The 114,614-nt window shown below is 35.5% G+C and overlaps 1 protein-coding gene and 1 long non-coding RNA gene across 5 annotated transcripts; one reads left to right on the top strand and one right to left on the bottom strand.

The window, feature by feature from the left end:
• Positions 1 to 3,109: 3,109 nt before the first annotated feature.
• Positions 3,110 to 97,761, bottom strand: ZNF652 (zinc finger protein 652). Of its 4 annotated transcripts, none has more exons than XM_031966080.1 (7): positions 71,000 to 73,216; positions 55,000 to 56,083; positions 26,852 to 28,011; positions 24,083 to 24,230; positions 22,554 to 22,669; positions 21,847 to 21,991; positions 3,110 to 12,605 (listed from the first exon to the last, which is right to left on the bottom strand). In XM_031966080.1, exons 3-7 carry the CDS (start codon positions 27,749 to 27,751, stop codon positions 12,100 to 12,102), a joined length of 1,815 nt encoding a protein of 604 aa, XP_031821940.1. In that variant the 5' UTR covers positions 27,752 to 28,011; positions 55,000 to 56,083; positions 71,000 to 73,216; the 3' UTR covers positions 3,110 to 12,099. The 4 variants fall into 4 exon arrangements, with proteins under 4 accessions (XP_031821940.1, XP_031821942.1, XP_031821944.1 ...); XM_031966082.1 differs by lacking the exon at positions 71,000 to 73,216 and having other exon boundaries at positions 55,000 to 55,157; positions 55,940 to 56,139; XM_031966084.1 differs by lacking the exons at positions 55,000 to 56,083; positions 71,000 to 73,216 and adding an exon at positions 97,640 to 97,761.
• A 286-nt stretch (positions 97,762 to 98,047) lies between these two features.
• LOC116423295 lies at positions 98,048 to 104,572 on the top strand. The gene is made up of 3 exons (XR_004233848.1): positions 98,048 to 98,246; positions 101,587 to 101,649; positions 102,480 to 104,572. It is a non-coding gene; the product is annotated as an uncharacterized LOC116423295 (long non-coding RNA).
• The last annotated feature ends 10,042 nt before the right edge of the window (positions 104,573 to 114,614 follow it).

Below are 114,614 nucleotides of genomic sequence, written 5' to 3'. Positions count from 1 at the left end.
TAAATAGTCTTAATTTGTAACTAGCTCCTGATTCAACTTTTAATTTTGTAACTTTCCAGGGTGTGTACTACTCTGTGGTCTAGGATTGTTTAGGACATTATTTGCCATCCAGTCCCAAAGGCCACGTGGATACAAACATTGTGCTATTTTTTTTTTTTTTTTAATAAACTATTGCTCTATGCCAACATTCTTTTAAATCTGAGACCTCTGGATTTTAACCTGCAATCACGTTGCTACACAATCATAGGTTTCCTCTTGCCTTGCTCGGAACCTCTCACTGTGCCCTGCCCCCTTCCTTTCCCAGCTGTGAAATCATGATCTCTGTTTAGGGTAGTTTATCCAGTCCCTTAATTGACTTTCATAAAGCCGCAACTGAAAATAAGCAAAGTAATTTTGTCTAGATGAATCCCATCTATTTTTATTTTATTTTTTAGTTCAATATTTCTGACACTAGGGGGCTTTTTTATTTTGATCAGTTGATAAATCAAAACAATTTTTTTTTTTTTTTTTTTTTTTTTTGCTGAGGCAATTGGGGTTAAGTGACTTGCTCAGGGTCACAAAGCTAGAAGTATAAAGTGTCTAAGGTCAAATTTGAATTTGGGTCATCCTGACTTCAGGGCTGGTGCTATATCCACTGCACCACCTAACTGCCCCTCAAACCACTAGTTTTGACCCCTCTGAAGGCTTGTCTATGTCACTTCATAAATAAGGGGCTGCAAAGGTATGTGTGTGTGCATTTATTTTAAAGGGACCCCTTCACCATCAAAAAAAAAAAAAAAAAAAAAAAAAAAAAACCTGTTTGCTGGCTTGACTTCTTAGTCAAGGAGTATTTTATCAGAATTTCTTCATATTGTAACCACTTATCTAAAGTCTGGCCATACACCTGGCAATAGTTAGTATTCCTGTCATCTATAAAATTAGAAAATGCTAATTACTACTTTTTGCATTTACATTTCACTTCTGAACTCTGATGTAGTTTCCTCCTTTGTAGTTTTACATAGAGCAAAGGGGCTTTAAGACTGTGGACAAAAATGTAGAATGCTGCACTACAAATACCAACTTCCTGCCGTGGAACAGCATAACTTGAGTGGAATAAATGGTGAGATCAATCTAGGTACAGTAGACAAATGGAAGTGCAAAAATGATGCAGAGGTTGAGACGAGTAGAGGGCCGAGGTTTAGAATGGGTATTTCCTGTTGCAAAAAATGAAGGATACTTCAGAACACAGATGAGTAGATCAATCTTCTGGTTGGTGAAGAGATCAGGAATGGCTGAATTGTTGAGAATGGAGTTCACACAACAACCTCTTTAATAGTCGTACTTGCTGAGCAAGAGTAGTCCAGAAGGCATGGCGACAATATAGACAAATAAGCTGAAATCACTGATAATTTTTTACTGAAGTATAAAGATGGTTAGTGAATTATGTTAAAATAGCACATAAAAATTTGTGTTTCAAGGATGAATGGTCTGAATCCGAGATTTTCAAAAACAGGGTGAATAATTAAGCTGTGATAAAGCATGCCCCAAATGACTTGGTGATAGAGGACTACATATGTTGTAAAGGAAACTACTGTACAAAATGTCTTTAGGGGACCAGGGATGATCCAGTTTTACACTGAAGGATTTAAAGAGAAACAAAGAAGATACCTTCAAATTGGAACTCCAAAGTCCTGGGGATCATCAGCAATTGGAGCAAAAAAGCAAAGATAACTTTAGAGAAGGCCGAGTCTGTATGCAGTGTTGATATGTATTTTTTTCCCCTAAGTATGAGTTATGTTATGTAAGGCCATAACATATTTGATATTTATAAATAAATATTGAAGTGAATAAGATAAATTAATTGTATGCCATTGTTTATAGCAAATCATTAGAATCTAAATTCTTTTGAAGTGTTATTTTCATTTCTTTTTAGCTCCAGTGCTTTGTGCGTAGTTGTTGGGTCACTTCAGTCATGTCCAACACTGTGACCCCATTTTGGGGTTTTCTTGGCAAAGACAGTGGTCTATTGTTTCCTTTTCCAGTTCATTTTACAGATGAGAAAACTGAGAGCAAACAGGGTCAAGCGACTTGCTCATAGTCACACACTAGTAAATGTTTGAGGTCAAATTTTCAGACTCCCCACTGACTCCAGAGACGGTACCCTGTCCACTGCGCCACCTAGCTGCCCCTTGTATATAATAAACACTCAATAAATGCTTGTTAAATCAGATGTAGAATGGTTCTAGAACAGAGGTGTCAAACATTCCAACTGGCCAGAACCAGATATAACTAATGAATATTTAACAAAATGAACAAAAATATAATGAAACACAAGTAACTAATTTAATATGCAGTTCTTGTGTGTTGATTAATAGCCCCCATTTCTATTTGACTTTGACACTGTGGTGTAGAAGAAACATGTAATTTCTGTGGTTTGAGTTATAGGAGAACACTCATTCATTTGCTGGGGCTTGAGTTAAACAAAGGGAAATCTTCACTCGGTCCTACCCAACAGCAATGGTAAATGGGAGAGAATTCCTTGGTCCTTGGGGAGGAAATTCCTTAGAAGCAGTTTAACTTGAAGCAGTAAATTAGAGGAGAAGCCCTGAGGACAAGAAAGTCCACCTCTAGAGGACAAGTTCTGTTTTGTTTTTGCAGAGTGAGGGATGTCCACCTAAATGCTAAAAATCCTGCACCTCTGATTTTTCACTGAATGCAGTTTGCAGTTTTTCAAGTCCAAATTTTTCCTTAAATTAAATTCAGAAGCCAAATGTCAATTTCTAGGAGGACTTGGTCAGTTTCCTACCTCATCTGAGGCTTGGTTAGCAACTAAGCCGGTGAGACTAGGTATTAATTAATAAAGGTTTTGTATCAGCTTGCTATACAGAAAACCCAAACCCTTTGTCCACTATAACCTTGGGTACTGGCCCCAAAATATGTCATTGGGCCAGCTTCTGTGGATGACTCAGTGTAATTTATTACCATTACTAAAAAACACTTTCATAGTGATTGTTAAAACCTAAAATAATCAGACTTCCATATGGTTCCTAGTATATAACCATTTTCAAGTGTTTTGAAATGTATTCTTCCCTTAGGAACAGTCAGGAAAGAAAGACACAGGTGCAACAGATATGGCTACTTCTTTTACTTTGAACATTAGCATTAGGTGGGTTACCGTACACATCCAAAGGCCCAGCATCTCGGAAATATTGTGAAGCGGCACACCTTGTACCAGAGTCTCACAAGAATAAAATATACAATGCTACATTGAGTGGTTAAAAATACACAAAAAGTAGTTTTTAACAATCTATAATTTTTATGTTTAAAATCATGATTGAGTTGAAATAAAAGTGCATTCTCAATTGCTAAAAAAAAAAATAATAATAATTATGGTATGGTCAACACAAAGGGAAAAGAATCAATACAATGAGGGGTCTGACAGGATACTGGAAAAAAGTGCCCCAGGGAAACTAGATGGCATATGCTAGTTTGGAAATGCTAAAGGAGAGCTCAGTTCTACTTCACTGCAATTCCTGAGGGCAAAAGTGCCTCTCCCGGGGATCTTTCCAGACCAGAAATCCTGTCCTATTTGTCTGTCACCTCCCCAACTCAAAGACTCCTTTGAACTTGCTGCAGCATGAGGGGTACCTGCCCTACATCAAGTCTGATTTGACCTTCAATTGCATCTCCACAGAGAGGTAGGAGAGGGATGCTGCCCTGTTCTGGACTTGTCATAAGCATCCAAGCTACATAGCCTTAATAATCCTTATGACCCAGAAGGCAAGAACAGGGACCAAGCAGCTTCTATTTTGCCAAACTCCTTTGGACAAGTTTTTAACATTCAACAACAAGCTTTGTAAACCTAACGCTCAACGTTTCCTGGCAAGCAAACTGGATTTTTTTTTTTCCTTAAGAAATAAAGAAAAGTGCAAGTGATTTATGTACTGTCAAGGGGAAAAAAAGACAAACAAGTTATACCTAAGCATCTGCTACTAAGCTGATCACAACTTCAGTGCTCTTCTGTCAAGCGCTGGGTTACAAGTGGATAGAATCAATGTTCTGTGCTGGATGGGCTTTCTTAGGGGTCTGATTAGGCTGGGTAAAAAAGAACTAGAGTAAGATTTAGTCTTCCAGGTACCAATGCCACTTGTTCCATTGGCTGATACTTAAGTATCTCTCTTTAGGTGCTTACTTGCCTGTTTATGTTCAGGAAGATCTGTTGCTCCTGGTCATGGCAAAGATAAATATTTGGATTGTCTGCCTCTAACCTAACAGAGCACAGAGGACCTGTTGAACTACAAACTGAAGGAGTGCCTGCTAAAGATACCATCCCAGGGCTCAGGGCCTTGAGTCTGACCCAGGAGATAATGACTGGCGTAACAGTTATCCATTTGGAGATGAGATGGGCAGGTATGACAACCTATCCCATACTATGGGACTAAACTTGATTTCAAGTCTCCTTTTTATAAAATTTAAAATGACAAGAATGTTCTCCCCTCTTCCTCACTCCTGAGAGTTAGTGATTTATTCTTCCCAATTATTGCAAGTAAGGGATAATGTAGAGAGGAGAGGTTAAAGAAAGGGGCAGGAAAGAGAAAACAAGATTGCCTTCCTGCTTTGGCATTCGGTATATGAGAACTCTTAAGAAAAAAGCTTCTATGCCAGATGTAAAAGGACTGGCTCTCATCATTGGGCATTATTATTTAAACAGGCTAGTCAGGCTAACCTACTCAATTATGCTCCCCAAATATCTCTGACTCCTGGCATCAAAGCATTCCCTACCAGTCTGCCTATATCAAGGGAACTAGGACAGTGATTTATTGTACTTATAAGAGAAAATAAAGTTTCAGAACCCAAAGTTAAAAGTAAACACTGAAGTAAGCAGGGAGGAGTAGAAACAAAGTTACATAATACAAGAGCTGTTTTTTTTTCTTTTTATCCCAATTGAGACTTTTTAAAGATCCTGCTGCTTTGCTTCCCTGGGGCCAAATACAGTAATGCTGAATAATGACAGATTTATTAGTAATTATATAGCTCCTGCAAAAAGATGGATAAAATGTACATGCATACTAAATGTGGAAGATTGAAAGGCATTTGATCAGATTTTCAGAGGCTGCTTATAATTCAAGGATATAACCTTAACAGCAAACACTGAAATCTTATTCCATTATTTAAATTCTTGACCTAAATCAAGAATGATTCAAATGATCAAGCAGAAAAGAAGTCAGGTTCTGGATGTAAATTATTTCCTACTGATTTTCAAATGTAAACAGATTGGTTTCTAAAGTCCTATGTAAAATGTGATTTGAGACATCAATCCTGTTAGTTAAGCTATTCCCTCTCATAATACCCTTCCCCTCCCCCCCACTAAAGATATATAAACCAGGGAGAGATGTACATTCAAGAATACTTCTCTTCTTCAACACATTCAGTCCGTCTTTAGCTAATTAGAAAGATAAGAAGCATTGAGTAGCAGATGCCTTTCAAAGTTAAACAAAATTTAACTATTTCTTTGCCACGTCCTTTCCTGTTCCACCCACCATATCTTTTCTCCCACTAGAGATGATCTTCATAAGTAAGGAGTAAACCTGGATCAGGTGCTGTGAGGCAGCTTCTTGAGAGAACAAGGGCCCCCTCTGCTGACTGTTTCAAAACTCTGTTACTCAGCAAAAGAACAGATCATCAAAGTTTTCTTGACAGACAATTTAATTTTTTCAAATGTTCATCACTATTTTCTGCTTAGCACAGTTATAGAGAATAGTTAAAAAATGCTGTCAGCCAACAAATACTTGGGAAAGCCAAACCTCTGGATGCCATTATTAAGAAAATAGATGAGTCAAGTGAAAAGTAATCATATAGGAAATTTTTTTGATGTAACAAAGTGTTGTTAATTTAGAAGAAAAAGAATCACATAGTTTCCAAACTAGTTTCCCAAAAATTATAGCTAAACTTTTAACTATCCATGAATCTTTTCCTTGTTTAACCAGTAACATGATGGGGTACAGAATGGAGATGGAGAGGCTTGCTCAGATAAGAAGAATTAATGTTTCACAAATAGCTATATTCTCTGGTCTTCTGCCTCACCATATTCCCCTTTTCTTCTCATGAGTTTATTCTTGAAAACTCCAAGGACTATTCAGCAAAAGAATGTGAATTTAGAGAGAGTAGCTTTAAAAAGATAATGCAAAGGTTTTGATGACAGCAAAAACATTCAGATTAATAGTTTGCATTCCATGAAAACAAACAAAAAACCCAACTAATACAGTTTCCTCTTTTCTTAAAGGATTTTGTTTTCAGTTTTGGATAAGAATTAAAAGGAAGAGAGTTCTGTGCACAGCACAAATCCCTTTAGTGGCAGTAAAGCACAATGCTGAAGTATTTTATCAATTCAGAACCCGCTGTCACATACAGATCATAAAGCAACTCTTTTTTTTGTTTGTTTGTTTAATGTCCTTCATATCGAGTAATAATTATACTATAAAAACTGATTCTAGGGAAAACTAGAAAGAAAGAGTTTTAAATGATGTTTTAGGAGGTTGGAAAAGAAGGGGAAGCCTGGAAAAAAAGAGGGCAAAGAAGTAGTGGAGAGATAAGGCAAGAATTTAAAAAGGAGGTGCAACTACTTTAAGACCAGTATCTCATAAAGAGAAAAACAAAGAAAAGTTATTGGCTTGGATGATCATGGACATGGTGAAAGAAAGGTTAGAGGACAGTCAAGACAAAAGGTCTGGGAAAAAACCAAACAATTTTGAATTAGATTTGAGTAAGAAAAAAAATTTTATGGACAAATTTGCAAACTAATTCTTAGAGAGAGAGAACAAATGAGAAAGGTATTGTATAATCACAGCAGCATTGATGCTCATCCCCCTAAAGTGAAAAAGGAAGAATTCAGGAAGACCAAACTGGGCAAAAACTGTACATAGAATATACAATGAAATTATTTTCCCGGGCTAAGGAAGCAAATGTTAGGAGTCAAGACACAGAACCAAGCCTTTAGTTACTCAAGAGATAGGAGGTTAATGTCTAGAGGTATAACTAATATGAAATTTTTTGCTACCATAAAACCTGGAAAGTCAGGGAAGAGAAGAACTCGCTCAGAGATATGTTCCAAATTTCTGTCTGAGGCTTTTATTAGTTTTGGAAGAACTAAACCAAATAGATTAAAGACAAAATCCAACATTCATGGAAAATGAAGTAGAGGTAGGATCTAAACCAGGGAGAAAAATTTCCAGGAATGCTGGTTTCTTCAAGGCACTCAAGAAAGAGAGAGGGCTTAAGCTGCAATGGTGGAAGAAAGATAAGAAAATGTAGGTTTGCATTTACTGTGTAATTTTAAGGAAATGAAACAATTCCAAGAGATGATTTGATGACAGACCAATTATTAATTAATCAACAGAGCAACAAAGTAGAATTTCATTCCACAAATAACTTCTGCAACAATGCAGAAAACAAAGAATAGGAAAGGGCAAGATGCTAGTCTTCTATGAGTAAAAAATATGCCTGGGTAAAACAGTTTGACTTAAATGGGGAATTTGATTCACCTGATGAATTCACCTAGTCCTCCAAATTTAAACCAAAGGAGCTAAAATTCCATGCTGGTCCAAACTTGTAGAGCCCTTTCTCTAAGACAAAAAGATTTGATTGCTATAAAAAAGTCAGGATTATAGAGTATAAAAGTAAGGAACTAAGAAAATGGACATATTGGTGGCAACTTTTATGGCTTCCATAATAAGGGGAGAGAGGACGTCTGGTTTGCTTTATCGAGGTAGTAATCCAGAATTGGAAGGTCATTATTAATTATTATAAATGCTACAGATGTCAAAAGCAGTCTAGCTTAGAAGCTATAATTAGTATAATATAATTATTGCATAATTATGTTCCTATCGCTAATCTATGACCTTTCCATTACTGAAAAATGCTTTTATTTTTGAATAGGATTTCTAATCTTGGTTCAGCAAAGGAGTAAGTTTTTCAAAGGAAAATAAAGCCAATGTTGATTTGTCCAATTGTAAAATATACAGAATTCCAAGTGAGATGACCTTAAATACAATTGGCAGAATTCTTAAAAGCAATTTATCCCCCTTTGTCAAATATTCTCATGATTCTAAATCTAGAAGCACATCAAAAATGCTTATTTTGTGAATATACAAACCTAATTTGTTTTACATAATATAATATCCTTATTTATATAAGATCAAGCAGAAATATCTCTAAATGTAACATGGGTAGTTTGATGTGACAAAGTATACTTTTTTATATGTCAAATTGACAAGGGTTTTGCAAAATGGAATATATTTCTTAAATGACTTTTATCACAATTGTTTTTGTGTAAAAATCAGAAACTGTGAAATTAAATTAAATTAAACAAAAACATCCAAACCAACGAATATGAAAAAAAAAAAAATCAGGCATAAAAGGAAGAAAAAATTAGGAAATTCAGTATTTGCAAACATCTTTTCCACAGAAGACATCACCAGGCACACAGTTAAGTGAACAACCAAATTAAAGGGAATCTTGGAAAGGTATTTCCAAAGCATCAAGTACAACTATGGTACTTTCATGCTCAGCCATTCATTTAGAGTAGTTAATGCAAAATGGTAGGCTTCAAGCAAAATACATGCTACTAATTTTCTAACGTTTCTTTTGATACTATGGTAAAATTTACATGGAAGCCTCTCTTTCTCATTAAAATTATGTAAGAATGAAGTCACAAATATATAGGTGGCAGTGAAGCTATGTGCCATAAGACTTAGGTTATGTTTACTTTTTCTCCATTGTTCAAACCAAAAAAAAATCTCACTCAATATGAGCTAACCTGATTCAACTAGGTAAAGCAGCAATTTTACATTATGGGCTAAGATTTCTTATTTGAGTTTTTCAAAGGTAAAGGAAATGTACACTACTACTTTAACTCAAAAATGTCATTGTATCTTCAAATAGGTCATAGTTTAAGCAATGGGATAGGAACTATCAAAGACAATAAGATTGTAATAACAGCCTCATTTAACACCAATGTAATACTTAAATACACTGCATAAAGTAGCCTTTGAGGTCCTTTAGAGACTTATGTAAAGCCATAGATAGCAAAAACTAGAGACCAAACTCTTCCTCCATATCCTTTTTCTAAAAAGATGAACATCTAATTAATCATACTGAGCAGTTTGCAGGGTTATGGGATTATGTAATGCAAGAAGATAGAAGAGCAAGCCCACATACCTATTAGGGAAGCCAAGTAATGACTATTAACCAAATTTTCAACTCTGAGTTCCTGAGTTTTTAGGTTAACCTGACACAGGTCTTTGTTTAAGGCTTAATCCTGAAGTTCTCATGTTCAGAAGCACTCATAAATATTCTGTAATGTGTCTTGATTAATTTTTAATATGAAAATTATGAAGACACATTAGATTTTCTGAGAACTTTTCCTTAAAACCATGGATACCAGTCAAGTAAAGTCAAAACCCAGAAAATAAAAATAGACAAGTATTGGAGATTTTTAAAAGGCTGCTCCAAAATGCCTTTCACCAGTCATTATATTTTGTGATAATTTTAGCTGAATCTTTTGATAGCCCTTTTGAGCTTTTTGGGGATGGTAATGACTACTTAATACTGGATTTCCCATGGGTTGTGGGTTCTTTCTTACGGGATATAGATCTGCAACTCCCAAATCACAGGTAGAACCACCTGAAATTCCCAGTGTATTATTATAGTATTCCTAGGAAATGGACAACAAAATGGTCTTGAATTATAACTCAGAATGGCTGTCTAATACTGTAAAGCTGTTTAGAACAAAGTACAATATATTTAACTGAGATACCTTCTTAATAATAAAACAAAGCATTTTTAACAGGTCTTACCATAAAGTAGTGGCACATTTACATAAAAATGTAGAAGAAAAATGTGGCATGGAATGCAAGGAGTTTAAGGGAGAGCAGCCATTAAAGATAAAATATATAAATAAGGATCTAGCTTTCCTTACTGGCTTGTGTACCTGGGAGCTTTAAAAAATGTATCTAAATATCAAGAGAAATAACTCTTTAAAACTGTCCCAATTTTTAAAGACTTACACATAAAATAGGAAGCAAAGATAGTCAGAGATGCCTTTTCTCTCCCATTCCAAAAGCTTCCTATACTAATTCACAGCACACAGACAAAGGTAAGAAGATCAGAATAGGAAAGCTAATAGAAAAGAATGTGATATTTTAAAACAAGGACTTTAGCCCTCAGTTTTACTAATAACATATAGTCCATGATCCAGAAGAGAACCTCTAATACAATTGCACATTTGAAAAAAAAAAATGAACCTTCAAATGTTGGGATACTGGTAGAGGCAGTTATTTGAAAATATGGGGGGGAACATTGGGGAATTTTGAGGTAAAACAAAATTAAAAGACAATAACAGCCAAAACTCAATTCTCTGAAATGAGGGTAATACCAATTTTTAAGCTTATTGTGAGAGTTATCTCTATTCAAATTAAAATAGAAAGGAGAAAAATAGGACAGCCATTCAGCAGTTGAACATAACCAATGTGCAAGGCCTTCCCTTGCACCATTGCACCTTGAACCATTCCCTATAGTAACTACTATCTTTTGTTAGAATATCATCAATATCTGAAAAAGTTACCAGGCTGAAAGTATCAGAGGTGTGCTATCCCTACCACTTGTTCAAATTGGCCATTTTAGAAACATTTGCTTAGGACAGTGAAGTTTTTCTTTGCTATTATATTACATAAGAAAAGCTCCAAGTTGTAGATATATCCAGTGACAAAAGACATTTTCAATCATATGACCAGCTCATGTTCTCACTTAAATGCCTCCTTATCCTCTCTCAGCAATATCATGTTTGTGATTCGTGTTTTGTATTTTTCCTTCTCCTAACAACTCCAGAAAAAGAAAGCAATCTGAAAATAAGCAGCACATGATATGAGATTCAAATTAGTCATATCATGAAAGTTAAACATGAACACTATTCCTCATGAGAATGGGGAACAGCTATGACTGACATGAGACAACCTCCACTCCCTGTCCTTTTCTAGGTGGTGAGCAACTTTTCTCACGTTTTCAAAACGTGTGAGTGTGTGTGTGTACACATGTGTGTGTGTTCACACACACATGTATGCTTTTCGGTGTTTTCCCTGGAAAGTGACCCACTCCTTTTCAAAACATTTCATGTAACACTCTACCCTAAGGTAAAGAAGCATGTCTGGTGAGCCTAAGAGACACTTGGGTAGGAAGTAGAGATTAAAAACTACCAAATAACTTATAACAAGTTCTGAAAGCAAAACAATTTTTGCAGCAATCTGGCCTGGAGACCTTTTCAGATACATTTAGTCTCTGAAGCACCTTTGAGTAGTACGGATGTAAGGATAACTTTTAACTATAGAAGCTATATGCATCTTTAAGAATCACATTTTGATGATTATAAAAATTTTTCTATTTTACAACATAGGTCCAGCTACACTGAAAAAAATTACACCGCTTATTGAAATACATTTCATTTTAGAAACAGGTAACTACTAAAGAGGTCTATACAAAAACTCTAAAATAATTTCTGTAGTAAAATAAAGAGTGTGTTAGGAGAGAGCTACACAAACAAGAAATTTTTCTTTTTCTCTATAATGCTTAATATACTGTGATATGTAGCCAGTCCACCTCTGATGCTGGCATCAAAAGCTGAAAAAAATTTGTTACAATACACAGTGATACAATTAATGCTCTGGATTAATCTCACAGCCTTCCCGATTAGTAAAAGGAAACCAGGCCTATCTCCTCTTTGAGGAGAAGTCCAGGATATAAAAGCAAGCATACCTCATCAGCTGATATGAAATTATAAAATTCCACAAGTCTCAATATTTGAAATTTATAAAAGTCATGAATAAAAAGGAAGCATATTGGGCTTTAGTTCCATTGGCTCCCCTGGTTACGATGATCCTTCTCCTCTTTGAGCCAAAGAAAGTCTTCTCATTCACTTGAATCTGCTGGTACACCAAGCCAATGACAAAGCTCTTTTGCTGGAGGCTAAGAGGGAGTGGGATAGAGCTACAGACAACCTCATCAATTCCCACTCTGCAGACTCTCAAGTGGGCACATACCCAAGGGACAATAGATTGAAGAGGATATTTGTTAATGATGTTGTGCTGAACTGTTCTTCTCTGCCAGGTGTCGCAGAAAGTTGTCCTCACTCTGGCCTCTATGATTTAAAGGCTCACTCTTAAAGAGGGCTGGAGGTGGGGGTAAATGAGGGACTGGAGGGATGGGGAGGTGATGAGGATGATGTGGATGAATGTGAAGATGTGAAAAAGAATGGGGGATGGGCCTCGGGGGAAGAGTGCTTACTGGATTCATATTGATTGGTGGGGTAGGGGTTGTGGGTGTGTTCACAATGGAAGGAACCGGGGTGGCTGGGGAAGTTGTAAGTGGGATCTGGACAGCAGGCGGGATGTTCACAGGGCTGGTAACCCTAAAACACTTCTCCTTGTGAGCCTTGAGCATGTTGGAGAAGCGAAACCGCTGGCCACACACATCACATGGATAGGGCTTCTCGCCTGTGTGAGTTCTGCGGTGCCTCTTCATATTTGGGCGGCTGGTGAAGCTTTTGCCACAGATTTCACAGATAAAAGGTTTCTCTCCTGAGGTGACAAAGAGACAAAAACCAATGAATACACTAAACTGCATCTGTGAGTATTCTGTACAAGCAACATTTCTGCATTAAAAAAAAAGCTTTACCTTATCAAAATATGCTAAAGTATATTCTATTAATCATAAACTTCCAAATCTGGGATTAATGACAGTAGAACAATTAAAAGTAAAATAAAACCTAGGTCCAAGGCATCATATGTGCCTTAAGTAAAAGAAGTTACTAAAGTAGTAGTCTTTGACATGTTACTCTAATGGTTTCTAGCAAAGCTATGTTTTACTGAACTTTATTGAAGGGATCGACTCCTTATCCTAGTTCTTGTTAGTACACCTCTAGTAGTTTTTAGTTATTATCTAAAACAAATGTAACTGAGGTTTCACAAGTTTTAGCTGAGAATTTCCCATAGAAAAAGTCTGCCTCTTATTATATTTCCTCACATAATACTCAGCAAATGACTCTACTCCTGATTTTGGACTTTAAAAGCAATACAAACTTCACATAGGGCAACTGGACTTTCCAGTTTATCTGAAATCTATTCTTTTTCTTCTCCCTTCAGCTTCACTGAATCTGAAGTCAGAAGCCTGTGTTTAAATGAATTCAAATTCTGCCTTTGATTGGTTGTTGTTCTTTGTTCTTAAAGAGGACAAAAATGACACCATGATGTTAGAATCAAGTTGCAGTGTGTCCAATCAGATGAGCTTGGAATGGTGTGCCATAGGTCGGATACAAATAGTCACTATGAACATTTGGGGTACTCTCTAATGTTGTGTATCTCCCGTTTCTTCTGAGCTAATTCAATTCTGCTTAGCTCATAGGAACACAGCACCGTCTCTGATGAGTGCCCTGAGCCCTTCATAGGGCTGCTTTCTATCTTTCGAACTGATGCACTTAAGTCTCACCCATAGGGCCAAGAAGCTGTAGCATAAGCAGTGGTCACTTTTATTACTGGGGTGTGCCCCAGTAAACTGTTTTGACAGACAGGCTAAACCAGGCTGAGGATAACTAGGGGGCCTCAAGCTCTATAGTGAGTTTCTTAACTCACTATATTCCCAAAACTAGCCTTGGTGGAATGGGTACATGAGAAGACTTTGTTCTGCCTTTACTCCCTGCAAAACTGTAGGTGAGTCAATAAACCTCTATGGACTCTGATGATGATAATAATCAACAATAAAATATAATTGAAGGTTTGCAGAACATAATACATATTATCACATTTCATCATTACTACAATTCTATTATTAGTTCTATATCATAGATGAGAAAACTAAAACTGAGGTTAAGTGACTTGTCCAGGATCACACAGCCTACCTCCAGGCCCAGTACTCTAGCTACTGGGCCTATTTGGTTGCCCAATAATCTCATCTGTAAAATGAGGGACTTGGATTAGATGATCTGAAATCTCTTCAGTTCTGATGTGTTTCCCTTCTCTCATTTCATTCTTTTTCTCTGTATCTGCTAATCTAGATACCATCTTTCATTCCTTAATTGCCTTAACTGACAAGTCTATCCAACTCAATCATACAGTGTTTCATCTCTGCAATCAGTCCTCTTGATTACCACTCCCTTGTGCCTTGTAGAAATATTATTCTACTCTGACCAAACTTCCCTTTACCCAGACCTGTTTATCTTTTTTTTTCTTTTACCTCCTCACCCTCACCATAAAAGAAATAAAGGTGTGAATATGTAGAACTGTCTCCTCCTTAATTTAGTCTCTGTTTATATCTGAGACTTTGATCACTCAACTTCTTCCAAGTCCATTAGTTTTTTTTTTATATTAACCCAACTATACTAGATTTCTCACCCAACCTGGATTTCATGATCACAATGACTTTTCACAAAGGTATTCAATCAATGATTATTGTACCAATATAGTATTCCCCTCAGGTTCCCAAATCCATGGGATCTTTCACTGTACCAATGTTCAAAACACTAGATCAACTTTACTGTACCTTTCTCCATTCTGAATTTCCAAATTATAAAGTTAGAGAAAGATACATCATTGAATAACTGGTTCACCAAAAGTTTATGAATTAGATTTGAACTAATTCTTTGCCAATATTCAGCAATTGTTTAATTCATTGCTGGTTGATTCTTCAAGGAATTTCTCTCAATGACTATTTTATTGTCTCCACTTTTCCCAAATTCCTAAGCTGGTTTATAATAATCCTTTATTTCCCTCAATCTATATCCTCAGAAACTCCTGCTCATTTCACTGAGATTCACACCATTCAATGCTCAGGCCTGTGTAATGTGCTCAACTCACCACACTCTCTACACTCATCCTATCTATTTTTTTTTTTTCATTTCTAAAAAAGAAGATCCTTTCAAAAAGCTAATTACCTTGCTCCCATTCTATGCTGGAAGAGAATTTTGTTTTCACATTTATCTACTCCCTTCCCAATATCTTCAATCTTTCCTCTCCATGAGTTCTTTTCCCAACACTTCAAATATACAGAGATCTCCATTTTTTGGGGGAAAAAAATCTTCAAAAAAACCCCAGAAACAAACAAACCAAACCTCCCATTGTTTCTATATTATTCAATTTCTCTCCCCTTTTAGTGCTAAAAATCTTTAAATGAGTGGGTTATAGTTAGTATCTCTATTTCCATCACTAAGTAATCCGTCTTTTTTTTTTTTAGTTGTTTAGTTGTTTTCAGTTGTGTTTGATACTTTTCTGATACTGGAATAGTTTTCCCAGATAAGAAAACTAAGGCAAAGAAGGTTAAGTGACTTACCCAAAGCCACACAGCTGGTGTTTGAGGATGGATTTGAATTCAGGTGCTTCTGACTCCAGGTCCTGAACTCTATTCATTACATCATCTAGCTGCTTTAAAGAATCCCTCTTTAACCCTAGCAATTTGGCTTACAAAGTTCCTGAATATGTTCTCTTTAATATCATTAATGATTTCCTTTTTGACAATTATGTTGTTCTTCCTCTGTTCTCATTTTACTTTACCTCTCTATTATATTTAAAATAATCACCAATGTTCTCTTTCTACAAAACTATCTTTTTCCTTTAAAAATCCTGGCTTTTTCTCTCATTAACCTCTTGCTTTTACTGACTCTTTTTGTCTCCGAGTTCTTGGTCTTTCTCTAAGTCTCTCGCCTGATATCACTTAAACATTTTTATGACTTTGATTGACACTGCTAAGCTGATAATTTTCTCTCTTTTAAAATTAGGACAGAATAGAAAAAAAAGAAAAATGAAAAGGAGAATAAAATAGGTTTCAGCAGAACATTGGGAAAGACTGAAAATATGTAACAATAAATTACCAGTTCAAGAAAGGATATATAAGAGTAAAAGAAAGGATGTTCATGAGTGTCCAACTTTCTTTGTTTCCTTGTGAGTTGTTCTTTTGTTCTCTGCTGCACACTTTTTTTACTTTATTCTTTTTTTCCCCCTTTCATTCCTCCACCTCCCCCAAGGAGGCTATAAGGCTATAGTTAAGCACACACACACACATATATATATATATGTGTATATATATATACACACACACACAGATATATATACACACACACACATACACACATGTACCTGCCCCTATATATATATATGTGTGTGTGTGTGTATGTGTGTGTACACACACACATCCACAGATCCACTCACATACATACATAAAGCAAAATGCACAAATATCTACATATATTCAGACATACACACACATGTGCACCTAAAAACAGTATTAGTATGGCTGACATATAATGTAGATTTCTCTCTTGACTGAATCTTTGACTTTTGTCTAACATCAATGATTATTAGCTGTACTGATTCTTTTTGTTGTGTTTGCTATATTTCTCTTTCCTATCTCTGCTAACTCTTCTGTTTTAATTCTGCTCATTAATTTGCCTGGCTATTACTTAACTTCCCCTCACCCATGCATGTATCCCTATCTTGTCTTATTCTCCCATTCCTTGCTTTCCCCTTTGCTCATCCCTCTCCCCTTATTTCTTTATAAATTTTGAAACATGCTATATCCTTCATGGTATATGTGTAGCACTGCTTATTTAAACCATTCCTGATGTGAATAGGTTGTCAGAACTACAAGCCTTCCTCTTACCATTAATGCCTCTGTCTATTCTTCATTTGTATAATATAACTACTATTTCTACTTTTTTCTAGGTGGTTTTACTTTATAGTCAGATCATATGTTCAATCCTATCCTAATCTTTCTTTTGAGTTACCAAATTGCTGATGTTCAACATAGAACATATATTTCCATGTATTTTGTTCATGTTAAGTTCCTTGAAACTGATCTTTGATATTGACTCTTAAATGTTAAATTTTCTACTGAGTTCAATTTTGGTTGAGAGTCTTAAAAATGTGCAAGTTCATTGAATGTCCTTTTTTATTTTAATTCAATATTATGGATAATTTAGCTAGATGAGATATTTTTGGCCATAAGCCTAGTTCTTTTGATTGCTGGCATATATGATTCCAGAACCTGCAGTTTTTTATTGTAGCTATTGATAAGTCTTGAACAATTCCAATTGTAGTTCTAAGATATTTGAATTGTTTTTGTACAATTGAATTGTACAAAATTTTCTCTTTGATCTGGGGATTTTGAAATTGGGCAATAATATTCCTATCTATTTTCCATAAAAGATCTCCTTGAGATAGTGATTGATGGCTTTTTCCTATTTCTACTTTCTCCTCATGTTCCATCACTCCAGGACAATTTTCTTAGATTATTTTTTGTATTATTGTGTCAAGGTTCTTTTTTGGTCACAGCTTTCAGGTAGTTCAATCATTCTTATATTTGTTGTTCTTCATCTATTCTCCAGATCTGTTGTTTTTATTATATTTCACATTATGTTTTATTTTTTCATTTTTTATATTGTTTTGTTATTTCTTGGTCTTATAACTTCACTGACTTTCCCTTGCCCAAGTCTAATTTTTAAAGAATTATTTTAGTCTTTCAAGACTGTATCTTGCAACAACAAGATTATGTGATGATCAATTGTGACAGACTTAACTCTTTTCAACAATAAGGTGATTCAAGACAATTCCAACAGACTTGTGATGGAAAGTGCCATATGCATCCAGAGAGAGAACTATGGCAACTGATGTGGATTAAAGCAGAGTAGTTTCACCTTTGTTGTGTTTGTTGTTGTTTTTTTTTATCTTATTTTTCTTGCATTGTATGACAAACATGAAAATATGATTAGAAAAATTACACATAGTTTAACCTATATTGGATTGCTTGCTGTCTGGGGAAGGGGAAAGAAAAAGGGAGAAAAATTTGGAACACAAAATTTTGTAGGGATAAATGTTGAAAACTACCATTGCATGTATATTGAAAAATAAAAAAACTAGTATTATTATTTTTTAGAGATTATTTCCTTTTCTAGTTGGTTAACTTTTCCCCACAATCTTTTTGTTTTTCTTGGATTTTTTTTTTTTTTTAACTTCAGTATCTTCCTTTGAGGATGAACCCTGGTCTTCCCTATTTCCATAGTAACTTTCTATTGTTGGGTTCTTTTTTTTTTTTTTTTTCCTGGGGTGACAGAATTGTTCCTCTAGTTTCATTTCAGCTCCCCCCTCTGACCTGGAACCCTAAATTAAAAGTTCCACCTTCCTACAATGCCAGCCTCACCCTGCTTTTGCACACATTGGTGCACTGGCTCTTTCTTGCCCAGGTCTCTTGTCTCTGTAGCACAGCTGGGCCTGGAATTTTTAATCAGCTGAAGGTTCCTTCAGTATTCCCCAACTCAGACCCCAAACTCCACATGCACGCTGGGAGGTGAAAGATTCTGTGGTTCCTGCTGAGGCTCCAGTCAAACTCCTCTAGCCTTAGGATTCCCCATTTGGTGTTTCTGGGGAAGAAGTGTTTGAATTTCACAAGGGTTAATCCCTGGCCTGGGATCTTTCTTTGAATCTTCTTGGGTTGTCCCACGAGGATCCCTATTCTGCTCCAAGTCTTGATTTTTCACCAATCTATGCTCACCCTTAGGCACAAATCTGTTCTGTTTGTGGGGGGAAATCTGAAGAACTTAAAATTTACTCCACCATCTTCCCAGAAACCTCCCCCAATAACTTTCAAATATAAATTTCATTTCAGCTCCATTATCATATCTTTTACTTTTGGCTGGGTATTATCACTTTGATAGCCTCCCATTTCAAATTCACATATACAAAACTCAAGCTCATCATCTTCCTGTATAACCAATTCCCCCTTCAAATGTTTCCATTTGTCCATCATCATTCTTCCAATTGTTCAGGTTCACCTCCCCACTTTTTCAGGTTTCACGCTCCCCACTGAAGAAATACATTTTAGAAAGTGTGCCTTGATACAACTGTGCCTTGACAGAGGCAAAGAGAGACAAGAGACAGAGACAGAGACAGAGAAAGAGAGAGAGAGAGAGAGAGAAAAAGAGAGAGAGAGAGAGAGAAAGAGTGAGAGAGAGACACACAGAAACACACAGAGACAGAGAGACAGAGTCAGAGAGAGAGAGAGAGAGAGAGAGAGAGAGAACACTATATATATATCCAGTCAGTTAGAACATGAAATCTTAAGTCATTTTCCTTCAAAATATCTCTTATATCAATACTTTCTTATTTCTATTGATACCACCTGGACCCTTATTTCTTTAATTCCTGGATTATCAGAGTAGCTTCCTCCTCAATTAAAGAATTACCCTTCCAATTCCAATGATCTTTCTGAAAATTGTCATTTTCATTATGCTACTTTCAATTCTCATTTATCATAGGATCTCAAGATGTAAAATCTGGAAAGAGCCATAACTAGTTCAGTATCTAGTTCAGCAATTTCTATTTGTAGTCTAACTCTTTTCTTTATAAAAAATTCAATAAAATTCTTTGTTCTATCAATCCAACATTATTTCTCACTATTTGCCAGTAGCTCTCCATGCCAGACATTATTACTATCCTTATCTCTTTGTTCTCACTCATGTTCTTCCTTTTCTCTGGAATGCTCCAACTCTCAATTTGATAATCCTCACTCTACTCATTTTTTAAGTCCCAATTTTAATGCCACCTTCTATGTGAAGGCTTCTCCAATTATTCCTTTCCTATCTGATCTCCCCTTCTCTGTATTATCATGTATTATTTGAAATAATTTCATGTAAATTTGTCTTTCCAACAAGATTATATTAAGGTTGGAAGAGATAGGGTGACAGAGGAACTTTTCTATTTTTTATTTTCCCCACAATGTCCAAGCACCATCTAAGTATACTTTAAATACTCAGTAAATATTTGTTGATTGATTAAATTGTGAGAGATTTTGGTAAAGCATAGTGAAGAAATTGACAGATAAGGTGACAAAACATAAGGGGGCATGGACAAAAAAGAGATGTTTTTCCTACAACCAAGCTCTGACCAATGTCACTTCTCTACCTGACAAACTGTATTAGCTCCCTGTAATTTCTTCTCTGTTCTTCAAAGCCTTTTCCAAGCTGGTCCTTACTATTTTTCTAGCCTCATTAGATATTACTTCCTATTTTCTACGGTCTGGTCAAACTGGCCTACTTGCTCTTCTTCACAAAACACACCATTTCCAGTAAACATGCCTTTCAACTGACAGTCCAATATGCCTGAAATGTACTTCTTCCTCACTCCAATCTCTTGGAATTCATAGTTTTTTTTCTAAAACTTAGGTCACATAACACCATTTACATGAAATCTTTCATGATCCCTGCTATTAATGCCCTGTTTCTCAAAACTTGCATTTATTTTGTGTATATTTTGCAAATATTTATGTTTGTATATGTTGTCTTTCCTGATAGAACATAATCTACGAAAACAGGGACTGTTTTATTTTTGTCTTTGTATTCTTAGCATTTGGACCACAATATTTAATACTTGATAATACCTTATGTTACCATAATTATTTCTGGAGATCAAGGGAAAAGACAATGATTTATTGTAAATGGATTATACCAGCAGTGGAGAGGTAGAAGGAAGGAAAGGAGGGAGAGAGAGTCAAAGAAAGAAAAGGAAGGATGAAGAGGGGAAAGAAATCAACAGGTTTTAAAATGAGCATCAAGTTAACTGTTATATTTTGCTCTTTAGGTGAATTTATAGGCTTAAGAATGTCATCCATCCTCTAGCTAAGCACTGTTCATGGTTCTGCAAACACTTTTAATTACTAAACTTTGACAGGATCTTCTCATAATAATACAAGCTGTTCCAAAAGTTTTTAATAATTAAGCTTTAATAAGCTTAAATAAGCCAACTAAACCCAAACCTTAATAAATTTAAACTTACACTCAGACTTTAGCACACCATGTATAGCCACAATAGCATACAACAAAAGTAAATATTTCTCTGGCCAATTCTGTTTAGTTCAGAAATCAAGCCAAGTCATCCCAGACCTTCCTTCCCCTTCTTCTATCTCCTTTCCATATAGATATTCATTTGCCTAAAGATAAGAAATCCTTTAAAATAATTTAAGGTTCCGGAACTATCATTCTATGAATAAACTAAAGTGTGACAACTGAATTTAACTGAGAAAACTATTAATTTGCAAATAAATAGTAAACTATTGCTCAATATAGAATAAAAAGAGCCCATGCTTAAATGGAAAAATAAAGATTAAGACAAAATAATAATCTGAGGATTTTGGGGGGAGGGAGGAGAGGAATCATGTCTATGGATATTAATCTGCTCACAGAATACCCAGTTCAAGTAAATGCTATAAATGTTTTCAAATATTAAGCTATCCATATGTTTTTATAAACATACAAATTTACTTTTAAAACCACTGTAGTCATACCTCATTTTACTTAAAAGATGTGTTCCTGATAAGTTGTGTGAAAACAAAATTTTGATAAATCTTATCATTTTAGACTATAAGAATTCATTATTTAAAAGAATTGTAGCGAGAACTACTTCAGTAAATCAAATTCTTTCAAATGAATAATCATATCCTAATGTTCTAATTTACAAATTAGTCTTTTCTTTTCTTTTTTTGCTGAGGCAATTGGGGTTAAGTGACTTGTCCAGGGTTACACAGATAGGAAGTATTAAGTGTCTGAGGCCAGATTTGAATTCAGTCCTCCAGGGCTGGTGCTCTATCCATTATACCACCTAGCTGCCCCTAAATTAGTCTTTTTTTATATCAGTTTTGTTTGCCAAAAAGTTATATCTGGTATGATACATATTTCTGATTTAGAATTAAGCAGGTAGATATCCCCCATCCCTATACCATAAGATCATAAAAAACATAAAACATGGGTACAAAGTATTTGTATCTTTCTCAAGAAGTCCTTACCAGTGTGTGTTTTCATGTGCTCATCGAAGTACTGTTTCATGTTGAAATCCTTGCCACACCACTGACACATGAACTGTTTGTGTCCAATGTGGATGCTCATGTGGGAGCGAAGTTGATACTTGTACTGAAACCTTTCATCACAGTTCTGTATTACACAAAGCAGAGAGAATCTTAAATCATACCGGTTGATGGGCATAACAGCTATACTTAAGCAGTAGTATATAACAAAAACTTGTTCATCCCAGCATATCCTAACATTTCTCTGAAATTGAGCTATCAAAATGGGAATGCCTTAATATCTCTTACTTTGCTTTGTAAGTGAATTACTAATGAACAAAAGAGGAAAAAATCCTTATATGTTAGTCTGATGTATTGAACCAAACTCTGCTACTGAAGGAACAAACATAAAGTGATAAAAGTGGCAATGGCATCATCTCCTAAACATAGACCTAATCCAAGAAGCTTAATAACAGAGCATGTTCATAGTATGTTAAAAAACAAAATTTTAAGTAATATAGACAAATCCCTCCCCACAAAGACACAGAGTCCTATTTAAATAGTGGTTAAAAATATTGTCTAGGGTATATTTCTTAAGGTTTTGTAGAAACATTCAATTTCTGAACTGAGCTATATATCTCTTTGTCAAGAAATAGTGCCAAATATTCCAAAATTATTCCCTTTTTTCAATGTAATGGTGATTTCCTCACCTCGCATCTGAAGGGCTTCTCTCCAGAATGCTGCAGGGAATGCACCTTGAGTGACATACTGCGTTTGAATGACTTTCCACAGGTTTCACATGTAAATGGCATATCTTTTGTATGTGCTGCAACACAGAATGCATTTATACTCAGAATACTAAGTTCACCCAAAACGTCATATGGGGAAAAACATGTTCTATTATCATAACACTATATTTCCATTTCTTGAATTATTTTTTAAGCATTAATGACAATATCCTGAGTAGGAGAACAAAGGATACTTAAAAGGGGAGATAAGGAAGTAGTAAAGGGGAATAACCATATCATAAAAGAAGTGCTGCCAGGTGAACTAAATATTCAAGGTCACACCACAAAAAAATTAGAAGAGAAATAGATCCAGTATCTTCACAGCTATAGCTTGGTAACAAGTCTTATCAGACAAGGGAGAGATGCAATCAGATAAAAAGATAAAATAGATAATTTCAATGACATGATATTGAAAAGTTTTGCAGCAAAAATTAGTGCTACTAGGATTAGAAGTGAAGCTACAGACTGGGAAATAAATATTCATGTCAAACATCCCTGATAAGGAGTTTATGCTTAAGATATATAGGGACCTAATATGAATGTGTAAGATTAAGAGTTATTCCACAATAAAGTGATCAAAGGATACAAATAGTTCTTAAAAGAAGAATATTAACAATCATATGAAAGATTGCGCTCAATCACTAATAATAAAAGAAATGCAAATTAAAACAACTTTAAGGTTTCACCTCATAGTCAGCAAAAAAAAAAAAAAAAAAAAAAAGATGACAAAAGATATGAATAGTTAAATGTTAGAAGGGTTGAGGAAGTCAGGCACATGAACAAACTGGTCCAACCATTCTGGAAAGCATTTTGTAATTATGTTAAGAAAGTCACCAAAACATCCATACCTCTGACCCTAAGATCTCAGTGCAGTGATGAGGTCAAAGGTAGAAAGAAAAGCCCCATTTTCTACTAAAAATATTTATAGACTGGCAAGACTTATATGAATTGATACAAAGTGAAGTAAGTAGAGCAAGGAAAACAACATACACCAATGACTACAACAATGTGAGTGGAAAGAACAACAAAAAGAAACTGAACTGCAGTTATAGTGACCAAGCTTGGTTCCAAAGAAGAGATGAGAGGAAATGTACCTTTTCTCTAATGGGCAACTATTGATGTGAGACTGATGTAAGCAGTGCATACATTGTCAGACTAAGATGAAGTATTTGTTAATTTTGTTGTTTCTTTTCCTTCTCATTTTTTAATATATTTGGAAATGGTGATATAAAACAAAAGAAATCAAGATTTAAAAAAAAAAAAGAACTATTATTTGATGCTTATAGGACTCAAGACTTTTTTCATTTAGTTTCAATAAGTCAAGGATGATTGAAATAAGGCAGCTCTCCCAATCTTGGTCCATGATGGGCAGAAAGAAAAGTCTTGTAAACAAGGAAAATTACAAGCATAAGAGGATAAAGAGGACAGAAGTAGTGGCAGGAAGAACTCACCAACCATGTGCTTCCGCACATGAGCCATGGTGTAGAACTTCTTCTCACAAATCTCACAGGAAAATTTCTTTTCTGCATATCCATGGACAATCTTGATATGTTCATGAAGGGACCAGAGCTTCTTGAATGATTTGTTACAGGAAACGCACTATGTGAGTGGGATAAACAGAAAGAAAATTTTACAGCTCAAAAGAAGCTGCATTTGCCTGCTGGCAGAAGGAACATTTGAGTTTTTAATTCATGGCAGAAGCCACAAATTCAGAGAAACCCAATTCCTGATGGAGCTGAGGTTCTAACTGAATTTCTCCCAAAAACTAAATAACTTTATATTTTCTATTTACTAAGTATCATCATTCAGATACATTTTGGGAGATTTGTTAACAACTACTAAACTAAGGCAACTCTTTGTGAAACCCATTTGGGGGTTTACTGGCAAAGATACTGGAGTAGTTTGCCATTTCCTTCTCCAGAAGAATCAAAGAGGACCAAAACAACTCAACCACAACAACCACCACCACAACAACAAAAACTAAAGCAAGAAGAAATGAGGAGTTGTCCTTGCATTGAGATATCTATTGTCTGGCTAGTATCTTATTAGTGATATAGACAGCTAGCTCTTGCTGAAGGAACTCCAAATCCTTAATATGCAAACTGTTTACTATCCCAGAGCAACTAGACTTTTCTGGGCTCTCAACATGCTTTTGTGTCACTTTCTTTGCAACTCCAGTTGGACTATGCTAAAAGGACTCAAATTACTTTTATTAACAGCCTAAAGAGAGCATAATTAGGGTAATAAATATATTGTGTAAAAAAATAAAACTCCTCATAATATATACCAAGTAACAATGCCACTATTCCACTCCATCAAATTGGATTAATTTAAAACTCACCGTATATAGCCTTTTTCATCAGAACTAATTATAACTATTAAATGCTTCCCTTTGACACATCTTGGTTCAAACTCATCAATGTAAACTACAACAGTCATTTTCCAATATACATTTCAGATCTCTCTTGCTGCAGTATTATCCTTGCACTAGCTTGTCTTTTGGCATTTGAGTTAACACTGAATTCAATGGTGGGCTCTCTCTTCCCTACAGACATATTAAGTAGGAACAAAATGTTCCTGGTAAAAGTGATCAGGTCCAGAAAATTCTTAGGAATCATTAAGAACACACAGTAATCATGCTAGTACTTGAATTCAAGAATATCAGCTCTCATCAAAAACAAGTCTAGGCAGAGTTGATAAGAAACATCTATAGGTGCCAATATATTGCTCTAAGAAAAGCTACAACTTACCCAACAGACTTCTGTGGAAAAAATATACCACTCTACATACAAGTCATTATGATTTTTATCATCTCTCATATTACTAGAAACACTAAGTTTCTATAAGTGAGAACAAAGTGAGAGTGAAACACAAGATTGTTTTTCTAACAGATTTTGTTTATGAAGACCTACAAACATGTTTGTATGCACAATTAACATTTGGCAAAGTGACAATTACTTTTTTAAAAAGTATTTCCTAGATATCTGCTTCTAAACTATACTTTTCTGAAGTTTATAGTAAATTCAAAGAATGAAAGATAATTTTGAAGATCATGATAATTTTCAACACTAATCAGAAACCAGTGGTTACAGGACTTCAATTTTACCTCTAGGGTGCAGCATTGTGCAGCATTCCCTTCGGTTGGGATAATTCAAATTAAAACAAAGTCAGAACACTTCTCTCTCAAAAGAACAGCAGATTTTTCCTCCCTTTTCTATCCTTTGTTATAAGGGATGGATCACTGACTGGGGTAGGAATATATTCAGAAATGAAGGTGATGAAAAGACCAAAGATAACACAAACTTTAAAAATCACATAAAAATAAAGTAAAGCAAAGATTTCAACTGTTGGAGGTCAAGAAGTGGGGCTGAAGACAGAAAGCTATATCTATTAGCAATTGATATCAAAGGTTTTGCAGAAAAATAAATTCACCCTTTTAAAAGCTTTAAAATATTTCTTTTACATCCCCAAAAGGAATAATCTTTTTTAAAACAGGTTTAGTTTTTAGTAAATATTCATTAGAATATATTCATGTATATACATAAAGGAATCCAATGTTATTCATTAGAACACTTCTCAATCCTACTATAACAATTTATTAAGATTCACTAATCTGTGTCATTCACAGTTTCATTACTTACTGATTAATAACGTTGTACTGAAACTTTATTTAAGTAGATTATAACTTATTTTTCACCAACTCAGCCTTTAAAGTTTTAGCTATTTTTATGGGCTTAGTTTTTCAATTTTATACTTGTTAGTCATGCACAGGTGAAAGCAACCTCATTCCTGGAAATCTTTTTTACTTACACTTATCTGAAGTCATTAAGGATGTTACTTCCTTTGCTGCACCCAAATATGACATCTTTCTCCCTTTTTCTTTCCATCTACCTGATATTCCCTATGACCTCTAAACCTTTAAGATCTTCAACTATTTGTATTATTATAATAAAGTGCACCTGACTTAAAAGGTGACCAGCTAAGAAGTAAATTAGAGAATTTCTTACAAAATAGCTTTCTTCTTACTCCTCCAAATTTTGGAGTCAGTTTATATTTAAAGTTTTGACTCAAAATATGAGGCCCTAGTGATGAAAGATTAAAATATACAACTGCTGAAAACTTAACTCTAGTCTCTATTCTCTGTTCTCTTGAGTATATATCAGAGAAGTCTGTAGAACTAAGTATTGCTCTAGGGCTGTCTTCTTGTTGACCAAACCTACCTGGATGTTTTTTTCACAGTCTGTTTGCTGATGGAGAGATAGCTCACTTTCTAGGACAAACTTCTTGCCACATTTGTCACAGATCTGCATGCGCCTATGAGTGACATTCATGTGCTTCTCCAGGTACCAGCGTGTATTAAACACCCTGGGACACTTCTCACAAGTCAAAGTTTCTTTTTCTTCACACTTAGCTTTCTGCACTGGTGCCTTTGGCTCCTTTGCAGTTCTCTTCTTACGCTTGGGAGGTTCTACACTTTTCCTCCGGCCTCTGGTTGTTCTGGGTGTAGGGGAAGTGGTCGCTGCGGCAACTGAAGCAGCTCTCCTTGTTCTCCTTTGTGCAACACTGACTTTCTCCACTCTCTTCTCCTTTTTCTTTTGCCGTTCATTCTCTTCGTAGTCATTACTATCATCAGTGGCCTCTTCCTCACTTTCTTCGTCTTCCTCCTCACTGCTGGTTTTAAGAACTGGAGTCTCTTTGGACTGAGAGGAAACACCTTTCTCCCCTTTAGATACATTTAATGTTTGGTTGTTAAGGTTTACCTCTACTATAATCTGTTCCCTTTTATAAGTTACTTCTTCTTCTTCTTCTTCCATGTCATCAGAATTCTCTTGGTCTTCTTTAACTGCACGGACTTCAGCCACTGATCTGGTTTCCCTGAAAAAAGGTTGTTCTTCTGTTTCGTGAAGATGTGGTTTGCTTATTTTGGTGTCCACTAAAACAGAATAAGGGCTTCCTGATTCTCTTTTGTACACTTTGGTGGACAGGTCAAGTTCCTGGTTGGCACCATGATAAAATGTGGATGGCACTTGACCACGATGGCTATCTTCTTGTGCCATCCCTGCTACATGCACGGCACAGTTTTCAACCAGCTCTTGGCAAGAATTGGCTGTGTGGCTCATTGGCAAAAAGTCTGATTCATCAAGCAGTTTAAAAGGTGGTGAAGCAGCTTTAAAATAGTGGGTAATAAGAGAGAAAACCCGTTCTATTCACATAGAATGATAAAATTAAAAAGGGACAGATTCTCCTCTTAGAGCCTACATGCAATTCTTCCAGTGTTTCAGCACCAAAACAAAATCAAAAATGTTTGGTATTATGGCAAGAGTAGAGCATTAGAGCTTTTTCTTTTGAAGAGCACTGCAAATGACTCGGAGCATCTTATCTACAAAGAAGAGCAGAGAAAAGGAAAAATATCAAATGCCACTACTTCCTAATTATGACAAGCACTAAATTTATCTGACAAACATTATTTTAAGATTACTGGATCCCTCATACACCACGTAGTACATACACTATTTAAAGGGCCCAGAAGGAATAACTTGCAGGTAAGGAAAGTAACTTTACTACATACATTACACATATTCAACAGATTTTTACTGAGTGCTTGCTATTTGCAAGTACTTTCTTCTGACACTGTTATAACATATTCCCAAACTTGTGTAGTTGATATTCTAGTTATGTAATCTCCAATCTATATATAACATTCAAGGGATCCAAGACAAGTTTTTTTTTCAGTAATTTCCATTACTCATTATACCAAGTACTTACAGAAATGTAGTAATTATTATGTTAGGGACTTAGGGTTCTTTTTTTTTTCCCCAAACAAAAACTAAGCTACATGGTTAGTAAGTTTTGCTGTATTGCCACAAATGAGCTGGTTTTTGTATTAGTGCAGACAATATTATATTTGTGGTCTTTAAAACTAGAAACAAAGAAAATAGTCAAAACCTATTGCCCTAACTACATTAAAACTGCATACAACACATGCACACATATAAAGCTATTAGTATACGCATAATAGTTACTTTGTGCTTCTTTAGTTGGTAGTTTTCAATCTTTTGTAACATGCATTATTTTTTATTGTGATTATAAAAGCTTACATTTATATACTGCCTTAAAGCTTACAAAACATATATATATTTTCCCATTCAATCTTACCCCAACCCTGTGAAACAGATGTTATTATTTCTCTTCTCTGCCTGTGCTTCTGCCTCTTTGGGACTTTGCCACCATGACTCAGCCTATCTTCTCACCCTGGAACTTTCCTCAACAACTGAAGCCTCTGTAACAGCCCTCTGCCATCCCTCCTTCTTTGGGAAGGGGGAACCCAGGGATGGCGAGTATCTCCATTTTGGGGATAGGCTAAGACTGATCATGCTTTAATGCTAGCTATGCTTCAGACTCTCCACAAGTTATCACAGAGTCCCCATTTAGGTACCTTACCCACCTCACACAGCTTTTATGCCGTCTTTTCCCCATTACAATGTAACTCTTTGAAGGCAGGGATTGTATTTTCTTTTTTTCTGCATTCCAGGAATACAAATATCTGTCACTTAGTAAACCTAACAATGCTTATTGCCTGTTTTCCTTATTTTATAATTAAGGAAACTGAGGTTGAGTGGTTGAGTGACTTGTCCAGTAATATAAAACTTGTTAAGTGACAGAGGCAGGATACAAAATCAGGGTTACGGGACTCCAAGCCCAACACTCTGTTTACTACACCATACTACATCTATTACTGCCAACTCATTTTCCGAAATATTGGAATTTCTGGGGTATTTCAATTGTTTATAAAATAAACAATTTAAAACCAAAGCTGACCCAGGAAACTAATAAAGAACAGTCAACTCTAAAAGAAGGATTTAATTCATGGATTAATAATAGGACATACAAAACATACTGTTTTTGTCCTTACAGAATCTACCACCTGATTATACATATTAATAGTCTCAGTCACTGAAATAATTTCAAAGTTACAAGAAGCATTCTTTTAGGCTGGTGATTTAAGTCTGTATAGTTCACATAGCACAATTTTGTTGTTGTCCAGTCATGTCTAATTCTTCATGACCTACCTCATTTTGGGATATTACCAAAAATAATGGAATGGCTTAACATTTCCTTCTCCAGCTCATTTAACAGATGAGGAAACTGAGGCAAACAGTGACTTGCCCAGTCACACAGCTAATAAGTATCTGAATGAAGATCTGGACTTAGGACGATGAGTTTTCATGTTTCTAAGCTCAGTACCTTATCCACTATGCCACCTAACTTCCCCTTGCAAAGGATTTATTTAATAAATAATACATTCATTACTAGCTGATTTTTCAGATTATTAAGACACATGGAGATTTAAATTCCAGAAACAGGCAGTAATCAAGTAAATATGATCCCTAGAAAAACCAAACCTAAGAGATGAAAAAGAACCAAACTTGCTTTGATGATACCAACAAATCCCTCACTGGCATTCAGCCAACCATCTTCATCATTATAACTCATTTAAGCAGGTACTTCAACTACATGAAGTGGATTAAATTCATACATTAATAACTATGTACTCTTTAAATTACACTAAAGCAACTACTATAACTGGTGTTCTAAGTTACTTAAAATAATACAGTTATCAGCCATATATCATAAATTAAGTCAATATCATTTGAATTAATTTAGTTACTTCTTTCTCATGAGATAAGAGTGGAAGTGTACTGGCTGATATTGATCCCGCTATGAAGCTTCCTCACGATTCTACTAGTGCAGACTACAAAACAGGTAACCCTTCCAAAATAATATATGCTGAAATAACAAACTGAGTTCTTCAGAAGAAAGAGGATATAACAATTTAATAAATAAAATTCAAAATTAGAATATATTACACTTATATTAGGTATACCCAAAGATTTGTATCTATTTTAAGTTATTTTTTGAGCCACAGAAATTCAAATTACCTGTAGCCTTCAAAACTAATATGAACTAATTAAATTATAGGTGTTTTTGGTAGCATACAAAATTAGAGAACAGTATCTATTTATCAAAGCATTTACAATCTATTTGAACAGAAAAGACAAATAAACAAGAAAAAACTATAAGTCATTTTTATATATTACAGTGAATAAAGTACTAACTGTAATGTTTTTGCATTGCTTCCAGAATGTGATATATATATGTGTGTGTGTATATATACATACATATATATATAGACATATATATATAGAGAGAGACCTATACATTTATAAATGTTCAGTTTTTCAAGGATCAAAAAATATAGACAGTATTCAACAGTGTTTGATCAAGCTGTTTCTTTTTTTCTCCAAAATTATAAATTTTTTTTTAATTGACAAGAATGTAATTTCTTTTCCACACTAAATTCCTTCCCACCTCACTGAAGAAGAAAAATGAAAAACAAAACCCTTGTAACAAATATACATGACTGAGCAAAATAAATTCCCACAATGGTCATGTCAGAAAATATATGTATCATTCTAAATCTTGAATCTATCACACTTCTCTTTTAGGAAATGAGACTACATCATCACTTGTGAAATCATTGTTACTAAGTCTTTCAGAGTTGTTTGTTTTGCTATAAATGTTTTTGTGCATATGAATCCTTTTTCTGTTTCTTTGATGTCTTTGGGGAACATGAATGTCCCAATGGTTATGAATGAAATGATCAACTATGATTCCAAACGAAGAATGATGAATTATACCACTTCCTGATGGAAAGTGACAGACTAAAAACACAAAATAATACATACAAAATTTGGACACTGACAATATAGGAATATATTTTGGTTTAACTATGCATATTTGTTTAAAAGTTCTTCTTGCTCTTTTTCAATGGCAAAGTGGGGGGAAAGGAGAAGAGAAAATAAAGGCTAAATGAAAAAATTATCTACCTTATTCCCCAAATTCAAACTACATTACTGCTATAGGAAGCCAAGTTTGTTAGGTATCTTAAGTTTACAAAGTATCCAACTGGCTATAAGAAATAGGCAGAAAACATACAGGCAGAAAAAATAAGTAAAGATATTAGAATGAATGGTTGATATTAAGATCTGACTAATCTCAGGCTTTTTCTGAAACCAAATGCACATTTATCAAAAAACTGATTATCAAATTTACGTCTTACAAGTTTATATATATATATATATATATATATATAAAGAGAGAGAGAGAGAGAGAGAGAGAGAGAGAGAGAGAGAGAGAGAGAGAGGAGAGAAAGAAATATATGTAAAAGCCAACCATGCTGATGACCCCTGGAAAACTTAAGAGGAGAACAAAAGTAAAAGATAGACAAGATGGATAAACTATGATCTGCATCACTGGAAGGAATATCTACATATTAAGAGGTTACTGATATACTTGAGTATTTATAGAAATACTATGTAAAAGTTGGATAATACAGTGGAAGAGTGCCAAGCCTGGAGTTAGGAAGATTGCATCTTCCTGAGTTCAAATCTGGCCTCAGCCACTTAGTAACTGTGTGACCCTTGGCAAGTCTGAACTCTGCCTCATTTTCCTCATCTGTCAAAGAGCTGGAAAAGGAAATGGCAAACCACTCCAGTATCTTTATCAAGAAAAGTTCAGATAGGGTCAACAAAGAATTAGACAAGACAAGGAAAAAACACAAAAGACACAATATCAACATATCCAAGAACATATAAAACTAAAGAGGGGAACAAAGAATTATCTAAGGTAGTTTTTTTTCAATGACTTTCTTGGGATAAATTTAATATTTGTTTTCTAGCACCATTATTATTGTTTTTCTATTTTCTTTTCTTTAGGATTTTAAAGAAAGCTTGGTAGAGACATTAAGGAATTATGGAAAGAACCCTGAACTTTTAGAGTCAGAAGAGACTAAGTTCCCAGATGGGACACTCAATCAGCAAATTAACTGTATTTATTAAGCACCTACTGAGTACCAGGCACTATGCTAAGCGATACAAATACAATTAATAAACTATCATCTTCACAAGTAGTTTATATTCTGATTAGATATATAAAATGAGGCAAAAGAAGGAATCAAATAAATATTAAAAAAAAAAACCCAAATCAAATAAAGCCAAGTTTATGAACTTAGACTACTAGAAAACTGAAGGTACCTCTCATAAAAATAGGGAAGAGTGTAAGAAAGTTAAAAATGAAGGGTAATGATGAGTTACATTTTGTATATTCCAAGACATCCCAAATGTCTGAAAAGGAACTAGGGGTGAGGAGGAATTGAAATTCAGGGGGAAAGCCTGAGGGTCCCTATTATATAGATTTAAGTCATCAATCTAGAGTTGCTAAACCCAGAGAAGTTGATGAAGTTACCCAAAGAGTCACAGAGAAGAGTAGGAGACCCAGGAAAAAGTCTTGGGAAATAACCATAGTTGGAAAGAAATGGGACAGACAGATAAGTTAGCAAGGAACCATCAGAAAAATTGGATGAGACTCAGGAAAGTAGTGTCTTAAAAAAGTCAGAAAACAAAATATCTAGAAAGATGGGAGAAATTAGGCCTGAGAAAAGACCATCAGATTTGTAAAAGAACAGTAGTAACTCAGGAGAAAGTACTTTAAATTGAATGATTAGACTGGAAGCCAGAAAACAAAGAACTAAGAAGTGAGAGGAGAAGAAGTGGAGGCAGAGAATGTAGACAGTTTTTCTAAGAGTTTGACCAACAACAGAGCAAATAGTTCTTTATGGCAAGTATGGCAAGTTAAAAATGCTAGGTCTACTGAAATTTTCTTAAGAATGGGGAGAATTGAGCATATTTGAAATCAGCAGAGAAAAAAAGTTGAAAATTGGCATGGCAAACTATGCAATCACAGCAAGATTATACAATGATCAATTCTGATGGAATGTGGCTCTTTTCAACAATGAGATGATTCAGGCCAGTTCCAACGGTCTTGTTATGACAAGAGACATCTGGAACCAGAGAGAGGACTGTGGAGACTGAGTATGGATCACAAATAGTATTTTCATTCTTTTTGTTGCTGTTTGTTTGCATTTTGTTTTCTTCTCATTTTTTAATTTTTTGATCTGATTTTTCTTGGCAGCATGATAATTATGGAAATATATATATAAAAGAATAATATGGTTAGCATATATTGGATTGCTTGCCATCTAGGGAAGGGGGTGAGGGAAAAAATTTAGAACGTAAGGTTTTGCAGAGGTGAATGTTAAAAATTATCTATGCATGTTTTGAAAACTAAAAAAAAAGCTTTAATAAAAAAATAAAGCAGAAGAAAAAAAATTGCTGTGTTACAGGTAGAGAGATTAGTTTGGGTAAGGAAAATGTCTACCTAATTAGAATGGAGGAAAAGAGGAGGAAGAAGAGAATGATGTCAAGGGAATTTAGAAATGAAGAATAAAGAGATAGAATCAAGATGACCAAATTGAATTGAGTGGGAAAGCTGAGAAAAAGTTAGAATGAAATAGGCTGTTAAGATGAGCAAAGAAGAAAAGAACCTGACCAATAATAGATAGTTCATATGGTGACATAGAAGCTCAAAGCATAAACTCAGAAGACAGCAATGACTTAAAAACATCTACAAGCAAAGCCTCAGAGACAAATACAGATCAGACACAAGCCCAAGAAGAATTTCTTGGACTAAAAAAGACTTTTTAAAAAGAACAAGAAAAAGGGGCAGCTAGATGGCACAGTGGATAGAGCACCAGCCCTGAAATCAGGAGGACCGGAGTTCAAATCTGATCTCAGACACTTAATACTTCCTAGCTGTGTGATCCTAGACAAGTCACTTAACCCCAATTGCCACAGCAAAACAAATAAATACAAGAACAAGAAAAGATTTTAAAAATTAGAAGAGCAAGAGAAGAAAAACTAGAAAATGAAATTTCTAGAGGGAGTTCATGACAAATGTCCTCAATATTTTCAATAAAGAAGCAAAGTTCTCAGCTGAGAAAATGGAGGGGGGGGGAGGGGGGAAGGAGTGTGGAAGGTTTAAGAAATAACTTAGAATAAGAAGGTCTTTACCTTTGAAAGTAATTAAAGACTGGAAGGGCTGGTGGTCTCAGTGAGAGTAAAGATTAGATTTAGGAAAGGTGAGGCATAGAGATGAAATTATAGACGTTTACACTTAAAATGCCAGAATTTTTAATTAAGAAACTCTAATCAAGTAATTTCTTCTTCTCCAAGCTTCATTTACATAAACTGGAAAATGAGAATAATCCTTGCACTATCACTTCACAGGGTTGTTGTAGGAAAATAGTTATAAAGAACCATAAATTATAAGGCTGCTTATCAATCCAGTAAACATTAAGAATTTCAATTAACAAACACTTTATTAAGTCTCTATTATAAGCAAAGGCATTGTATCAGCACTGGGATATAAAGATGAAAGGCAAAAAGGCCAGGAGATGGTACAGAGAATGAAAATGGCATTAGGAAACATGTCGACCAGTTTGGCTAGATTAAGTATAAAAGGAAATAATGATGGCTAGCACTTATAAAGCATATATATATGCTTTAGTCATCTCATTTAATCTTTACAAACCTAGGAAGTAGATAATATTATTATGCCCATTTTACAAACGAGGCAACCATGGTAGAGAGAGGTTAAATGACTTAGCTTGGGTTATACTCATGGTATCTGAGGCTGGATTTGAACTTTGGCCTTCCCAATTCCAGGTTTAGTTCTCTAGTTATCACATAAATGCAAAACTGAAATGCTAGTATGTACTTATCTGCCAAGCACAGCTGAGAAAAAAGTTGTGAAAGCTAACAGAGCAGTGACCCTACAGTTAGGAAACCAATCTGACTTTGAATCTCAACTTATCCACTAATCAGATGGATGATCAAGGCAAATCATTTTCAGAAGCTGTTTTGTACTCAGAAACCGAAAAAAGATGACAATCTACACTACTCATTTCACAGGGTTATAGTGAAGAGACAATTCTGCAAAAGTAGTTAAAAATGTTGTTATGTGACCTACTCCTCACCTTGAGGGAACTTGTAATCTGGTTGAGAAAATTACACAAAGAGCACAGAAATTCCAAGTGCCATAATAATCTCATTTCTTTGTATTCCACAATGCATTATCATTAAAATGTAGTTTTTATATACAATAACTCTGTAAAGTGGGAAAGACTGGAAAGCTGAGACTCCCAGACATAGTAAAAAGTAGTGTTTAATATTATAGAGATATAAGTTTAATACTATCTGAAAGGAGTAAAAATGAATCTAAATCATAGAATCCCACATTTGGAAAAAACCTTAGAGGTCAATTAGTTTGTTTTTTTTTTTAATAGCCTTTTATTTACAGATTATATGTATGGGTAACTTTACAGCATTGACAATTGCCAAACCTCTTGTTCCAATTTTTCCCCTCCTTCCCTCCACCCCCTCCCCCAGATGGCAGGATGACCAGTAGATGTTAAATATATTAAAATATAAATTAGATACACAATAAGTGTACATGGAGGTCATTTAGTTTTATCCTATACTAGGATAGCTAGACGGCAGAATGGATAGAGTTCTGGGACTGGAGTCAGGAAGATCTGAGTTCAAATCTCTCCCCAATTCACTTAACTCTGCTTCCTTCAATTCCCTTATCTGTAAAATGAATTGGAAAAGAAAATGGCAAATCACATCAGTATCTTTGCCACAAAACCCCCAAAAGGGATTACAAAGAGTTGAACACAAGTGAAATGACTACAACAACAAAGTCATCATATAAACTGTTTTGCTGGTTTTGTGCACTTCATTCTATATCGGTTTATAAAAGTATTCCTAGGTTTCTCTGAACTTTTGGGTAATTTTTCATGGTATGATTCTTTTCTACAAGCAAAAAGTGCTGCTAAAATATTTTTGTTTATAAGGGTCCTTTCCCTGTCTTTTACTTCTTTGTGATACATGGCTAACAGTGATACTGATGGAGTAGAGAGAGGGTACAATTTAGTGATTTTTTTAGGACAGAGGTACAAATTGCTTTCCAGAAGAGTTGGACTGATTCACAATTCAAATAACAGAGCGTCGTGGCTAGAAACTGGAAACTGAGTGGATGTCCATCAATTGGAAAATGGCTGAATAAATTGTGGTATATGAATATTATGGAATATTATTGTTCTGTAAGAAATGACCAACAGAATGATTTCAGAAAGGCCTGGAGAGACTTTAACGAACTGATGCTGAGTGAAACAAGCAGGACCAGGAGATCATTATATACTTCAACAACAATACTATATGATGACCAATTCTGATGGACCTGACCATCCTCAGCATGAGATCAACCAAATCATTTCCAATGGAGCAGTAATGAACTGAACCAGCTATGCCCAGAAAAAGAACTCTGGGAGATGACAAAAAACCATTACATTGAATTCCCAATCCCTATATTTATGCACACCTGCATTTTTGATTTCCTTCACAAGCTAATTGTACAATATTTCAGAGTCTGATTCTTTTTGTACAGCAAAATAACGTTTTGGTCATGTATACTTATTGTGTATCTAATTTATATTTTAATATATTTAATATCTACTGATCATCCTGCCATCTAGGGGAGGGGGTGGGGGGGTAAGAGGTAAAAAATTGGAACAAGAGGTTTGGCAATTGTTAATGCTGTAAAGTTACCCATGCATATATCCTGTAAATAAAAGGCTATTAAATAAAAAAAATTTTTTTTTTGCTTGTACAAAAGTTTTTCAATTTTATGGAATCAAAATTGTCTCTTTTGCCTTTTATGATCATCTCTGTTCTTTGCTTGGTCAAGAATAATTGCAAAAGGCATATTCTCTTTTAATTTATATCTCCCTTTTATCTTTAGATCTTGAATTCATCTGGAACCTCTTCACTTTTTTCTTACATCCAGCTATCCTTCCTTTTCCCTTCCTTGTCAAACATTTGGAAAAGATTTTCTCCTGCTTTCTTATCACTGCTCATTCTTTGCAATCTGGTGAGCCTTTACTTCTCTACAGAATTTAACATAGGAGCTCACCACCCTAACTCCATTCCTCTCACTTTTGTATCTCTTGCTTTATAAGACACCTACTCTTGTAATTTTTCTCCTTTCCTACTTCTTTGACTACTTCTTTTTTAAGTCACTTAAGACAGGTGTTACTCAAAGTTCTGTTCTTAGTGCTCTTCTCTTTATATCTGACAATAAAATCTACTTCCACAGTTTTAGTGGTCACTTTTATACAGAGATATTCTATTAAATACTGGAATACAAAGCATTGGGGCAAAAGGCAGTTCCTGCCTTCAAGGAACATATATTCTAATAGAAGGGAAAATATATAACTAAATATACATAACATTTATACAGGGTAGATGAAGGTAATCTAAAAAGATATGGCAATATGGCTAGGGAGACTGAAAAGCTTCTTGTAGAAGGCAAGATCTGAGCTGAGAGTGAGAGGAAGCCAGAGAAACTAAAAGGCAGGAGTGAAGAGGCAGAGGGTTCTAGACAGAGGAGAAAGGCAGTGCAACAAAACAAACTGTGGCATTCAAGGTACTGTAAATAGTCCAGTGTAAATTATAGAAAAGATGGAGAATAACATTTCATAAGGCTGGAATTTGACTGATTTCCAATATGCAATGATAGGAGAGTCCCAGAATCATAGATCCAGAATTGGGAAAGACTTTAGAGATCATGAAGCCCAAGCTCCTTATTTACAGGTAGGAAAATTGAGGCCCAGAAAGGATAAGTGACTGGTCTAAGGTCAGAAAATAGTAAAAGACAAAAGAAGAAACAAAGCCAGGATTGACTTTAGTTTCTACAACTCAAAATTCATACTTCTTTCTAATACATTATACTGCTTTCCTTAAGAAAGTACCTAGCTGCTCTAAATAAATTGAAGTCACTTCATTCAGATGAATTATGTCCTCAAGTACAGAAAGAACTGGATGATGTGATTACTGAAGCACTATTGATGATATCTGAAAAACTGCTGAGGATGAAAAAATTAGCAAGACTGGAGATAGGCATATTATCCAGATTTTCATAAAGATTAGAGAATGGAATCTGCAAACTATTGATGAGTAAGCTTAATTTTGATTCCTGGTAAAATTTGAGAACAGAATAATGAACTTGCAAGACAATGATCCAAGACAACTGTGAAGGACTTATGATGAAGTGCTATCCACCAGAGAAAGAAGTGATAAAATATGAATGCAGATTGAAGCATACTTTTACATTTTTTGTTTTTTTGTCTGTTATCTTTTCAAACATGGCTAATATGAAAATATTTTGCATGACCACATATGTATAGCCTATATCAAATGCTTAATTTCTCAATAAGAGAGGAAGAGGGAGATGGGAAGAGGAAGGGAGAGCATTTGGAACTTAACATTTTTAAAAATTAAAATTAAAAATTGTTTTTACCTATAATTGAAAAAAATGAAAATTGTCATATTAAAACCCCCAAAAACCAAAGCAGCAAAATCAACATATCAAAAACTAAATTCATCATTCTCTACAAACATCTCCTCAAAACACTTTCTTACTTATGCAGAATCTCTAGTATACATCTTACCTCCTGTCACACAGCCACCATCCTGTACAAGTTCTCACCATCTCATACCTAGCTTATTTCAATAGTCCTCTAGTCCTTACTTCAAGACTCTCCTCACTCTAATTTATCATTTAGCTGCCAAAGTGATTTTCCCAAAGTGAACATATAACCATGTTTCCCCCCCCTTGATTGCCTCCTGTTATTTCTAGAATCAAATATGAAATTTTGTTTGGCACTTAAAGCCCATCCTTATCTTTTCAGTTTTCTTAAACTTTACATTGGTTCCTCAAATACAACATACCATCTCTTGAATCTCTGCTTTTTTCACTGGTTATCCTCTATGCTTGGAATGCTGAATAAAAATCTGAAATTTGAGTAGTCCACTTTGATAAGAATAGAAAGTATAATGAAAGGAATAGTATGAAATAAAACTGAAAAGGCAGGAATTCCAGACTGTGGATGTCCTTGAATGCCAGATAGAGTTTAACTTTAAATAAGCAGTACAACAACACAACAACAGGGCTCCATGAAAATGAGTGTTACAGGATCAAATCTATGCAAGAGGAAGACTTTGACAGCTGTGTCAAGAATGGACTGGGATGGGAATAGAGTGGGAAAAGCTGTGAGAAAACTATTTCAATAGACTAGATAGGTTAGTAAGGAGCATCAGTGCAAGTCAGGGGAATGAAAATTTTAAAAAAAATTGTATGCAAGAAATGTTACTGAGGAAGAATTAATAGGATTAGATCCTATCAGACTGGTTATATAAGGTAAGGCTGAGGGAAGAGTCAAAAATAATACAAAGTTTCAAAGGGGAAGGCTGAGTAAATGGTACTGCCACAAATGGGAAACAGTCAAGCAAAAATATATGGCTTTAAATATCTTTGATTTGAAATATAAACAGGACACTCAAACTGAAAGTTTTGAAAGGGGATGAAATTGTCAAGAGATAGTGTCAACAGAAATATTATGGAGGAAAGTCTCAATTTCAGTGAATATTCACACGAAGGGGTAAAAAAGAGGAGACAGTAAGAACAGTTAAAGAGGTTGAAAGAATCAGGAAAATGAAATTCCCTTGAAGTCAAAAGAAGAGCAAATTTATAGAAGAAGGAAGGTAAGAGGGTCAAATTCTACATGGTCATTAGATTTTGTAATTAAATAATTGGTACTTTTTTTTTTAAAAGCAGTGTCACCAGAATGATAGGAGCATACAGCATATGCACTAGAGAGATCCTTTCCCACGTATTTCAGCAGCAAAGAGGGAAGACAGAGAAGACAATAACTGGAAAGTATGAAAGAATCACAGGAAGAATTTTGGTTTATTTTTAAAAGAACAAAGAGTAAATTGTTTGTTACACAGATGGGAGAAAAATGTGGAGACAGAATAAGATGTATAAGACACGGAATAATTGTTGAAGCAAAATCAGCAAGATGATGAGAGATAACAGAATTGAGGTAAAACGGTTACTTTTAAAACTTTTTTTTCTTAAGGGAAGTAGAGATTTCTTTTTTTATTCTCTGCTATACAGAATGGATGTCTGGGTAAAGTAGGAATTATATATATATACATATATATATAAATGATAATATAAAAACAAAAAAATAACAAAATTTTTTTAAATAAAAAAAGAATTGTAGATGGGTAAATGTTTTCACAATTAGGAACTCTTAATTAATTAATAATAGAGAATACAATATTAAATAAAAGAAAAACAGGATGCTGAGCAGCAATTATAGCCAATCTGAGGTTATGTAACATAAATTTTTAGTGATTATGATTATTTTTTCATGACATATAAAAACTGCATTTATTATATTTGGAAATACCAAGTGAGTCTAACATTTTCCAATAGCAAGCTGCTACATTCCAACCTCCATTAGATTAAGTGCTAAGAGTTTTCTTCCAATGAGGACATATTTGCGTTGTTCTAATCATATTTTATTGTATTCTATTATTTGTGTTTGGTTACAAATGGCATATATGTTAAAGATGGCTCACTGGGATTATTAATGCAGTGTATGACCAAGAATTAAAATTAGTGATGATTTTATTAATGCTGGGTATATGAGCATAATTGTGCTTTCTTTGAACTATTCTAAATTTCTGAAATATGGACAGAAAATGATCCCTTCAAGTTGCTTGTTTATTTCCAAATCAACCCAGAGCCATGGAAAATATCAGTTCATTCAAATGTTATCAGTAATACAAGAAAAATTTCAATCAAAATAAAGAATATAATTATCTCAAGTGTCTCACATGTCAATGGAATTTCAAATATAAAAGGCGAACATGGACAATACAAGAGTATTGCACTGGCTTGTGAGAACAGTCTTAATAGTGCTGAAGCTCAGGATGAGCTAAGGCACCTGAGAAAAACTAAAAATAACAAGAAGTAATGTTTTTAAAGCTGTGTTGAGGAAAAGGAAAAGCTTAAAGATAAAAACAGGTGCTTCTACTCAGCAAGGAAAGGGCAATTGACAATACACAGAAGGCAGAGCTTCTTAACTAGTATTTGACTTCCTGTTTTATTGCCAAAGATGATCATCAGACTAGAAATAACAAACAGGCAACTGATATCCTAGATGAGTATGAAGGTAGGTAAAAGAATACCTCAATGCTTTGATGAGTTCACATGAGCTGCATTCAACAAGCATATGTAGTAATGAGAGATGCAAATTGAAACAACTGAGTTCACTCCACACTTGTCAGATTGGTTATTGTTATTGTTGGAGTTGTTTCAGTTGGACACAACACCATGTAGGGTCTTCTTGACAAAGACAACAGAGTGGTCTGGTTATTGTTATTGTTGGAGTTGTTTCAGTTGGACACAACACCATTTAGGGTCTTCTTGACAAAGACAACAGAGTGGTCTGACCATTTCCTTCTTCAGCTCATTTTACAATTGAGGAAAACAGGATTTAGTGATTTGCCCAGAGTCACACAGCTAGGAAGTATCTGAGACTACATTTGAACTTGACTACAGGCCTACCATTCTATTCACCATACTGCAGTGATGCACTGTCAAAATGGCAATTATAAAAGACAAAAATGGGTGAGGAAACAAGCATGTTAATATACTGTTGGCAGAGTTGTAAATTTTGGCTCAACCTATCTGGAAAAGAATTTGGAAACTTTGATCTAACATCACTTCTTTGTATACTGCTGAAGTGGCAGACAAAACTGCAAGTTAGACAAGTGACAAGCTACAGACAAGTTTTTTTTTTTTGTTTGTTTTTTTAAGTAAAGGGAATGAATAAACTTTTTTTTTTTTAAAGGAAGTGGAAGTTTCTTTTTTATTTTTTGCTACAGGGAATGAGTCCCTGGACAAAGTAGGGAGAATTGGAAATGAAGACAATATAAAAATAAAAGATACCAATAAAATTTTTAAAAAGAATTGTAGACAGATAAATATTTTCACAATTTTCAAATAAGGAAAGAGAACGAAGTCTGAAAATCAGAAGGCCAATAACTTAAGACCTAAACAATTTCTAAAATATAGAATAGCCAATGAATACCCAGAAAAGGAAGTAGTAATTATAAGGAATCATCATAATTTTATCATAAAATTGTCATGCCAGACTAACTTTATTTACTTTTTTTGAGAGGGTCAACTAGGGAATATTATAAAAGTTACTTAGATTTTATCAAGGAGTTTAACAAATTTTCACATGACAATAACAGCAAAATATGTGATGATCAACTATGATAGATTTAACTCCTCAGGAATACAGTGATCCCAGACAATCCCAATAGACAACAGACAATAGATGCCATTCGCATATAAAAAGATAACTATAGAGACTAAATGCAGATTGAAGCAGACCGGTTTCATTGTTTGCTTTTTTTTTTCCTCTTGGTTTTTACCTTTGGTTCTGATTTTTCTTTTAAAATATGATTAATATAGAAATGTATTTTAAAAGACCATACATGTGTAACTTAGACTGCTCACTGTCTTGGAGAAGAGGAGATAAGAGAGAAGGAAAAAAAAGTTTGAAACTCAAAATCTTACAAAGATGAATATTGAAGCATGGAAAAGTATACTGACAGTGGAAAGACACAGTGTCCAGAGTCAGAGGACTTCAAATCCTTCAGTATATATATATATATAAAATACAGAATTCTTTCTGCCTTCTTATGCAGCTTTGAACTGGAAAAATGGCCTCATTGACTTTTCTTAGGCTTTCTTGATCAGAATTCTGTTTGATGTTTTCTGTGGCCATTTTGTTGAGGTTTTGGCAGTTGTGGCCTTTCACTCCACCATCCTGAATCTACTTCATGAGTTCAAATCCAAATGTTTTCTACCCATATGACCTTGGATCATACATAGCTTCCCTGAGCTTACAGTTTCTTCTATACAATAAAAGAATTAAGTTAATTATTTTTCTAAATCTATGATTCTTGGATCCTATAACCTAGTCAGTTAGCACTTATTAAATACCTACCATGTGCTAGGTATACTGTGCTAAATGTTGGGGATACAAAGAAAAGCAAAACACGATTCCTACTGACAAGCTCATAGTCTAACAGGGGACAACATGCTAACAATTATACAAATTATACATATACATATATATATATATATATATATATATATATATATATATATGTAAATACACTAAATCAGGAATGGTCTCAGAAGGTACTAAAATTAAAGACTGGGAAACACTTCTTTTTTTTTTTTAATTTATTTATTTAATAGCCTTTAATTTACAGGATATATACATGGGTAACTTTACAGCATTAACAATTGCCAAACCTCTTGTTCCAATTTTTCACCTCTTACCCCCCCCCCCTCCCTAAATGGCAGGATGACCAGTAGATGTTAAATATATTAAAATATAACTTAGATACACAATAAGTATACATGACCAAAACATTATTTTGCTGTACAAAAAGAATCAGACTCTGAATTATTGTACAATTAGCTTGTGAAGGAAATCAAAGATGCAGGTGTGCATAAATATAGGGACTGGGAATTCAATGTAATGGTTTTTAGTCATCTCCCAGAGTTCTTTTTCTGGGTATAGCTAGTTCAGTTCATTACTGCTGGGAAACACTTCTTGCAGAAGGAAGGACTTTAGCTGAAACTTGAAAGGAAATTAGTAGAGATATGGGGCAAAAAGATTTCTAGAAATGGAAGAAAGTAAAAATGTGTGTAGAAAGAGAGAGAAAGAGTGGGAGGGAAAAGAAAGGGATGAATGAACAAAGGATGAAAAGAAGGAAGAATGTATTAAGGGACTACTATGTACAAGGCACTGTACTAAGCACTTTATAAATAATATTTCATTTGATCCTCACAATCCTGAAATATAGATGCTATCATTTTACAGATGAGGAAACTGAGGCATAGAGAGGTTAACTGATTTACCCAGGGTCAGACAGCTATAAAGTATCTGAGATCACAATGGAACTCGTCTTTCTAGCTGCAGGCCCAATGGAAACATGTGCTACCTAGCTGCCTCTCAAACAGTAAGATACCAGTGTCTCTGTATCAGAGTGTGTTGTGGGGAGTAAAACATAAGAAGACTGGAAAGTAGGGAGGGACCAAGTCTGCAAGTCTTTATAACTAAAGAGGTTTTATATTTGACTCTAAATGATCAGAGAGCCAATGGAGTTTAATGAACAAGGAGCTGGCATGTCAGGCCTGCACTTAAGGAAAATCAATTTGACAGGTGAGTGAAGGATGGAATAGAGTGGGGAGAAACGAAGCAGGAGAACTAACCAGCAGGCTCTTAGATTAATTTAAAAGTGAAAGAGGTCTACAATAAGATGGTGGCAGTATCACGAGAAGAGAAGAGAAGAGAACATATAGGAAAGATGTTCTCAAGATAAAAACAAAAGGATTTAATAATTGATTGGATATGGGGGGAGTGAGGAAGGTATTATCCTCAACTCTTTATGCTGTCAGTCTAGGTTACTCATATGATGGTGGTATATTTGACAATAATAATGAAATTAAAGAAACAAAGAATTTGAGAGAAAACATGGTTTGGACATGTTAAGTTTAAGATCCAGGTCAGAATGCCCAGGAGACAGAAGGAGTTGCAGAACTGAAGACTGGTAGAGCATTCAGGGCTAGACAAGTAGATCTAAAAGTCATGAGCAAAGAGATAATTAATGAAAGCATGGGAGCTGATAAGATCACCAAGTGGAAGAATACAGAAGAAGAAAAAAGTACTCTAAGTCTTGGGACATACTGAATTTGAGACAAAACATTTGAAATGTCTAATAAGAAGTTAGTGATGAGTAACTGAAGTTCAAGGTACATGTTGGCTACTGAAACAAGAAAGACAGCAGAGAAAGAAGAGACTCTATGAAGGAGCCTTAAATAATACCCACAGTTAAGGAGTATGACACAGATGATCAGCAAGCAAAAAAGACCAAAACGGAATAGTCAAGAGAAGTCAGAGGAAATCAAGAGAGAATAATGTCATAAAAAGCCAGAGAGAACAGTATTATGCTTTCTGAAAATTTCTTATTATCATTAATGAGTCTTCTCCTCTAAGATCCCTTATCCTTACTAAAATTGTTCTATATACAATCTTGATCCCACTTGTTCTTCTGTTCTCTCTGGCTTTTTCTTCTTCTTCCAAATAACCATTTAGAAGGAGATGAATCACATCATACTCTCACCAGGATAGCCAAAACTAGTGCTTTCTTCAGCATAACCATATCTATGTGTTACCCATTCCAGTCCTGTGCAAACTTCCAATTTTCTCCTTTGTGGGCCCTAGTAGGAAGTTATAACCTAACTCCTACTTCCAGCTATTGGGAAAATCTGCTTCTATATCCTAGCCCCAAGCACATCTACTCTCTAACCCCTATTACCTCAGAACTGAGACAATCACCACTGAACATGTTTTATACTGAAGTAGTAACTGTCAAGAGAAAGTTCTGGCTCTCACTCACTGGGTCCATTTCTACTTTTCATTTTAAGTGGGATGGCTTAAGTTGCACAGGATGAATGGTATGATCTGCACCACAGATCTCATTACATAATCTATTCCCCAAAATCCAATCATCTTCTAAACCTCCCAATTTCTGGAAAGGGCAACACCAGTGCTCTTCTCCCTCGGCTTCTCTCCATTCTCATAGTCATCCTAGTACATGTCAGCTAAATTATTCCTTCTGGTTGATGTACCTGACTCAGTTCTTTCTCCACACCAATGCTTCCTCCACATAGCTGTCAAAGTGATTCTCCTCAAGGTCTGACAATGTCAATTTCCCAATTCAAAAAGCTCTAATAGGTTCTTATTACTTCTAGAATCAAATATAAATCCCACTGTTTGACATATAAAGCATTTCACAATCTGGCTCAGCCTACCTTCTCAGCCATGTTACTTACACACACACACACACACACACACAACACACACACACACCTTCCAGCAATTCTTGGGTCAAATCAAACTGTCACTTTTGTTGAATTTCACATTCATACAACTAATGTGAATAGCCAGTAAGTTCTGAGGTTATCCATGAAGCAGAACTACTGAATGGATTAATATTGAAAATGTTCTATTCAGCTGAAATGAGACAAAATACTTTTTTAAAAAAATCATCTGCTTAAGAGAACAATATACACAGCAACAACAAAATTATGTGACAATCAATTCTGATGTTCTTGGCTCTTTTCAATAATGAGGTGATTCAGTCCAATTCCAATAGACTTGTGATCAAGAAAGCCATCCGTAACCAGAAAAAGAACTGTGGGGGACTGAATGTGGATCACAACATAGTATTTTCATCTTTTTTATTGTTGTTTGTTTACTTGCTTTTTGTTTTCTTTTTCATTTTTTCCCTTTTTGATCTTATTTTTCTTGTACAACATGATAATTGTGGAAATATGTATAGAAGCATATGTTTAACACACATTGGATTACATCCCCTAGAGGGGATGGGGAAAGGGAGAGAGAAAAAATTTTGAATACAAAGTTTTGCAAGAGTGAATGGTGAAAACTATCTTTGCATATATTTTGCAAACAAAGCCATTATTTAAAAAACAAGAAAGATAGAAAATTAGAAAAATAAAAAGCATCTGCTTATATAGCTATAATGATCAGATTAATAGAGCAATTACTAGAAATTATTATTTAGAAGTCTGCCATATCCATTAAGACATATGCAAAAAAATTTCTGGAAAAGAATGAAGCATATTCAATTGCACTGCTCTCAAAAGCAAAAAACAAAAATTGACTTAAGACAAAAAAATTTTTAAATCTGCTTATTTTATTTTTACTTATCTTTTTAAAATTTCTATTTTGAGAGAGGATTCTGCGAAAATGGAAGAGTAGGTCAGAAAATTCTAAGCTTCCAGATTTCCCCCATAAACAAGGTAAAATTGTGCCTAAGGATGAACATAGAGTGGCTAAATACAAATAAAGTTCAGATATAATAGTGGTCCCTCCTGGGACAAAAGGGGAAGATATGAAGAAAGATACAAGGATGGAGGCTTGGCCCTGGTGAAGTGTAAACATCTCTAGGCAAGTTTCACTGAAAATAACAGTAAAGAGCCCTGCAATTAGCTGGCTAGAGAGGTAGCTTGGTCCTAGACACAGGAATTTTTACCTCTCAGACAGTGGCCTCTGAATCAGGGAAAACTGATGGAACTTCTCTGATGATAAGGAATTCCAGGCCCAGCTATGCTGCCAGAAGGATGGGTGAGAAGAAACTAGAACACATCCGATGAGTGCAGAAGCAGTGGAAAAGGGAAGCTGCTGGCAATGGGACACTTACAGAAAGGTAAGAGTTTTGGGTTCCAGGCCAGAAGGGAAAACTGAAGGAGGACCCAAAGACAGAGGCATCATCCCCCATACCCCAGAACTAGAGATGATTACATCAACAATCTACTCCAAAATGAGCAAAGGAGAAAAAGAACCCAACCACAAAACTACTATGGCCATGCGGAAGACCAGGATTTGTCTTCAGAGGACACTGAAGTAAAAAAAGTCTCTCCTACTGCAAAGAGTAATGTTAAATGATCACCTGCCCCAAAAGAATTCATAGGTGAAATTTTAAAAGATTTTAAAAATTAAATGAGAGAAATTGAGGGGAAAAAAATTTAAATTTAAATAAGTTTATTTTCTTTCTGCCCCTGAGATATTTATTAGCTCATTGAAACAGGACAGAGAAATTAATAGCCATTTTATATATTTCCCCAAAGCTGTTTGAATTCTCTTATCCAATCCTTCATATATCATCTGGCATTAATCAGATGTGTGAGCTAGGTAGGGCCAGACATTTTTGGGTCTCATCTTCATGAGGATTTGGGCTTAAGATGATTTCTTAGGTGCCTTCAGACTTTAAAAATTGATAAATCTAGAATTTCTCTAGAGGGGCAGATATTCTAGATGTCCTTCAAAAAGTATGTAATCAATCCATCAATCAAGATATTTTCATAGGTGTTAATTATATTTGAAGCACCACACTGAGCAATTTGAGATATTAAGAAATTAAAGGCAGTACCCTTCAGAGTCTTAAATTCTAGTTGGTAAAAAGAAGACATACATAGAAAATAGAAGGTTTATAAGGTCATAAGGTTCTGTTTTTAAATCTACTCTGCTATTCCCTTTTGTTTTATGGGAGAATTCATCCGATTCACATTCAGTTATGCTACCAGCTCTGTATTACCCCTCCATCTTATTTTCTCCCCTGTATATACTTTTATTCTCTCTTTCCACCCAGTCCTTAGTAGTGTTTTGTTTTGTTTCTGATCCATCCCACCCACTACCTTATCTTTTATTATTACCCCTTCCCCTTCTCTTACCTTTTTCTCCTAGAGTTTCTGCCCTCCCTTCTATTCATCTCCTCCCTTTTTTCCCCTCTTTCTTGTCCTACTTATATAAGGTTAGATAAATTTCTATATCCAACTTAATGATTAAGTTATTCCCTCTTTGAGCTAAAACTGATGAGATGCTCATTCTCTGTCCTTCTTTCCTTCTACTATAATAGGTGTTTTGTGATCTAATTTGTCCCATTATACCTTTCTTTTCCTCTTCTCCCAGGACTTTTTCACTCCTTAATGTCTTTTTCTTTGATATCATCACATCAGAATCCATTCACAACTATACCCTCCGTCCATGTGATACTTCCCTGCCTGCTTCAGTAAAAAATACAGTTCTTAAGGTTTATGGATATTATTTTCCCAGCTAAGGATGTAAACAGTTTAACCTTTAAGTAATATATATATTTTCCCCTGTTTACCTTTCTATGTTTCTCTTGAGTCCTGTGTATGAAGACTGAATTTTCTGTTTAGTTCTGTTTTTTTTTTTCAATAGAAATGATTGAAAGTCTCTTCATTGAAGATTCATTGTCTCCCTTGAAAGCTCTTGCTCAGTCTCGATGGGTAATTAATTCTTGGTTGTAATTCCAGGTCCTTTGCCTTCTGGAATATTGTATTCTAGGTCCTCTGATCCTTTATTATAGAAGCTGCCAGATCTCGGGTAATATTAATTGTTGCTCCTTGATATATGAATTGTTTTTGCCTGGCAGCTTACAGTATTTTTTCCTCAAGATTATAGTTCTGGAATTTTGCAACAATGTTCCTTGGGGTTTTGCTTGTGGAATCTCTTTCCAAAGATTACTGATGGATTCTTTCAATGACTATTTCCCCTCTTTTTAGAATATCAGAGCAGTTTTCCTTGATGATCTCTTGAAGAATGCTAGCCAGGCTCTTTTTTTGGTCATGTCTGTCAGGTAGACCAATAACTTTTAAACTGTCTCTTCTAGACCTATTTTCCAGGCCAGTTGTTTTTCCTGTGAGGTATTTTACATTTTCTTCCATTTTTCATTCTTTTTAGTTGCTTTGACTGATTCTTGATGTCTCACAGAGTCAATAACTTCCATTTGTCCCGTTCTAGTTTTTAACATGATTTTCTTCAGTTAGTTTTTGTATCTCTTTTTCCATTTGGTTAATTCTACTTTTGAAGGTGGTATTTTCTTCAGTGGATATTTTTTGCATTTGGTCAATTATACATTTTAAGAAATTGCAACAACAACAACAACAACAAAAAGAAATTGCCTTCCTTTTCCAAGCTGCTGACTCTCTCTTGCATCCCTCTCATTTCTTTTCTCATTTTTTCTTCTTTTATTTCCACTTCCAAAAAGCCTCTTTGGGCTTGAGAGCAATTCATATCATTTTTTGAGATTTCCTTTGTGGACATTTTGTCCTCATATGAGTTGGCATTTTGGTCTTCCTTGTCACCACAGTAGCTTTCTATAGCCAAGGTTCTTTTCTGTTTCTTGCTCATTTTCTTTCCTTTTCTTTTGGTATTTCCTATTTTCTTTTTCTTTTTTTAAAACTTTTATGGTCAAGCTGGGGGGGCTCCTGGGGCAAAAAAACGAACTTTCTCAAGCTTTCTGTGCAGCTCTGAACCTTGGTTTTGAGCACACAGGTCCCTTGTGTTTGCAGGGGTAGCTTTATTTGTTCTTACCAGGAAAACAGTTTAGTTTCCTTCCTGGAATTTGCCTTCTGAGTTGGGTCTGGAGACTGCCCTATTGGTTTGTTCCACTACTAAGCCAAGACTGAGGGTCTCAGTTGCTGATCTGCTGTGATTAAGACCTTCTCACTGGCTTTCCCAGAACTGAACACCCTTTTCAGCCCAGTGAGACTGACCTTTCTTGAAAATTTTCCAATCTAAAACTGGAAAGAGGTTTCATTCCATCAGTCTCTTGTTTAGAGACTAGGTTTCATGTGATTTTCGAGGGACAATGGAAGAGCTCAAGCAACTTCCGTGTTTCACTTTGCCATCTTACAGCTTTTTATTTTCAAAATATATTGCAAAACCTTGTGTTTCAAATTTTTTCTCCATCCCTTTCCCCATCCCCTCCCCTAGACAGCAAGTAATCCAATATACATTAGATATGTGCAATTACTCTATACATATTTCTACAATTATCATGCTGCACAAGAAAAATCAGATTAAAAAGGAAAAAATGAAAATAGTTAACAAAAAACAAGCAAGCAACAACAAAGTGAAAATACTGTGTTGTGATTCACATTCAGACCCACAGTTCTCTTTCTGAATGCAGATGGCTTTCTCCATCACAAGCCTATTGGAATTGGCCTGAATCACCTCATTGTTGAAAAGAGCTACATCCCTCAGAAATGAGCATCACATAATCTTGCTGTTGCTGTATACAATGTTCTCTTGTTGAGGAAAAACTAAAAAAGAATAGTCCAAGAAAAGCAAGATTATGTAAAGCAAATCAACCAACTAGAAAAGGAAATCCAAAATGTTATGGAAGAAAATGACTTCTTGAAAACTAGAATTGACCAAGGAGAAGTCAGCGAAATTACAAGAGACTAAGAAATAATAAAACAAAATATAAATAATGAAAAAATAGAAGAGAATGTGCAATATTTCATAAGAATAACAGATTTGGAGAACACATCAAGAAGAGCAAACATAAAAATAATTGGACTACCTGAAAGCTATAAACAAAAAATCTTGAGATAATACAAAAATTAAGAAAATTGTCCACAAGTTTTAGAACAAAAGAAGAAAGTAGAAATAGAAAATCACAGGTCTTGAAACACTATATATTTAACTAGGATTGCAACTGAAAATATCATGCCTAGCAAAATTAAGCATAATCCTGAATGAAAACATTGCAATCACTAGATTTTCAGGATTCTATTACCAAAAGACTTGAACGTAATAGAAAATAAGATGCAAGAGAAATATTGGGTAAGCATAAAAGTTTATTTTCAAGGGACTTGATAAGTTCAAAATGTTTATTCTTTATTCATGGAAATGTAAGTAATAGATCTAAGACTGTTCTTACTAAGTGGGTAGTTTGAAAGAAAGACTTAGATAGAGCTGAGTATGATGTGATTCTAAAAATCAAAATCATGTAGGAAAAGGTAAAAAGAATAATTATCTTATACGAATGAAGTACAAGAGCAAAACTCACAAAAAGGAATTAGATGGGGGAGAATGTGGATTCTGAATTCTGGATCCTACTCAGATCAACACTGGATTAAAAAAGGAATAACATATATATAGAGAGAAGGGTATAAAAGGATTCTAAATTTATAAAGAAATAGAAAGAGTAGAAATGGAATAGTCATAATAGAAAGGTGTGTAAATTAATGGGAATAGGATATAGTGTGGTGATTAATGGGAATAAAGAGGGAGGGAAAGGGTTGAGAGAGAGAGGATAAGGGAGTGATCCTTGGGGGGGAGGGGGTTAGGTTAAGTAATAGTAAGATAAGATAAACGGCAGAAGTAAAGTAGAAGACTCAATAGGGATAGAAAATAAGAGATACACAAACATAATAATTATCAAGAATAGAATTTATTAGAAAAAAGTAATCACTGGTCTCAGACAAAATGTGAAAATAAATTCAATGAAAAAAGGAAAAGAAATAGGTAAATTATACTATATGTTTTACACACACACACACATACATATAAAACTATTATTTTAGACTATTTACAACAACTAGGAATATTGCTGTGGTGTAGGAAATGATGAATTGGTGAATTTAGAAAAAATAAGGAAAAACTTGTATCTAAGAAGGATAATGATATCTACCTTCAGGGAAACTAAGGACAAGCAAAAGTGGTAAAACCTTACACAGCTATATATGAATATGATAACAGTTATCTATATGTATGTGTGCATGTATAAATATATATCACATTTAACTGTAGGCTGCTTGGGGGAGGAAGGGATAAGGAAAAGGGAAAAAAAGAATAAAGTAAAAAGTTTACAGTAAAAAAGAAAATTTACAAGAAAGCAAAATAAAAGGACAGTGGAGAGCTCTGAATACAATGATTTTAGAAAACCCTGGAAAGACCTACATGAATTGATCCTGAGTGAAGTGAACAGAACCAGGAGAACATTGTACAGAGTAACAGCAACATTGTATGATGATCAACTATGACAGACTTAGCTCTTCTCAGCAATTTGGTGATCCAACTCAATTCCAATAGCCTTGGGATGGAAAATGCCAATCGGATCCAGAGCGAGAACTATGGAGACTGAATGTGAATCAAAGCATAGTACTGTTTTCTTTCATGGGTTTTTTTTTCCCCCTTTGGTCTGATTTTTCTTTCACAATATGACAAATATGGAAATATACTTAAAAGGACTGCAAATATTTAACTTATATCAGATTGCCTGCTGTCTTAGGCAGGGAGGAAGTAAGGGAGGGAGGGAGAAAAAATTAGAACAAAAAATTAAAAAAAAAAACAAATACCTCTCCCCCCAACCTTTACATGTATTTGGAAAAATAAAATATTATTTAAAAAAAGAAAGAAAAGAAAAAAAACTACTTCATCCATAGTATCGGTATGAAGGTTCTCCTAAGGAGGCAGGAGAATCACAGAGCAAATTTTATTTTGCAACCACGTAATACCTTTTTATCACATAACATTGTACAACTATCCAGTTTTTTGACCAGAAGTTCAACAAGGATATAGTCTTAGATTCTGCATCTCTCCCCAGTTAAAGTGCTTTATTCATAATAAATAATTAATACTAACAAATGCTTGCTCATACTAATTCTGCAGATAATTTTTCTTAACATTTTAAAGGATGATATCCAATCCAATAGTAGAAGTCTATTCCACTAAGTGTTAATGATACCTATAAGGCTTGTCCTTAACTCCTTGAATTTACTTTGTTACCTGGACTCTGTTCACTGGAATACAAATATCTCAGGCCTAAATATTATTACCAAAATTCTTTCCAGTTACATTCTCCTGTAAATTAGAGTATATTCCACTTCACCATTACTTTTCTTTCAGTTTCATATTTGATAACTTTTACAGCAGTAGTGTCAAACTCAAATAAAAAAAGAGTCACTAATATATAAGATATCTACAGGCTGTCACATATTAACAGTAGGTTCTATTGTATTTATTTTGTTAAATATTTCCCAATTATATTTTAATCTGGTTGGAAATAACTGTATTGTAGGCCACAATGCAGAATCCAAATTTATAGCTAACTGATTAGTTTCTAACTAAATATGCTTTTCCCAATCAGTAATATCATCTTTGTATTCAAATGATAGTGTACCCCTAGATTTCTTTTGTCTATATAGAATAAATTATTCAAACTGCCTACTATATTATCTGTTCACTAGTTCCCAATTTTCCCCATCTCCACAACTACCACCAATAAAACATACAGATTAAGTTGTGAAGACACATATTTTCTTTTTTTGATCTAGGAGATTATAGATCCTTTTCAATTATACATTATCATAGCCATTTAGAGGTGAAAGAAATCTTCGGGGTTTTCTAGACTAATCTCATCATTATAGAGATAAGGAAACTGAGAACCACAGAGATTAAGTTACTTGCTTAGGGTCACAGAAGGTACTAAGCAGTAGAATCAGAATTTGATTTTTTGACTCCAAATCTATTATAGTATACTGCCTTATTATAACTGTTACTTCTAATCTATTTCCTAAACCATATTAGATACTTCAAAGATCTGAATCATCTTATATATTTCTCTTGTATCTCCCACAGTGATTGATAGTAAGTGGGCACAAAGCAGACAAAACAATAAATACTTCTTGATCTGTCGCTGCCCCAAGATGTTCTTACACAGTTATTTTTTTTTTCCACCTATCTTCCCTTTCATTTCCCCCTACTTCCTGCCACTTCTTATTTGATTCTTCCATTCTCACTACTGCTCTATGCATCTTTTACCCTTTGTGATTATACCTGGAATCCATAAAAAGGCTATCTACAATAGGAGCACCCAATTGTTCTTTAACTTCTTATAATCCTGCTTTCAACTTCATTTCCCCAAAACTCCTTTCTCCCAACAATCTCTTATTTGCCAAATCTAAGGGTCTTTTTTCTATCCTTATTCTCTTTGATCCCTTCTATAGACTTTGATACTATTGATCATCCTTCTTGATGGTCTTTTCTCTAGGTTTTCAGGATACTACTCACCTGGTTCTTCTACATATTTGGCCACTCTTCAGTCTCCTTTTCTGGATCCTCATACAGATCATATCTCTTCTAATCACAGGTATCCCACAAGATTCTGTCCTGAGCTCTCTTCTCTTTCTATTAAATTGTAGGTTGCAATCCCTTATGGAGTTGTGTAACTGAATGTGAGGGTTGCAAAATTATGATTTATTATCAACAAATGTTTAGTTTCTTGCCTATTTCACATATCTATATTCCTGGAACTGCATAAAAATTTCTCAGATAAAATGGGGTTACAAGTGGGAAAAGTGCAAGAAGCCCTCTTTTATACTATTTGGTAATTTCAATAGCTTCCATTGGTTTAATTTCCATCTCTATGTTGGCAAATCATGAATCTGCCTAACCTGTCTCAAACTCTCTGCTGACCTCCAATCTTGTACCCTTAACTTCCTTTCAGATACTTCAATGTCCATTAGACATCTGAAACTCAACATATCCAAAATAGAACTCACCTTTCCTCCTAAATTTTTTCCTTCTTCTACCTCCCCTATTACTATAGAGGATATCCTCCAATTCCCATAGGCTTAAAACCCAGGAGTCATCCTAGACTCGTTATCATCTCTCATCTCTCCCTCCCACTCCCAATATTCAAGACCTGTCAATATCACATTTGCCAATATTTCTTATGTACTCCATTCTCTCCTGACATTGCCATCATTCTCATGAAGACATTACCTTATACTTGGATTATTGCAATAGCCTGCTGGAGTGTCTAACTCCCTTAAATTTCTCTCCAATCCATCTTCTATTAAGGCACTGAAGTGATTTTTCTAAAGCAAAAATCTGAATGTATCACATCTCCTACTAAATAAACTCCTGTAGCTCCATATAGTCCTCAAGGGCAAATAGAAAATCCTTTTTTTGCATTTCAAAGCCCTTCATAATCTATCTTTTCTCCTACCTTTCCAGTCTTCTTACACCTTATTCCTGCCAGGAACTCTTTGATCCAGTGACACCGGTCTCTTTGCTGTTCCTCAAATAAGACCCTCCATCTCACATCTTTGGGAATTTTCTGTCTGTGCCTCATGCTTGAAATGCTTTCCTTCTGAAATTTATGAGCAAAGAAGAACTAGCAAAGATTATGAAATGCAAAATGGATAATTCTGATTACATTAAATCTAAAAAGTTTTGCACAAACAAAACCAACATAGCCAAAATTAGAAGGGAAGCAGAAAGTGGGGAAACCATTTTTACAGCCAATGTTTCTGATAAAGGCCTCATTTCTAAAACATATAGAGAACTGAGTCAAATTTATAAGAATATAATTTACTCCCCAACTGATAGAGTCAAAGGATATAAACTGACAATTTTCAGATAAAGAAACTAAACCCATGAAATAATGCTCTAAATCACTATTGATTAGAAAAATGCAGATTAAAACAACTCCAAGGTACCACCTTGTTGAAGTCTAGCTCCAGTAGTGAAATAAGTGTGTATTTATGCAGGGGCCAGGCATAGAGAATTCTTTACGAACGCTTCAAATTTATTGATCAGAGAGAGACATATATACCTCCAATGCTTATAGAGTCAATACAAAATACATTTTTTGATATTCCTATATCCTTTCTAACAAATTCAATCTACTGAGATGCAAATGATTAAGCCCTGATTTTGGCTGCTCCAAAAGAGATGTAAATAGTTTTGATACACATCATTGTAAAGTCATCATACCAATGTCCTCAAGTACTTTTCTGCCAAATGCTTTTAGTCTCTATTGTGGGCTGCTTTTCCTGTCCTAAATTCAAAGGTATAACTTTGATCTATTATAAAGCTGAGTCTGCATTTTGCTTCAGTCACCAGGTTTCTTATCAATATATATTAATAAGTATGTCTCTGCTATTGTAGATAGAAAAGGGAAGTTAGTGAGCCAACCTACTGTAAGTATCAAAACCTGAAATGGATTCTTACATTCTGGCCCTCTACACCACCTCAAACCTATCAGATTGGCTAAGATAACAGAAAAAGATAAAGACAAATGCTGGAAGGGATGTGAGAAAACTAGGACACTAATGCATTGTTGGTGGACTTGTGAACTGATTCGGCCATTCTGGAGAACAATTTGAAACTATATCAAAATGGGCATACCTTTTGATCCAGCAGTGTATCTACTGGGTCTATATCCTAAAGACATCATAAAAGAAGGGAAAAGATTCACATGTGCAAAAATGTTTGTAGCAGCTCTTTTTATGGTGGCAACAAAGTAGAAACTGAGTGGATACCCATCAATTAGGGAATAGCTGATATGAATGTAATGAGATATTATATTTCTATAAGAAAAAGATGAACAAGATGATTTCAAAAAAAGCCTGAAAAAACTTACATGAACTAATTCTGAGTGAAGTGAACAAAATTAGGAGAACATTGTACATAGTAACAGCACGATTATGTGATGATCAACTGTGAAGACCACGTATTTTAAAATCAGCCAGAGTCAGGAATTCAGGTTAGGGGAAAATCGTCAATCTTTATTCTCAGTGAAGAAAGATCGGAGGTGGAAGAGAATGGGCAATAGCAATGTGTGCAGCTGAGTCAAGAAGTTAGCTAGACCAGCAGCCACACAACCAGCAGCTACAAGCATAGAACCCAGGCTCAATCTCCCAGCCTCTCTTCCTGTCTCTCTGCTCCCACCCACCAAAATCATCATTTCCTATACAACACATCAGGACTTTCACAGAGAATGGGCGGGGGCCATTCTTTATCCAAGCATGTATATTAATAGAGTATAGTCCAATTACTATTTAGCCTCCCGTGCTTGGGACCTCAGTGCATCAACTCAAGCCTCAGCCCATTACAATCAACTATGATGGAGTTAGTTATTCTCAGTAATATAGTTATCCTAGACAATTATATCTATGTCCAATAGTCTTGGGATGGAAAATGCCATCCACATCCAGAGAAAGAACTATGCAGGCTGAATGCTAATCAAAACATACTAATTTTTTTGGTTTGCTTTTTCTTTCTTGTGATTTTTCCCTTTTGATTTTCCTTTCACAACACAAGTAATAAGGAAATACATGAGTAATATGGAAATGTATTTAAAATTATTGTACATGTATAACCTAAATCAGATTGCTTGCTGTCTTGGGGAAGAGGGAAGGGAGGGAGAAAGGAGAAAAAAATCAGAACTCAAAATCTTACAAAAATGAATGTTGAAAACTATCTTTGTATGTAATTGAAAAAATACTATTGAAAGGGGAAAAAAACCACTACTTCCTGTTAAGTCTTAACTAAAATTCCATCTTCTATAAGAAGTCTCTCCCAGCTCTTCTTAGTGTTTAGGATAAGGCCTAGCACATAGTAGGTGCTTAACATTTATTAATTTATTATAATTAACTCATTGCCTGATTAACTATCAAACTAAGCAGAGCTGCCATCCTTCTTACTAATGTATTCTCCCCTCCCCCCCTTCCATTCTTCTTTTAAGATCATTAAATGTAACAAGCCCGATTCCCTTCATAGTCCCTGATGCTGATAGTTGAGAGGATACTGTATCATCTTTAGACATTAGAATGTAAACAGTGTGTCCCTGTAGTTATTTATGGGGCTTCTTCATATATGTCTTTATATATTTATCTTACCACCTTTATATATATTTCAAAGTTTCTACTTCCGTTTGGTCTTTTCATAAGAAATGCTTGAAAATCTACTTTTGCCTTTTTAAAAGATCTGGGCAGTTTTTTATATCTAGGCTCTTGCTGCTTATATGTATTCTTCAAAGTTTCTGCTTTGGCTTGGTCTTTTCATAAGAAATACTTGAAAGTTCACTTTTTCATTGAAGGGCCCTTTCTCTACCCCTCTCCCCCACCCCGTAGGATTATACTGTTTTGATGAGTGGCCTAGATCTTTTGTTTTCTGAAATATAAAGTTCTATGCTTTATAGTGGTAGTTAATAAATCTTGGGTGATCCAGACTATAGCTCTTTGGTACTGGCTACTAATAGCATTATTTTCCCCTTTTCCCTGAAAACTCTAGCGTTTTGCTAGTTTCTCTGGGACTTTTTATTTGGAGGTTTTAGCTGACCTATTTCTACTCAGAACTCTGATTTTAAAAGAACTGGTTAGTTTTTTGTTTGTTTTTTGCTGAGGTAATTGAGGTTAAGTGACTTGCCCAGGGTCACACAGCTAGGACGAGTTGTGTCTGAGACAGGATTTGAACTTAGATCCTCCTGACTTCAGGGCTACTGTTCTATCCACTGTGCCACCTAGCTGCCCCTGTACTTTTTTTTGGAGCTTTGTCTGTAAATGTTTTGAAGTCAATTTTGGGATTTATGTTTTGAGTTCCTATTACCATAGGAAATCTTTATGCAAGGATTACTTGCTTGCTCATTCTTCTGGCCAACATCCTAACTTTGAACTTAGGACTGAGCTCTACCACTCTTCTGGCAGAATATCTAAGCTGAGCTTTTTATCATTTTCAGTCCTTCTGCTGTTTTCTTAGAATATTTAGTGCTATTATTCCACGATCTCTGGAACACCTCAGGAAGAAACCTTGCAAACTTTTGATGTTCCCAAACTGATATGATCCAAGGCAAAGTCACCACTTCACAGTCTTCCAAATTTCTGACCTAGGTTTGTGTCTATGTAATAATGTTGGCTTTTTCCTGGACTGAAAGTTTCAGTAGATGTAGGTAGACTCAGCCATTATTCATTAACTAGAAAAGTCTACCAGTTTTGACAGTACTGCAATTTCTCCTTTAAAATGGAATTCCTGTCTTGCTTATTCTAATGAAGGTTTCACACTAGGCTAGAAACTAGAACTGAATCAACATTGTTATTGTTCATTTCCAGATAAGCCTTCTAGAGCTTAATTTACTGCTTAGGTATCTTCTGTCTGCTCTGAATCTTTATTTTAGAATTGTATAGTGAGTGACAGTGTTGCCAGTTGGCACCGACTCCTGAAGCCTGAACAGTTAGGTTTTACTTCAGATCTTTCCTTATCCTAGAAAATACCTTCAATCCTCTTTCAATTCTTACTTCCTGGAATGTTTCACAAGGTGCAATCTAGGCAGGATCCCATCCCCTATGTCCACAGAATTGTATTCTTATTTTGACCAGGGCTGGGAAAATGACTCACATTGATTTTTTTTTCTTTGACCTGGTCAGTTTCATTTTCTAGATCTTTATGTAGGAGCTGTGATGGAAAAAGCACGGTTGTATTATTTTCTTCTACTCCACCATCATGACTCTAACACTATCTATAATGAATTGGCTACTTGAGATCAGTAAAATGAGGTCACATTGCAACAATTGTCAGATGGTGCTAACTTCTGATCTATGTTGAAATTATTCATTCATTAAGAAAATATTATATAGCCTAATGACAATCTAATTAAATCAAACACCCAATAATAATTATGACAAGCAAAAATTTCTGATGGCAGTATTTTCTTTTGGCTGTTTTTAAGTCTTTTAAATTTGGTTTACTTGAATGTTAGTAAATTGTCTTTACCAGAAAAGTACAAAATTTAAAAAAAAATCGGTTGGTAGAAACATCTGACACATTTAAGAAGCTATCTTTTGCTTTTAATTATAATTTTGTCATTTGGAAGTAACCAGAAAAAGTGGTTTGTAGTACCCACTACCAAACTGAATGACTTACTCTAAATATGAGCTGTTCAGTAGCCTTGAGAATCAAGCTGTATGTGCCTCCTTTTGCACACAGTTTGAACTGTCTTTTATAGAAATCTAAAACTAGTTCTTGTTAGAAAACAAGGTAACTAATTAGAAAGTACATAGGAGGAGTATCTCTCTATTGTCCTTTTCAAAACCTGAAATTGTTTAACTCCTAGGAAATACAAAGAAAATCTCATTGAAATGCATGTGTTAAAACACAGTAAATTTTCATTTATAAAAATCTTTGTCTAAAAATGAAGGTAACATGCATTTGACATTTTCAGTTTTTAAAGAAAGAAATAAGAGGAAATGTTTAGAATAACAGAATTTTGATTCTCTGAATTTTCATTAAGTGAGAATAGATTTTAACTTAGTTGCTTTTCAATCTACTTTGACATACAAGAGTTAGGAAAATGTTATTCAAGTTGATGAAGAACAAAGCTATGTAATACATCATTTCAGATCTTTGCTGCAATGCTGACATTCAAAGAGCTGACCTTCAAAAAATTTGTATCAGTAATCTCCACTACATAAATATAGGCAGAAATATATTGCATTATTGAAAGAGCAAAAATCCATATATCACCAACAAGCATTTATTAAGTACCTACGTTCTAGCAAGGAAACATAAATCTAAGGAAACAACAGGTATTTACAGAAGTAAATACAAAATATAATATTTGGGAAGTGGAGAAACCAGTAGCTAATTTCAAGTTGGAAGGATAGGGTTCCTGAGCTGAGTTTTGAAGGAAGCTAAAGATTCTAAAAAGAGAGATAAGGAAGGAGTATATTTCAGCCTTGGGAAACAGATAGCATAGACCAAAGTATGAAGGAAGATGGGATGGGGGCAACTAGGAGGGACATTACGGGGGGCAACTAGGGGGGACATTACGGGGGGCAACTAGGTGGCACAGTGGTTAGAACACCTGAAGTCAGGAGGACCTGAGTTCAAATCTGATCTCAGACACTTAACAACACTTCCTAGCTGTATGATCTGGGCAAGTTACTTAACCCCAATTGCCTAATTGCCTCAGGGGGAAAAAAAAAAAAAAAAAGAAAGAAGATAGGATGTCATGTCCAGTTGGTTGGAATGCAGGGAAGTAATGTACAAGTCTGAAAAAAATCCTAGAAACAAATTGTAAAGTGCTTTAGATGCTAAAGAAGAATTTGTATTTCATTTTAGAGCAAGAATTCTTAACCTTTAGTCTGAACTTCTTTTCTTGTTTTTTTAAAATATTTTGTTAAGCTGCAATTCAATATAATTGGTTCTCTTTGTGATCTCATGTATTTTATTTTATGTATTTAAAAACATTCTGAGAAAAAAAAAACATTATTCTGAGAAGGGGTTCACAGACTTCATCAGATTGCCAAAGTGATCTATTACCCAAAGCAGGATAAGAACCACTATTTCAGAGGCAGGAGGGATCCACAGGAATTTCTTTAGCAGGAGAATGATATGGTTAGATCTGGGTTTTAAACTTAAAGCAGAAGATCAATTAGAAGGCTATTACAATGTTCAAGTAAAAAGGATGAAAGATTGAACTAAAGTTGTGGTCATAAAGTGGTAAATAGGGAATGAATGCAAGAGATATTATTGAATCATCAAAACTTGATAACTAGATGAATACAAGAAGTGCTGAAGAAAACTTTGAGGTAATGAACTTAGATGACTTAGAAAGATAACAGAGTTAGAGTTAATACTGAGAAAAACTTCAGCTAGAAGTCATAAGAACAATCAATTTAGCCATGAAAAAAAAAATTGGCTTTATGGCAAGAAGGGCCTAGTTGAGGTTACCTAACAAAAATTTGTAGAGTATCCATTTATTAGTGCTATGTGACTTCCTCTTCCTCCACTTAGCAGGAGCTAAATAGAAGGAAAATAAATGAATGGTGAGAGTTATTCATGGCTCGGATTTGGCCAAAAAAAAAAAAAAAAAAAAAAGCTGACATAAGATAAGGAAGCAAAGAGTGCAAGAGAAATAGTGGAAAACTGAATTGATAAACCACAGGGTTAAGACTGGAGAGGGAAAAAAGTTAAAGTATGGTAATGAGAGGAACAAATAAGAGTTTAGGATGAAATAAAAGAATAGATATATGACAATTAAAGCAGAGAAAAGAGAGAGAGAACAATTAGATAGAATAAGAGCAGTTTTTTTTTTTTTTTTTTAAGGGTAAGTAGGAAGCTTGATGAGAGTCAATGTGGCAAGCCATCTGTGTAGCAGAGGTGGAGAGAAGAATTTGAAGAATATTGGGAATAGAAATGAAGGTAAAGCCCGTCCTGAAGAGGATGGCCAAGGATTTAATGCTATCTGCAGAAAGTCAGGTCTTACTGAGAGCAAGTAGATGAAATTGGTATGAGAGGAAGAAGTCCAGAAATAAGGGGGAAATTTGTCCATTGTGAAATAGGAATTCCAGAAAGCAAAGTGGAAGGGGTGGACAGAATTGTAATAAGACATGGGCAGAATACGATTGAGAAGCACAGGCACATGAGAAGAAAAGTTAATATTCTGATTAGTTCATTCTTAGGTTGCCAGGGCCAATACAGGTATGGGAAAAGAATAGGTGGAATTTTGCTAGCCATAGTATCATGTGATTTGTATTGTTCACACACTCCACAAGGTGGTAGTACAGGTCAGGAAAGGCAATGCTAAATAGGGAAAAAGAGAAAAGGAACTCTACCCTAAAAGAAATGCCCAAATAAATGTCTGCTTGATTTGAAGCCGGAAGGGGGGGAGAGGGGGAAGGAGACGAGAGGCCAAATAACTAGAAGGATAGTCAAGAGAAAGCAGCGTCACAGAAACATAGAAAGGAGAGAGCATTCAACAGTGCTAAATGAACTGGAAAAGGTCACTGATTTTACAAGCTGAAGCTTTGAGTATTTTGAAGAGTATAATTTCAATGGAGATTATATATAATGTTCAAAGCTAGAGGTGGGCAGAGTTGCATTAAGACATGGGTAGAACAGGACTAAGAAGCACAGGCACAAGGGGTTAAAAAGTAATAGGAGAAAGCAGAGGAAATAAAACTTTCTAGGAATGTGGCTATGAAAGGAAAAAATATAGGATGGTGCAATCAAGTGAAGATTTTTTTAGAGATGAGGAAAACCTAGATATGTTTTATGCAGAGGAGAAGGATCCAACAGTGCAAAGAGTTTTGAGATGTCTTGTGAGGGAGAAGAAAGAGTTCATAGTGAAAAGTTTCTATTTTCTCAGTAAATTATGTCAGATTGTGAGAGGGACAGTAAAGAAAAAGCTGGAGAGGAAAAAAAGTTAGAAAAAACTCCTATGAAAAATTTAATAAAGTCAACTGGGGAGAGAAAAAGGATTGTCTTGAAGCAATGAGAACCCAGTTGATATGGCTTAACAAATTTGTAGTGGATTGTACTAGTACTTCTAAAATCCATGTATGAAATTTGGCAAAGAACAGTGATGACAGGTGGGCGAGGAATTCAAGAGTAGAGAACTGTGTAAAGTTGATCAAGATTGAAAAGAAAGGAAAATGAAGTTGAAGCAGAATGAGAACAATGAAAGGTGAAACAAATGAAGGTCATGATGAGGAAGAAGAAAGAAAGAGGCTCAGAGTAAGACTTCATAATAGGAATTGGTCTTTGACTCCAGAGCTTAGGATATAATCACAGAAAGTAAGAGGCAGATAACTAGGTCAAACTAAATGTAAAGATACACCTATCTTCTGTCTCATCCTTTAAACTAAGTGTGAAAAAAAATCTTGCTACAGAAAAGAAAAAGCAAGGAAGTCAAGGTGCAACACTTAAGGCAGAAAGCAACTTCAAGATTTGCTAGTCCTTCTGGTAGCAAAGAAGAGTGTCAACTGTAGACTCAAGAAAGAACTATAATCCTGGCAAGCAGGAATCAAACTAAGGAGAAAGAAAAAAATCATAAGATATCTGGCCAGCTGAGATGCTATGCTGTATCTTACAAGAAGCACTATCAGGAAGGAGATAAAGGATATATGAGGCCCTGAAGTACCAGGTGCGCAATTTGCTTTAGTAACAGGTGCTTCCTATACTTCCTATAAGAGTATCCCACTATCATTGTCCTCCAAGTTTATGCCAACTCTTCCCATAAATGATGTTTTGTTGTGGAAGGGTGTGACCCAGATTAATGGATTATGTGTCACACATGTTTTGCAGTTATTATACTAATTTAGTAAATGCTACTGCTTAGAGATGTGTTTACTGACTTTTAAGAAGTTCACGGGTACTGAAAGGTCTTGAGTTTTAGGCGTACAGGACCTCAGGGTACCCTAAAACCCAGAGTTACAGCCTTACTCTGAGAATTAAAACCATTTGTGCAAATTGGAGTAGATTAGGGGGAGGCTCCAGAAGAATTTCAGAATGCTTGATCATGGAAATGGAACAATGTAAATGAAGGTGACATCAAGAGTGTGAACACTTCTGTCTATGGCTGAGGTCAAATGTAGAAATAAATCATAGTAACTGAAGAAGTTTACAAATTGGAAGGCCAGGGTATTTGAAAAACCATCAAAATCTATATTGAAATCCTTGATTATATGGGCAGGAATACAGAGGAAGGAACACTGTAACCTTTTGTCACTGGGAACTTCATTTCATGTCGCCTATAATCTAGCACAACAGTCCTTGCCCTTGGCAAATCCTATCTTGGTGAGATGATGATAACTCTCCGTGTTGAATCCAAGCCAGATTTGGCATGGTATTCCCTAGCAATCCCGTCTCTTGCTCACCTTCCTTCCCATCCCCTAGTTCTGGGGATAGTAATCAAATCAAATCAATACTACTATTATTGGGAGACTCTCAGTCAATGCTTCCAAAGTTGTACTCACCAGCCTTGTGACTGCTCAGATGCTTCACTCCCCTTATCTACCTCTATTAAAAGGGAAGCCCCTTGAGAGCAGACTATCTAAATTTCTGTATTCCGTATTTAGTGTATAACCCAGAACCTAGCACATAGTAAATACTTACTAAATATTTTTTCATTAATTCAATCATATCAAGTACTGAATTCAGTGAGGAAGAGGGGAAAAGAATAAGGGAGACAATTGCCACAAGGATATATGGAAAAGATGATGTGTCTGGATAGAGTAAACCTTAATAGATAAAAGGTTGCTAAATGAAGAGAGAAGATACCCTCTCCTCTCCAGAAAACTCCTAAGCCAATTCCCCACACTCACAGCTAGAGATTTTGTGCTTTATTGAGAAAATAGAAGCCATTCACCACCAACTTCATCTTCATCCCTTCTCTTTAGCTTAATATCCTTTGATATTACATCTTACCTTCTCCTCCTTTCCTATAGTCGCTGATAATGAGATGGCCCTCCTTGCCAAGGTCAACTTTTCTACAGGTAGCCTTGATCCTCTTACCCACCCTTCTTCAAAAAATTGCTTCTGCAATCATCCCTTTTTTCTAATATTTTAGTCTTATCAAAGGATAGATAATTTTTAAATTCTTAAAGAATGTTAGCATTATTTTCAAAAAAGATTCCAAGATTTTTTAATTCTGAGAGGTAAAATTAAAACAGATATTGAATTACATATCATTTGATCAAAAAAATTATAGAGCACTGAGGAAGGGGAAGTATGAATTTAAATAAAAGTTAAAAATAAAATTTAGAATGTCCAGTAGCAATTTGGAGGTACTTCATATTAGAATAGCATGAGTATTTATCCAGTCTGATGGTTATCCCTCTTACTGGGGCATTTCAACACACACACAGTTAAGTCAGTTCGGTAATCTACTCAATTCCCATGATATCCTCTCCTCCATTCCAGCTCAGCTACACTCAGATATAGTCATATTCTTGATCTTGTCAAAATTCACAAATGTTCTGTTTCCAGGTTTGTGAACTCCAAATTTCCTTTATCTAATTGTAATCTTTTTTTATATCTTAGTATATTATATACATTCTAATCTTATTCTCTATCCTTGCCTAGATCTGCAATCCATCCATACACCTCATTACTTTCTTGCTCCCTTCTCAATCTCAATCCTTCTATGAACCAGTTCAACTCTACATTTTTCTATTTTCTTTAGTCCTTTAACTCTTTGTCCTATTACCAATCAAACCTTGACAAATTTCAGTTTTGGATTATTTCCACCATCTGTCTCTTCTACTCACATGCTGCTGAACAGAAGTGAAGGAAGCCTCAAATTGATGATAACTGGGTTTACTCCAAATTTATTTTACCTAATCTCAATTAGACCTTCACTGCAAAAAAAGAAAATGTAAACTTTCTCAACTCAAATTTGTCACTTTACTCCCTATACCACCCTCTCAGCTGAAAACCTTTTGCTTCACACTCTCAACTCCTCCTGACACCAACCCCTATAATCTCCTCCTTTACTTCAGTCCCTGATGATGTGGCCCTTCTCCTTCCCAAGGCTAACTCCTCTAAATGCATCCTTCATCTTATCTTCAGCAGATTGTTCCTTCTATCATCCTCATTCTCTCTAATTTTCAATGTTTCACTAATACTGAGTCCTTCTCTGCAACCATATTGCCAAGTTCCCTCATGCTTTAAAACCCTCACTTGCTTCTATAATCCCTGACCTACCTAAAACAATCTCCTGCCCACCTGGGCTAACCTCTTTGAAAAATCCATCTATAATGGTTATCTTCACTTCTCTTCTAAACCCTCTACAACCTGGCTCTAGATCTCATCATTCAACTGAAACTGCTTTTTCCAAAGTTATTTTGTCTTAATACTTATCCTTGACCACTAGCATTTGACACTATTAATATTCCTGGATACTCTCTTCTGAGTTTCTATGACACTGCTTTGTAGGTTCTCATCCTGTCTGGGTCTTTTTCTTTTCAGATTCCTCTGTTGCATTTTCATCCTTGGCTCTGGCATAGGCCCTCTTCTTTTATTTCTATTTTATCTCACTTGGTGATTTTATCAATTCCTATGGATTTAATTATCTTCTCCATTATGATTCCTAGATTGACACATCTAGCCCTACTTTCTCTCCTAAGTTCCTGTCTACTATTGTCTACATTAACTATTAAATTACAGTCTACTACTGAACATTTCAAACGAGATTTCATAAAAATCTTAAACTCAAAATGTTCAAACAGAACTAATGATCTTTTCTACAAATTCTCCACCATTCCAATCTTCCCTCTTGGTATTAAAGATATAATCATCCTTCCAATCTCCCAGGATTACAAATTCTGTATCACTGTCACTGGTACTCACTTCACATATCTCTTTTTCTCCACACAGCCACCCTGAAGGTCTTATCACTTCATACCTTAACTTCCTTTTTTTTTTTTTGTTTAAACTGAGGCAATTGGGGTTAAGTGACTTGCCCAGGGTCACACAGCTAGAAAGTGTTAAGTGTTTGAGGCCAGATTTGAACTCAGAGTCTCCTGATGTTAAGGCTGGTGCTCTATCCACTGTGCCACCTAGCTGCCCCCATACCTCAACTTCTTAAATTTACAATACAGCCACACTGGCTGCTATATCCATCTCCTGTCATCCCTTTGTAACTAAATGTACCCCAAACTTAGAATTATCTCCCTCCTCACTTGTGCCTAATTGGCTTCCTCAAAGACAAAGCTCAAATGTCACCTTTCAAAGGAAGCCTCTCTTGGTCCCCTCAAATACTAAAGCCTTCCTCTCTAAAATTACTTTCCATTTCCTCTGTACCTTATATGTATCTACTACTTCTTTACATATTATATGTCCTCTTTTACCACCCAATCCCATTAAAACAAAATTTTAACTCTTTTAGAACCAGCACAATTATACAACAAAAATGCAAAAATAAACAACTATGAAAGACTTAAGGACCTTGATCAATGCAATGATCAATTATGATCCCAAAGATCATGATGAAGGACCCACCTCCTAACAGGGAAATAATGAACTCAATTTGTAGAGTAAGGCACACACGTTTTCGGACATGGCCAACGTAGGAATTGATTTTGCTTGCCTATGCATATCTGTTAAAAGGATTTTTTTTTTTAATTCTCAAAGGGTAAGAGGAGCTATTCAGGAAGAAGGCAATAGGGAGAGAAAATAAATGCTTGTTAATTTTTAAAAATTAATTAAAAAGACAAGTTTCCCATCTCTAGAAGACCCTGGAGAGTTGCTTGCAGAGAATGTTATAGAGAGAATTCATATATTGGATATAGAGACAGTCATTTATGCTCTTTTTCCAACTGTAAAATTTTATCATTATTAAAACACAAAACAGAAAGGAAAAAAAAATAATTAAACTCTTTAAAGCAAAGCATTGTTTGTGCCTAGAACAAGTACTTGACACATAGTAAGTGCTTAATAAATGCTGACTGACTGATAATCCACAAACATTTGCTTTAGCTAAACATTCAGTATTACTACAATATCAATATGGATTACTTTCATGCATTATACAGTGAATCCAGATAAACTGTACTCTTTGTTTTCTTTAGTCAGTCAATAAATATGTATTAAGAGCTGATTATATGTTATCCACTATAGTAAATTCTGGGAATAGAAGAAGAGGCAAGACAGTCCCTATCCTCAAGGAATTCATACTCTAATGTGGGAGACAACATGCAAATAAATATGTACAAACAACCTATACACAGGAAATGTAGGAAACCGGGGGCCGGGGGGGGGGGGGGGGGGGGTGTTGTATGTTGTGGATGCATATAGACAGATAAGATTATAAAGAGCTTTGTATGCCAGAGGGTTTTTCTTCAAATGACATTCCATTTTCTGTGCCTCTGCACTATTCCCCATGCCCAGAATGCAATCCCCTTCTTACCTCCATCTCTTAAAATCCCTATTTTCCTTTAAAGCTCCTTCTCAAGGGCCAGCATCTACATGAACCTTTCCTGACACTTTCCCCCCAGTTAGTAGTGAGTTTTCCCCACAAATTATCTATTTATCCCATATCCAGTTATATAAGTACATGTTAGGAGTAATGTGGTATAATAGAGACCCAGTCTCCAAACCAAGAGGAACTGAGATCAAGTCCCTAGACATACCAGCTGTGTGATCCCAGATAAGTCACTTAACCTTTTAAAGTTCTAAAAGATGCTAAGACTGTAAGCTGCAGAGGAAATACTGAACTGCCCTCGTAAAAGGAGTTTCCTATCGTATACTTGTGGACTCCGTTAGATATAAGCTTCTCAAAGCACAGGCTGTTTCATTTTGTCTTCATATCCCCCACATCTAACATAGTGCTTGCCTTAAGTAAAGCATTTAATAAATGCTTACTGACTGAATGATATACACAATATAAATGACTGAATGGAATAAACAAAGCTTTTCAATTCTGCAATACATTTGCACTAACTAATATTGTGAAATAGCTTGGATCATAATCTCCAACTTTATACTGGCAAAAATAAGGTTTCAGATTTATGAAGTAACAAGATCATTCACAAGATCATGCACAGTGCTTTGCAGGTAATACAATATTTGTTGAAATTAACTGAATAAGTCAGAATTCTGGTTATAATATCAATAGTCTCTGAATTTCTATTCCATTGCCTGGGACACGAAGTTACAGAGATTTTTGAAAGGTCACTATATGAATTGCTTATGATAAGTTCTAACTTATCAGGACTCTAAATGATTCTTGAATTAGAGTTAACAGTTTTATAGCTAGTATTTAGGAAAATTACGTATACTCATTTACCAAAACTACACAATACAAATATGTGGTAAACATAAGAGATAAAATGTCTAAATTTTATTGGTGTTTTTTGCTTTTAAATTATTATCTTTTAAAAATATATTTCTCTCTTAGTGAGCATTTTCCTGGGAAGAAAGATAAAACATAAATTTTTAAAAGCAGTACAACAAAACCAACAAACACATCAACTGCCAGAACATATGCAACATTTCCCACCCGCAATTCCTATTTCTTCAATGAAAGGAGGGAAAGTTATTTTCTTACCTCTCCCTAGGCTAGCTTGAAAACCACCTCTAATTTGAAAGACTAATCATAGATATCTGAAGGATATCAGCAATTAACACCAAAAACTGTTTAATTGTTAAAGCCTAGTTGCTAAAGGCTTATGTATTCTAGGAATTATAATATTAAAAAAAAAAGACAAATAAATATGGCTACTTGTACAAAAAAGGCAGAGAACAGCAATACAGATTTCAACCTTCCTGTTAGTAAACAAGTCTTAGAAAGTTGTCTTCCGTTAAAATAATTTAACCAGTCCCACAGCGAATGAAGAAGGATTTGAAACATTTCCCCCTTAATACAAAAGTGCAATGTTTTATCCACTACCTCTTTAACAAAACATTCTTTTTAAAATTAAATTATTTCATGACTACACAAAACTGAACACTATATAATTAAAATGACCATGTTTGGCTCTGGAAGAGAGTTAAGAAAATGTACCTCTCTCCCTTCACTGCTTAGGTGGAATACTTCAAGTGTGGAATACACTGTCAGACATAATGTTCTGGTTTCACTGAATCTTTTTTTTTGTTTGTTGGTTGGCTGGTTGGTTGATTTGGTTTGGTTTTTTCTCTTTTAATCTTCACTACATGGGAACATTTGCTGTAGAGGGGAAGAGAGAGAAATATACAAGAAAGTAAATGTGATATAAAAATACAAGAATCAACAAAAATTAAATTATTTGAGTTATAAATATACAGGTGTTCCTTTTGAAAATGCCTGAGATTGGCATAAGGTATTTTCGCCTACTCAAGTGCTTTTATATATTTTATATCATTGGGATCTAGCCAGTATAGAAGGATAGAATATTTTTTGGATATTTGTCCAATTTTATACCAATGAAACTGAAATAATGAAAGATTATGACTTTCCTAAATTACTCAGCTAGTCGGGTTAGTCTCCTGACTTCCAAACCCCAATATCACCAGCGAGATCAATATAAAAACCTGTTTCCATCATTCTTATAAACAGAAAAAATACTTTATCCGTTTCTTCTGCTTCCAAATAATCTCTCACTCAATTAAATCACCTATTACTACAATCGCAGTGAGAATTCTTGAAAAATTAAAGTATACAAGTGGCAATCTAAGTGGAGAAAAGAACAATGAAAGATACTGAGGACATAGATTTGGCAGGACCAACTACTGATTCTAGGTAGTGAAACAAAGAGAAGTCTGGGATTTCAATACTGGGTAATTGGGATAATAAAACACCTATCTCACAACAGTTGTTTTGAGGAACAAACACTATAATGTACATAGAGTGCTTTTTAACCTTAAAGTGCTATGTAAATAGTAATTATTATCATATGGTAGTGCCACAAGAAGAATAAGGGAGTTGGAAGAAGAGGCAAATCTTGGGGAAAAAATAATTAGTTCCATATTAAATATGTTTAGTTTACAAAGCCATATCCAGGTAGAGACATCCAACAAGAAGTTGAAAATGCATGACTACAGAAAATTGCTAAATATAAAGATTTAAAAGTCTTCAGCATAAAAGTGATAATAAAACTACTGGAGGGAATGAAACTGCATGAAGAAAAGTGAAAGAAAACGGACAAGAAGACAAAGACTTGGGATACATACACATTTAGATCATATTAGAAGGAAGATGAACCAGCAAATATTGGGGAATGTTCATATAGCTAAGGGGGAATATCAGATGCCAAAGATGAAGTAAATATCTAAGAGAGTATAATTAACAACGTCAAAAATTGAAGAAAGGTCAAGGAGGAAAAGAGGGCCAAAAAGGCTGAGGTTGGTAATTGGTATTCTTTTTTGTTAAAATGTAAAGGAAAGCTAGCTAGCACCCAGAGCACTCAGTAAGTCAATAGTAAAGAAATGAAGATGAATAAGATTGATTTTTATATAAATCTGAAGGGGAAATTAAAACTTATTGAGTGCTCTGCATGCTAGCTAGCTACATTTGGGAAATTCTGTTAGGGGCACACATTATAGGAAAGGCAAACAGAGGTGGATGATCAAGATAGTTAAAAGGATTAGAGACTTTTCCATGCAAGATCCACTGAAATTTCAGAACTCAGTATGTTTAAACTAGATAAAATTATTTTTCCACTTCTGAGGGCTCCCTGTCTGAAAAAAAAATTGTTGAAAAAACAAAGTCTAGGAGAAATTAGATTTAGACAAATATCTTGTGTCATATTACAATAAGCTCTAGGTGAATATATGCCCTAAATGTAATTTTTTTCATAAACAATTTAGAAGAGAATTATGAAGTGCAGAAAGTCTTTGAACAAACAAGTGATAGAAATAAAATAAAATAGAAATAGAAATAAATAAAAATAAAAGGCAATTCTGATTATACAAAATTGAAGTTTTTGAATGTTATTAGAATTAAAAGGGAAAGAGTAAAGAGGGAAAGATAGGTTTGATATGGAATGGAATGAAAAGGCATTACAACAGCTAAATGCTAGAATTAAAAAGAGAAGGTTGAGATAGGCCCTGCCTTCAAAGAGCTCACTGATTAATTAAGGAGACAACATAAAGAAGGACTCAGGTTTCATTCAGCACCTGGCAATGCAAGACACATACACTCACTCCTATTTATTTATATAAAATGTAAACAAGAGCCATTCTTCCAATAAACAAACAGTCAAAGGATACGAACAGGCAGTTTTCAAAAGAAGAAATGCAAATTATTGATAATCATGAAAAAATAATCTAAATCATGAATAACAAAAAAGTAAATTAAAGCATCCCTGAGGCAAAACTCATTCATCAGAGTGGAAAAAGATGAGAAAAGAAGATGGTAATAGAGAAAAGAAGAAAGGATATATAGTAAAAAACACACATACTAATGCACTATTGGTGGAATTATGAATTAGATTAAACATTCTAGAAAGCAATTTGGAACGCTATACAAAATGTTTTTGTTTGTTTGTTTGTTTTGATTAAAACTGGCAAAAACTGACCTGGCAAATCAATTAACCAGTCATGATCACCCAAAATGGTCAAAGACAGAAGGAAAAGACCCAGATTTTGGAAAATATTTATAGCATCACTTTTTGCTATAGCAAAACAGCTCAGCAATCACAGCTATCAGTTCTTTCAGAATAATGACATATACTAAAGCACACTGAAAAATCTGGAGCAACTAGGTGACCCAGTGGATAGAACATATGACCTTAGAATCAGAAAGACCTGAGTTCAAATACAGGCCCAGATATTTATTTGCTATGTGATCTGGGCAAGTAGCTTTATCCTGTTTACCTCAGTTTCCTCATCTGAAGGAAATGGCAAACCATTCCAGTATCTTTGCCAAGAAAACTGCAAATGAGGTCACGGAATTGGACACAACTGAAATGGAGTAATGATATAAACTTAATGAAAAGAAATTGGATATTCTTACTATCTCATTTATCCTATTAGCCATTTTTCCTCTTAATCTAAAGATCATCCTTCTTTTGGGGGGGAAAAATAAAAATGAAAAAATAGTTGAGTAGTTCTGCCATCTTTTCACCTTATTCTGATCTTCCCAACTACTCTGATAGAATGAATGCCCTTTTCTTTGAGCCTTGTGGTAAAACAGGATAGAAACAGGAACTAGTTCTATAATTTCACTAATTCAGAAAACTTCTAGTTGAGAAAACTGACTTTACTAATGTAGATTGGCACTTTTTCAGCAAGTTATATATACTCAGCTGCTGAGAGGTTATGTGAATTATTGTTCAGCTTTAAGCAGCCAATTAATGTCAGAGGGACTTGATACCAGCTAGATCCTTTCTGGTTTCAAGCATGGCTGTCTATGCATTATGCGACAGTGTCTCACAGATTTAGAGCTAATTTTTATAAAGTCCCTTTGATTGTTAATACACATCATCAACATCAGTTTAGCACTCCTGATACTATCCTCCCTCTAACTGGGAGCTCCTTTTATAGGAGTTTATATTCTAACAGGAAATGAAAAAAAATATATATATACATATATATATATAATATAAAGGCAGTGCTGGCCAGGGATGAGTGTTTTCCTTGGAAAATCATAGATATGTATGCTTTTAAATGTCTATATATTAATATATGGATATTATTTATAAATAAACATCAATATACGGAGGGTATAGGCTGCTATCATTAAAAATGTTACTATAAATTTTTAGTGGAGTCAAGAAAAATTTAGTACCATTAATTTTTTTTATTTCATTTTCATTCTGCTCTTTCAAAATTTTTGTTTTTGTATACCTTTTTAAATAAATACATTAGCACATAGCCATACTTATAAATTTATGCAAATGCAGTTTGGGATTGAATTTAGAGACCATTGCATTAGAACTATGATGTGTCTCTATAAACAGGCTGTAGTCATGATTATAGGCTCCTCCTCATTTGATAGTTTGTCACATTGCAACACTTAAAAAAAAAAATAATCTTGCCTCAGTTTCATTTTCTATACTCACATGACTACCAATCTGGTGTAAGTCTTCTTCACTAAGAGTTTAGTTATTACAATAGACCCTATTTTGGTTTCTCTTCTTCCAAGTCTCTGGCTCTCCAATCCATCCACTACACAGCTCTCAAAATGATATTCCTAAAGAACATGAGAGTTCAAGAAATTCTAATTGTTCCTCAATGCCTCTAAGATCAAATAAAAAACACCTCTTGAGCATTTAAATATGGTTCAAGTTTATCTTTCTAGATTTATGATGCATGACACTTCTTCATTTATACAATAGTCTTTCTGTCTTCTTTGTGCCTTTTGAGGTTATCCCCCAAACCTGGAATGTACCCTAGCTTAACCTTTTAGCATTCCTAACTTCTTTCAAGATGACTCAAATGCCATCTCTTAAAAAAGCTTTATCCCAATTAATCCTCATTTATTAGTATTCCACACAGCCCCAAACTGCTTTGTATTTTTTGATGTATTTTGTATTTATCTATATATTAACATTACTGTCCAAGGGCAAGGGATTCTTTCAATTTCATTGTTTCATTATCCTCAGACAAACATCAGGTAAGACATAAAACAAGGATATGTGTATTTGCCAAAAGCAGTTGACACTTGGACAGAGAAAATCCCATTTTGATCAAAGAGGAATTCCCTGTGGATGGAAATGTCTTCCACATGCTCCTGGTATACAAATGAATGTGCTATTTGCATCAAGCCACTAGACTACTGAAGCGACTATTAGAAGAGCTTTTTAATCACTCAAAAGAATTTGGCCTATCCATCAACAACTAACTAGATAAAAATAGATTATCCAAATTTCAATATGAATTTGAATGGATATCCTAGAGATTATCCAACAGAATGTATATCTAGAACAGACAGGAGATATAGGAAATAAACTGAGACCAATGCTGAATAGGAGAAAAATGAATTGTACCATATTTAGGAAATTGAAAATCTCTTTTATTGACCCCAATCTTTCTATGACAGTAAAAGCCTCTTTTCAATATTGATATTTTACTGATATTGCTCTATGGCAATGAAATATAGAAAATCTCTATCTCTGTAGAACTAAAGAATTACCAAAAAGTCAGTGGAGGCAGAATGCCATCTCATGGTGACTATGAGACAGTCATATAATCAACAAGGAACGCCTAAGAACAGTATGATAGGAAGGATGGGCTGGTCATGCGCCAAAACTGAAGGATGATGGGTAGAGTGCTCTAGTGGTATCCTTGAAATTGTCAGGAAAGGCTGAGGCATGCTTTCTCAGCATACTAGATGGAGACCCTGTGTCAAATTTTTAGAAGAATATAGACAAGGATTATACAGGATAAGGTTATATCAATGGATTTTGATCTATACTGATGTAGGTAAATCAGTGAGGTCAGTTTCATTTGAGTATCCTTAGCACCTAGTACAAAACCTGACATAGAGTAGGCATTTAACAAATGTTTATTAAATGAAAAAATGGTGCATACTTTATAAACAATCCAAGGAGAGAGTGAAGCATATTGATAGTTTCATTATCAGATTATACCAAATAAAATTATAACACTTGAACAGAATATAAAACAATTAGCATATATCTCGAAATATAGGAATGTTGACACGTTGTGATAACTTGAAAAGGAGGAATTCTGTGATTCATTTACTCAAAATCAGCTTCAGATAGGAAGTCTTCCTAGATTAGCTTCAAAATACCTATGCATCATAAAACTGTTTCACTTTTTCTTATTTTAGAAGTTGTCTGCCAGTTTTTTCCCCCTACAAAATTCTACATTACTATTGCATAGATATTAAATTTTTTTCTTGTTCACTTTAGTAACATTCTAAAACTTTAAATAACCACTAAAAATTAAAATATGACCACTTCAAAGAAAGGGGATAATTTCTAAATTAAGACCAAAACAACTTTTGATTCAAACCACTGCACGTTGCAGAAACAGTAACCCAGTTTCACTCTGAGTATAGTGTTTTTTGCCCTCAAGGGACCTACAACTTTCGAGCAAGATTTTTTCATTAACTGTCAGAAAGGTAGTAAAGCAGAGAACAAATTAAATGCTTGGAAATATAAGCAATGTAGTACATTTAAATTATTACAAGAACACAAGTATTTTGTATGGTTCTATTTCCATAATTCACATATACCACTGACAACTAATTTCTTACATTCCGGAACATAGATATTGTCTTCAATGATCCCAAGTCACTTGTCATTATGATACTTGTCATTATGATAATCCATTTCTTCAATGGGAATGTTCTCTTAGCAATGTTATGCAACTACAATTAATAGAACATAATCCCCAAACAACCAGAATTTCAGTTGATCTAAAAGGCAATGAAAAAATTATACAAGTTTCCTGCAACATGCTCCCAATAAAGACTTATGATTGAGAAGTGATGTAAAAGACATCAACATGATTTTGAAATTGAAAGACTTAAGAACTCTGATCAATACAATGATTAATCATTACTCTGGAGGACCAATGATGAAGAATGCTGTTCATCCTACCCAGAAGGTAGAACTAATAAGAATGAATAAGACACTAATTTTTTTGTTGTACTGGAACATGAGTGATATTCTATGGAAAATTTATAGTAGGAATGAACAAGAGTCACAGGATAAGAAAGTATACCAGGGTTTCAATTTGTACCTGCTAGGTGCCCTCTGAATAATGTCACAGAGCCACTGTGAAAATACTAATTTTTTAAAAGTCAAATCATAATATACACAGAACAATTTAAACACCTGCCTTTAAAAACAAAACTTTATCATTATATATGAAATCTTTTCCTTAGCTTTATTTTCCCTTAGAAAGAATGCTGGAAAATATGAAACAAACCAACTAACAAGAGAAGGCTAACAGGATCTTTCTGAAAATACAAAAGTTTTTTACACAATATTTGGCCAATTCTTTTTCTCTCAAACATGGATTTCCAAACTTTCTGTTTCCAAAGCTATCTTGGAGGTCAGATTTCTATTCTTGTGTTTAAGCAACACAACACTTTCAAGATGCAAAACATCCAAATTCCTGAAACATGTCTTCTATGCAATCAAATGTAAAAAAACAAAAAAAACAAAACAAACAAACAAACAAACAAAAAAACTCCAAACAAGTTGCTTTTATTAAAAAGAATAAATTAATAAATAAAATGAGACAAAGACATTTTATACATATATATATATATTGGGAAACAGCTTTGGAATATATTTTTAAAAACCTACAAGCCTCAAAGGCATTGAGCCCAGAAACAAGACCCCTAAATCACAGAAAATACATAGGTAGAAGAAACATGAATATAAGGAGGTGAATTTTATACACCACCACCTCTCAGTCTAAAGAAAACCACATTTCTTAATGATATAATTATTTTTAATAAGTCCTCCTGAGTTTTAGAGAATATAGCTTAGAAAACAAAATATCTATTATGATACATGGAAATTTTTCTTTTATACACTTATTTTCTTCCAAAATCCAATGCCATTTAGCCAATAAGATTCTTTACAAGTAAATTTATAAATGGAAACAAGGTTCACTGACTCATAAATGAATCAGAAGGCTCTTGAAGAGAAAGCTAGAAATAAAATAACAAAACCAAGATCTAGCTACTATATTCCACTCTCCATCAAATAAAAATCCAAAAATCAATAGTGAACATTCTTGTATATTCACTCACACCGATGACTAGCAGAATATTAATTTCACTTACACTTGAAAAATGCTTTTAAAAGAACCATAAAATTATAACAAGCTTCCAATACTCTTTCTACCAGGCCAACTGCTCAGATGAGTAGCCTGAAAAAGTAGAAAGAACATGGAAATAGGAGCCAAATGACCCGGAATTTGGTCAGCATTGCTACCACTGCCAGTATGATTATGGATAGGTCATTTAACCTCTCTGAAACTCCCATTTCTCCATTTGTAAATCCTGCTCTACTTGATTCACAAGGTACTTATGAGAAAAGCTTGGATCCAAATACTTGGATGCTATAATTGATCTGTGATCCCCATGTAATCCGTCTAACAGAGCAGTGCATATCACAACTTTGGCCACACCTTCTCATCCTGCACAATTTGTGTTCTACTCTTAAGTGTTCGATTCAACAAACAAGCTTTTAATTTAAAAGAAAACTATCTAATCGAATCCTCACAATATACCAGTGAGGTAGGCAGGGCAGTTCCAATTTGCATTCTACAGATGGAGGAAAAAGACTCAGAAATAGAAAAAAAAAAAAATCTCAAAACCACACAGTTGTTAAGTGGCTAACTAAAATCTAGCCCTATTGACAATGTACAGTGTCTTTCCTTCATGCTTCTATGCTTATCTGATTATTTGAGACCAGAGAATCAGAGAAAAAATGGAATTTTATTGTCTTTTACCCACTCCACTTGTTTAAAGATCAGTCTGTCACAATGAGGCAAGAAGTCTTATATCCCACTGGATCAAATGACAGTTTATAGGCAGCATTTTTCAATCTTCCTTTGCTTGTGAAAAACCAGAACCCCAAAAATCAGGGCTCTCAAAATTTTATAACTCTCCTTTGTCATGTTCAGTCTGGACATTCAGGTTATCCAACAGAGCTGAGCTCTTATGTTACCCACACTTTGTTAGTAGATGTCTCTGTCTTTCTTTTTTGGGAAGAGGGAAGGGTAAATGATATTTTATTTTTTTCCAATTACTTGTAAAGAAGGTTTTCTAGATTGATTTTTAAGACTTTTTCACTTGCAATTTTTTCCCTCCCTCCTATCCTTCCTCTCCCCAAGACACAAGCAATCTGAGATGTTATACATGAGGATGCCACTGTCTTTCAAAGAATATGTATTCCTTTCTAAAAATGTCTTTATATAATTACCAAATCTAATGGTCTTTTGTCAATTCTCATTCTTCTTGACGTCTCTCTAGTCTTTCACATTATAAATTAACTTCTCCCTGTCTTTCTTTTATATTTTCCTGATGCTGACATTTCTGGGGTTTTTTTTTTTAAGTGTCTGACCCATCCTTCTCTTTCTCCTTTGCTAGATCTTCTTCCACAACATGTATGATAAAACCTTAGGGGTGCCTCAAAGCACTGGGGTTGTACAAGGCCCTCTTTTCTATCTATACTATTTTAGTTAGTGATGTCATTAGTTCCCATGATTTTGAATTTCTCTTGGCAGATAACTCTCAGATCTACTTGTTCAACCTTAATTTCTCTCTTGACCTCTGGTTTCTCAACTATTAGCCATCTTTTAGTGGATGACTTGTAAACATCTTTAACTTAATATGTCTAAACCTAAATTAACCTTTCCCCTCAAACCTCTGTCTATTACTATCAAGGATAGTCAACTTAGCCTGGTGATAGAGGTGACCTTCTTGACTCATTCTTATAAGTTGTCAAGCGTTATCATTTACCTTCAAATTATTTCTCATATATGTTACCTTCTATTTTCTGATACAGACACCATACTATTACAGGTTCTTACCAGCTCACTCAAAAATAGTCTAATAGTTTGTCTCCCTCAATTCTCTCTCTCCCCAGTCCAATTTATTCCTCATTCAGTTACTAAACTGATGTTCTTAAAGAATTTAACCATGCTAAGCCCCATTCAATAAAATCAAATGGCTTTCTCTTATCTCCAGAATAAAAGACAAAAATCCTCAGGATGCCAAAGATATTCATAAACTGGCTCCTTCCTTTTTTTTAGTCTTCTTATGCCTTATTCCCTCATACAATCCCAAATAACAGCAACATTGGCCTCCTTTGGTGTTCCTCAAACAATGCATTTTCATTAGATGTCATCCATACCCAGAACGCTTTCCCTCAACCCTACTTCCTATCCTCCCCTGGCTTCCTACAAGTCTCAACTGAAATCCTACCTTTTGCAAGAAGCCTTTTCCAATCCTGCTTCATATTTCGGTGCCCTGCTTCCAATTTATTTAGTATATTTATCTTGTTTGTACACAGTTGTTTGAATGTTGTCTCTGCCATTAAAAGACTGTGAGCTCTTTGATAGTAGGACTGTTTTCTGCTCAATAGTATTTTATTTTTCCTATTATATGTAAAGATAGCTTTCAACATTCTTGAAATGTTGAACTGAGTTCCAAATTTTTCTCTTCCTCCTTTACTTCCCCTGTTCCCAAGATAGCAAGCAACCTGATGTTATATATGTACAATCATTTTAAACATATTTCCATATTTTTCATGTCGTGAAAGAAAAATTAGAAAAGGGGAAAAACCACTAGAAAGAAAAAGCAAACAAAAATGATGAAAATAGTATGCTTTGATCAGCATTTGGTCTCCAGAGTTCTCTCTCTGAATGTGGATGGCATCTTTCATCCCAAGTCTATTGGAACTGACTTGGGTCACTGTATTGCTGAAAAGAGTTTAAGTCTATCACAACTCACATAATCTTGCTGTTACTGGGTATAATGTTTTCCTAGTTCTGCTCACTTCATTCAGCATCAATTCATGGAAGTCTTTCCAAGTTTTTCTGAAATGAGCTTGTTCATTATTTCTTATAAAACAATAATATCTCATTACATTCACATACCATAATTTGTTTGGCCATTCTCTAACTGATGAAATTGAATGAAATGCATTCAATTTCCAATTCCTTGCCAACACAAAAAGAGATGCTACAAACATTTTTGCATGTGTGGGTCCTTTTCCCTCTTTTACGATCTCTTTGGGATACAGATCCAATAGTGACTGAATCAAAAGTATGCATAGTTTTATAGTCCTTTGGGCATAGCTTCAAATTGCTCTTTTAAATGGCTGAGTCAGTTCACAACTCGACCAACAATGCATTAAGTACAGGACTACATTTTGATTTTGGTACATAGTAGGTGCTTAATAATAATAAATGTTGAATAATTGACTGGCTATTTGTTTGATTTAAATACATCTATACTTCATCTTTTCTCATAACTTCTTACCAGTTAAATTCCCCAAGAAAATGCAGTTTATGACAAAGGTATATAACTCCAATTTCTAGAGTTTGAAAGCAACTTTAAAGCTTTAAGTAAAGCAAATAGGAAGGACAATTTTTTTTTTCAAATTGTGACCTGTATTAATGCAGTGATTCAAATATTCTAATTTTAAAATATCTAAAATATTTCAATTTAAAGATATGTGAATGCACTCTAATCAACAACTGAGAAAATATTTTCAGAAAGTGAATTAGCTCATCTCTAAAGTCCTGTCTAAAGTATATAAATCCATGAATGTAATCATTAAAGATTACAAAATCATTTAATATAAATTTCCATACACGTTATAAATCTTTGAAGAATATCATGATATTGTGATGTACTTATAACATATACTAAATATCTATCATATATTCTGCTTTAAGGAACAATGAAATGAATACAGAAAAGTATGAAAAGACAAAAACCAATGGAGAATGAAGTAAGCAGAGCTAAGAAAATACACACAATGATACAAAAATGAAAATGGAAAAATCAAAAACCAACAGAAAATCAACATCTGAAATTCAAATTCACAAAGAATACGTGTGTGTGTGTGTGTGTGTGTGTGTATAAAGAAGAAATGTGAGAAGATAACCTCTCCATTATTACTTTTCAGAGGTATAAAGTCCAATGTTGTATATACATATATTGTATTTAACTTATACTTTAACATATTTAACATGTATTGGTCAACCTGCCATCTGGGGGAGAGGATGGGGGGAAAGAGGGGAAAAAATGGAACAAAAGGTTTGGCAATTGTCAATGCTGAAAAATTACCCATGCATATATCTTATAAATAAAAAGCTATAATAAAAAAGTCCAATGTTGTTAAAAAAAACTTATATTATGATGTCGTAATATATTTTCATGTTTTTCTTATGTTTTGATTAGTTTTGCTAAGTGTCCTTTCCTTTTTTTTTATTAAAGAAATCAATCTTTATTATATAGATGGCTCTCCACAAGGAGGGAAGGAGTGTGAAATTTAGGAAATGTAAAGAGAAAGTATCAATAAATTCTATTAAAAAACAAAAAAAATTATTATAAAATATAAAATCATTAAAGACCTACCAATACTGACAAGACATCACTCCAATTTTGTGATTTGCTTTTCTCTGTCTAGCAGTGAAACCCTTATTGTACTTCATAAAGATTCACCTTTAAGATTAACATAAGGTAAACTTTTATGCTGTAAACAACTTTTTTTAAATACATGGATAAAATAAAACATTCTGAAAATATTTTCCTCTGGGCAGAAAAAAGAAACAGGCACCAAGTAATACAACTTATCCCAAATTACAAAGAAACTCAGTCTCAGAATTGATGAAATTATTATGTCAACAATATCTCATTTTTGGAATTATACTTCAAATGTCTGAAAGTTATACTTCCAAAAAGGTAGCCCCCTAGAACACTGGGCATTAAGTATTTCACAGAATAATAAATACATCTTCCAAACATTTATTGACTGGCACAAACCAACAGAATAGTCAAATCAAACCAAATACTTTCTTTTGTCTGCCACGTGAATCTCATTATGTAGATCCAAAGGCAGGTAAGGTTTCTAGATCACATTCCTAAAAGACATGGCCAGTATTCAACCAATAGCTTTCCTTGAAGTCTGTTGTTTGTAAGTTGGCACAATAATCCATCTAGTAACAATATAAAACAACCATTTTAGTTCTTCTCTTCAATATACACAACATATCAGTACAACTAAAACAAGTTATCAAAAATACATTTATTTATATATAGACCTCAAAGTACACAAAAGGTTTTTCTATATTATTAAAGTCATTATACCATAAGTCCCCTCACTCAGTCAAGCTTACAATTAAAATTTTTGCTATACTGGGATATTTCCATTTGCAAAGGAATGAAAACTAAAGCATTCTTTATGTCTATGTTCTCACTATCAAATGAAAGCAAAATATTCATTCATTAAGCTTTTCTGTACTTCCCATCATGCTGTCAAGACTGTGCTAGAAACCAGGAAGGAGACAGAATGACACCTTTTTAGGGCTCAATTCATCAACTCCTTTCATTTTTTCACGCCTCACATTCAATCAGTTATCATTTTTCAATTTTTTTTCCGTTAACATTTTAAATTCATCCTTTCTTTTTTCACTTTCATTGCTACTACTTTAGTCCAGACTCCTCTCACTTTACTAACTACTACAATAGTTACTGGTCTCTTCAACTCTAATCTTTTCTATCTCCAATCCATAAAAACACTATTTTGATCATAGTTCCTTTTTTTTTTAGTCAAGTGAACAAATATTTATTAAGTTCTACAAGGTACCAGACACTGTACTAAGCATCTAGGATACTTGCCCTCAAGGAATCCACATTCTAAGGAAAAATAACATACAATTACATACATACAAGATATATAGAGGCTATCCTCAAATAAACTCTTACTACTTAACAAACAAGATCATATGACCAATTCTGATGGACCTGGCCATCCTCAGCAATGAGATGAACCAAATCAGTTCCAATGGAGCAGTAATGAACTGAATCAGCTACGCCCAGAGAAAGAACTCTGGGTGATGATTAAAAACCATTACAATGAATTCCTAATCCCTATATTTTTTGCCCACCTGCATTTTTTATTTCCTTCACAGGCTAGTAGTACAATATTTCAGAGTCCGATTCTTTTTGTACAGCAAAATAACGGTTTGGTCATGTATACTTATTGTGTATCTAATTTATATTTTAATACATTTAACATCCACTGGTCATCCTGCCATCTGGGGAGGGGGGGGGAGGAAGGAGGGGAAAAATTGGAACAAGAAGTTTGGCAATTGTCAATGCTGTAAAGTTACCCATACATATAACCTGTAAATAAAAAGTTAATTAAAAAAAAAAGTCTAGGACAGAGGGAAAAAAAAAAAAAAAAAAAAAAAAAAACCCAAGATCATAATCTCTTAGCCTGGTGTACAAGATCCTCTACAGCATGGAGTCAACTTTTAGAATCAAAGGAACATAGATATAAATCAAGAAAGCATAACACCCAATCTTAAGAAGTTAAATGTTATGCTCAAAATCACAAAGGTAGTAACTAGCAGCACTAAGATTTCAATTAAGTTCTCTGACCACAGATTTTGCAATATTTCTATTATAGAGGATGTTGCCTCTTCAAGTCCTCTCTCCCATTTTTCCCCTACCTAAAATTTACAATCCAAATTGAACTAGTTGCCTTTCCTGAAAAATGCTTCCGCTAGGCTTTTCCTGGCATGTGAACTTGTTATCCCCTTTTCTAATCACTAGATGTTGAAATTCTACCCATCCTTCCAAGTACATTTCTTGGAGGCAAGGTACTAAAGACACTGTATTCATATGGAATAACAGACCCTTGACTCTCAATTCAAATGTCAATCTTCTCTTCCCTGAATCTCTGCCACTGAGATAGTATTTATCACATAATGTCTTTTATTACTTTTAGTCATATTTTGTGTCATTTCCCCAATTAGACTGTAAACTACCGGTGAGGGAGGAAGTCTTATCTTTTACTATTTCCTCAGTACCTTGAACACAGTAGTATATAATAATCAGTATGAATAAGTTCAATAAGGGACAATCCTTTAGTTGATTTGATTTAAAATACGGTGCCTCTTCAATTCAAGTTCAATAAAAGGTAAGTTGTATTCCTGATATAGCATCTTCCAAGATCTATTTATTATAAAAATTCTGTACTATTTAAAGACATTAATAAAATATATTTTTAAAATTGTGTTAAGGAAAAGGCAAAGAATAGTTGGAATTCATTTAACTTGTATGAAATTAAATTTGGAAATAACAAGACTGATACTATATTTTTATCTATTATCTACCTATCTATCTATCTATCTATATATATATATCTACAGATAGATAGATATATAGATATACATCTGATGTTATTAATTTTTTGCCACCACCTGTCCTGCCAAATTGTTTCAAGGAAAATTTCAAAATTTATACAGTGGTTTGTGTGGGGCACTAATTTCATATCCAAAAAGAGTCTTCTACAATAGCATCCAAGTAGGCTTTCAGAAAAAGCCAAATTCAGTTGCTACAAAAAACACCTAAATGCAAGGATAATACTTTTGTAGGTTATGACATTTTTTTTTAAAAACTAGGAAAATAAAGAACACACCTCAAAAGGTGCCCTTATGTACAACTTGATATTTATGTTAATGGCAACTAACATCCATTTTGCTTCAACAAATGTCAGGTATTCACATACACAACATGTTTGTAAATGCATGTATTATTACAGCTTCTATGCAGAAACCTACATATTTTCAACATAGCAAATTATGAAACCTACACAAGGTGGGTTAAAAAAAATTTCACCAATGACATCACTTATCAAAATTTTAAAGTACTGAACGATATTATGACATAATTTCTCCTTTACATTCAAACTTGATATTACTGAAATGGTATATTATCATAATTAAGAAGACTAATAGAATCCTTTCACAAAAAAATAAACAGTTTGTTCTTTGCATCTAAAACAGCTAACAGGACTTGCCATTGTTTGAAGCTTTTGCTGTTTGAGAAAAGGCAGCTTTCAGTCTTTGCTCAGCACAAACAATGCACAATTTTGATTTCTAAAGACCAGCATTTCACTAATTTTAGGAAGATATTTTAAAAACTTTCAGAATTTACTGAAAATTTCTTATTTAATTTTATTGATATATTTTGTTTTTTACATTATCTAAATGAATTTACATATTATGCATGTGATTGTATACATACATATGATGTATACACACAGAATCATTTGAGACTTCTTGAGAGAATTTGGAATTTTCTTGGCAAAGATACTGCAGCAGTGTGCCATTTGTACCATGAAGTGTTTCTTCAGCCCATCTTAAAGATGAGGAAATTGAAGCAAGTAGGGTTAAGTAACTTGCCCAGGGTCACAGCTAGTTAAGTGTCTGAGATCAGATTTGAACTCAGGAAGATGAATTTTCCTGATTTCAAACCTAGTCCTATATTCACATTGCACTACCGTGTATGTGTGTGTGTGTGTGTGTGTGTGTGTGTGTGTGTAGGTAGACAGAGACTGAGAGATAGAGACAACAAGCACAGAGAGAGAGAGGGAGAAAGAGAGAGCGAGAGAAGAGGGGGAGAGAGAGAGAAATAGAAAGAGGAAGGAGAGAGAGAAAAAATCTTGTTTGTAACAAGAGAGCTATACTGCCAGTATACATGGGTTTTTAATAAATGTTTACATACTGAATGATTGTCTAAAATAAATTAACTAAACATAACTTTACATACCAAAGATAACAAAGTTAATAATGAAATTACTACTACCCTCATGGCATTATGTAAGATTCCTCCTAGATTTGCTACTTTAAGGGGAAAAATAAATACATCTAAATGTTTTGTCCAGAACACCAGAAAATTTTGATTGCCAAAAGTTTTCACTGCTGAATAGAAATTTCAGGAAATCAACAAGTTTTGAAACAACACAATGTTTAAATATAAGCCTATTTCTTCTACTGATGTCAGTGTTTAAAAGTTCACAGCTACATATAATACAGTTGTACTTGGTCAACTGCAGACAGAATTACAATGGTCACTGTCATCAGACATCTAAAAAAATTCAAATGAAAGTATCTTTGTATTTATAGATTTAAGTTTTCATGCTGTCATGTACAGAACCTGAATTTCCATAGAAGCCTAAATCTTTCACGGCCATTTAAATAACATTACATAACATTTTAAATATCAGGATGTGATTGTAATAACTTTGATGTGCATGAAATGATATAATGATAAAGGTAAAATCTGAAGCTCACAGAAAAAAATATTCTTTAAAGTACTGTGCGTTAGAGGCAATTAGGTGGTGCAATGGATAGAGCACCAACCCTGAAGTCAGGAGAACCTGAGTTCAAATTTGGTCTCAGACACTTAACACTTCCTAACTCTGTGACCCTAGGCAAGTCACTTAACTCTAATTGCTACAGGGAAAGAAAAAAAAAAAAAAAAAAAGTTTTGTGCTTTAAAAAGTCACCTTTTCTCACATTAAACTCACATTTACTTTTTTGAAAAGAAGATTTAATATCAATTTGCTATTTGGGAATTTTCTCAAAATGTTAAAATTTCACCTTACCCTTTAAGCACACTCCAAATGAAATAATGGCAACTAATTTGTATCATGAGATGGTTCATTATCTATTTTACTTTAAAACATTTATTTTTTTTTCTCTTATGGCATAGTTGGGGATAATTTTTTATTAAGTATTTCTTTGCAAACATCAAATGTATAAACGTATGTGTGTGTATATATATATATATATATATATATATATACACACACATTTTCATTTTATCTTCAATATTTCACTGTTGATGTTTTTTCCCCCACAAACTCAGTCTGAAAGAATTGTATTATGGCTGGTCCCTAAGTATGATGTTTAGTTTGCAAAGAATAATTAATAAAAGTTATTTCTAACAGGGATAGTGATTGCAAATATTAAGGCATTAGATAAATGTTGGTTATTATAATCATTATTATGTCATTACGTTTGATTTTTTAAAAATAAGACAGAAATTCACAGCAAGACTAAGAATTCCAGGAGCCAAAGGAAAGTAACAAGCAAATTTACTTTCTGATCAAACCATCGTCACAAATATATACTTCTGACTCAAAAGAAAAAAGAACCACAAGAAAAATGTTAAGATCTACTACATAATGCACTTTGTATTGAAACATCACTAACTTACCTGTTTCTGTATTGCTGAACAGTTTGCCCCTTATACTCAGTATAGAGGAGTGGAAAGAGCATAAGATCTGAAGTCAGAGAAATTAGGTTTGAATTCTGGCTCTGGCATTACTCATGTGACAATATGAACATTAGGTTCCCTCGTACTACTCGTGTGACAACCTGAACTTAAGTTTCTTCATCTATAAAATGAGGGAGTTGTGACTCAATGATTTGTAAAGACCTATTTAACTTTAAATCTCCACATTATCAATGTTCTCTGTCCTATCTCCATTTCTTCAAACCCCTATAGCCCACCAGAGGCAGTTAATGGTACAAGGGGAAGAGTGGTAGGTAGATTTGGTTTCAGAAAACCTGAGCTCAAATACAGTCTATTTGACTTACTGTACGACACCAGGTAAATCACTTAACCTCTGTTAGCCTATTTCTTTAATTGTAAATTAACAGGGTTAACAACAGCATCTACTGCACAGGATTGTCGTGGAATAAATGAGACATTTGTATTTTTTTTAAAATCTACATTAATAGTACCTGACATATACATGTTTACTCCCTTTCTTTTCCACTCTTTCTACACTTACAAACCTCCATATACTCTGTGATCCAATGACACTTACCTCTTACCTGTTCTTAAGACACTCCATTATTTTTTCTGACTGTCTCTCATGCCTAGAATGTTTTTCCTCTTAATCTTCATTTCCTAGCTTCCCTATCCCCCTCCTTCAAGGCTCAGCTACAGTCCTACCTTCTGTAAAAAACTTTTCCCAATCCTCCTTAATCTTTGTGCTTTCCCATGGAGACTACCTTCAATTTATCCTGAATATATGTCTTATCTATAGAGTTGTTTGCATATTGTCTCTTCCTCTCAGACTATTAATTCCTTGACAACTAAGAATTTTCTTTGTCATTCTTTTTATCCTTAGCATATATATTACAGTTTCTGGTACATGATAGGTACTTTATCTAAAGTTAACTGACTGACTGGTTGAAATAATGTGAAAAAAATCTGCCCTTACCAAGACATTCTGTTGGGAAAAGGAGTATTTTAATATCCTTTTCACATAATATAGATACTCCTCTACGATATTCCACCAAAACTCAACAAGTGATAGTTTCTTAAAGATAAGTTGTAATGTGGAATGTGAAACCAAATAATGAGATTCTTGTACTATTAAATTAAAATCCATTGATATGCACTTTAAATGAATTTTTTAATCATGCACAATGTTGTGACACTATGAATTGTCATTTTAAAAACATTAGTTCACTGAAATATACAGATCTTCTAAATGAGGACATATTTCATTATACTATATTTTTAAGAATCATTATTAATATCATTACCAAAGTTTAATTTTCACTTCAAAGTTCAAATTTTATCACTGGCAATAAATATTGTCAGTGGTTTTCCTTGAAGTAACAGGATCATTTGAGAAATTGACAAATCAATCATTCTTTCAAGTAAAAGTGTTGTGTATGAAAAAAGTGGCTAGTTTAGCTTATAACTCATTTAATTTTCCTTGAAATATGTTACTTAAAGAAATGCTTTATCCAATTTTCTCATTTTGTCAAGTAAAACATTAAAAACATGTCTTAAAGGTTGAGATTTAATAAAATTATTGCTTCATTAAGCATGAAGCAATATCTTTAACTTGTATTTTTCTTTTAAAACTTGGGATCGAAGAATACAATGACCACTGGTACAGTTTGGTGCCATTGCTTTGGATCTGTGTTAAAACATCAGTAGTGTCACCATCAAATTTTTTTTTCATTACAAATTTATTTTTTTTATTATAGCTTTTTATTTACAAGTTATATGCATGAGTAATTTTACAGCATTGACAATTGCCAAACCTTTTGTTTCATTTTTTCCCCTCCTTCCCCCCATCCTCTCCCCCAGATGGCAGGTTGACCAATACATGTTAAATACGTTAAAGTATAAATTAAATACAATATAAGGATACATGTCCAGACAGTTATTTTGCTGTACAAAAAGAATCGGACTTTGAAAGTCACCATCAATTTTAAACCATCAATGCAAAATATCAACACAAGTTGTTCCAGGATAAACCAAGAGATTCAAAAACTTTTTTTTAATATTTTAAATATTTCAACATCACATGTGATTTCTGTCAGGCATTTGGCATAAAAGAAATTCTTAGATGGTTAACTGGTGCTGAAATTGGACAAATACAATCAAAATAGTAAATCCAGCCCCATCTATAGGTTTGCTTTGTAAGGCAAATAATACAATTCTGCAAAAAGACATTAACTCAGTTTTCATGTTTGCAGCTAAATTTGTAATTCTCAGGTCATATGTTCTTTGGAAAACTCCACTGCATTCTTGTAAATAAATGAAAGTAAAAAAAGCAAATAATTTTAGTACATAATAAAAATAGTTTTGACTTAAAGGGTTTAAAAAAGAAATGGCTTCAGGGTCTCATAGGGATCCTCAGACCACACTTTGATAGATGTGGGGTTCTTGAAGTTGGATGAACAGTGGGAAAACCAATTAAAAAAAAAAAAAAGATGCCAACCATTGCTATGAAGGAAAAAAGCTTGCCATGGACAAGACAATAAAATTAAAAAAACAAAAACAAAAAACCCTAAAACACTAAAGATTGGGAAAAAGTAATTTTTATGATGAAACTCACTTTTTTATTTAGGAGACTACTAAAACCACTGTCAGGAAGTTCAAGTGAACCTGTAAGATATGGTCATCTTCATTAGACTATAAAATATCCAACCAAAAAGTGTTTTAGAGATTTTTTTTTTCCACTTCCAGTAGACGTGGAAATTTTGTCTCCAAAAAGAGAATGATGAACTCTGATAAATATACTAATATACAAAGAAGTAGAATTTTTCCAGCATTAAAGAAATTCCCAAATGGAGATGAAATACTGCTACGCAATCTTGTACATGTCACATGTCATTAAAAGGTTAAAAACTGAATCCAAGAAATAGAGATAAATATGTTTCAATGGCTGGAGAATTTGATTTAAACTCCAAAGAAAATCTAGGGGAGAATTTGATTTAAACCCCAAAGAAAACCTAGCAAAGGTAGATTCAGATATAAAAAGTAGCAAAGTTTATTGTATAAGATAATAATTATTTTTACTGTGTCCAGTTAATAGGCATACCACTCTAAGGACCTTTAAGATCCTTTTCCTTTTTGTTTTTGCTTCAGTATGCAAGCATAATGTTTGGCAATAGATACTTAATAAATGCTCGTTAAACTGAACTACATGCACTTAAATGTACTTAAATAACATGTGATAAAGCACAGAAAAACAGTTCCAATAAGGTCCAAAAAGAAATCTGATGATTGCCGCTGTATTCAAATTTGTGATTTTTTTATTCTTTCTCCCTACAATCCTTACATATAGAGAGACTTAAAACCTGTAGTTCTGTACCCATTAATAGGCAAAGGAATCCAGGAAACTTAAGTGAGTCAAACTTAAGATATCACTCCCATTACACTTGAAAAAATTAAGCAATGTACTAACTATTCTTTTCTATTACCAACTCTTCCTTCCAAATGATCCCTTCTCACAATTATTCCAATGAATAAGTGCCTGAAAATTTAACACCATCAGAAGTGGCAAATTCACTTGAACTTAGTGTAGCAAAGAAAAGGCAGTAAACAAAGAGGGGCTGATACACCATAAACTAAAAGTTTAGAATTTCTTGGCAAATGCATTTAAAAACAACAACAAAAAAAACCCAACAACAACAACAAAACACCATGTAATTCATTCAATCACCTAGGATAGTTTATGAAACTCTCTGGCTCCCCAAGTACAAGAAAAGGTTCTCTTTAATTTCTTATAATCTTCTAGTTAACTCCTTTTTTTACTAAACATTTTCTAATCTTGCATATATATTATAAATGTATCTCAGCTTCATTTCCCCTACATGAGATCAAATCCAGCCTCAGAAACTTACTAGCTATATGATACTGCTCAATTGCCCATTTTATCAACTGTAAAACAGACATTGTATACCTCACAGGGTTGCAGTGAATTTCGAATGAAATATCTTCACATAGTAGGTGTTTGTGTTTCCTTCTGTCCTTCTTTGAAAATGTAAAGTCTTTTAGAGAAGAATCTGTTTTAAATCATATTCACATGCCTAGGGCCTAGTATCTGTAACTTACAAATAGTAGGTACTTAATAAGTGTTTATTGAATTGAACTAATACACAGTGTTATGTTTTTGTTCTATTATTTTGATCTTGCTTCAAGTTTTGGAAAGTATTCTATTAAAACTAAGCTAAATGGGAAAGCACTGTGGTAAAAGCCCACTATTTATCATGCACTAAGGTAACTGATTTAAAAGATTCTAAGCAATTCCAATAACAAAGAAAAAGTAGATCCTATTGCAATGAAACTAGCATTAACTATGAGTCCATACCATCACAAAAAGAAGTCCCTAGGAACTTTTGTGGTTTCAATGGCATTAATCATGATAAAAATATACAACAAATATAAAATATTCAATCCTACAGAAATCCTGGTTTAAAAGCAATTTCATGGAATAAAAACTTCTTGAGTCCTTAAATGCAATTTTCAATCTACTGCATAGTGGATCTTGAATTACAGGAGAAAAAAAAGAAATTTAATGTCAAATTTTATCATAAAATTGCATTCATCACTAGAAATAAAAGGAAAAAATATATTACCCACATAGCTAACTTAAGGGAGGGCTGTTAGAATGTTGATAAGTTAAGGGTTTCCCCCCCCCCATCTTCTCCATATTAAAGCAAAAAGGCTATATAGTATTTCACTCTATATTCTGGAAACTGGAATTTATGCTGAGAAACCTTGGTAGGCAATAATAGTTCAATAGCAGCATATTATCACAAGTATGTTTTAAAATGAAAACACTGATATAAGCAATCCTCTATCAAAAAACATTATCTGTAAAATAAGTGTCTTATGTCTCTCTACTGATTTTACTAAACACTCTACTGCCTGCATTAACCACGAAAATTTACACAAGGCTCTCCACGTGATTCAGCTCTGGACACAGAACTCATTGAGACATGTTAATGTCCTAAAACACCCCTTTCACCACATAAGCTCTGAATAGGCTTAAACAAGCACTGCCTGTGGGTAACACTGTAGAATTTGGAGCAGAGTTTTATTGTCTCCACCAAGATCAGCCAGCCATAGAGCAACAAATCAAAGTTCCAAAAAGCACCTGCAAGATTCAGTTATGCTCCAAGTCAAATATTTGCAACTCTTTGTGTTCCAAATCTACATAATGGAAGGTATGCGGATCATAGGCTTTTACCCTATAAATCTATTGCCTGTTAGTGAGCCAAAATAAACTATAATTCCATCCCACTAGATCACTTGCAAAGACACCTAAAAACGCTCATCCTCCTGCCTACAAAACATTTTTCACTAACCTCTTTACCAGAACAAAACTCAAATTTTGAATTATCTATTTGAATGATCTGACAGCTGACAAGAAATTCATCTTAAATGGTTAACACAAGATATTCAATCTCTGTGAGGAAATGAAAAGCAGTCCCTCTTAGATTCATTCTCAAATATGAGAAAATGTAGTATTCTTTTTGGCAGTAATACAACTGACTTTTTAGCCCAGAGGAAATGAAACAAGGGTCTATCCAGATTTCCTGCACTAAATTATCAAAACAAACAAATAAACCCTTCAGAATGGATAATCAATTTCTTGCTAATATTGGCCTTTAGTACACTATGCTTCAAAAAGTTACAAAAACATTACTTTCTTTTCTATAGAGTTGAGAAGTTATTTTCTTACCATACTACTTCCAAAACTCAGAGAGCAAAATGGAAACAATCTTGTACTGCACTAAATCAAATCTGAGACCAGTTTGCATAAAGTAGGTGTTGTTTCTCTGAGTAGGAGCTGCTGATCTAAAACCTCCTAAGGGAAGGGTGTCTGAAGAAGAGAGTGTCAAAGAAACTAAGGCAAGCTGTTTGTATTAATGAGAGTGAGATGCTGGCACCACTACTATTATCTCAAGAGTTTCACTGCTATGCAATTGTTTTCCAGTTTCTAAGCTCTAACCTGGCAAAGAAACTGCTGTTCTCACAGCCATACATGTTATATGATCAGCTGCTCTGTGGTGTGTGGGTGTTTAACTAGGTAAGTGAATGGCTACAAGAGGTTCTGCAATATTAAACCAAGGAAGCACATACTCCCCTGAGATTTTAATGCTCTCAACAGGCTGTCATTATACTATGCCAGCAACCAAAAAAATACCATGCTGGAAATTTTGAAATTATTTGACTGACTGAAACTATCTTCAGCAGTAAAACTGAAGGTGTGACATAAACAAAGAACACAATGCAGCTGATATCCCAACCCATTAAAACATGTTTATAAAATAATGTTTTTTTTAAGTTGTGATAGTTGTACCAAAAGCATGACACTTTGACTTTACTGCCTCATATTAATTAGCTAATTACTGGTGGCTTCTTGGGATAAATAGCATTCTTTAGATATGTGAAAGTAATTTTTTAAATTAAGACTCACAGAGGATCTCTTGCCATGATTAAAATCCTGATCAAAACTTTACATTTAAGAACCTTCCCAAAATAAAATAAACCCCCAAGAAACCAAAGAATTCCTAAACTTTCGATTGAACAATATTGTAAAAAATTGCAAGCTAGTAATAAATTGGATCCATGTTTGACATGACATAATTTTCAGAACAACATTCAATGTGGTTGAAAATTTCACAAATTCTTCTTGATGGTTCATGACATTACACAAAAAGGCATGAATTAATAATATTAAATTCCTAGGTGTGGGTAGACTCTAAACATGAATCTAAATCTCCTTACCATTACCTCAAATCCATCTCTAAAAAAGCATTCCCCCCCCCCCCCCCCCCCCCCCCCCCCCCCCCCCCCCCCGTTCATTTACACACCAATCAAACTGTTGATACTTGGTACCATTTATAGGTATTAACTCAAATCCTGAATAATCAAGAAATGATTCAAATGGCTACATCCAGAAACAAAAACCCCCAAGTAATCTAAAACTATATTTAATAAAGATGTGGAAAACTCTTAGAAGACCAAATACAACGCCATAAGAAAGATGATCTCTTTTTAAACAGATTAAGAGTAACCAATTTCAAGTCAAATTACAGACTCCTGCTTAGGCATTGTAAAATAGGTCACAAATTCTTAACATACTCAAAAAGAAGCAGATTTCACATTATTTATCAAGCTACTGATATCTACACAAATTGTTTTGACTTCTAACTTTAACTTTTCTTGGGATTTCTTATAAACATTTTTTGTATTTTCATTTGAAAAATAATAGCTAATTAACACGCAGGCTTTTAAAAGTATCTAATGCACATTATTTATTATCCAGAAGGCTACAAAGTAAAACAGATGCTTTAAAAAATAATTCCGTTGATGTGACTTCTGGAAAGAGATACTTCCATCATCACTGGGATTCAGTTTTACTCAAATATTATACACACGCCCCACAAGACTGTCTTGAGTACAAGTTCACAGTTAAGATGAGAACATCTCAACTGACAAAGCTGAAGTGATGTACCTCATCATTCAAAAATCGATCTTCCTTTACAACATCCCTCCTATTCAGTACACACAGCTCAGCAGCAGCTTCTCCTCATTCATAGTGCATCTACCTCTGTCAACAAAGCATGTGCCAGTTGCCATTCCCAGAACAATAAAGGGTTTGAACATCTTCCCCAAATATACACGTGTATTCTCCCTCAAAACATTACCCATACATTTACTATCTCTGGCCTATAAATGTTTAATGTCAAAGGAAATTTTTTCCCTAAAAACACACATATGCGGAAATATTATGTATTGCTACAATAATCTTTTCTTATCTTTTCATCACTAGGGTATGGCTGAGGCATTCAAGAGATCCATCAAAGAACGGACAAGACAGACTCTGCCAATGATCCTTCACTCTGGGGTGAGCTAAGGAAAAAATAAATCCACTCAAGAGAAGCACCCTAAGAAACCGGCTGAAGAGAGGTAGCATCTTCCCAACATCAAGGCTCACTCCCACAGATTTTGAAGCACATGCATCCTACACCGACACAAGCCCGCTACTCCCCCGAACTGGCTCTTCTATAACTGAGGCTTTTCAGGAATCAGGAATTCAAGGTGATTGTATGATCGGAAGATCCGGCCCTTTGCCACGAAGAATATAGAGGATCTTGCACCGCTAGATAGCAAATTCAGAGAAATCGGACGGTTGCATGTAGACTGCTCTGTGCACAGGAATCCAGAGGCACCTGACCCACTCCAGGCATCCTTTGACAGTGCACATGGTGTGTGAGGGAAGTAGCCGAGGGTGACACTACTACCTCCAGTCTCCATTCTGGCACGCTGAGCCAGGCTGGAGGGGAGGGAGTGCATGGCCCACTGGGGTGAGTTTGGTGTCGGGGGAAGGGATGCTCGAAGGATGCATTTTCTATCCCAAAGGCACACGCACAATACTCCAGGAAGAGGTTTGCACTCAACCTCAAGGCGGAGAAGGCAAAGAAGGTGCAAACCACCAGCCGCAGAGCAAGGAGAAGGCTAGCAAACGGACTTGGCGCAACCCCTCCCCCGCCCACCCCCAATTCTCACAACCGACGCACCCCCACCCCCACCCCCCCCTTCGGGCTTCGGGGGCAGCGAGCTGGCCGTACAAAGTGGAGCCAAGCTAGGCTCCCGGGCGGGGAGGCAGCAAGGAGAGCCCGGCGCCCCCCCACGCCACCCCCACACCCCCGTCATGGAAGCGCCCGGGGCCTCCCCGCGGGGCGGGGACCTCTCCGGCCTAGTGCACGCAGCTGCCGCCTCAGGAAAGGGTTAACCCGGCCCCCGGAGCCAGGCCTGATCCCGGGGGGAGGGGGAGAGGAGGGGCGACGGGGGAGGAAGGGGTGCTGCCGGGAAGGGCCGAGCCGCGGGCTGCGGCGGCGGCGAGGTGGGGGCGGGAAGGGGCCCGTCCGTACTCACCCGGGCCGGCCGCCTGCGCCGCCTCCGCCGCCGCCTCCGCGGTCCATCCCTGCGGCGGGGGGCCTGTCGCCGCGGCGCTCGCTCGAGTAACCACCGCCCGCCCGCCCGCCCCGGGCCGGCCCCTCCCCCCTCCCCTCCCTTCTCTTCGCTTCCTTTCCCTTCACTCCCCAACAGGCTCTCTGCTGAGGGCCGCTCTTCAGTCCGGGCCGCCGCCGCCGCCGCCGCAGCGCTACGTGGCCGCCGCTCCGACGTCTCGCGACTCCCTTCCGAGCGCGCGAGGGCGAGCGGGGGCCGGCGGGGCGGGCGCGCGGGGAGGGAAGGGGCGGGGGGGGGGGGGGGTGGTGGGGTGAGAGGTGAAAAAGTTCCCTTCCCTCCTCACTGCCCCCCCTGCAAAGAGTGCTTCCAACACCTCCCTCCCACTCACCCCCCCCTTTGGCATCCCCGCCGTTGTGTAGCCCCAGTGCGCATGCGCGGCCCCTCTGGGGCTGGCCCGGGCGCACCTTTTCTCTCTCTCCTGCCACAAAGTGAACGCTCCGCCGCCTAGATAACCGCCAACTCCCTACTCCACCCCCGCCCGCACCCCCTCCTCCCACTCTCCCGTTCCCAGGTAAAAGCGACAACCGCGCACGCGCACCGCCCTCCCTGGAGGAGGAGGGTGGTCACTGGAGCAAGAGGGGAGTGGTCATTGGGGGCGTGGGGGAAGAGGAAGGCTCCAAAAGTGGGACTTTGGAGGAATCGGGTGTGGAAGGAGAGAGAGGGAGGAAAAGGGTTAAGGACGGGAAAATGGAGCTTTGGGGAGGGTTGAGAGTGATCGTGGCCTTGTGCTTCCAATCAGACCGGTATTTATTGAGCATCTAGTGTGTGCGGGGCTTTGTTTGTGAATAATATCAGTAGAAGCTGAGAAGACTGGGTCCTGCCCCTCAGAGAGCCTACAGTCTAGTCCAGCAGATGGGATATGAAGGCACCAAAAGTGAAATTTAAACAACAGCCCCTTCCCCTAAAGAGGGAAGACTCGAGGTCATTGTTCAGTCATGTCCAACTCTTTGTGACCTTGTGGACCAGAATACGGCCAATCCTGGGGATTGCGTTTTCTGGCCATTTCCTGAGCCCTGTTGAAGACCTTAGCTTAGAAAGACCAAGGCCCTCTTTTCATCCAAGCCTATCTCCAGGCGTCCTGGTCTCTATCTGGCCTCTGGACCCTCCAGATGGCTCTGGAGGGGAAAGGGAGGCAGTGACCTTGCCCAGCCCTCCATCACTCCAGTCCAATTCACTTGCATGCCATGGAATCACCTCCCTCATTTTATGGTCCTCTTGGAGGACGAAGGGCAAACAACAAGACTGGATTAAGACAAACAAGGTTAAGTGGCTTGCCCAGGGTCCAGCCAGTAAGTATCAGGTCACATTTGACCTGGGGCTTCCTTTCTCCAGGCCCAATATTTAACCCATGAACTTCCTAGCTGCCTTGAGCAGCTTAGTTCTTGCTAAAGGCAGTCTAAGCAGAGACGATTCCCTGTGGGCTTGAGGAGGTAATTGGGAAATCCTAGGGAGGGAATGGAATCCTAGAATTGTAAAACTGGGGTTAAGTTTGGTTGTTCTCTTCTGCTATAAGAATTGAACATGAGGCTAAATCCCAGAACTATTAGTGCTTTGCAGGTCACAGCTATTATTGGCCGCATTACTAATTCATTGTTATTAATAAGATAATAATGAGATAACAAAAATATCCACCTTCAGAACAAAGGATCCAGCGTCCTTCATATAGATTTAGATATGTGTGTGTGTATGGGTATGTGTTTATTCACATAAATATATAAACATACACATGTATGTCTTTGTACATATTGAAGAAAGTGATTTCAGGGAAACAATGCAAAGAAATGCAAGTGAATTGAATTTAATATGCACACATATATACATATATATGTATATGTATGGAACAAAAATGTAGTTACTTAGAAGAAAGAATATTGGTAGGCTGAGGTCATCAAGATCCACACCTCCTTTCCCCATCTCTATCCAAAGCTTCCTTGAAGTTTTCCTACTCAAGACTCTGATTGGCCTTTTTGCATTTGGAATTCTAACCCAGCATCCTTTTATTAAGAGTACATTTCATATTTTCCTATCCTTGAGTCACCCTCTTTCACACAGACCTTTTCAGGACAGGTGCTGCTTCCCAGGAGCAAAGAAACCCTGGGGAGTGCAACTTAAAGGGTAGGAAGAAATTGAACTTGATTCAAAACCACAAAAGGGAAAGAACAGAAATTTTATAAACATAAGGGTCTGATTTCCTGGTTCTGACTCTAAGCACAGAGAAAGATGCCTGATATTGATACCAAATTCATATAAATACCAGACCCCAATACTTGTATTCCTGTCAACTTTGAACCCATTTATTCAGTTGTAGATATTTTCAGTGAATGACCTTTGAAAATGATATGACATATAAAACAGGGAGAAAAAGTTCTGGTACCCTGGCTGAAATCTTTGGTTGGAAAAATACTTGTAAGCAGTTGTGGAGGATATTTAGTTAGATATAAGAAAGAACCTGGTGTTAAGTAAGGCTTCTGAGCCCTGAACAAAAAAATTTTTGCGTATACTCATTTTAATTCTCATAGTTTTATTTTCCTCAACCTATAAAATATGACAGTTGGACTAATCAATATCTATGGTCCCTTCTGTCTTTGACATTCTGTGATTCTAAATAACTAAGTATTTTCTTCCTAGGGGTTTTTCAAAGGCAATAGAGAGGACTTCTTTCCTCATTTGTTTAGGCTGATTAAAAACTAACAAGATGCTTTTTTGGTAGCACTGGCAGGCCTAGTCTGAAGGAATACTACTTAGTAATCCCCACTGTGCTCTCTGGTGGTGTAAGGCTGGCTCCCTTTGTGGATTTCTTACTCCCCTTATTCATCATATTTAATGCTCCTTTCCTCTCTTCTTTCTCTCTTTCCAGGATCTGGGGAATCCCAAACTCTGTCTCCAAGGACTTAATGTAACTCATTCTTGCTGGTGCTAATGCCTTGGGGCTGCCTCAGTACACATAGTAAACTCATCTGGCTATATCCCTGGTCTTTAGGACTTCAATTTCTAGAAGTGCCAATTCAGATTGACTGGCTATGTACAGGATAAATTGCAAATACACAATGGAGAAGGCATTAGAATTAAGAGAGTTTAGGGAAAGGCTTTCTGTAGAAGCTGGGATTTTACCTGGGACTTGAAAGCCAGAGGAGCCAAGAGGCAGAGTTGTGGTACTGTGGTCTCTACATGTGGCCTTCTTGAGGGTCTGATTTGAGGGAATAGACAAGCTTTCGATTATGATCCACTTCACTGGGTTGTCTCCTAGATCTACATTAAAAGATTAGGTCCTTGATTTTATGAAAATATATTCTCCTAGGGTTTTTTCCCTCACTAAATGAAAAAGCAGAAGATCTGTGATTTCCTACAAGAAGGAAACTCCTTTCCCAGAAATCTGTATTTAGTAGTTAGATCCTCGGGAGCTGCCTGAAGCAAGTAAAGATTAAGTGATTTGCCCAGATTCTAAATGAGTTAAAGAATTTGAATTCAAGCCTTTCTGGCTCCGCCCATTATTATCCACTATAATCAACTAATGATTGTCAATATAATATGCCCCAGTGCGATTGTGTGATTTATAATTTTCTAAGAATCTAGTCTTCTCTGGACCTCAATTTCCCCAAGTGAAAGACTTGAGTACGGGTTATCTTACTATCATCATTCTCATCTGAGAGTGTTTATTAAGCATTCCTTTGTGCATGTCACTGAACTGGACACCATACAAACAGACTTGGCCTCTGCCCTCTGGGAGTTTGATCTAAAATGGACAGCACAGATTTGGACAAACATTAGGGAACAGAGCGACTCTCCGTGAATAAATGAATGAAGTAAATAAGGAAAAGTATGTTGACATTGTCTGCATTATTGTTTTCCAGGTTGGCTGGGTAGAACACAGTTCTAACAAGGCCAAGTTTTTTTGGATTTAGACCTCTTTCCAGGTCAGTTTACTTTTCAACCCAGAGGAAAAGTTCTGTGATGCCAGCCACAGAATGTTCCTTTGCATATGACTAGCTGTCCAAAATGAATGCCATTGGGCATTGGGGGAGGGGGGAAACCCACAGGAAAAGGAGAGTGACTAGCTGTAGCATACCCTCCTCAGTGTCAAAAGAATAACTCACATCTTCTGTCCTGAGGCCTGCAGGACAAGGCATTACTTCCACAGTTGACAATCTTATAATGTTCTTTCACATTATCTTGTTTGAGCCACATTTCCATTTTAAAGATGGACAAACTTCCCAAGCCAGAGTGGCTATTCTCCTTCACATGGCAATTGGTACCAGACTGGAATTCCAACCCAGATCTCTTTTGTTACATTATGCAGTATTTTTTCTGCTGCTTCCTTTTAATGTAGGGCAGGGTAGTTTCTTTCTTTTTCTTCCTCTCAATCTCCTTTCTCTCTCCCTTCCTCCCTCTTTCCTTTTTTTCCCTCCCTCCCTCCTTCTTTCCTTTCCTCCCTCTCTCCCTCCCTTCCTCTCTCCTTTCCTCCTTCCCTCCCTAGTTCCCTACCTTTCTCCTTCCCTTCCTCCCTCCCTTCCTCCCTTTATTCCTTCCTTTGTTCCTTCCTTTCTTTTTTGGGGGGATGGCCCATTATCTTAAAATGGGAAGTAGGAATTTTCAATTGCCTTTCAGGTATTGGGATTTTTTCCTATTAAATAGAAAGTTTCCAATTTAGCATCATGTGGGGCTCCCATAAATTTTAGAAGAATGAGAAGTAGAAGCTGTGTCTTCTTTCTAGAGTATCCCCATTCTCTCCATGCTTGTGTTTCAGGTCAATATCCAGCCTCTCCATCCGGTTTCAGCTCTTCCTCCCCCACCTGTTTGGCCCTAAGGCCACCTGTAGCAAGATGAACCTTAGGAGTTAAGTCTGGCTTGTCCTGCTCCTCATTAAAGAGGCCAAGGGTTTCTTTACGGCACTGCTTTTTTTAATTGTTACATGTAATTGACATGACACATGCCTCAGAGGCATTTGATGAGGTCCAATTTAAGAGATGATTTTAAAAAATTGGAATAAATTAATTAAGAAGGCAGCTGCACGGGGCTGTGAGAGTGCCAAACTCTGTAATTCAAAACCACTCAACCCACCCAACCGGCCCCACGAGCAGGAAGAACAATCCGAGTCCAGGACTGAGAGAGTCAGGGCAAGACTGTGAGAAGTGGGGACCCGGGCAGGCTGTCATTGATTTCCCTGATCGTTCTGAACTCCCTCCCCCCCAACCCCAGAAGCTGTGGAACCTCATTTGAGAGCAAGGAAGGAGCCAGTAGGCTAACGAGAGAACGAGGAATCTGGGGGTTGGCCATGAGATCTGTGGAGTTATGGGGGAGAAGGAGAATGAAGAGGTCACAAGGAGTGGGGGCTACAACACTGAGGGTTAGTGGGCAGAAGAAAGAATAAGGAGAGCAAAAAAAAGCTTGTTTAGGAGGGCCCTGAGAGACCCAGGCCTGGAAGGGAGCCAGTTGGGAGGAGATGAAGCAGGGAAAAGGTAGAGTCAGAATGTGGGGGTGGTAGCATGATGCCTGAGGCCTCAGCTTTTAATGGAGGTGCTAATTAAACTCCTGACCTGAGGTCATTGGCAGTCCTATGGCAGCTTTACACAGGAGTTGGGATAATAACAATAACAACAATAATAATAACAATTAAGGATAATGAGACTTTATCTGTAGCAAGTTGTTCCTAAAGCTTTGTAGGCATTAAGTTATTAATTCTTCCTTACCCTCAGGGCTATGTTTTCTCCCGTGCTCTTGGGATGGGTGGGAAGCATCCATGGGAAGCATCCTGCGTTTGGTTTTAGACTACTGTGTCCGTCTCCATCCTGCCAGGCTCAGTACCCTGTGCTGCCTGGCTTAGTTTAAAAACTCTAGTGCTCTTGTGGACCAACTGTTGTGAGGTCTCCAGTGTCTGTACAAAGTATTTAAATTGGTGCTCGCTGGGAAACAACTCCTCTCCAAACACTATATAGACAAATTGTCCTACTTGCCATTGCCCCGTTCTATCTCCCGGCTTTGTACAGGCCGGTCCCCCAGGTTGGGAGGCCTGCTTGGAATTCCTAATTTCCTTTGGGACTCTGCGCAGGTGCCACAGGGTTTTCTCTAATCCACCTCACACCAGATTATTAGTGTATCCTAGTATGCCCCGCCCCCCCATTCACAAAGGACTTTATTTTGTATTTATTCGTTTTTATACATGTGCTATTTCCTTCTCGGGTAGACTAGAGAATATCCCCAAATGCCATGATTTTGGGACACCCATGTCAGCTCCTTAAGTGCTGGGACACTTTGTCTTTGTATCTCTGTATCCCAGCCATAGGACATACAGTGATGCATCTTATAGTGGACACTTGTTGAATTGAATTACTGGGCCAGATATTTTACAGAGAACTGACCACAGCAGGATCTTGAACCCACTTGGTCTTTATTGGGGGGGGGGGGTCAAGTGATACCATCTCCAAGGATTTGAAGGATTTTTTCTTTAATTTCAAGCTGGAATTTGTAATGAACTTCCAAAAATGGAAATGGGATTGTTTCTTAGAGTGATGCTTTTGCTGTCATTGGAAGTATTTAAACTGAGTTTGGGTAAGGATGTTACAGAGGAGAGTATTGGATGCCTTGGCCTCTGAGATCCCATGATTCAAGATGACATAGTTGTGGAGGGCCAGGTAACAGTTAACAGATATCTTTTGATCCCCTCGTGTGGATAAAACAGTACATGAAGCCTGAGACAAAGAAGGCATAGCATTTGCCTTGTAGTCACTTATGAAATTAATGGGAGAGACAGGGAGCACAGACACAAAGGGATGAGAATAATTCCAGAACATTAATCATCATTCAATTTCAATTGATCAATGATGGACAGAAGCAGCTACACCCAAAGAAAAAACACTGGGAAATGAATGTAAACTGTTTGCATTTTTGTTTTTCTTCCTGGGTTATTTCTACCTTCTGAATCCAATTCTCCTTGTGCAACAAGAAAACTGTTTGGATCTGCACACATATATTGTATCTAGGATATACTAGGACATATTCAACATATATAGGACTGCTTGCCATCTAGGGGAGGGGGTGCAGGGTGGGAGGGAAAAATAGGAACAGAAGTGAGTGCAAGGGATAATGTTGTAAAAAAAATTTACCCTGGCATGGATTCTGTCAATAAAAAGTTACTATAATAAAATTAAAAAAAAAAAAGAATAAGCCATGATAAATAAAAAAACATTAATCATCAAGGACAAAATGCTGTAGTACATATGGATATATACACTATTAGAACTTAGAATAAAGGAACAGGTTTGAATCCCAGCTCTGCTACTTTCTACCCGTTTGCCTATGGAAGAATCATTTCACTGCCCCACCTCAGTGAATTCATCTGTAAAACCAGACTGCTGGACTAGTTGTACCTTAAGATCCCTTCCACTTTAAAACTTATTGTCCATATTCAGAAAAATCTGTTTGGGAAACAGAGATCTTGAGCCAAGTCTTTAAAGGAGCTAGTGCCCAGAAGTTGGTAAAGAGGAAGAAGGAAGGTATTTCAGGTTATGGAAAAAGAAGCCGATAGACCAGCTAGGCATGTGGCAACCTTGGAGCAAAGGTTTTGGGTTAACCATGAATCTGAGAGGCAGAAGTGTAAATAGGGACAAGAAGTGCAAATAGCAACTATGGCTCTAAATTCCATGTCCCTCTAGCAGGGAGGGGGTTTGAGGCAGGCTTTCAGTAACTCTGGCACACACCTCTAGCTATTTCCATCAGTCATTTGGGGCTAAGCAGTGGAAAGAGGACCGGGTCTGCGATTTTATATCTCGGTGGGACTCCTGGCATGGAAATTCCTTCCAGTAAGACAGCTCTGAAATTCTGTAATTTAGTTTTAGAGTTGCCTGAGGCACTGAGATATTAAGTAACATCCTGGGTAATACAGTGAGTAGGTGTTGGAAGCTGGACTTGAGCCCAAGACTTCTTTGCTCCAAGACTAGCCTTCTGTCCACTATATTTGAACACAAAAGACGGCAATCTACACGTTGCTTAGTTCATATCTTCCAAAGAACTCAGCATTGTTCAGTAATATGATTCTCATTCAGTCTCCCCAAGCCCTATGAGTTAAGGAAGCAAAGGGGAACTCCTTTCCTTCTTTCTTCCTTTTTTTTTGCAAGACAATTGGGAAGGGGGAGAGGGTGGGGAAAAGGAGGGGAAATTTGGAACTGATGAGAGGGTCAATGTTGAAAAATTAAACATGCATGTGATTTATAAATAAAAAACTATAATAATAAAGAAAAAAAAAAAAGAATTGGGGTTAAGTGACTTACCCAGGATTGCACAGCTAGGAAGTGTGTTAAATGTCAGAAACAATATTTGAATTCAAGTTCTCCTGACTCCAGGGCAATACTCTATCCACTGTACTATCTGGCTGCTCCAGAACCCTCTTCCCATATTAAATTTGTGTCCCAAGAGTAGTGAATGATCATTCATCCTTGACTCCTAGATCATTCTGCATCTCCTTTATACTCTAGCCTTCCTGACTTTTCCTATAATCCTTAGTATAGGAAGGAAAGGAATCTAAATTTGAGGTATTTACCACTAATCCTCTACAAAAGTGGAAGGAACATGGGATTTGATGCCTGAAGGCCTAAATTTGAAATTTGTCTCAACCACTTAGTATCCAGGTGACCTTGGGCAAGGTGGGCAAGACTACCATTCTACGTGCCAGGGACAGAGATAAAATTGAAATACTACCTTTCCTCCAATCTCTTCTCAGTCTTTTTTGATGAACCAGTTCAACAGCACACTATTCTCTAGTCTTAAATCCTTTATGCCCTTGTCCAGACCCCAACCCTAGATTATGCTCATTATCCACTTTCTTTGTCTTCTTCCTCCTCCCTTCAACGCTTTTGCTTCTTTTCATGTGCTGTTGAACAGAACTGGAAGAAATCATGAAACCGTGTTCAGTCTCCTATAAATTTATGCTAGCAAATGTCAAATGAACCTTCACTACACTAAGGCAATTCTACTCCTCCCTAATTGTCCATTCTACTCACCACAGCAGCTGCTTTAAATCTTTCATTTTCTCTACAATCTTCCTATGATCTCTCTCTCCCAATCCTTCCATTGAGGACCTTACCTCCTACTTCACTTGAAAATGTTCCCTTTTCTTTCCCCTTCATTTTACATGCTTCTGACATCTTCATCCACTATCATCTTACATTTCAGGTTTTAGCCAATGTTAACTGCTCTACATGTATCTGGGATCCCACCCCCTTCTATCTTCACTAGCAGATTGCCTCCACTATATACCTCTCTCTAATCTTCATTCTCTCCCTATTTTCTGGCTCCTTGTCTACTAGCCATGAGCATAGCCAAGTCTCCCCATCTTTAAAAATCCCTCACTAGATTCTACTATGCCCATCAACTCTCATTTTGTCTTTCCTCAATTTCTCAATATACCTCCTTGAAAAAGCCATCTATACTTGTTAACTTCACTTCCTCTCCTTTCCCTTTCTTCTAAATTGTTTTCAATCTAACTCCCAAGTTTATCATTAAAATGAAAGTGCTCTTCCAAAAATAACAATGGTCCCTTAATTGCCCAGGCTAATAGACTCTTTTTTATCCTTCTAGATCTTTCAAATACATTTGATACTATTAACCACTTTTTCCTCCTGGAGTCTTTTTTCTCTTAGTTTTTGTGTCTCTGCTTTCTCTTGGTTCTTTCTTCTCTTTCCTCCATGTTTTCTCCCTCTAGGTCTTTTTTGCTTAATCTTCATTTTTGTCACATCCAATTACTGTGGTTGTGTCTCAAAGCTTTATCCCATGTGCTCTTGTCTTTCTATACTTTCTCAATCAGTGATGTCATCAGTTCTCATAAGTTCATTTATCATCTCTATGCAGATGACTCCCCTATTTTTTATCCAATCTTAGATGTCTCATAAGCTTCAGTCTTGTGTCACCAACTGTCTATTGGACATTTCAAATTAGATATTTCATAGGAATCTCAAAAATAACTTATCCAAAACAGAATTCATAGCCTTTCCCCCAAAATTTTCATACCTTCTGAATTATCCTGTTATTGTCAAGGATACTATTATCTTTTCAGTTATCAAGTGTACAACCCTTCTTTCTCTCTCTATTACTTTTCTCTTTTTCTCTTTTTCCCCTTCCTTCTTTTTCTCCTTCCATCTTTTATATCCAATCTATTGCCAAATCTTGTAATTTCTCTCTAACACCTCTATCTATATTCCCTTTTGTTCACTCTCACAGCCACACTAGATCAGGCTCTCATCATCTCTTGCTTGGACTATTGCAGTAATTTTCTAATTGGCCTTCTTCACTCAATTCTCTTCCCACTCGAAATCATCCTTCACTTAGATGTCCTGGTGATGTTTCTTTTTCTCTTTTGATTAGTTTTATTTATTTCAATAAATATCTTCCAGTTACATGTAAACAATTTTTAAACAATCTTTTTTAAATTGAGCTTCAAATTCTCTCCTTGTTCCCCTCCTTGAGAAGGCAAGCAATTTGATATCTATTATACACGTGAAGACATGCAAGACATATTTCCATGTTAGCCACATTGTAAAAGAAAACACAAACAAAATAATAAAGAGAATGTTAAAAGTATGCTTCAATCTGCATTTAGAGTTCACCAGTTCCTTCTCTGGAGGTGGATAGCATTTCTCATCATGGATCCTTTGGAATTTTCTTGTGTCATTGTCTTGATCACAGTTAAGTTGTTATTGAGTCACTTAAGCCAGGTCAAATTCTTCATGACCCTATTTTCTTGGCAAAGATACTGGAGTGGTTTGGTATTTCTTTCTCCAGTTCATTTTATAGATGAGGAAACTGAAGCAAACAGGAGTAAGTGACTTACTCAGGGTCACATAGCTAATTAGTAAATGATGCCAGATTTGAATTAATAAAAAATGAGTCTTCATGATTTCTGAACTCAATGCTCTAGCCACTTCATCTAGTTGCCCTTCATGATCAGAGTAGCTAAGAGTTTCATAACTGATCATCCTTATAATATTGCTGTTACTGTGTACAATATTCTTCTGGTTCTGCTTACTTCATTTTTACATATTCCCAGGTTGTTTTTTTTTTAAACCATCCTGCCCATTATTTCCAATAGCACAATAATATTCCATTACATTCATCTACCACAATTTGTTTAATCAATACACAGGAGTAAATGACCATCCTAACTGAATTTTTAATAAACTCAAAGATTCAAGCTTTTGGGGTAAGAACTCAATATTTGACAAAAATTGCTGGGAAAACTGGACTGTTGTTTGGTAGAAACTAGGCATAGACCAACATTTCATACCATATACTAAGATAAGGTCAAAATGGGTACATGATTTATACAGGAAGGATAACATAAGTAAATTAGGGGATCATGGAAATATTATACATAAAATTATTTTTCTGCACTATTGATATAATTATATTATTTTTGTTGATTTTGTTATTTATATAGTAATATATACTGATAAGTTTTCTCAATATGCTGATCCCAACATAATCAACTCTTCTGTACTCTCTTTCAATATAAAATCCTTCTGACTACCCCAAAAATGGTAAAGTTCTTAGAAGATACATGTCTCGTCTTCAAAGAAAGGTAAATAGTTTAGCAATTTTGAACCCCTTATGATTTCTCTTTCATGTTTATCTTTTTTATACTTCTCCTGGGTCTTGTATTTCAAAGTCAGTTTTTTTATTCAGCTCTGTTTTTTTCACCAGGAATACTTGAAAGACTCTATTTCATTAAATATCCATTTTCCCCCTGAAGGACTGATTATATGCAGTATAATCTTGCTGGCTAAGTTATTTTTATTTGCTGGCTAGTACATTCTTTAATGTAGCTGCCAAATCATGTATGATCTTGATTGTGCTTCCACAATATTTAAATGGTTTCTTTCTGGCTGCTTTGAGGTATTTTCTTTTTGGCCTGAGACCTCTGAAATTTGGCTATAATGTTCCAGGGAGTTATCATTTTGGAATTTCTTTCAGATGATGATTGGTAAATTCTTTCCATTTCTATTTTACTCTCTAGATTGAGGATACTGAGATAATATTCCTTGACAGTTTCTTAAAATATGATGTGTATGCTCCTTCTATGATCATGGCTTTCAGGTTATCTTATAATTCTTAAATTATCTCTCTTTGATTTATTTTTCAGGTCATTTGTTTTTCTAATGAAATATTTCCCATTTTGTTCAATTTTTTTCAATCTTTTGACTTTGTTTCATTGTTTCTTAATGTCTCATGGAGTCATTAACTTCCACATGTCCAATTCTAATTTTTAAGGAATTATTCTCTTCAGTAAGCTTTTGTACTTCCTTTTCCATTGGACTATTTCTACTTTTTTTAAATAGCTTTTTATTTACAAGATATATGCATGGGTAATTTTTCAGCATTGACAATTGCAAAACCTTTTGTTCCAACTTTTCCCCTCCTTCCCTCCCCTCTCCCAGATGGCAGGTTGACCAATACATGTTAAATATGTTAAAGTATAAGTTAAGTACAATATATGTATACATGTCCATACAGTTATTTTGCTGTACAGAAAGCATCGGACTTTGAAATAGTGCACAATTAGCCTGTGAAGGAAATAAAAAATGCGGGTGGACAAAGGTAGAGGGATTGGGAATTCTAAGTAATGGTTCATAGTCATCTCCCAGAGTTCTTTTGCTGGGTGTAGCTGGTTCAGTTCATTACTACTCTATTGGAACTGATTTGTTTTATCTCATTGCTGAGGATGGCCACGTCCATCAGAATTGATCATCATATAGTACTGTTGTTGAAGTGTATAATGATCTCTTGGTCTTGCTCATTTCACTCAGCATCAATTCATGTAAGTCGCTCCAGGCTTTTCTGAAGACTATTTCTACTTTAAAAGTTCTTTTCATCAGTGAATTTTTATGCTTATCTTTTCATTTGGCTAAGTCTCTTTTTAAGGTGTTATTTTCTTCAGTACTGTGGCTCTTTTACCAGTCTGAAAATTATCTTTTCTTTTTTTTTCTTTGCTTTCATTTCTTTACCTAATTTTTCCTCCACCATTCTTATTTGATTTTTATAATCTTTTTTTTTTTTTTTTATAGCTTTTCCAGAAATTCTTATTAGACTGGTATTGGGTTCATTTTTTTTTCCTCTGAGGCTTTGCTTTAGCTGTTCTAGCTTCATTTTCTTCTGGGTTTGTGCCTTAATCTTCTGTCCCCATAATAGATTTTCTTGGTCTGATGCTTTTTGTTGTTGTTATTATTGTTTACTACATTTTTCCACCCTATTTCTTCATTTGGAACTTTATGTTAATGTTGGGTTCTATTTCTGGCATGGAGAGGAGCCAGGGAAGCTAAAGGCTTTCACCACACTGCTATTTTTAGAACTAGTTCAAGAGAGTTAGAAGCTTTTGGTGGTTCTAAGCTGGTATGATCTGGGCAAAGGTGTGGTCACTATACTCTGATCTTCCTAGGAAGGGCCCCTATTCTCTTAGAAACAGAAACAATACTATTCCTTGGGAAACCTGATCCCTTGGGGCCAGAAATACTTCTGTCCTTCAAAACTTCCACTCCTTTTTTTTTTTTTTTTTTTTTTTTGCTTTCACTCGCTCTTGACTCAAAGTGTTCCTTTCAATCCTTGAGTTGTGATCTAGAAGTGAGTATGAGCAATGGAGTTGACAGATATTCAGCTTCTGGTCCTTCATCCCGTGCTGGCACAGGAGTCCCCTATAATCTCTTCCTGACCAGTTACCAGGTCTCCCCTGGCTTAAGAATTCCCAAAGCTGCTGTTCCTTTTATCATCACCACCTAGTCTCACCACTGGTGTTTCATCTACATGGATGCTAGTCCAGCCTTCTCCCCTGTGTCACTTCTTATTTTGACTTGAGCTGGAACTAAATCTGACTCTAACTTTTTGTTGGTTTTGCTACTTCAGAATCTGATTTGAGATGTTATTTTAAAGTTGTTTAGAAGGGAATGTTGGGAGAATTCATCTGTATGCTTGCTTTCTCTATCTACTCTTTCCTTCTCTACAAAACTAACATTTTGGGATTAGATTTTTCTAAAGCATAGCTCTGACCATGTAAACCTTTTCCCTACCACTCAGTGAACTACAATAGTTCCCTATTATTTCCAGGTTCAAATATAAAATCCTCTATTTGGCATTTAAGATTCTTCATAACCTGGGTCCTTCCCACCTTTCCAGGCTTCATGAACCTTACTCCCTACCCTGTGCTCTAAGGTCCAGTTATGCTGACTTACAGTTCTCCAAATGTAAGCCTATGTCTCCCCTTTGAACTGGCTGACTAGAGTGCCTGGAATATTCTGCCCCTTTTGCATTAGTCTCACTAAGTTTCCCAGGCTCCTTTCAAGATTCAGCACAAATTCCACATTGAGAAGCTGTCTTTTCTTTCCTCTACCCCCAACCTATCTGCTAGTGTCTTCCCCTTTTTCTATTACCTTCATCTACTTTATATGCTTTTTGTATGGAATTAGTAAATTACCTGGAAAGAAAGGAAGAATAAAAAGCATTTATTTAGCACTTACATGTGCTGGCACTGGGCTAAACACTTTACAGTTATTATCTCATACAATCTTGAGAAATGTTGCTATTATTCCCATTTTACAGTTGAGGAAACTGAAAGGCTAAATGACTTTTTCAGTATCACACAGCTAGGAACAGTCTTTGAACTCAGGTCTTCCTGATTTTAGGCCCAGCATTCTCTCCCCTATTATACCTATGATACCTCATATTAGTCTTCTCTATTACATATATGCTTCTTGAGGGCAGTCTTTATTTTTGCTTTCTATTCTCATCTCTTACCACAGTGCCTAACATAATAGTAAATGTTTAATAATTGTTTGTTGACTGATTGAAAAAATTAGACTACTTTCTACCTGAAGAAAGAGTGTTTACAACATGTACATAGATAAGTAAATACAAGGTAATAATAATGCATAATAATATGTAGAGGATATAATAATAATATGAGATGGGAAAGAGCAAGTCACAGCACCTTTTTAAGCATCAGTTTCTCCATCTGGAAAATGGAAGCTAGGAGTAGTTAAATAGAAAAGGGTCCAGACTAGATGATTTTAAAAATCTAAATGCTGTGATTCTATGTTCCTGTATGACATATGATTGGGGATTAGACTAGACTGCTTTTATTAATCAAATATTCTAGTTAATAAATATGTATACACACATGTATATTATCTTCATTTGTGGTGAGAGAGTTCATACGATGAATTTCTAACGCTAATGAAATCGTCTTTATAACCACATGTTTCTATGGAGGACATACACACACACACACACACACACACACACACACATATATACACATAGTTTTATAGATGTTTATATTTTTTGCTAAAGTCCTGCTCCAGTGCTTCATTATAGCATGGAAATGACCAGGGGTGAGTGTGTTGGTAAATGTTTAACAACCAACTTTGGTATTGGTGGAGGGGAACAGAAATGACATACTTTTTGACTTAGTATGCATTATTAAAATTTTTTTCACCACTTAAGTCTAGACAATAAACAAAAAAAAGTCAAACTTTGATTTGTAGCATTTGCTGATTTCAGAGATATATACACAGAAAATTTAACAATCAGTTCTCAAGCTGTTTTGAGCTGGCTCTAGCATGTCCCTGAAAATGACCCATCTTGAAGACTTTGCCAGTCAAACACAAGCTCTGGCAGGTCCTACCAAACCATGACTGCTTCAAGGTCTGGCCCAGGGAAATGAAAAAAGGCCTGGATTTGGAGTAAAAAATCTTTGTTCAAAGCCCAGGTCTGCCATCACTTTCTGTGTGACCCCAGGCAAGTCTCTTCTTTTTCCATCTCAATTTTCTCCCCTGTAAAATGAGGAGGTTGGACAACATGATCTTTCAGGATTCTTCTCAATCAAAACATATGATCCTCTAAAAGCTTGATCCATCTTGCTCTTGAAAAATTGATCCTTTAAACCAGGAATTGACAAACTTCAGTCATAGGCCAACTACAGCCATTTTGTATTTAAATTTTTATTTATTTTACATTTTCTTCTTTTTTTTCAAATGCTTTTATTTTTAAATACAAAAAAATCTTTAAAACCATTTTTAGTTTGTAGGTTCATAGAAAAACATATGGCAAGCCAGATTTGGCCCAGTCTGTAGTTTGCCAGTCCCTACTTTAAACCTAAGAGTAAAGCATTTATCATTAGTAGGTGTCATCTTGATGTGCTATCCCAGGAAGAGGAGAAATAACACTTAAGCAAACAAGTGGGAGGAAACGATGTGTTGGACTGAACACACAGAGGACTGCTGGGTTGGAGACAACAAGATTTTGAGGGCATTGAGGAATGGTTTTCAAGACAGTAGAAAAGAGAGAAAGATACTGAAGGCTTGGGAAAAAATTACATTCCAAAAGAGATGAAAAGGAAATATGAATAATTCATTCCCTGAATGCCTAGTTTTGCATACACAATGAAATATTTGTAAAAAAAAAATCTTTACATATATCAAGAGCATTTTGTCTAATATTAAGTGTCTTCTGTTGGCAGGACTGTGCTAGACAAAAAAGTCACAAAGGCAAACATGAAATGGTCCTTGCTGTAAATGAGTCCACATTTATACCTTCTCTGGGGGATGCACAGAGGGGGAAAGGGATGACCCACAGATACATGGTTACTGAAAGACAAAGTGTATTTATAGTCAATGGCAAAAAGGAGAAAGTACTAACAACTCTGGAGGCCAGGGACGATCTTGGGTCATAGACGGCATGTGAAAGAAGGTGGATAGAGATAAGGAGAGGACATTGCAGACATGGAAGAAGCACTGCTGCAAAGACCTGGAGATAGGACAAAGGATTTTTGTGGGGAGAAAGGGAAGAAGTATTTAGTCAGTTACAGGGGGTATCCTGGATAGTTTCAGAAGAGATCAAGAATCTA

Source organism: Sarcophilus harrisii, chromosome 4, assembly GCF_902635505.1.
Source record: "Sarcophilus harrisii chromosome 4, mSarHar1.11, whole genome shotgun sequence".
In the NCBI taxonomy this organism is placed as follows: domain Eukaryota; kingdom Metazoa; phylum Chordata; class Mammalia; order Dasyuromorphia; family Dasyuridae; genus Sarcophilus; species Sarcophilus harrisii.
This window is presented reverse-complemented; position numbering and strand designations above follow the sequence as displayed.

Bases quoted from the DNA above. Each gene is read 5' to 3' on its own strand.
- ZNF652 (XM_031966084.1), bottom strand. From the start codon at position 27,751: ATGAGCCACACAGCCAATTCTTGCCAAGAGCTGGTTGAAAACTGTGCC. The intron at 24,231-26,851 runs GTAGGTTTGGTC...CCACTCACATAG, and splicing joins ACTGTGAAAAAAACATCCAG to TGCGTTTCCTGTAACAAATC. The intron at 12,606-21,846 runs GTAAGGACTTCT...TTGTCACCTCAG, and splicing joins GCACATGAAAACACACACTG to GAGAGAAACCTTTTATCTGT.